Below are 112,386 nucleotides of genomic sequence, written 5' to 3'. Positions count from 1 at the left end.
AGATAGTCTTTAAATGAAACAGTACTTAAATTAGGCCTATTACTATGAAGGAAACATTCTGCTTGGTAGAGATTTAATTATTTGAATGAGTATTCAGGTTTAGGTGAGCTCTGTTGAGCCACTGTGCTTTTCAGTTGCAAAATGTGTATGTAAGTTCATATTTCAGAGTCATCATGTTTGGGTTTTTTTGTATCAGTAGGTGTAATTCTGCTATAAAATGAGTAATTTCTCAAAGTCAGAAAGTAATGAAGGTCTTGAGCCACATTTAAGATGGATGAGGGTTAAGGCTAGAGCTTGCACTGAAATTCAGTGAGACAAAGTCCGTGTTGTATATCAGTAACAACATACAGTACAGCCCTCTTCTTCAGAGGAAGATGAAATTCCAATGAACATTCAGTTTTCTCATGTCTGTTAAAGAGTTTAGGTACTAACATGGTTTGTCATTTCCCTATTAGAAGTCAAATGCCTGAACTGAGCTGCTGTCCCCAAAGTTCAAAATCTTGGACAGGCATGAGACTGCTAAAAATATATTCCTCGTTCATTGTAGTGACAGGAAATCCTGAGTTCCAGTAGCTGAAATTTATCTTTGTATACATTAACTTCTATATTCAAACAAATAGATAAGTTCTACTGCACTGGGGAGTTAGTCAAATAATATTTGTGTACAGGAGGCTTTATTTCAGTTAGTCAGTTGGCAAGCTTAACTATAGAGAGCAAAATACTGAACAATGAGTGTGTTTTCTTTTATTTGGCCATGCTGACACAATTTATTTCTCAAATATTAAGTATGTGCATGATTTTAATTTTTTGCATTGCTTACAAGAATAGCCCAGGTTGTGTAAAACATTGGTTTGGGTTTGGCCAGTAATGAAAATTCAGAGCCCAGTTATTAGTCCCTTGTTAGTCTAAGAAATCCTCTGTAAAGGTCTAGACAAAGACAGATTGAGTGCAATGTGATGAAACTTCGCACATCACCTTGTCCAAGTATGTCTTGCCCACCCTTGTCAAGAATGGGACTTGAAAATTACATTCCATATGCTGCCATTTGATTTATGAATAAAGCTGAGCTGCCAAAATTAAAATTTTTAAGGCATTTCCTCTTACTGGGTAGGAATCAGAAGACTTGAAACAATTTTCTTTCCATGCCAAGAATATGAGAAACAAGGCAACTACACATGGACATATTGAAAGCTCTGATGCCTTAGCACACTGGATATTTTTTCCCCTTGGTTTTTTCATACCATTTTTCTCATCCCTTTTCTTTGTGCTCTCAATCATATTTGGCATCTTTGCTTGCTTTATCATGATACATAGAGGTACTTAATGATTGAATGATACCTTTCAAAAATAGCAATGATACAAGAGATGTGCAAGAATTAAGTACTGTCCCAGGAGGATAAGAGACCCCTTTTCTCAGGAATAGATATGGTCAGGGGAAAGAATAGTAGGGGTTCCAATTTGCCAGACCAGTCTGAAGGATCTGGCAGAACTTGGTTGATTTTGTATGTATCAAATACACAGGTAAACATTTCACAATAGTCAGAGCCTAAAAATCAGCCAAGTCTGCTGCCTTCAGAAAGTCAGTGTTTTGAGTGCCTCAAGTTCTGTAATGTTCTTGTGAGTGGTGAGTTTGTCCAGGGCAGGAGCTACTGTGAAAGAAGAAACTTCTCCCTCCTGAGACAACTGCCAGGCAGGAGGCAACACTGTCTGTCTTGTGTCTAATGACTCAGAGATGGGAAATTCAAGTAGAAGGCAAAGAGATCTTCCTTTTTCCTTAACAGATGGTCTGGGAGTGTAACAAAACCTAAGAAATCCCACACACATTTACAAAGATATAAAGAAAATCCTACCCTTTTTTTTTTTTTAGAAAAAAAGTTTTTTGTGTTGTGAAGGACATGGAGCTTTCTAGTTGCTGAATGAGGAACAAGTACAGGTGAGTTTAGGTTTATGAAATAAAATGGAGACAAGCTGAATGGGAGATGTACAAATGTGGGTTCTGGATGTGATCTAGAGAGGAAGAATTAATTGCTGGGCAAGGTCCAGAGGTGTAGGGGGAGCCAAAATGGGAGTTAAAATCAACATATGTACAGTAGGAAGCACTATCTGTTACCTTACAGAGATGTAAATACAGCCTGGGAGCATGGGGGCTCTGGGCCAAAAGTATACCTAAGGTTTCTTTTATTCCCAAAAACTCAGGTTTTTGAGCTGTGCCTTTCCTAATCTAGACGCTAGTGCTGTATTCCAGACACATGACAGGTTCCTGATACTATTGGCTATTGGCAGTCAGCCTCTGCTGCTGCAGTTTCCTGATTAAATGGAGGATACTGGGTCTGGGGATTCCCCAGCTCAAGGGGCTGAATTTCTCCTAAACATAGTGAAGGATTATCTGCCACGTGCAAGGGCCTGGTCCAGTGCCGTGTTTGTCTTCACCACTTGCTTCCTGCAGATTCCAGCCTCCCTCTACACACCCTCTCCCTGGTCTACAGGGAGACAGAGGCAACAGCCCAAGTGGCAGCATAGCAAGCAGGAGGCAGCTGCTGTTTCTCAGAAGGGAGGCAGAGCACCAGGTAAGTCTGTTTTCTGAGCAGCTCCATCTTCTGGTTCCAGGGACAAGTTACAGATTTTTAATGTTTTGGATTTGGAAAAGACAAAGTAACCCAACTGTAATGGATCAGTACTTAAAAATGAGGGAAAAGTTCTTTCAAGTTTTAAGTGGAGCTCAGCCTATATAAGTAATACAATCTCACTTCCAAACTTCTAAGTGACTGAGACATTCTAAGTGACTGAGACATTTCTCTTGCCAGCCCACAAGCCTGCATTACTCCATGGAGTTTGGGTTTTATTCTTTCTTTTTCAGAGCTGGCAATTTGTAGGGCTCTGTATTTCTGACTCAGCTGTAATGCAGTAGTTTTCAGTGTTTTCACTGGTGTTGATACTGAATTTTTGTCTTGAACAGATCTTCCAATTAATTTTTCTGCCCTTTAAGATGCTATATGCTTGCAAAGTTAGATCTTCAGGTGTAAGTGTTCCCTCGTTTACTAAGTTAATGAAAATTATTTGCCCAGATAGGGAGTTTACAACTTTCATTCCGTTTGCAAGATTTTCTCCTCACACCTCTATCTTGAAGTTATGAATCAATACTTTTTTTTTATTAACTTTGCGGTCCCGGAGAGTACATCAACTCATGCAAGAGTGAATTACACTTCTTTTTTTAAATTAGACTTATAAAAAAACTGATCAAAGATCCACCCAAATTATTTAGGGTCCAGTTTTTCAGGGGGAGTCCATCACTAGTGCTGTGATCCAACATCCTTCATTGCCACTTTTACTGCCACATTCCAATTTGCTTCCCTTTTGTATCCAAAGGTGCTTAGCTACTATATGGCTTAGCTGAAGTGCTGACTTAACAAAACCAGAAATATGAAGGTTTACATATAGCCTGGCAAAGCTGTTGGAATAAATGAGCACCATTTCCTTGAGGTCTTGTATTATGTTACAGGGAGCAGGTTAAGGTCTTGCTTCAAGCTTTCATCACCTCTTTCCACCTCCAGCCCTGTATCTTGTTCTTTAGGCACAAATGGCTTTAAGGTGACTAAGTTCAGGACATAAAGATCCACTAAAATGATAATACAAGCAAGAGAACTAAAGGCCCTGTATTTTAACAGGATCACATCCCTGTTTTAGTTTGGTGTGGCATGAGCAGGAACATGGAGACAATTCTCAGGTGGTAGAGCAGATCAGGTAAGAGAGTTTGGGATAAGAGAGAAGGTTAACTGCCTATGTTGCTGAAAAGAAGCTGCTTTCAAAGGACTTTTACACAAGCTCTTTAGCAATACAGGCTTCTACAGACTCAAGAGTAGTGGAATTTGTCCATTTCCCTTTATCTGTGGGCAGAGTTGGTAATGAAATACTGGAAAATTCATGAGGTTTGTCTTCTCACATCACACTGTTTGAGATGTTTGGAGATTTATTGGCCTTTATCTTTATAGCCTTGTATGATCTCTGAAGGTAAACCTGCCTTGAGGGCTTTGCTACTGCAGCTACCAGCATCATGTTAGATGTCCAGACACTGCAGCAGCAAAACACAGTAGTAATTTTATTAGAAATAACAGAAAAGAGCAGATATTTAAAAGCTTCTGCACACTACCACCCTTCACAGCACAGCAAGAACTACGGCAAGAGACAGCACCAGCAATCCTCAGAATATCCCACCTGGAAGTGACTTCCTGGTTTGAGTAGTGTTTAAAAAGTTGAGTTAATCCCAGCTACAGTGCACCAAAATGCAGGGCAGGTGAGCAGGTGTGCAAGTAGAGAGTACATAGCTTTTATCAACGCAGGCAGACTTGTTTTGCCATGAAAAGACACTAGTAACTAGAAAAAAAAAAACAAACTGACAGCAGTGACAGACAATTGATAAAGGGAGATTTATTAGGTGAAAGAGGAAGATCTAGTGAATGGTTTCCAAATGCTTTTTGTTTCCTATGGACTAATGATACAGGGCAAGAAGCTTGTTAAATGATTCAACCCACTCCAACACAATCAGTGAAGGTATGGATAAAATACACTTTCCTGCATCCTACAAAATAGGGCAAACTAGACAATTTCTAGAAAGAAAATTGCATATGAAAACATTTAAAAATTCAGGCTGTCTATGTATGCAAGAGAGGAACAAAATAAAACAACCATTGTGATAAAGGTTTGAAAGTCACTTGTGTTTCTTTGTAAAGACTTAGGCACAGATAACTAATGCACCACACTGTTCTGTATCTCTCCCCACCTGAAAACAGATGATATTGATAAGAAGCTCCCTCCCATCCAAAGCTGGTTGTCCTAAACTCCAGTATCTTTTATTGCTGATGACTCAAACCACAAGGAGTGTATGTTCGAAACAGATGCTGTTTCTCCATGTAGTCCAATTTCACAAGGGGTTGACATCCTCATTACCCATGTTATATGAGTAGACAAATTGTTTCCAAATCAATTATAGCCTTGAATTTAACATGCCTGATTACTGACAGAATGTCTATTCACAGGTAATTAAGAGCATCTTTTTAGAAGTTGGTAGGTACAAGTACGTTGTTCATGCAACTTATTAGAAGTTGTATCACAGTAATGGTAAGTGAAGAAGACAATTTATGAACTTAAAGTGGAGTCAACTAAATCCATTTGGGTTTGGGTTCTGTGTTTATTTCTGAATTAAGCAGTGTTCAATTTGGACACTGTCTTACAAATCAGGTTAAATTCATAATTTTTTTCACTAAATAATTCTCAATCCTTTAAAAACACCACTAAAAAGGTATATAGTAATCCAGTTTTCAAAACCATGTCTTCAATATATTTTTCCCATTAGCATATAAAAAATTGTCACGCAAAAATTCTGAACAGTGTGACAATATTCAGTAGAGCCATTAAACACATGAACTCCTCATTAATCATTTTGGCTTTCCTTTTAATAGCATATAAGTCAGGGTCTAACCTCAATTCCCCAGAAGCAGATTAAATGAAATTCCTTGTTTGAAAACCTCCAAAAGCACTATGCCAGAGCTACTCTATTTCCACTTCAAGTCACATATTAGTGCTATATGATCAGAAGGATGTGAAACACTTGGCAAAGCTTGATGGGTTGTTATTTCTTCATGACTTGGCAATGGAATAACTTGTTCTACCTCCAGAGCATTTCTGTCAATGAAAATGTAGTCCAGACATCCATGAAACCCACCGACATAGTTTGTATAAGCAGGTTCTCCACAAGCACTTAGCAGCTTGAAGGGATGGCTTAGAGACATACTGCACCTTTCTTCCTCCCCATTTGAGATCCAGTCTTCATGATCTTCAGCAATGCCACCACTGCTGATAAAACTGTAAGTTCCTGATGAGGGTGTGCTATTAAAATCTCCACAGAATATGACTGGGATACTGGGATACAAGTCACATGCTACGTGCTTGATGTGAGACATGGCTACAGCAATTTGGATCAGACGGATGTTCCCACCTAAGGACATAAAAAAGTATTATTTCAAATAATGCAGAACAGCACTGGAGTGCTCACAGGGTTGCTCATTTGCACATATATAGCTCTGAAACAGCAATCCTGCATTTTACAATAGCTATCATGAATTAAGAAACCTTTAAAGTTTGTGACTATGACGGTTTTTGAGTGACAGACAATTTCAGCTTAAACTTGCCCATGCAAGAACTCTAAAGCTTTAACACCCATATACAGTAGTTTTCCATTTCACGGCAACCACCCTAATATTCCCAAAAAGGCACAGAACCAAAAGAAAGCTAACTGAGAAGAAAAGAATCTCTCCTAACAGCTTCCGGAGCCCAGTCTGGTTGCCCTCCAGGCAGTACCCTGGGAGAGCTCCATGTTCAACAGGCTTGGGAAACCATAAGCGCACACAAAGTTCTATTTTATGGTCTGCTTTTGGGTGAATTTTGTGTAATGTGACTTAATGTGACTTGCCTTGCTTTCAGCTGGATTTTATTGACTCCCAGGCACACTAGAAAAATAAATATATAAACAGACCTAGAAGTCTGGCTTGATTTCATACAGATAAGAAGCAAGGAAGGAAACACTCAGTTCCAGAAGAAAAGGCTATAGCTGCAAACGAATGGTGGGAAATCTGTTCTCACAAGGAAGAGAAAAAACCTTTCCAAACCCAGTTATCCTGCAAGCATGAATATGCCAAAATTACCTTTGGGGTGCCAATATAAGTGGGTATTTGCTACACAAAGCTTCCTGGAAGGGTCAGTTGTAGACTGAAGAACCGAAACCTTTAAGAGAAAAAGCAGTCTTTGTTAAGTCTTAAAAAGAGAGGTTATATATTTTAAAATGCACTAGTCAGCTTATGTCTTTGTGGCATCTGGTTCAAAGAATCTGATGCTTATAACCAATGCACTCCATTTAGGAGCTGCACTTTTCATTAATCTTCTATATAAGGTCTGGGTATCAGCCACAGTATTACCACTACATCATTTAACAAACCTTCTTTTGACTGTGTCTGGTTTGGCCATATTATTTCCTAAGATGTAGTTCAGGCTGCCCCACTCTGAAATACTTTTATTTCGCATTTGCTCTCTGCAACAGAACTGGAGCTAAATCTCTGTTTCCAGCAAGCAAATGTAACATTCCATAACTGCTAAACTGAACAAAAATTTGGATGCCATTTCAGTTATCAAGGAAATTCTGTTAGTCCTACTCAGTCCATGAGCAGAAAACTTACCAAGTGTTTCTGCAGTTCCTGACACAGCCTTCTATCTTACACACTCGTCCTTGAACAACAGCTCCGTGGGCAAACCCTCTGGCATCAGGAAGCTCAGACACCTGTCCAACCTTATTTGTCTCCCTCCTGTCACTTGCTAAAGAGGCACTATAAACCATTCTCAACTTTCTTAAAACTGATTTATCAGATCTAAGTTTTATAAAATATATTCTGACATATAAAAGTAAGTAGTGAAAAACTGGCTACCAACACCACCAGCCAGGAATCACCATCTGGCCCAGAATCTTAACAGCCGTCTTCATTTTAAAGCAAAATACTAGCCTTTTTTAACTAAATTTTGGTAATTCCATATAAGAAGTGCAGTAAGATTTCAGTGCTTTGTTCTTGTTCCTAAGTTGATCTTCTGCTCTATCCATTACCGCAGCAGAGAACACAGTTCCATGTTTCAAACTCTTAATCCCCCACCTCCCTTCTGCTGCTTAAGGCTAAAGAACGCTGGCCCGGCTGCACCTGGATACAGTGGTTGGAGAAGAAAGAGGAAAAAAACAGGGTAAAGAGAAGAAGGCATGCCAAAGCTGGTACCTGCAGCACAGACGATCTCTGCAGTACCTTCTCCTGCACCAGGGGGTACTTGGCCAGCTGCTCACACAGCTCCTTGTGCAGCGGCTCTGAGAGCAGGGCTTCGCTGAAAGCGATATCGTGCTGGCTGAGGAGACTGAACTTGTCCCTGCGATAGAAAGTGGCCAAGCCTTCGTGCTGCTTCTCCTTAATCCTGAACAGCCCCTCCAGTCCAAAAGCATCAAGCGCCGGGGCCAAGCTGTCCACGAAGACAGATTTATCCACCTCTTGCAAGCAGATGAGGTCGGCGCTGTATCCTGCCAGCTCCTTCTTAAGTAGGTTTTGGCGGTAGTCGATCTCCAGGGCGTAGGGAGCGCAGTAGGGGTAGAGCACGGTGCGGGAGAACTCCGTCTGCGCGTAGGTGTCGGCCAGGATGTTGTAGGAGACGGCACGGACGGAGCCGTGGCCGCAAACCTTCTTGGTGTAGAGGTGCCGGGCGTCGAAGGTGCAGGCGCCGGGCCCGGCCTCCACGGGGCCGCTGCTTTCCACCTCGCGGGCCGGGCCGTAGCGCCGCTCCCCGTCCCCGGGCGTGCAGCGTAGCTTCAGCCGCAGCCCCACAAGTGCGTTCGACGGCGTGAACACGCGCTCGGCCGCCGCCGTCTCCACCCAGGCCTCCTCATCCGCGTCCCCGCTGCTCGCGGAGCGCTGCTCGCGGAACCAGCGGAACAGGCAGTGCTGCGGCGCGGCGAACTCGGCGCTCACCTTGGGGCACACGGGGAAGCCGGCGAGGAGCGAGCGCGGCAGGCTGAGTTCGGTGAGCGCGGGCGGGTTGCGCTCCACGCGGTACCGCGCGTCCCCGATGTGCAGCACGGCGCCGTCCTGCCAGGCAGCCGCGTTCGGCACCTCCTCCGCCACCGCCGCGCCATCGCGGGAGAACAGCCGCACGACCGGGACCGCCGCCTCGCCCTCCGCGGCGCTCTCTGCCCGTGCCTTCTTGCTCTTCTTGCCCGCCTTGCCGTGGCCCTTTGTGGCGTTGGTGGCGATGCGCGCCAGCGCCCGCCCCAGCGGCTCCGCCTGGTCTCGTTGCATGTGTCGAGCACTGCCGTCAGGCAGCACAAACCGCAGGCTCAGCTTGGGCTCGGACGGCACGCAGCGCACCACAGCGCGCTCCATGGCGGCGGCCGGGCGGCCGCCACCGCCGTGCGGCGAACAAGCGGGAGAGCCCTGAAGGCTCCGGAGGCCGGCGCGGAGCCGACGCCACATGGACCCGGCAGTGCTGCGGCTTCCGCGGGGCGCGGCCGGAACCGCCGGGCGGGGCGGAGCTTGCCGTTATCGCGCGACCGGGGCGGGGCAACGGGCGCGGCGGCGCTGCCGTGCCGTCAGCGCGCACGCGCCAAGGGGCGGGGCCGCGCGGGAGGGGGGAAGGAGCGGGCAGGAGCGGGCACGCGCCGCCGGCCGCGTGGCAGCGCCACCTGCCAGTGCGGCGTGCCCCACAACCCGCTGTTCTCTCGCTCCGGTGCCCGCTGCCCTCGCACCGCGCCCCGTGCAGAGCCGTTAACCTGCCAGCGTGAGTCAAACCGACCATAAAATAACCAGAATGCAGAATTCTTGTAAAATATTGTTTTACCTCCTCCATAGAACATAAAGATTCCACTCCTTTTTCAATTATAGTTCTACAGAAGCTACACTGTTTCCAGATATATTCTTTTTTTAAAAGTGGGAACTTGTTTGGATTTGAAATTAAACCTTTTTGTCACCTACCAACGTCTTGAATTGTCAACAATGACCCCATTGTCTACAGAAAATACATCAGTTGGCAAACCAGCAATATTCCAGGCTCTTATTTTTATTGGGTCACCAAGACTCTTGCTCAAAGAGAAATTCTCAGAACATGGGATTTCTTTCTCCTGAAAAAGAGGGGAAAAACCCAACAAAATGAACATTTTTCTTTATTCTATGTGTCTTTATATCTTCATTAAATGGCACTTTAATCCAAAAATAACAACATGCATTTTGTTTTAAAAGACTGAAATAGTAATGTATAAGTAAAAATTCTGGAGAAAATAAACCCATAATTTCAATAATTAACTACATTTCCCCACTACATATTTACTCTCTCTGCAAATTTTGAAAGATTTGTCCAGTTTTTGGTACATTCATAATGTGCGAGGTTTGTTACATAAAGAAATGTGACTTAAGAAATTCAAACACAATTGGAAATATCTAATTATATCTTCCATTAACCCAGTACAGCAATCCAGTGATAATTTGTTACTGTTTAATGCATTTTAAGTGATTCCAAATGACTTGATTTATGAATTATGGCATTCATGTAAGTATGTTGGAAATGTCCCTTTGCAAACAGCACAACCATCTAATTAACATACAAATATTTGATGGTGTAAGTTATAGAATGTTTTACATTACACATAACTGCACTTTAAATTGAATTCTTTCATTTAAAGCCAAAATACAGAAAACAATGAGATTTTACTCATTGTTCAGTAACAATAAAGTCATTCAAAATCAATGATGGTCTCTAGTTTCTGATACGTTATTGTGGAGCAAAGTATAAGTGCGGATTAAATTCACTGATTTAATTAAATTCAGATCTACAAAATATTGGATCAGAAGAATTGATCCCATTGGTTTGCCCATGAGGTTCACTAGGCTAATATAAAATAAAGGACAAGGGATTTTTGAAGCCTTTTGCAGCAGTCTCAAAAAACGAAAACATATATTTAACTCTAAGATAACCTTCTAACCTTGCACAGTTTACTCCAATCTTTGGTACATTCTTGTCGAAACCCAGCAGTAAAAGCTCCCAGATAAGCTATTACACCAGCTTATATCAGAATATCTCCTGTCAGATTATCATATTCCTCTTGAAGATCATATGCAGCTTGATTCCATCTATGACAAGTAGAAAAAGGTCATGCTGAGACCTCCATATTAATGATACTGATGCTAAAAGTCAACTTGGTTTTGTTCATCTTAGGTAAGAATAGGTGAAGAATACAAAAACCTAATTCATGTATTCATATATTCCATTCCCATTTTGAAGAGATTTCCTCTATAATTCTCCCAATGTTGCTGCCCATATTTTAACACTAGAAACATTCAGGAATATTTCAAGGTGCCAGACATTATTTAGTATTACAGTCCTCCCACAGAAATACAGCATTAAAAGCTTAGAAAGCAGAATTTCAAGTTCTATTTCTATAGTGGTTGTTTTATCTGACATTTGAACTTCAGCCTGACCTTGTTTTCTCTCCGCCAAGGCCTCTAATCAACTTCTCTGCTCGTTCCAGTTTTTTAGCACACATATCAACCTGGAATTCAAAACGAGCCTTTTCTTCCATCTTTTCAGTGAAAGTTTGTTCCAAAGCAGCCAAACAGCCTTCAACTGCTGCAAGTTCTTCTCTCTTCTGATTCAACAGTTCCATTGTCTGTTGCCTTCAGGTAGAAGGCTGGCGACCTGGTCTCAAAGGACAGCATGGTGGCTGAGCCCCACCCGGGCCATAGACAAACGTTGACACCAATATGGTGGATGGTCAAAATGGCGATTTATTAGCTTGTATCTTGGGGTTAAATACTCGAAGGGGTTTCGCTACGTCACAAAGGGATGGTGGGTCTTAGTTAGTAAAGGGGAATGGAAATCTACCGAAGTTAGAGGGGAGTTGCATACCTCAGAGGGACTTTTTTCGCTTATCTCTATGGACAAGGCTGTGGATGAGGGGGAGGAAGGGCCCTAGCTGCCTTCCCGTTACATTCCGAAGTCTTCCGCGGCGCCTGTGTCCTTGCCTGCCACATCTCCCCCCTCCCCCTACAATAAATGAAGCAATCATAATTCTAGGCACTAAAATAAGGTACAGAGCAGTAACTTAATAAGAGGAAAGGGTTTGGGAAACTTGGGTGGGTTTTGCAAAGCAAATTAGAAAAACTTCGCAACTGGCAGTGTTTGCAGTTTGGTTTACAGCATTTGTCGGTGGGTTACAAACAGAATGTTTGCCCGTTCTAAGTGGGTCTGAACAAATGAGACTAGCTTGTTCAGCAGGCATGATCCAAAGGTAAGAGCTAAAAGCAGCATTGCCAGTGGACCTATTAGGGTGGAGAGCCACGGTGATTGGTTGAACCAGGACTCGAACCAACCCTGTTGGGCTTCCCTGTCTCTCTTTCTCTGGGCCAGTCTATCTCGGAGTTCTGCCGTGGAGTCTCTAACGACTCCTGTGTGATCAGCATAAAAACAGCATTCTTCTTTCAAGGCGGCACACAGGCCTCCTTGTTGCATGAATGGAATGTCCAGTCCGCGTCGGTTTTGCAGCACAACCTCAGAGAGGGATGAGACGGCTTTCTCCAGGAAGGAGATGGACTTCTTGATGCGTTGCAGGTCCTCGTCCACGGTGATCTGCAGTTGAGAGAGGCTTTGGTTCTGGGTGATGAGGGCTGAAATACCTGTGTCCGCCCATGTTGCTCCCAACCCGAGCAGCATGGCGATGGTGATGCCTGTCAGCAGCTCTCTCTTCAGGAGCCGGTGGCCGGGGTCCTCAAAGTGGAGATACACGTCCTCTTCCCTGTGGTACAGAAGCCTGGGAACGATCAGGACCTGTACACAAAAGTCTGCAGAATCGTTAAATTTGGGAAGGTACATACAGAGACTCACGGCTGTCAGATGGCACACCCACATTCCCGGCTGGGATGGGACCATCCATTTTCGGGGTCCTCTCAGGGGTGTGATCGCCTCGGTACAGATGTTCCCCCTTCGCCTCGCCAGAGTCGCGTTGCCGAAGCACACGCCTTGGCCGGTGACATAGCTTACAGTGATTCTTCTCTGGGGGGTGTCCGCGTTACAGGGGCATCCCACGAACATGTCCTGCAAACAGAAACTTACAGATTTCATTAGTGTCATTCTGAAGGTCAGGCTTGATTGCATGGTCAGGGCCACCCAGGGGTCCCTCTCTGGGGCAACCCCTGCTGGCCTTGTGGCACAGGCGCGGCTTGCGGCGGCAGTGGATACGAGGGTGCCGCTGTCGGTGTTGCAAAGCTCTGTAAATGTGTCGCTGTCGGGGGTGCAAAATCGGCTGTCCCTTGTGGTGGCATGGGGTATGAGGGTTCCCCGCCCCACTAGGGGTTGGCATAGGTGGGCCGCCTTGCGTTCACAGCGGGAGGAGGCTGGGTGCGGCCCGCATGCCCCCTCCCTTCCCCGTTTCCCTGGGGCCGGGACGTGCAGTCCTTGACAAGGTGCGCTTTCCTCCCACAGCCCCAGCAGGGCCCTCTCGCACGGGTTTGAAGCAGGGGCACCGCCGGGGATGGCTGTGCTGTTTGGGGACAGCTCATTGCGATGTGGCCTGCTTGGCCACATTTGAAGCATGCCATGGCACTGGTTAGGGTGCGGACAGCTGCTTGCATGGGTGTCAGGTGCTCCTCTTCTACTACATGTTTGATCATGTCAGCCAGGCTGGCTCCGGCCGGCAAGGAACGCAAAATGCCCTTCCATTCTTGTTTGAAAACAATCATTCCTGCCCCATCAAATATCATGCGACCTATTTGTTTAATATCAAAAGGAAGCAAGTCGTCATTGCCAAAAAGGCCGTCCACGAGGGTGGAGACCATGGCTGAATTCAACCCTTTCTCTGAGATTGCTTTGACAATTGCCTGTACGTCTTTGGGATTTATTGGAGTATAGGTTCTCTGCTGGTTCCCTTCTGGCCCGGTAACTCTCACAGGGAAGGCTCGCACTGAGGTCGTGGGGGCCCACTCGGCACAAGCTATCTTTATCTTCCCCCAGTCAGTGAACTGGGCTGGCTCATATTGTGAACCCTTTCCGAAATGGTCCAAAGCTTTATTCGTTTTCGCTTTAAACCGCATCGGCTTTTCCCTTTCCGTTTCTGAGTCCCAGACAGCTTCCGTCAGCTGTCCCGAGCTGCTGGACTCAGAGTCGGAAGCTGAATGCCAGCGCACTTCCGGGCTGCGGTGCCGTTTTGTGCAGCTCCGGCCCCGCCCCTCCCTCCGGGGGTGGTGCCGCTCCCGGCCCCTGGGCTTGCCCTGCCTCCCGCAGGGGGAGGTCTCTCCCTCTGATGGAAGCAGCGCCGAACGCGGCTCCCGATTGGGCATGCGCTCTCTGCTGTTCTCCCGCGCACGCGCGTTTGCAAAAGCCCGCTGTTCCGGGCTGAGCGGGTGCTCTCTGCCACTCCCCCGTGCATACGCACCCGTGGAGAGCGGCGGCGCCGCTTTGAGCGTGCACTCCCTCTCTCTCTGCTGCGCGTACGCGTCGGCAGAAGCCCGCGACTCCTGACTGATCCTGCGCTCTTCTCCCTCTTCCCCATCTTTTTCCCGTGCATGCACATCAGCAAGTACCTGCCGCTCCGGGCTTTCCCCGCCAAGGATGGCTGCGCCCCGCCCCTCCCTCCGGGGCTCGGCGCTATGTTCAGGCGCGCACGGCGGCGGCGGCGCCGCTCGCGCCTCTTCCAAAGCCGCGTTTTCAGCGTTTCTGGCTTTTTCCGCCAGCTCCCCCCAGAAAACCCGCGCGCGCTGCTGCGCTTCTAGCACTGAATCGCTGGCCAGTGGCGAAGGGACAGATGGGGGTCCTGCGGGCTCCCAGGGAGGCTCCGCGGGGGGGTGGGGACCCGGCGGTTCCGGCGGGAGAGTCGGGGGGTTTTCTGGTGGCACCGGGGGGTTTGAACTCGGGCTCGGGGCGGGGGGGGGGGGGGGGGGGGAGCGCGCCCGGCTCCCGCGAATCCCCGCCCTCGGGCAGACTGCCCTCAGAGGCGGTTTGCGTTGCCGCTCGTATCCCCAGGTTGGGCGTAGCTAGCAAACGCACACGCACGGCACTCCAGGTTTGCAAAACCTGCACGACTTTCCCCCAAGCTTTAAGGTTTTTGCCTGAGGATTTAATGTCCTCGGCTAGAGCTGTGGTGCATTTGTTCCGCACCTCCAGATGTAAAACATCCATGGGTCTACTAATGACCCCAAATTCCATGAGCTTTGCAACAGCAAGATAAAAATCTCTGAACATGCAGTCAATTCCCCACTGCTCGTAAATCTGACTTACGACCTTCGCCATGGCTTTCATCCTTGGCTGGTCCGGCGGCGTCCCGCCCGCCAGAGACGGTCCCGCCGCTCTGGCCGCTGTTCTTTGTCCAAGCGAACCCCGATCCCCCGGTGGTTTCTTCCCAGGTTTCGGCACCAGAATGTTGCCTTCAGGTAGAAGGCTGGCGACCTGGTCTCAAAGGACAGCACGGTGGCTGAGCCCCACCCCAGCCGCTCGGGCCATAGACAAACGCTGACACCAATATGGTGGATGGTCAAAATGGCGATTTATTAGCTTGTATCTTGGGGTTAAATACTCGAAGGGGTTTCGCTACGTCACAAAGGGATGGTGGGTCTTAGTTAGTAAAGGGGAATGGAAATCTACCGAAGTTAGAGGGGAGTTGCATACCTCAGAGGGACTTTTTTCGCTTATCTCTATGGACAAGGCTGTGGATGAGGGGGAGGAAGGGCCCTAGCTGCCTTCCCGTTACTTTCCGAAGTCTTCCGCGGCGCCTGTGTCCTTGCCTGCCACAATTGTCGTTGCCAAGGACTCCTCTGCCACTTTTAAACGTTCTTTTTTGGGTTCAATCTCCTATTCAATTACAACCAATACACAAATGCTTTCAGTACGTTTTTTTGTAACTTTATTATTAAGTACAATGCTTAGGGTGAATACATGGAGCAAAGGAAGATTCCATAGCACTGAGGGGCAAGGATCAAAACCACACCTTTGATACCCCTGAGAAAGACTTCCATTCCCTTAATCCATTTGCATAAACCCTCTGCTGCTGAGGAAGCTTTAGCCACCACTTGTGGATCAAACTCTGGATTAGTCAGGTACTCAGTCCGAATCTTCTGCATGACAGCTTCCTGGGTAGCTTGCCTTTGTCAAGCGTGGGCAGGTGAGCAGCAAATCTGTAGAGTTCCTTAAAATTTCCATTTATAGTTGTACAAAAAGCAGAAGCTCACTCAGCAACAGCCACCTGATGCTTGGAGGGTATTAGATTTGTAATTTCTCAAGCATTCTTCCTGTGATTTGCTTGGTGCAGGCAGTGGCTGGAGCAGAGGGACTTTCTGAGTCGCTCGTGTTGTGCCAACCCTGTGGCACCCTGGGACGGTCAAGGCAAGATTTTTCCTTTTCCTTTTCCTCACAAGAGGCACAGGGAGAGCCCTGAGCGTCCCCCACGGGCCGGGCCCCACCGCCCGCCCTCGGCTCCGGGGCAACCGCACTGCTGTCCCGAGCCGAGGCCGCGGCGCTGGGAGAGGTTAGAGCGGCGGGGCTGAAGGAGCGCCGGGAAAAGGCGATGTCGTCCAGGCCAGCCGTAGCTGAGCTTTGCATCCTTTGGTGCATCCACCACCAGCCCGGTTTGGTGCGTTTTGAGGACATACCACTGATTTAGGAGGTAGCTTTGATTTTCTGTTCCGTGGGAAGCTGTTTAAATGCAGTGGTGAGTTTTTGCATTGTGTTTCCAGGGGAACCCGACTCTCAGGAATAGCCCTACTCAGGCGATTAAGCCGCCACAGAAGCATGTTTTTTTAGCGGAACCTTAGCCCAGTGGCAGAACACAAATTTGTTGGGCCTCTCCTCTCTCCTCACATCTCTGTACATGAACTGTTGTTGTCTTTTTTGGTTTTGTTATGGTTTTAGATGGCACGCTCCGATAAAGCAAGCACCAAGAAATGGACTTCGACAATTTCGTTTCATCCCCGTGCTCCAGGCTCCACCAGTCACACCTAAAAAGCCTCCACCACAGAGTAAACGACTGGCGGACCACAGAACCAAGGAGCAGGAGCAGACGATTAATCGGATACTGTGAGTTTAATGTAATTTAAGACATGTTGAAATTCAGGTGAAAGAGACAGTACACATTAGACATTTGACAAATAACAGTGTTTGCTTGATATAGTTGTAGTGAGATTTAGTGATCAAGGAGTTAGTAATGAAAAAATAGGTTGCATCGATTTAAGTGTTCGGATTGTTTTTAATATATCATTTGTAGTCTTTCTGCACTTCTGATGCTGTGGTTTACTTTAGAATTGATCGAGCTCTCGGAGTCCATTACAAAACCATGGATGAAACAGATAAGGATGCAACAGACATGGATGAAACAGATAAGGATGCAACAGATATGGATCAAACAGAACTGCCTTCCACTATAAGAAAGTATTTCTTTATTAAGTCTTGCCTATTCTGTTCTTTGTTATTGGGACATTTATTTTCCTTCTTTGAATTTACTTCAAGACAATTGTTTTACTCCTCAGTAATTCATAAATGTATTTATATACTCAGGTAATCCAGTTGAAATGTATACCTGTATATCTACAGAATAGAATCTTTGTTTAGGAATAATATTTGCTAAATTTTACATTTACAGTATTTTTGTTTATATGTTCTTTATATGTAACAATTTTTCATTTCTTTTTGTACAGATGGATGATAAAGAAAGCCAAGAAAGAGTGAGTTAAATTCTTTCATTTGCATTTTTTAGAATAGAAGAGTGAATGGCATTTATTCAGAGAAGTTGAGTATGTTATGCAGAATTATTGTTATTAAACAAGAAAAAGGAGTCTTGGTGGGGGAAAATGGAATAGGAACAAAATAGGAATCTTCTCTTGTGGTCGGTCCTGTAGAGGGAAAGTATTTTTCTGTTTTAGAAAGTGCATCTATCAATAATTCATTTAACCTTAGGTTAAAGATCATTACTTAGGAAAAAAACTTAACAGGCTTCAGGATTTTTTCAGCTGAGGTCATAGATTGTACCTTAGCCTGTATAAAAAGTAGCCTTTTACATAATTCCCTTAATTTGAAGAACATGCACTAAACTTCAAATTTATGTACAGCTTTTAAATTAAGACTTTGTCTCTGAGGGTCAGTGGAAACTCAAATTAGTATTGAAATATTTATATTAAGTAGCCTAAGGTAACACCCATTTTGCCTAGCTGTTGTTAGGTAAAATAATTCTGTGGATTGTAGAGCTTTTATAATAAAACTGTCAATCAAAAGCAAAAATACCTATTTCTTTGGCCAAGACCCACTCCCCTTATGGAGGATTTTTGTCCACTATTTTTGCCAGATATATGTCCAAAGATTAATAACCTTAGTCTTGAAATATTTTATTGTTAGTGTTAAATTTCAGCAGAGAACCAAGGACAATTCCATGCTGACAAGTACAATATTTTGTATTTAAACATTAAGACAGAGAGACCATGTCACCAACCACGGAGCAGCTTTTAGGGTATTAGTCAGTGAATATTGAAAAGATTAAATACCCTGCCCTAGAGGAAATTAAGAAATTTCAAAATAGAGAAATTTTGAATAAAAGTGAATTTTGCCAAGCCTAACACAAAAATACGTATGTCAGTGCATCATCTGTCGGGGCACACACAAGTATATCATCCATATAATGATGGATGATAACTTCCTCCGCGGCTGCTCTCACAGGGGATAAAACAAGGAAGCGACAAACTGCTGACACAGAACTGGAGAGACTTTCAGACCTTGTGGTAGCACACGCCAGTGACATCGTTTCCTTGGGGCCGCTCGGTTGATGGAAGGAACCGAAAGGGCAAAACGTGGAGCATCGTCAGGGTGTAGGGGAATTTGGAAGAAACAATCTTTTATGTCAATGACTGCCAGATTCCAATCTCGAGGGAGCATGGTTGGGGAGGGCATTCCTGGTTGGAGAGACCCCATATCTTCGATAACATTATTAATTTGGCGGAGGTCGTGAAGGAGCCGCCACCGTGTCTTGTCAGCCTTGCGAATGACAAAGACAGGTGAATTCCAAGAAGAATTAGTCTCCTCGATGTGACCCTTTTTTCAACTGCTCTTCTACAAGCTCCTGAAGCACCTGTAATTTCTCTTTAGAAAGCGGCCACTGTTCCACCCAGACTGGGTTATCAGTTTTCCAATTCAGTTTTTTGATGTAGCAATTCTCAGTGGCCGCTGCCCAAAAATTTTGTGGGGGTTCAGGAATGCTAATTGTGAACTCCCCACTGGGCCATGAGGTCTCTACCAAGCAGTGGCTCCTCATAATCTAAAACAAAAGGACGTACAGATGCCAATTGTCCATTTGGTCCCCTTACTTTCACCACGCTCTTAGATTGCAGTGCCAATTGAAGCCTCCCACACCTTGCACGTGACCTGCCACGTCCTCCAGCGGCCAGTGCGTCGGCCAATCTTTGATTGGGACGAGAGTTAAGTCTGATCCTGTGTCAAAAAGGAGATTTTTATCAAAGGATTCCCCACCCAATATAAATGTACACTTCACCCTGGGTTTCTGTGTTGTTACTTTGTGTACTGTGTTAACTGTGACTGTGTTGTTCTGGAGGCCAAAGCACCCGAATGGGATGGCCTGTGCAATTATCTGCCCTTTTGGCAAGATTGTGGGTGGGCGAATACAACGCAGCCAGAGGATGAGGCGCTTGGGACAGTTAACAAGTCGCCCAGGAAGAACCTCAATCTCTTGCGGAGTGTGTTTGCAGTCCCCAACGACGATGTACTTACTGCACTCTACCAATGGCCAGTCGCTGACACTGCAAGGATCTGCGGTAACAAAATGCCAGTCGTGGTCACTTAGAATCACATGCTCTGTGATCTGCAACCTGTAAGATTCGTAAAGAGAATTAGTTGTTAAAATTGGTTTTGCAAGTTCAAATTCAGGAGAGAGAAATCTCCAGTCCGGTGAATTATCACAAATTGGTTGACCCCCTTACCTGGTCCACCCGATTAGAGTCCTCGCGCTGGGTGGACCCGTGCTCCTCCTTTACTTTTTTGGCTGTAGCTGAAAAGGTGGAGGAGTCCCAGGTGTTCGGGGCGTTGTCGTCTGTCCTTGGTGTTTGTGAGGACAGGAGGCAGCCCAGTGTCCTTCTTCTCCGCAGAAGCAGCACTGCTGTTGCTGCTCGCCACGGAAGGACGAGCGGCGTTGGAAAGGCTTGTGCAGTGTCTGGCCTGCAAGGGACGCTTGAGCCCCATGTGGAGGTCGCGGGAGAGAAGATGCCAGAGGTGGTCGAGGCTGAGTCCCACGGCTGAGGAAAGGAACCTTGACCTGACACACTTGGAGCATGGAATGAAGTGTGCGGGGTGGATCTAGAGGAAGACTTAAAATTACTGAACGACACAAATCATTTGCATTAATAAATGCGATTTCTTCTAATATCTGATCTCTTGTACTCTCATTCCTGACCTGCACCTCAATTGCACGGATCAATTCCTCCACAAAATCTACAAAAGGCTCAGCTGAACTCTGATCGTGGTATAAGGTGGCATGGGAGCATGGGTTTGGAGGCTAAAAAACGCTTTGCAAGCCTGATCTCTAATTGCTGTGAGGGCTGCAGAGGAAATCAGTAAGGCTTGTGTGGAAGGAGAAGTCCACTGGCCTTCACCACAAAGGAGCTCAAGGGACATCGCATTCCCTTGTCCATCCACTGCGGTATCTGGCTGTTGTAAAAGGCGTGGAAGTGTTTCCCGCACCTGCCGCTTCCCAGAGTTTGAACTCTGTGACATTCATGAAGCATGAAAACACCTGCTTTAAATCAGCAGGAACAACTGCCGCGTTAGAAAGATCGGCTGTAAGGAGACCACGGAAGTACGGGCTTTCCCTTCCGTACTATCTGTGGGCTTTACAGAGATCCTTAATCAACTCTTGGGAAAAAGGTTGCCAATTCAGACCGTCACTGGTGTTCCCCCGGGAGCGCCTGAATGTCACCGGAGCAGCAGTGAAGCAAGCCTGCTGACTCCCTGGTTCCCGGTTGTTTACGTCCTGGTTCCGACCGTGGGAACCGGAAGCGTCACCGTGGGAACCAAACAAACAACATGACCGAATTCCGGGGTGGGGACACGCCGGGGACTCCGCCCCTGGCCCCGCCTGGCAGGCGGGTCCATGGGCGGGCTCGGGGGCAGGGCAGGTGGGTGGGGTAGAGGACGGGAGGGGGTGGGGTGAAGGGGAAGGGTGGGGAGAACAAAGAGGATTGTGGGGACAAGGAGCGGGGGATGGTGAACGGACCACGCGGTCCCCGGCATCTTGGACGCCACAGCCACCACCACGAGGCGTCTGTGGCGCAGCAACTTTAAAATAAACTTTTGGCTTGGAACTGGGAGAAATCGGGGTGGGGGAAGGACTTCTAGACGCCGGGCCAGGGCTCCTAGAAGCATCCCGCGCAGTCCGGCCCAGACTACGCAGGCGGGGGGGAACAGGAAATTTTGAAAAAAGCCGGGGCTGGTAGACCTTTTGTCTGCCGCTTTCCTTAAAATTCCTTTTTTGCGGGGAGAGGGTTTGGGGCTGCGGGAAGGGCGAACCGGGACAAGCTGTCCTCGCAATGGCTCTTTTTCAAGTTCTCTGAAGTCCGCCGCTGCGGCTTTGAGCTGCAGAATTAAGGCCGCAAATTTTTGCGGGTCTCTGCTTTTTGCATCTGCCAAATCTGCCAATTTCTGCTCCGCAGCGCTCCAAAAATGCGGGCTGTGGGCGTGTGCTCGCGAGATTTCTGGGAAGATCACACAGAGCCATTGCGAAAATCGCTTTACACAACTTTTAGAAAACCTAGCTTTCTTAAATTCTAACAACTCAACTAGAACCTTAAAAATCCCATCCTGTACCGACGAGGAAGAGGCACCCATGTCCTTCCTTCCCCGTTTAGATCTTAAATCGGCACTTTCCCCAAACCGAGATCGAGAAAATACATGTTTAAAAGAAAAAAACCACCGCGTCTTTAGAAGACCGGCACCTCGCACTCGCTAAATCCGCGAACCCGACCGGCGCACAGCGCGAAAAGAAAAAGCGGCTGCCACAAACGCGCTCCTTCCGAGCGACCGCCGACCGCCACGCGAGCGGCTGCACACACACGCGCACACCCGCGCTCGCGCACAAAACAAAAATCGCGAAAACAAACGGAAAGAAAGAAAAGCGCCAGGAAAAACCGAAAACCGGCGAACGAGCAAAAGCGCTCCGCTCCCGGCGGTCGCGCGACCAGCCTCTCCGCGGACTCGCTCCGACGGCGGCTTCCCAAAACCGAAACTCGCTCCGCAGAAACAGCGGGGATAACTTACCAAATTCCCGGCGGCGGATGCAAAAACCGATCTCGGGGTACTTCTGCTTTTGGGGGAGACGCCTTCCCTCGAGTGCGAAGAGGGTGGCGCTACCTCCCCGTCGCTCCGGGAGCTCTTCGTCGAGTCCACGAGGCTGCTTCGACCGAAGCTGCTTGCAACGCTCATGGACCGCGATTTCAGACCACGCGCCTGGCGCGGGGTCTGCCAGTCCTTTTTCCGTGGGCTTTCGAGAGCTCCGTCGGTCACGGTGCTAGGTTTCGAGACCTCAGCGTCTCCACACACGGTCAGCCCAGTACACCGCGACACAGGACGAGGATCAGCTCGTGCGCCGAGCGACGATACTGACTCCTGTGGGCTCTTGTTTCGAGACATCTTTGGCAGCGGTCTTAAAGTGACGAAGCAGAGGCAGGATGGAAGGCTGCGAGGTAGCGATGTTTATTGAGCAGCAAACACGACCTCTCCCGCCTGCGTCTGCTCGCGCAACTGCTCCGAGGGCGGTTCTGCGTACCTTTTTATACAGATGGTGTCAGGGAGGGGTAAAGGTGAAACAACCAATAGAGGGAGTTAAAGGGACCATTAGACAGGTGCAATATTCAACTTTTGCCAACCAGGGGACAGGGAGAAATACAAAACTCGCGGGCTTTCTGACAGACAGAAAACTGACAGTTACGTCACTTGCCTCAGGGGCACACGTGGGAGGGAGGGAACAACCGGAACATATAACACACTTAATAAAATTAATTTCACACACCGCCACAGCCTCCTATAGAACTTTTAAGACAGTTCTTTGACCATGGATTTTGGTAATTATTTGAAATACAACTGAGCTTTTTTTTCGTTGCTGTATTTGCAGTTACACTTACTTATTATCTTGAATTTTATTTTCAAAACTTTTTTGAGGTGGTTTGTAAATGTTAATGCAGATTTAGTTTATATAAAAATACATTATTTAAAATTGAAGCAACTTGTATATTACTCTCTAAGGACTTCTCAGTTTAGGAAACTCATGATCAAATTAATTTTGAGTGTTTTAGAATTTTCTATTGTTGAACTTCAGCAGAGTTAGTATACGTTAAATAAAATGATTCATTTACACCTTGATTATTATAATTTTTTTCCAGTGCAGTTTCTTGTTCTTTTTCTTTCTCTTCCTCTTTAGAGCAAGTTGGCAGTTTTCTGGATGTATCTATATATATGCAGTTATATAAGACTTCTGATTTTATTTCTTATGTTGGTTTCCCCTGTTATCCATGTTACTATTAGTCACTAATTTTTTAGCAAGATCTCATTTTTTTAAAAATTCACAGTGAAATCAGATCTGATAATAGGCATGAAATAAAATAAGTTGAAAGTCTGTGCTGCTTTTGAGGTTTTGGGCTTTGCTTATATTGGAAGATTAGAACAGGTGTTTTCCTGAGTCTGGATTATTCTATGATTCCAGGCACTTCTCAAATACAACTACTCTTATGATTTCAGGCACTGCTCAAATATCTATTGCTCTTGAATAGGGATAATATATCTTGGCATGTTACAGTTTTAATACTCAAAATTTCATATCAGGTTTTATGGAACACAATTTAAACAAATAGTCTTTCTTTTGGGACTGAAAAAATATGTTGAGATTAACTGGTACACAATTAAAGGACTAGGGGGTGTTTTGTTTTGTTTTGTTTTGTTGTAGGGAGGAGAGGTTGTTTGATTTTAAAAAGACAAAATATATATAATATATTATATAATGCCTACTGTGTTTTTATATTTTTTAAATACTTTTTTTTATGCATGCAGAGAGGCTCTGTCATATAGATGCATCTAAGGTGTAAAAAATGTCGTATATTTGTATTTAAGTGTCATATGGCATTTTATTTTGAAGGTATGATTTTAAGGACACCTCTAAAATCACCCTTGTTGACGTCCAGTTACTGGCTGCCATGGGGCCTCCAGGGGGTGGGAGGAATCCTGTCAGCCCTAGGTTCCTGCGACACTTCAACATTTGCACCATCAACTCTTTCGGTGATGAAACAATGATCCGCATCTTCTCTACTGTAGTAGCCCTTTACCTAAGAGTTAATGACTTTGCTTCTGACCTCTCCACGGCTGGAAATCAAATTGTCACTGCCACTTTAGAGGTAAGAGGCAAATATGTTACTGGAAGTTTCCTTCAATTTGTTCACTGAAGTTCCTTTAGTTCTACAATAATGTAGTGTAAAAGGTTGTTTTTGGAGAAATAACATTTTCAAAGGCATTTAGGAATTATTATAATAATACAGTCCGTGCTACTTTTTCGACATTGCTTTTCTCTGTTGTTGTTGTCTGAAGGTGTATAAGAAAGCCATCAAAAATCTTTTGCCCACACCAGCCAAATTTCATTATACCTTCAACCTGCGTGACTTTTCACGGGTTATCTATGGCTGTTTGCTCACTAAGAAAAGTGCAGTTGAAAGCAAACGTGTGATGATTCAGCTGTTTGTACACGAGGTGTTTCGTGTCTTCTATGACCGTCTGGTGGAAGATGATGACAGAGCCTGGTTGTTCAATCTAGTGAAAGATATTGTAAAAGAACATTTCAAAGAAGCATTCGATAAAGTTTTTGCACACCTTAAGGAAGGAAACTCACCTGTGGGTATCATGTTTGACCTGTTGCAAAATAATTGCTTTTATTGCAAATTTAGGATATGAAAGTTAATCATAGGTGAAATTTTGATTCAAATGCACATGAAAGTTTGAGTTGAATTTGGCAAAATGTCTTCACGAGATAAAAAAAGAAGAAATGAAAATTGTTTGGGAGAGTTTAACTATTGCACATAAGCATTCTTTAAAAATATTACTTTTAAAATGTGATACTTTTATATATAATAATATATAATATTTAAAATAATGTATATAATATATATAATTTTAAATAAAATACTTTTAAACTTACTACTTTTCCTTAAAAGAAATTTGTACATCTGCATCCTGTAATTGTTATTAAACTTTAGTATCCAAAATTCTATATAGTTGTGTTAGATTCTATGCCTTTTTTTGTTGTTCCTTTTTTAGGTCCTTTGTCATTTCTTTCATTTATGGAAGAAATAACTTTGTGGTCTTAGTTGTCCATTTCATAATATAGACGTGTACAAATTTGGTGTAATCTGAAGGTCATGATTATGAGACTGTTGGTGGCTATTGGAGCCAATTGTTTCCCAAGAACAATTTAAGAATAAGTGTATAGTTCAATGCAGGAAACATAATTTTGAGGAGGGTGTTGTCTGTGAGTCAAAATATTTTGGAGTGCTTATTTTGTGTCTGGGGTATTTGTCTAAATTTTCCTTTGTTTTCTAAAATTTCAATGAGGAATACATTCATTAAATATTAACCTTGACTTCATACTTTGTTGAATATTTGCCACAGGTAACAGAAGAAGACATGAGAAGTTTGTGTTTTGGTGACTACATGATTCCAGAACTTAAGGGAGATGAAAGGCTTTATGCTGAGGTTCCAAGCATTGAGGAGTTCAGTGATGTCGTGGAGCAGTGTCTGGATGAATATAATCAAACCCAGAAAACAAGAATGAACCTTGTTGTTTTCAGGTGTTTATGATCTGTTTTTTTAAGAGCTTTAAGCAGTAGTTGATAATTCAGTATATTCAATTTTGTGGACTCTGGTTTTTGGTGTGTTTCCTCCCCTTTATGCATCCTTAAAAGTGTTTTGTTACACCTTTTTGCATGGAAGTAAACCAATTTTTCTCTTATGCTTCTCCTTTTTCTATCTGAGAGTAAAAAATGAGAAGCTTTTCTCCTAAGGCTCTTTGAATATTTTCCTGAGTTGTTACAGAAACATTGTGTACTGAATCAAGTAGGTGCTGTACTTCTCCTAGGCCTCTGTCACCAGTGAAGATGGATGTCACTGGACGTTCATTCCCCAAGGACAAGCATCCCAAGAGGGAGATGTTCACAATCATAGCTGTCTGTCTGCTTTGTTGTTATGCAGCACAGCCATGCACTCAGCTGGTGCTGCAGCTAGTTCTGCGAAATTTTAGACTCTGGAGGCCATTATTGTTACCTTAACTAGTGATCATGCAGAGCTACAACTGAGAGAGATTAAGAGGTCAGAATCCTTTCTCCTCCCTGTTACTAGAGATTACCACCTCTTCCTATTTGCCAGGGTAACTTGACATGTAGATACTTGGTGAAGGTGATTTGGGTTCCTTTAGTGATGAAGGTGATTAGGGTTACTTTAAACAGTTCTAATAACAGCTTCTTTTAGTCTAGGTCATTTGCCAAGCTGTATTTCTGAGTGCCTGTATATACAACTAGGCTCTCAGTTGGAAGAGCTGGCAGCCTCTGATCAGAGGCCACTGGCTGTAGAAGCAATATTCCAGTGACATCACTGAACAGCAACCAGGAGAGCATGTTTGACTGTAGCCTTAGAGTTCAATCTCATGGATAACATCTGAATTTGTTTATTTTTCTAACCAGTAAAAATAAACTAGAATTTATCTTTCTTGAAATGTTTGAAAGTTTTTTTGAGACTACTTTTAAACTTGCTTTAATTACCCCATGCCCTGTGCTTAAGCAGGTGATCTACAGGCCTTGCTTCATATTCTGAGATAAACCATGCCTGAGTTTTGACATGGACTTCCAGTAATGTGCAGATACTGCGTCCTGAGGATGTTCCAATGTCAATTCCAAATCTAAGTTATAAAACACAGTCAGAGCTAGAGGAAAAGAGTCAGAGGTTTGTTGATATAGATCATGTTGCCCCAGTGGTTACTTTAAAAAGATACTTAAATTGCTATTCTTCAAGAAAGTTAAAATTGGTAATACTGCTGTTATTTTGAAGTAGAGAATTAATGTATTTCTTTCCTTTTAACACATTTATCCTTATAGTGCTCTTGTTCTTACCTCTGCATGTTCTTTCCGGCAATTTTTAGTAATTTAGCTAAATACTGATATTTGTATAACAGAAGAATTGTAAGTTTTACTTTATTTTGTGGTTCATGCCCACTGTCTTTCTTCCTCTTCCTCTCTACCCCACCCCGCATTCAGAAATTAGTTTTGGAGCTGCTACTCCTGAATTTTTTTCACAGATGTATAGGTGCATAGATATACATGTGTTTCTGCTCTGCTGGTAATCAGCATGCTCCCAATGCAGGTACATGTTGGAACATTTATCTCGAATAAGCCGCATTCTGAAGCAGCCAGGGGGAAATGCTCTGCTGGTTGGAATGGGAGGAAGCGGGCGGCAGTCTCTGACTCGCCTGGCAGCGTTCATGGCAAGAATGTGTGTTTTTCAACCAGAGATATCTAAGACCTATGGTACCAGTGAGTGGAGAGAAGATCTGAAAGGGAGTATTAATAACCTGTCTACATTTTGACTTAATTTTGAGGAAGGGTGTTTTGGAACATAAAATTTTAACTGTCTTGCATTTTCAGACACTTCTGAGGAATGCAGGTGTTAAAGGCTTGAAAACTCTATTTCTAATCACAGACACGCAAATTAAAGAAGAAAGCTTTTTAGAAGATCTTGACAGTGTCCTCAGCACAGGAGAGGTTCCCAATCCTTTTGCAGCAGATGAAAAACAAGAAATTGTAGAGGTATCTTTAGAAATACTCTTTAATTTCACCTCCCTTTTAGTCTCCTTGGTCAGTTCAGTGTGAAATGTGGCTTCTGGACATTTGCACTTTATTCTGTGACTTCTTTTTGAGACCTTAGATAAATCAACTTAGTAAACTTACAGAATAGTTTGTGCCAACTACAAGCTTTAATTCTGACCTAGCACTCTGATCACATACACACGTTAAGTTGTGCATGTGGAGAATTTGTGTTGTTCACAAATACCCCGTGGCTGTAGTTATTTATGTCGTGTGTTATTTAGGACAAGATTGTGCATCATAACGTTTTCATTGATCACTGAAGTGCAAAGATGTGACATTTTTATTGGAACACATGGGCTGGCTTTCTCAATAGACTCCTACTCTCTGAGGCACTAGGGCATTGTTAGATATAATTTTGTAGTCCTGACACTTCTATTCAGAGACAAGGTGGGCAAAGGTGCTCCATGAATTTAGGCTCAAGAATAAAGATGCAATGTACTCAGGCAAATTTAAACCAAAATTAACTAAAATCAGACTTGGATTTTCACAGTAGCAGTCACAGTTTGGGAGGGAGGGGCATCAATCTTTGTACACATCAAGTTGGAAACTTCATGTTAGCAAACAATATTTGGAATGGTATGCTGTGCTGTCTTCCTATCTCTGTGACGTTTTTACTAAATTAACTAGATATGTTTCTAGTTGACCTTCAAAGTGGTTCGTGGTACACACACAAATGTTCTTTATTACAATATCTGTATCACTTGATAGATGTTACTACTGGTTTTTCCTGCACTTAAGTTATGGAGCATGTTGATACCTGGATTCATGTATCTTTCAAAGAAGTTAGATTATAATTCTTGTGATCTTTTACTATTTCATTCTTACCAGGTGTATAGTGACAATATTAAAGTAACATGGCTCTTTCCTAGTTTTACAGTTTGTGTGAACATACTCTGTAGGTGTATGCTGGAAGTTGGTAGCTATCCACAGTGTGCCAGCTGGAACAAAGTTGGTGTTTTACTCAAATCTGCTCCCTCAAAAGAATTCTTCTTTTACTCTATTGTTATGATCTACTCTCAGTTTCTCAGAGCAGCAGATGATAATTTCTGGAATGAGTTGTCAGGGTTACAGATAAATAGTGCAATCCTGTTCTCAGGCAGTATTTACTGCTTTTTCTGGTTTTCTACTTTATTTTGCCTGTTTCATTTCCACTAAAAAATTTAATTTCCTGGTGATGCTACCATTAATAGGATTGCTATAGGACTTCACATGTGGTTAATGAGAATTTATAGAACATATTTTATGCTATGTATTACTCCTAAGGGTGTTCTTGCAGCAGTTCGGTCTGGTGATAAAGGTGAAGAACTCAGTCCCTTGGCTTTGTATGCACTTTTTATGAACTTCTGCAAAGAAAACCTCCATACTGTGGTGGCATTCAGCCCAATTGGAGATGCTTTCCGCAATCGTCTGAGGCAGTTTCCATCACTCATCAACTGCTGTACTATTGATTGGTTCCAGGTATGGGAAAATACTTCTATTATTTCATCAAAAATCTGCTTCAGTTCTCTAACACTTTATTTCTAAGTGCCATTAGATTTTCTTTTGTTTTCCTTGCAGAAGTACTCCTTGTTTTTCAAAATTTTGAAATTGCATAGGCCTTGTCTGTAATATTTTGGGAACTCTTTAATGTGTGATCTCAACATTTCTACATCTAAATAAAGTTAAATTTTGTTGCTGCACATTTCTGAAGTATAAATAGTCTTAGTTTGATGGCAATTTGTAATTTTATTACATAATGTGTATCTTTTAAAGGACTAGAGAAACTCATTGTGCCTGTAAAATGATCTTAATTGTGGCTGCCTATTAAGCAGGTCATCCATTGTAGGAATGACTAGCAAATACAGATCCTGTTGTTTATCCATAGATCTTTTATAGCAGAATAAAACTTGGAGAAGCAGTATCTATGTAAGCAGCATTGCTCTCAATAAAGCCCAGTTAGCTCTATAGCTTGGCCCAGTGCTGATGTCAATTTTTCTGCCAAAGGATGACTAGACGCAGAACTGTTTGGATAGAATGGTAATGTGTAGCTTTGAGCTAGATCAACCAGGAGTTGCCAGAAAACTTCCAGAAAAGATTGCATGGATGGTGACCTTGCTGCCTGAGCTAACCAACCCTTTTCATTGTTCTTGAGACACAGCTGGGACTAGTGTGTCTCATTCTGGTGGTTTGAATGGTAAAAACTGATTTTAACATTTGAAGACTGCTAACAGTTGTATTTTACAAATTCTTCTCTCCTCATTTGTCCCTCAGCCGTGGCCTGAAGATGCCCTTGGAACGTGTGGCCAATAAGTTCTTAGAAACACTTCAGCTCACAGACACTGAGCGTCAGGGAATTGTGCCCATCTGTAAATACTTTCATACTTCAGTTTTGTCACTCTCTGAAAGGTCAGTCTATGGCTTTTGCAAACAATCATGAAGTATTATGTGACCGAGTGTCAATGCTACTCATTTATATATTAAAAATTAACATAACTATTTGCCTTCATAAAAATTAAATAATTTAAATTCTTAATTCCTATCAAATAGTTACATAGCTTTGCTAATGCTAAACTAAAAAAAAAAAATCAAAATTTAAAGTTATTCTTTTTCCTTCTTTAATAGGTTCTTACAAAGTATGGGACACCATAATTATGTTACTCCTACTTCTTATCTTGAGCTTATTGCTTCATTTCGGAGGCTTCTTACTGAGAAACGAGACAGTGTCATGAAGGCCAAGAAGAAATATGTGAATGGGCTAGATAAACTAGCTTTTGCTGAGTCACAGGTGAGTTATGACAAACATGGAACTGAAAATAGAGAATGTTTGTCAAATGCGAGTCTTTTTCTGGAGAAGTCAGTCAAAAGTGGTACCTCAGATTTTGTTTAGCTCAATCTTCAACAGTAAAACTAAGAAATGTATTTTGCCTTTTCTTTCCTACAAAAGTAGTGCTAGAGCCACAGAACTCCAAGCATATATTGTTAAATAGTATATCAACAGAGCTGTCATTTCCTTGGTGGTTAACAGGTGAGCATAGTTCTTAAAATTAGACATTGTACATAGAAGATAAAAATAGGTCTTGGAAATGTTTTGATTTGAAACTGAATGTTACGCCCTTCTACCAATAAATTAGACATGAGGTAAAATCTAGATCTTAAATAAATTGTTAGAAATTGTGCTTGACCCTCCTGGATCTCACCTATTCTTTTCATATGCATAGGTTGGTAGGATGAAAGTAGAGCTTCAGCCCAAACTAGAAGAGGCAAAAGTGGAAAATGCAAGCATGATGAAGGTAGAGTTATACCAATACAGCTTTATGGCTTTTAATATAAGCATGTATTTTATTTCATTGATGTGCGACTTTCAGAAAGTAGGGGTTGATTTGAGGTTTTTGAGCTCACTTCTTGTTTACAGAGCTTTCCAGTATTCTGAAACTGGTTATTTATGTTTGTATCCTTAGAACAGAAAGAAAACTTCATTATTTAAAATACATTCTCTGGATATACAGTCATTGCCTGAGCTCCATGCTGAAGGATGTTAGAGGAACTTTTATGATAATAGTGATTAAATCAGGTTTCCCAAGTTGATTCACAAACATTGTGAAAACCTCAAATAGTTTTTCCATATTACCAGATATGACAAAACAAACAAGAACAGTTTTGCACGGTCTGTCTTTGCATGCACAGGGATTATATGCTTGATTTTAAAAGGATCCTAAGCCCAGTTAATTTCATGGGAATTTAGTGAGATTTAGGATCAAAAATCTGGGGTGTTTTGAAAATTCCAGTATATGAAAACATAAACATGCTTCTCTAGTATGTGACTGTTGCATCACAAAAAAAGCATGATTTAATTGACATGTTATGCACTTGTTTCTGGTTTCTAAGTATTTTTACAGATACAGTGATATCTCTTCTGCCTCTAAGAAAACTGAATGTCACTTCCCTAGAACTGCAGAGAGAGTTGGATAAAGATTTGACTTATCCCTGAGAAGAAAATAAAATTCAATAGTCAGTTATAAACTATGAAGCTAAAACTCCCTGTAAAAGCTCACCCATTTTAGTAACAGCCTGATGCACAAACATGAAGAGCCTCTTGTCTCCTGAACTTCAAACATTTTAAATAGCTTTTATTAAGAGTAATCTGATATCATGCAGTTTACCTACTGTTAAAACTCCATGATGATGTTGCAGTATACTAAGAAATTATTCCCTTAACATGAATTGAAAGTATGTCAACATATTAAAAAACATCAATGTTCTTTTTATATTTTACAGTATTCCATAAGTCCTACAGTAGGTAATTTCAGTTTATTTGATTATTTAGGGCACAAGATAAAGCCCACTCATGGTTTTTCTTTAGATTATAGAAGTAGAATCTGCAGGAGTAGAAGAAAAAAGAAAAATTGTAAAAGTGGATGAAGAAATTGCTACAGAAAAAGCTGAAGAAGCTCAGGCACTGAAAAATCAATGTCAGAGTGTGGCGGTGGGTGAAATTTAATTTATTGAGTTTGTTATATGTTCCTTTGTTCCCTCCTCATCCACGTGTACCCCACCCCTGAGGCAAATGACGTAACTGTCAGTTTTCTGTCTGTCAGAAAGCCCGCGAGTTTTGTATTTCTCCCTGTCCCCTGGTTGGCAAAAGTTGAATATTGCACCTGTCTAATGGTCCCTTTAACTCCCTCTATTGGTTGTTTCACCTTTACCCCTCCCTGACACCATCTGTATAAAAAGGTACGCAGAACCGCCCTCGGGGCAGTTGCGAGAGCAGGCGCAGGCAGGTGACATCGCCCTTGCCGCACAATAAACATCGCTACCTCGCAGCCTTCCATCCTGCCTCTGCTTCGTCACTTTAAGACCGCTGCCAAGGATCTCTCTTAACAAGAACCCACAGGAATCAGTATTGTCGCTCAGCGTACGAACTGATCCTCGTTCCGTGTCGCGGTGCCCGGGCTAGCCGTGCGTGGAGGCGCTGAGGTCTCGAAACAGCACCGTGACATGAGAGTGACCTGGCAGAGGCAATACCTGTCATGGAGGCTGCAATCAGTGCTCTTGGCACTTTGAAGGCAAGCTGATCTAAAATTCAGCATTGGAAAGTGTTATTAAATTCTCTAAAAAGAAGTAGAAATTTAGAAGAATATGAGATATCTTAAGATGACACAAGTGTATAAAAGTATTCTGACCTGGAAATTTTAAAACATAATTTAATTTAATCATTACTTTACAGTTTATTAGCATTTAATTAAGTTTTATTTCCTCTGCATAGGGGATATTGATGGATATTAATTGTGGTGGTAACATTGTATCATCCCTTCTAGAAGTCCTCTGTTACACTTATGTTCATTGGTAATGGTGTTATAATTCCTCTTTTTTTCTAACAGGTTATTTACTGAGTGCTGAGAAAGACATAATACTTAACATATTTTTTATTTTAGCCTTCTGATATATAGCAGTTGTCAAAACAATGAAAAATCCTCCCTCTGGTGTCAAACTTGTCATGGCTGCTGTCTTTGTCATAAGAGGAAAAAACCCTGAAAGAATTGCAGATCCTTCAGGGTCTGGAGGCAAGGTAAAATGGCAGACAATAGTCTGAAATAAAAATGTAATTCATGTTTTTCTCAACACTTATCCAATAAACAAGATAACCCAAGGTCCATTCAAGTCGGCAAATGCTTATAGCCTCTACTCAGGATTTTGCTGAAAAATTTTAGAATTCCTTGTTTTCCAAATTTTGTAATGTGCCAGGTTTAATTTGCTTCACTCATTTCTTGAGAATAGATAATAGCTAAGTTTCCTGAGACACTGTTTACTTTCTGGCTTAAAGTATGATTAGAAGGAAATATTTGATTTATGATGATTTTCTCTTTTATTGGCATCTCAAGGAGATAGCAGGTTATCAGTTTTAAATATTCAGGAGTTTTAATTAAACAAAATTTGTAATTTTTGGTATGTGTATTTGTTTTAAAGCCTGAAAAAGTATTTCCTACTATGTTTTGTAGATTTTGGATTACTGGACTGCAGGCCAGAAAATGCTTGGCAACATGAATTTCTTAAAGGAATTGAAAGCCTGTTCTGAGAAACCCATTCCAGTAAGTCTTTTTTTGGTAATTTTTACAATGTAGAAACTTTTGTGCAGGCAGGGAAAAAAAAAAAAAGAGAGAGAAAATACTCTATTGGAAACATCATTTGTCCAAATCAATCAGTTTCTCTGTGCCTGTGTCCTTTTAGCCTCATTTCACATATTCTGTTTTAGGAGTTTTTGGGGGTTTTTTGGTGGAACCAATGAACATTTGATTTATGATCAGCCTTCCTATCCTTTTTTGGTTTTGCTAGTTTTACTAGATCAACCATTCAGTATTATAAACTTCTTTTTATAATTGACAGGTGATGGCTGCCTTTCTCAACATTTTTTTTCTAATTGTATTCTTTTGATTGAATGAATAAATGAATGAATTATGACAAAATGGGTAATATTTTGTTAATTGTACTGGCAGATATACAATAAATGCAGAAACACTAGTTTTATAATCTTTCAAATATGATAATTTCTCCCAAAGGTCTTGCTATTGAAGAGTGTGATTCTTGCCCCTTGCTGAATTAATTGGAAATTGGATATGCTTTGTCCTTTGTAGAATATGCTTTGCCCTTTATAAAACTGATCCCCAAGAGTAGGCACAACCAATTACCTTTTGTATTACATTAGGAAAAAATGCATTTTTATAGTGATCCCCCCAGAGTTGTGCATTGAGAAAAAGAAAGCAAATAATGGAATTGGTGTGTTTTACACAAAGAGCAGTGTAAATTAAGGCTTCTATGTGACTGTAATGCTCTTAGCACTTAGGAAGCTGCCACATGGAATATACAGCAAATGCATGATTAGAAGGATAAGGATAGGATTAGAATCAAAACATAAAAAGACTATGAAACAAGATACAAAGATCAAAACAATCAAATAAGCAGTGATTTCTACAGCAATTAATACTGAAAAGTTCTCTTATTTCATTGTGTAGAGAAATGGCAATGAATCTGTTCAATTTTGAAGTGTCAGCCATGAGATCTGATGGGATAAAATGCTTTTGTTACCCAAGAAGCTGTCATGCAGAAGATTCGGACTGAGTACCTGACTAATCCAGAGTTTGATCCACAAGTGGTGGCTAAAGCTTCCTCAGCAGCAGAGGGTTTATGCAAATGGATTAAGGGAATGGAAGTCTTTCACAGGGGTATCAAAGGTGTGGTTTTGATCCTTGCCCCTCAGTGCTATAGAATCTTCCTTTGCTCCATGTATTCACCCTGTGAATGAGTGGGCTTTATCTTGTGCCCTAAATAATCAAATAAACTGAAATTACCTACTGTAGGACTTATGGAATACTGTAAAATATAAAAAGAACATTGATGTTTTTTAATATGTTGACATACTTTCAATTCATGTTAAGGGAATAATTTCTTAGTATACTGCAACATCATCATGGAGTTTTAACAGTAGGTAAACTGCATGATATCAGATTACTCTTAATAAAAGCTATTTAAAATGTTTGAAGTTCAGGAGACAAGAGGCTCTTCATGTTTGTGCATCAGGCTGTTACTAAAATGGGTGAGCTTTTACAGGGAGTTTTAGCTTCATAGTTTATAACTGACTATTGAATTTTATTTTCTTCTCAGGGATAAGTCAAATCTTTATCCAGCTCTCTCTGCAGTTCTAGGGAAGTGACATTCAGTTTTCTTAGAGGCAGAAGAGATATCACTGTATCTGTAAAAATACTTAGAAACCAGAAACAAGTGCATAACATGTCAATTAAATCATGCTTTTTTTGTGATGCAACAGTCACATACTAGAGAAGCATGTTTATGTTTTCATATACTGGAATTTTCAAAACACCCCAGATTTTTGATCCTAAATCTCACTAAATTCCCATGAAATTAACTGGGCTTAGGATCCTTTTAAAATCAAGCATATAATCCCTGTGCATGCAAAGACAGACCGTGCAAAACTGTTCTTGTTTGTTTTGTCATATCTGGTAATATGGAAAAACTATTTGAGGTTTTCACAATGTTTGTGAATCAACTTGGGAAACCTGATTTAATCACTATTATCATAAAAGTTCCTCTAACATCCTTCAGCATGGAGCTCAGGCAATGACTGTATATCCAGAGAATGTATTTTAAATAATGAAGTTTTCTTTCTGTTCTAAGGATACAAACATAAATAACCAGTTTCAGAATACTGGAAAGCTCTGTAAACAAGAAGTGAGCTCAAAAACCTCAAATCAACCCCTACTTTCTGAAAGTCGCACATCAATGAAATAAAATACATGCTTATATTAAAAGCCATAAAGCTGTATTGGTATAACTCTACCTTCATCATGCTTGCATTTTCCACTTTTGCCTCTTCTAGTTTGGGCTGAAGCTCTACTTTCATCCTACCAACCTATGCATATGAAAAGAATAGGTGAGATCCAGGAGGGTCAAGCACAATTTCTAACAATTTATTTAAGATCTAGATTTTACCTCATGTCTAATTTATTGGTAGAAGGGCGTAACATTCAGTTTCAAATCAAAACATTTCCAAGACCTATTTTTATCTTCTATGTACAATGTCTAATTTTAAGAACTATGCTCACCTGTTAACCACCAAGGAAATGACAGCTCTGTTGATATACTATTTAACAATATATGCTTGGAGTTCTGTGGCTCTAGCACTACTTTTGTAGGAAAGAAAAGGCAAAATACATTTCTTAGTTTTACTGTTGAAGATTGAGCTAAACAAAATCTGAGGTACCACTTTTGACTGACTTCTCCAGAAAAAGACTCGCATTTGACAAACATTCTCTATTTTCAGTTCCATGTTTGTCATAACTCACCTGTGACTCAGCAAAAGCTAGTTTATCTAGCCCATTCACATATTTCTTCTTGGCCTTCATGACACTGTCTCGTTTCTCAGTAAGAAGCCTCCGAAATGAAGCAATAAGCTCAAGATAAGAAGTAGGAGTAACATAATTATGGTGTCCCATACTTTGTAAGAACCTATTAAAGAAGGAAAAAGAATAACTTTAAATTTTGATTTTTTTTTTTTAGTTTAGCATTAGCAAAGCTATGTAACTATTTGATAGGAATTAAGAATTTAAATTATTTAATTTTTATGAAGGCAAATAGTTATGTTAATTTTTAATATATAAATGAGTAGCATTGACACTCGGTCACATAATACTTCATGATTGTTTGCAAAAGCCATAGACTGACCTTTCAGAGAGTGACAAAACTGAAGTATGAAAGTATTTACAGATGGGCACAATTCCCTGACGCTCAGTGTCTGTGAGCTGAAGTGTTTCTAAGAACTTATTGGCCACACGTTCCAAGGGCATCTTCAGGCCACGGCTGAGGGACAAATGAGGAGAGAAGAATTTGTAAAATACAACTGTTAGCAGTCTTCAAATGTTAAAATCAGTTTTTACCATTCAAACCACCAGAATGAGACACACTAGTCCCAGCTGTGTCTCAAGAACAATGAAAAGGGTTGGTTAGCTCAGGCAGCAAGGTCACCATCCATGCAATCTTTTCTGGAAGTTTTCTGGCAACTCCTGGTTGATCTAGCTCAAAGCTACACATTACCATTCTATCCAAACAGTTCTGCGTCTAGTCATCCTTTGGCAGAAAAATTGACATCAGCACTGGGCCAAGCTATAGAGCTAACTGGGCTTTATTGAGAGCAATGCTGCTTACATAGATACTGCTTCTCCAAGTTTTATTCTGCTATAAAAGATCTATGGATAAACAACAGGATCTGTATTTGCTAGTCATTCCTACAATGGATGACCTGCTTAATAGGCAGCCACAATTAAGATCATTTTACAGGCACAATGAGTTTCTCTAGTCCTTTAAAAGATACACATTATGTAATAAAATTACAAATTGCCATCAAACTAAGACTATTTATACTTCAGAAATGTGCAGCAACAAAATTTAACTTTATTTAGATGTAGAAATGTTGAGATCACACATTAAAGAGTTCCCAAAATATTACAGACAAGGCCTATGCAATTTCAAAATTTTGAAAAACAAGGAGTACTTCTGCAAGGAAAACAAAAGAAAATCTAATGGCACTTAGAAATAAAGTGTTAGAGAACTGAAGCAGATTTTTGATGAAATAATAGAAGTATTTTCCCATACCTGGAACCAATCAATAGTACAGCAGTTGATGAGTGATGGAAACTGCCTCAGACGATTGCGGAAAGCATCTCCAATTGGGCTGAATGCCACCACAGTATGGAGGTTTTCTTTGCAGAAGTTCATAAAAAGTGCATACAAAGCCAAGGGACTGAGTTCTTCACCTTTATCACCAGACCGAACTGCTGCAAGAACACCCTTAGGAGTAATACATAGCATAAAATATGTTCTATAAATTCTCATTAACCACATGTGAAGTCCTATAGCAATCCTATTAATGGTAGCATCACCAGGAAATTAAATTTTTTAGTGGAAATGAAACAGGCAAAATAAAGTAGAAAACCAGAAAAAGCAGTAAATACTGCCTGAGAACAGGATTGCACTATTTATCTGTAACCCTGACAACTCATTCCAGAAATTATCATCTGCTGCTCTGAGAAACTGAGAGTAGATCATAACAATAGAGTAAAAGAAGAATTCTTTTGAGGGAGCAGATTTGAGTAAAACACCAACTTTGTTCCAGCTGGCACACTGTGGATAGCTACCAACTTCCAGCATACACCTACAGAGTATGTTCACACAAACTGTAAAACTAGGAAAGAGCCATGTTACTTTAATATTGTCACTATACACCTGGTAAGAATGAAATAGTAAAAGATCACAAGAATTATAATCTAACTTCTTTGAAAGATACATGAATCCAGGTATCAACATGCTCCATAACTTAAGTGCAGGAAAAACCAGTAGTAACATCTATCAAGTGATACAGATATTGTAATAAAGAACATTTGTGTGTGTACCACGAACCACTTTGAAGGTCAACTAGAAACATATCTAGTTAATTTAGTAAAAACGTCACAGAGATAGGAAGACAGCACAGCATACCATTCCAAATATTGTTTGCTAACATGAAGTTTCCAACTTGATGTGTACAAAGATTGATGCCCCTCCCTCCCAAACTGTGACTGCTACTGTGAAAATCCAAGTCTGATTTTAGTTAATTTTGGTTTAAATTTGCCTGAGTACATTGCATCTTTATTCTTGAGCCTAAATTCATGGAGCACCTTTGCCCACCTTGTCTCTGAATAGAAGTGTCAGGACTACAAAATTATATCTAACAATGCCCTAGTGCCTCAGAGAGTAGGAGTCTATTGAGAAAGCCAGCCCATGTGTTCCAATAAAAATGTCACATCTTTGCACTTCAGTGATCAATGAAAACGTTATGATGCACAATCTTGTCCTAAATAACACACGACATAAATAACTACAGCCACGGGGTATTTGTGAACAACACAAATTCTCCACATGCACAACTTAACGTGTGTATGTGATCAGAGTGCTAGGTCAGAATTAAAGCTTGTAGTTGGCACAAACTATTCTGTAAGTTTACTAAGTTGATTTATCTAAGGTCTCAAAAAGAAGTCACAGAATAAAGTGCAAATGTCCAGAAGCCACATTTCACACTGAACTGACCAAGGAGACTAAAAGGGAGGTGAAATTAAAGAGTATTTCTAAAGATACCTCTACAATTTCTTGTTTTTCATCTGCTGCAAAAGGATTGGGAACCTCTCCTGTGCTGAGGACACTGTCAAGATCTTCTAAAAAGCTTTCTTCTTTAATTTGCGTGTCTGTGATTAGAAATAGAGTTTTCAAGCCTTTAACACCTGCATTCCTCAGAAGTGTCTGAAAATGCAAGACAGTTAAAATTTTATGTTCCAAAACACCCTTCCTCAAAATTAAGTCAAAATGTAGACAGGTTATTAATACTCCCTTTCAGATCTTCTCTCCACTCACTGGTACCATAGGTCTTAGATATCTCTGGTTGAAAAACACACATTCTTGCCATGAACGCTGCCAGGCGAGTCAGAGACTGCCGCCCGCTTCCTCCCATTCCAACCAGCAGAGCATTTCCCCCTGGCTGCTTCAGAATGCGGCTTATTCGAGATAAATGTTCCAACATGTACCTGCATTGGGAGCATGCTGATTACCAGCAGAGCAGAAACACATGTATATCTATGCACCTATACATCTGTGAAAAAAATTCAGGAGTAGCAGCTCCAAAACTAATTTCTGAATGCGGGGTGGGGTAGAGAGGAAGAGGAAGAAAGACAGTGGGCATGAACCACAAAATAAAGTAAAACTTACAATTCTTCTGTTATACAAATATCAGTATTTAGCTAAATTACTAAAAATTGCCGGAAAGAACATGCAGAGGTAAGAACAAGAGCACTATAAGGATAAATGTGTTAAAAGGAAAGAAATACATTAATTCTCTACTTCAAAATAACAGCAGTATTACCAATTTTAACTTTCTTGAAGAATAGCAATTTAAGTATCTTTTTAAAGTAACCACTGGGGCAACATGATCTATATCAACAAACCTCTGACTCTTTTCCTCTAGCTCTGACTGTGTTTTATAACTTAGATTTGGAATTGACATTGGAACATCCTCAGGACGCAGTATCTGCACATTACTGGAAGTCCATGTCAAAACTCAGGCATGGTTTATCTCAGAATATGAAGCAAGGCCTGTAGATCACCTGCTTAAGCACAGGGCATGGGGTAATTAAAGCAAGTTTAAAAGTAGTCTCAAAAAAACTTTCAAACATTTCAAGAAAGATAAATTCTAGTTTATTTTTACTGGTTAGAAAAATAAACAAATTCAGATGTTATCCATGAGATTGAACTCTAAGGCTACAGTCAAACATGCTCTCCTGGTTGCTGTTCAGTGATGTCACTGGAATATTGCTTCTACAGCCAGTGGCCTCTGATCAGAGGCTGCCAGCTCTTCCAACTGAGAGCCTAGTTGTATATACAGGCACTCAGAAATACAGCTTGGCAAATGACCTAGACTAAAAGAAGCTGTTATTAGAACTGTTTAAAGTAACCCTAATCACCTTCATCACTAAAGGAACCCAAATCACCTTCACCAAGTATCTACATGTCAAGTTACCCTGGCAAATAGGAAGAGGTGGTAATCTCTAGTAACAGGGAGGAGAAAGGATTCTGACCTCTTAATCTCTCTCAGTTGTAGCTCTGCATGATCACTAGTTAAGGTAACAATAATGGCCTCCAGAGTCTAAAATTTCGCAGAACTAGCTGCAGCACCAGCTGAGTGCATGGCTGTGCTGCATAACAACAAAGCAGACAGACAGCTATGATTGTGAACATCTCCCTCTTGGGATGCTTGTCCTTGGGGAATGAACGTCCAGTGACATCCATCTTCACTGGTGACAGAGGCCTAGGAGAAGTACAGCACCTACTTGATTCAGTACACAATGTTTCTGTAACAACTCAGGAAAATATTCAAAGAGCCTTAGGAGAAAAGCTTCTCATTTTTTACTCTCAGATAGAAAAAGGAGAAGCATAAGAGAAAAATTGGTTTACTTCCATGCAAAAAGGTGTAACAAAACACTTTTAAGGATGCATAAAGGGGAGGAAACACACCAAAAACCAGAGTCCACAAAATTGAATATACTGAATTATCAACTACTGCTTAAAGCTCTTAAAAAAACAGATCATAAACACCTGAAAACAACAAGGTTCATTCTTGTTTTCTGGGTTTGATTATATTCATCCAGACACTGCTCCACGACATCACTGAACTCCTCAATGCTTGGAACCTCAGCATAAAGCCTTTCATCTCCCTTAAGTTCTGGAATCATGTAGTCACCAAAACACAAACTTCTCATGTCTTCTTCTGTTACCTGTGGCAAATATTCAACAAAGTATGAAGTCAAGGTTAATATTTAATGAATGTATTCCTCATTGAAATTTTAGAAAACAAAGGAAAATTTAGACAAATACCCCAGACACAAAATAAGCACTCCAAAATATTTTGACTCACAGACAACACCCTCCTCAAAATTATGTTTCCTGCATTGAACTATACACTTATTCTTAAATTGTTCTTGGGAAACAATTGGCTCCAATAGCCACCAACAGTCTCATAATCATGACCTTCAGATTACACCAAATTTGTACACGTCTATATTATGAAATGGACAACTAAGACCACAAAGTTATTTCTTCCATAAATGAAAGAAATGACAAAGGACCTAAAAAAGGAACAACAAAAAAAGGCATAGAATCTAACACAACTATATAGAATTTTGGATACTAAAGTTTAATAACAATTACAGGATGCAGATGTACAAATTTCTTTTAAGGAAAAGTAGTAAGTTTAAAAGTATTTTATTTAAAATTATATATATTATATACATTATTTTAAATATTATATATTATTATATATAAAAGTATCACATTTTAAAAGTAATATTTTTAAAGAATGCTTATGTGCAATAGTTAAACTCTCCCAAACAATTTTCATTTCTTCTTTTTTTATCTCGTGAAGACATTTTGCCAAATTCAACTCAAACTTTCATGTGCATTTGAATCAAAATTTCACCTATGATTAACTTTCATATCCTAAATTTGCAATAAAAGCAATTATTTTGCAACAGGTCAAACATGATACCCACAGGTGAGTTTCCTTCCTTAAGGTGTGCAAAAACTTTATCGAATGCTTCTTTGAAATGTTCTTTTACAATATCTTTCACTAGATTGAACAACCAGGCTCTGTCATCATCTTCCACCAGACGGTCATAGAAGACACGAAACACCTCGTGTACAAACAGCTGAATCATCACACGTTTGCTTTCAACTGCACTTTTCTTAGTGAGCAAACAGCCATAGATAACCCGTGAAAAGTCACGCAGGTTGAAGGTATAATGAAATTTGGCTGGTGTGGGCAAAAGATTTTTGATGGCTTTCTTATACACCTTCAGACAACAACAACAGAGAAAAGCAATGTCGAAAAAGTAGCACGGACTGTATTATTATAATAATTCCTAAATGCCTTTGAAAATGTTATTTCTCCAAAAACAACCTTTTACACTACATTATTGTAGAACTAAAGGAACTTCAGTGAACAAATTGAAGGAAACTTCCAGTAACATATTTGCCTCTTACCTCTAAAGTGGCAGTGACAATTTGATTTCCAGCCGTGGAGAGGTCAGAAGCAAAGTCATTAACTCTTAGGTAAAGGGCTACTACAGTAGAGAAGATGCGGATCATTGTTTCATCACCGAAAGAGTTGATGGTGCAAATGTTGAAGTGTCGCAGGAACCTAGGGCTGACAGGATTCCTCCCACCCCCTGGAGGCCCCATGGCAGCCAGTAACTGGACGTCAACAAGGGTGATTTTAGAGGTGTCCTTAAAATCATACCTTCAAAATAAAATGCCATATGACACTTAAATACAAATATACGACATTTTTTACACCTTAGATGCATCTATATGACAGAGCCTCTCTGCATGCATAAAAAAAAGTATTTAAAAAATATAAAAACACAGTAGGCATTATATAATATATTATATATATTTTGTCTTTTTAAAATCAAACAACCTCTCCTCCCTACAACAAAACAAAACAAAACAAAACACCCCCTAGTCCTTTAATTGTGTACCAGTTAATCTCAACATATTTTTTCAGTCCCAAAAGAAAGACTATTTGTTTAAATTGTGTTCCATAAAACCTGATATGAAATTTTGAGTATTAAAACTGTAACATGCCAAGATATATTATCCCTATTCAAGAGCAATAGATATTTGAGCAGTGCCTGAAATCATAAGAGTAGTTGTATTTGAGAAGTGCCTGGAATCATAGAATAATCCAGACTCAGGAAAACACCTGTTCTAATCTTCCAATATAAGCAAAGCCCAAAACCTCAAAAGCAGCACAGACTTTCAACTTATTTTATTTCATGCCTATTATCAGATCTGATTTCACTGTGAATTTTTAAAAAAATGAGATCTTGCTAAAAAATTAGTGACTAATAGTAACATGGATAACAGGGGAAACCAACATAAGAAATAAAATCAGAAGTCTTATATAACTGCATATATATAGATACATCCAGAAAACTGCCAACTTGCTCTAAAGAGGAAGAGAAAGAAAAAGAACAAGAAACTGCACTGGAAAAAAATTATAATAATCAAGGTGTAAATGAATCATTTTATTTAACGTATACTAACTCTGCTGAAGTTCAACAATAGAAAATTCTAAAACACTCAAAATTAATTTGATCATGAGTTTCCTAAACTGAGAAGTCCTTAGAGAGTAATATACAAGTTGCTTCAATTTTAAATAATGTATTTTTATATAAACTAAATCTGCATTAACATTTACAAACCACCTCAAAAAAGTTTTGAAAATAAAATTCAAGATAATAAGTAAGTGTAACTGCAAATACAGCAACGAAAAAAAAGCTCAGTTGTATTTCAAATAATTACCAAAATCCATGGTCAAAGAACTGTCTTAAAAGTTCTATAGGAGGCTGTGGCGGTGTGTGAAATTAATTTTATTAAGTGTGTTATATGTTCCGGTTGTTCCCTCCCTCCCACGTGTGCCCCTGAGGCAAGTGACGTAACTGTCAGTTTTCTGTCTGTCAGAAAGCCCGCGAGTTTTGTATTTCTCCCTGTCCCCTGGTTGGCAAAAGTTGAATATTGCACCTGTCTAATGGTCCCTTTAACTCCCTCTATTGGTTGTTTCACCTTTACCCCTCCCTGACACCATCTGTATAAAAAGGTACGCAGAACCGCCCTCGGAGCAGTTGCGCGAGCAGACGCAGGCGGGAGAGGTCGTGTTTGCTGCTCAATAAACATCGCTACCTCGCAGCCTTCCATCCTGCCTCTGCTTCGTCACTTTAAGACCGCTGCCAAAGATGTCTCGAAACAAGAGCCCACAGGAGTCAGTATCGTCGCTCGGCGCACGAGCTGATCCTCGTCCTGTGTCGCGGTGTACTGGGCTGACCGTGTGTGGAGACGCTGAGGTCTCGAAACCTAGCACCGTGACCGACGGAGCTCTCGAAAGCCCACGGAAAAAGGACTGGCAGACCCCGCGCCAGGCGCGTGGTCTGAAATCGCGGTCCATGAGCGTTGCAAGCAGCTTCGGTCGAAGCAGCCTCGTGGACTCGACGAAGAGCTCCCGGAGCGACGGGGAGGTAGCGCCACCCTCTTCGCACTCGAGGGAAGGCGTCTCCCCCAAAAGCAGAAGTACCCCGAGATCGGTTTTTGCATCCGCCGCCGGGAATTTGGTAAGTTATCCCCGCTGTTTCTGCGGAGCGAGTTTCGGTTTTGGGAAGCCGCCGTCGGAGCGAGTCCGCGGAGAGGCTGGTCGCGCGACCGCCGGGAGCGGAGCGCTTTTGCTCGTTCGCCGGTTTTCGGTTTTTCCTGGCGCTTTTCTTTCTTTCCGTTTGTTTTCGCGATTTTTGTTTTGTGCGCGAGCGCGGGTGTGCGCGTGTGTGTGCAGCCGCTCGCGTGGCGGTCGGCGGTCGCTCGGAAGGAGCGCGTTTGTGGCAGCCGCTTTTTCTTTTCGCGCTGTGCGCCGGTCGGGTTCGCGGATTTAGCGAGTGCGAGGTGCCGGTCTTCTAAAGACGCGGTGGTTTTTTTCTTTTAAACATGTATTTTCTCGATCTCGGTTTGGGGAAAGTGCCGATTTAAGATCTAAACGGGGAAGGAAGGACATGGGTGCCTCTTCCTCGTCGGTACAGGATGGGATTTTTAAGGTTCTAGTTGAGTTGTTAGAATTTAAGAAAGCTAGGTTTTCTAAAAGTTGTGTAAAGCGATTTTCGCAATGGCTCTGTGTGATCTTCCCAGAAATCTCGCGAGCACACGCCCACAGCCCGCATTTTTGGAGCGCTGCGGAGCAGAAATTGGCAGATTTGGCAGATGCAAAAAGCAGAGACCCGCAAAAATTTGCGGCCTTAATTCTGCAGCTCAAAGCCGCAGCGGCGGACTTCAGAGAACTTGAAAAAGAGCCATTGCGAGGACAGCTTGTCCCGGTTCGCCCTTCCCGCAGCCCCAAACCCTCTCCCCGCAAAAAAGGAATTTTAAGGAAAGCGGCAGACAAAAGGTCTACCAGCCCCGGCTTTTTTCAAAATTTCCTGTTCCCCCCCGCCTGCGTAGTCTGGGCCGGACTGCGCGGGATGCTTCTAGGAGCCCTGGCCCGGCGTCTAGAAGTCCTTCCCCCACCCCGATTTCTCCCAGTTCCAAGCCAAAAGTTTATTTTAAAGTTGCTGCGCCACAGACGCCTCGTGGTGGTGGCTGTGGCGTCCAAGATGCCGGGGACCGCGTGGTCCGTTCACCATCCCCCGCTCCTTGTCCCCACAATCCTCTTTGTTCTCCCCACCCTTCCCCTTCACCCCACCCCCTCCCGTCCTCTACCCCACCCACCTGCCCTGCCCCCGAGCCCGCCCATGGACCCGCCTGCCAGGCGGGGCCAGGGGCGGAGTCCCCGGCGTGTCCCCACCCCGGAATTCGGTCATGTTGTTTGTTTGGTTCCCACGGTGACGCTTCCGGTTCCCACGGTCGGAACCAGGACGTAAACAACCGGGAACCAGGGAGTCAGCAGGCTTGCTTCACTGCTGCTCCGGTGACATTCAGGCGCTCCCGGGGGAACACCAGTGACGGTCTGAATTGGCAACCTTTTTCCCAAGAGTTGATTAAGGATCTCTGTAAAGCCCACAGATAGTACGGAAGGGAAAGCCCGTACTTCCGTGGTCTCCTTACAGCCGATCTTTCTAACGCGGCAGTTGTTCCTGCTGATTTAAAGCAGGTGTTTTCATGCTTCATGAATGTCACAGAGTTCAAACTCTGGGAAGCGGCAGGTGCGGGAAACACTTCCACGCCTTTTACAACAGCCAGATACCGCAGTGGATGGACAAGGGAATGCGATGTCCCTTGAGCTCCTTTGTGGTGAAGGCCAGTGGACTTCTCCTTCCACACAAGCCTTACTGATTTCCTCTGCAGCCCTCACAGCAATTAGAGATCAGGCTTGCAAAGCGTTTTTTAGCCTCCAAACCCATGCTCCCATGCCACCTTATACCACGATCAGAGTTCAGCTGAGCCTTTTGTAGATTTTGTGGAGGAATTGATCCGTGCAATTGAGGTGCAGGTCAGGAATGAGAGTACAAGAGATCAGATATTAGAAGAAATCGCATTTATTAATGCAAATGATTTGTGTCGTTCAGTAATTTTAAGTCTTCCTCTAGATCCACCCCGCACACTTCATTCCATGCTCCAAGTGTGTCAGGTCAAGGTTCCTTTCCTCAGCCGTGGGACTCAGCCTCGACCACCTCTGGCATCTTCTCTCCCGCGACCTCCACATGGGGCTCAAGCGTCCCTTGCAGGCCAGACACTGCACAAGCCTTTCCAACGCCGCTCGTCCTTCCGTGGCGAGCAGCAACAGCAGTGCTGCTTCTGCGGAGAAGAAGGACACTGGGCTGCCTCCTGTCCTCACAAACACCAAGGACAGACGACAACGCCCCGAACACCTGGGACTCCTCCACCTTTTCAGCTACAGCCAAAAAAGTAAAGGAGGAGCACGGGTCCACCCAGCGCGAGGACTCTAATCGGGTGGACCAGGTAAGGGGGTCAACCAATTTGTGATAATTCACCGGACTGGAGATTTCTCTCTCCTGAATTTGAACTTGCAAAACCAATTTTAACAACTAATTCTCTTTACGAATCTTACAGGTTGCAGATCACAGAGCATGTGATTCTAAGTGACCACGACTGGCATTTTGTTACCGCAGATCCTTGCAGTGTCAGCGACTGGCCATTGGTAGAGTGCAGTAAGTACATCGTCGTTGGGGACTGCAAACACACTCCGCAAGAGATTGAGGTTCTTCCTGGGCGACTTGTTAACTGTCCCAAGCGCCTCATCCTCTGGCTGCGTTGTATTCGCCCACCCACAATCTTGCCAAAAGGGCAGATAATTGCACAGGCCATCCCATTCGGGTGCTTTGGCCTCCAGAACAACACAGTCACAGTTAACACAGTACACAAAGTAACAACACAGAAACCCAGGGTGAAGTGTACATTTATATTGGGTGGGGAATCCTTTGATAAAAATCTCCTTTTTGACACAGGATCAGACTTAACTCTCGTCCCAATCAAAGATTGGCCGACGCACTGGCCGCTGGAGGACGTGGCAGGTCACGTGCAAGGTGTGGGAGGCTTCAATTGGCACTGCAATCTAAGAGCGTGGTGAAAGTAAGGGGACCAAATGGACAATTGGCATCTGTACGTCCTTTTGTTTTAGATTATGAGGAGCCACTGCTTGGTAGAGACCTCATGGCCCAGTGGGGAGTTCACAATTAGCATTCCTGAACCCCCACAAAATTTTTGGGCAGCGGCCACTGAGAATTGCTACATCAAAAAACTGAATTGGAAAACTGATAACCCAGTCTGGGTGGAACAGTGGCCGCTTTCTAAAGAGAAATTACAGGTGCTTCAGGAGCTTGTAGAAGAGCAGTTGAAAAAAGGGTCACATCGAGGAGACTAATTCTTCTTGGAATTCACCTGTCTTTGTCATTCGCAAGGCTGACAAGACACGGTGGCGGCTCCTTCACGACCTCCGCCAAATTAATAATGTTATCGAAGATATGGGGTCTCTCCAACCAGGAATGCCCTCCCCAACCATGCTCCCTCGAGATTGGAATCTGGCAGTCATTGACATAAAAGATTGTTTCTTCCAAATTCCCCTACACCCTGACGATGCTCCACGTTTTGCCCTTTCGGTTCCTTCCATCAACCGAGCGGCCCCAAGGAAACGATGTCACTGGCGTGTGCTACCACAAGGTCTGAAAGTCTCTCCAGTTCTGTGTCAGCAGTTTGTCGCTTCCTTGTTTTATCCCCTGTGAGAGCAGCCGCGGAGGAAGTTATCATCCATCATTATATGGATGATATACTTGTGTGTGCCCCGACAGATGATGCACTGACATACGTATTTTTGTGTTAGGCTTGGCAAAATTCACTTTTATTCAAAATTTCTCTATTTTGAAATTTCTTAATTTCCTCTAGGGCAGGGTATTTAATCTTTTCAATATTCACTGACTAATACCCTAAAAGCTGCTCCGTGGTTGGTGACATGGTCTCTCTGTCTTAATGTTTAAATACAAAATATTGTACTTGTCAGCATGGAATTGTCCTTGGTTCTCTGCTGAAATTTAACACTAACAATAAAATATTTCAAGACTAAGGTTATTAATCTTTGGACATATATCTGGCAAAAATAGTGGACAAAAATCCTCCATAAGGGGAGTGGGTCTTGGCCAAAGAAATAGGTATTTTTGCTTTTGATTGACAGTTTTATTATAAAAGCTCTACAATCCACAGAATTATTTTACCTAACAACAGCTAGGCAAAATGGGTGTTACCTTAGGCTACTTAATATAAATATTTCAATACTAATTTGAGTTTCCACTGACCCTCAGAGACAAAGTCTTAATTTAAAAGCTGTACATAAATTTGAAGTTTAGTGCATGTTCTTCAAATTAAGGGAATTATGTAAAAGGCTACTTTTTATACAGGCTAAGGTACAATCTATGACCTCAGCTGAAAAAATCCTGAAGCCTGTTAAGTTTTTTTCCTAAGTAATGATCTTTAACCTAAGGTTAAATGAATTATTGATAGATGCACTTTCTAAAACAGAAAAATACTTTCCCTCTACAGGACCGACCACAAGAGAAGATTCCTATTTTGTTCCTATTCCATTTTCCCCCACCAAGACTCCTTTTTCTTGTTTAATAACAATAATTCTGCATAACATACTCAACTTCTCTGAATAAATGCCATTCACTCTTCTATTCTAAAAAATGCAAATGAAAGAATTTAACTCACTCTTTCTTGGCTTTCTTTATCATCCATCTGTACAAAAAGAAATGAAAAATTGTTACATATAAAGAACATATAAACAAAAATACTGTAAATGTAAAATTTAGCAAATATTATTCCTAAACAAAGATTCTATTCTGTAGATATACAGGTATACATTTCAACTGGATTACCTGAGTATATAAATACATTTATGAATTACTGAGGAGTAAAACAATTGTCTTGAAGTAAATTCAAAGAAGGAAAATAAATGTCCCAATAACAAAGAACAGAATAGGCAAGACTTAATAAAGAAATACTTTCTTATAGTGGAAGGCAGTTCTGTTTGATCCATATCTGTTGCATCCTTATCTGTTTCATCCATGTCTGTTGCATCCTTATCTGTTTCATCCATGGTTTTGTAATGGACTCCGAGAGCTCGATCAATTCTAAAGTAAACCACAGCATCAGAAGTGCAGAAAGACTACAAATGATATATTAAAAACAATCCGAACACTTAAATCGATGCAACCTATTTTTTCATTACTAACTCCTTGATCACTAAATCTCACTACAACTATATCAAGCAAACACTGTTATTTGTCAAATGTCTAATGTGTACTGTCTCTTTCACCTGAATTTCAACATGTCTTAAATTACATTAAACTCACAGTATCCGATTAATCGTCTGCTCCTGCTCCTTGGTTCTGTGGTCCGCCAGTCGTTTACTCTGTGGTGGAGGCTTTTTAGGTGTGACTGGTGGAGCCTGGAGCACGGGGATGAAACGAAATTGTCGAAGTCCATTTCTTGGTGCTTGCTTTATCGGAGCGTGCCATCTAAAACCATAACAAAACCAAAAAAGACAACAACAGTTCATGTACAGAGATGTGAGGAGAGAGGAGAGGCCCAACAAATTTGTGTTCTGCCACTGGGCTAAGGTTCCGCTAAAAAAACATGCTTCTGTGGCGGCTTAATCGCCTGAGTAGGGCTATTCCTGAGAGTCGGGTTCCCCTGGAAACACAATGCAAAAACTCACCACTGCATTTAAACAGCTTCCCACGGAACAGAAAATCAAAGCTACCTCCTAAATCAGTGGTATGTCCTCAAAACGCACCAAACTGGGCTGGTGGTGGATGCACCAAAGGATGCAAAGCTCAGCTACGGCTGGCCTGGACGACATCGCCTTTTCCCGGCGCTCCTTCAGCCCCGCCGCTCTAACCTCTCCCAGCGCCGCGGCCTCGGCTCGGGACAGCAGTGCGGTTGCCCCGGAGCCGAGGGCGGGCGGTGGGGCCCGGCCCGTGGGGGACGCTCAGGGCTCTCCCTGTGCCTCTTGTGAGGAAAAGGAAAAGGAAAAATCTTGCCTTGACCGTCCCAGGGTGCCACAGGGTTGGCACAACACGAGCGACTCAGAAAGTCCCTCTGCTCCAGCCACTGCCTGCACCAAGCAAATCACAGGAAGAATGCTTGAGAAATTATAAATCTAATACCCTCCAAGCATCAGGTGGCTGTTGCTGAGTGAGCTTCTGCTTTTTGTACAACTATAAATGGAAATTTTAAGGAACTCTACAGATTTGCTGCTCACCTGCCCACGCTTGACAAAGGCAAGCTACCCAGGAAGCTGTCATGCAGAAGATTCGGACTGAGTACCTGACTAATCCAGAGTTTGATCCACAAGTGGTGGCTAAAGCTTCCTCAGCAGCAGAGGGTTTATGCAAATGGATTAAGGGAATGGAAGTCTTTCTCAGGGGTATCAAAGGTGTGGTTTTGATCCTTGCCCCTCAGTGCTATGGAATCTTCCTTTGCTCCATGTATTCACCCTAAGCATTGTACTTAATAATAAAGTTACAAAAAAACGTACTGAAAGCATTTGTGTATTGGTTGTAATTGAATAGGAGATTGAACCCAAAAAAGAACGTTTAAAAGTGGCAGAGGAGTCCTTGGCAACGACAATTGTGGCAGGCAAGGACACAGGCGCCGCGGAAGACTTCGGAATGTAACGGGAAGGCAGCTAGGGCCCTTCCTCCCCCTCATCCACAGCCTTGTCCATAGAGATAAGCGAAAAAAGTCCCTCTGAGGTATGCAACTCCCCTCTAACTTCGGTAGATTTCCATTCCCCTTTACTAACTAAGACCCACCATCCCTTTGTGACGTAGCGAAACCCCTTCGAGTATTTAACCCCAAGATACAAGCTAATAAATCGCCATTTTGACCATCCACCATATTGGTGTCAACGTTTGTCTATGGCCCGGGTGGGGCTCAGCCACCATGCTGTCCTTTGAGACCAGGTCGCCAGCCTTCTACCTGAAGGCAACAGACAATGGAACTGTTGAATCAGAAGAGAGAAGAACTTGCAGCAGTTGAAGGCTGTTTGGCTGCTTTGGAACAAACTTTCACTGAAAAGATGGAAGAAAAGGCTCGTTTTGAATTCCAGGTTGATATGTGTGCTAAAAAACTGGAACGAGCAGAGAAGTTGATTAGAGGCCTTGGCGGAGAGAAAACAAGGTCAGGCTGAAGTTCAAATGTCAGATAAAACAACCACTATAGAAATAGAACTTGAAATTCTGCTTTCTAAGCTTTTAATGCTGTATTTCTGTGGGAGGACTGTAATACTAAATAATGTCTGGCACCTTGAAATATTCCTGAATGTTTCTAGTGTTAAAATATGGGCAGCAACATTGGGAGAATTATAGAGGAAATCTCTTCAAAATGGGAATGGAATATATGAATACATGAATTAGGTTTTTGTATTCTTCACCTATTCTTACCTAAGATGAACAAAACCAAGTTGACTTTTAGCATCAGTATCATTAATATGGAGGTCTCAGCATGACCTTTTTCTACTTGTCATAGATGGAATCAAGCTGCATATGATCTTCAAGAGGAATATGATAATCTGACAGGAGATATTCTGATATAAGCTGGTGTAATAGCTTATCTGGGAGCTTTTACTGCTGGGTTTCGACAAGAATGTACCAAAGATTGGAGTAAACTGTGCAAGGTTAGAAGGTTATCTTAGAGTTAAATATATGTTTTCGTTTTTTGAGACTGCTGCAAAAGGCTTCAAAAATCCCTTGTCCTTTATTTTATATTAGCCTAGTGAACCTCATGGGCAAACCAATGGGATCAATTCTTCTGATCCAATATTTTGTAGATCTGAATTTAATTAAATCAGTGAATTTAATCCGCACTTATACTTTGCTCCACAATAACGTATCAGAAACTAGAGACCATCATTGATTTTGAATGACTTTATTGTTACTGAACAATGAGTAAAATCTCATTGTTTTCTGTATTTTGGCTTTAAATGAAAGAATTCAATTTAAAGTGCAGTTATGTGTAATGTAAAACATTCTATAACTTACACCATCAAATATTTGTATGTTAATTAGATGGTTGTGCTGTTTGCAAAGGGACATTTCCAACATACTTACATGAATGCCATAATTCATAAATCAAGTCATTTGGAATCACTTAAAATGCATTAAACAGTAACAAATTATCACTGGATTGCTGTACTGGGTTAATGGAAGATATAATTAGATATTTCCAATTGTGTTTGAATTTCTTAAGTCACATTTCTTTATGTAACAAACCTCGCACATTATGAATGTACCAAAAACTGGACAAATCTTTCAAAATTTGCAGAGAGAGTAAATATGTAGTGGGGAAATGTAGTTAATTATTGAAATTATGGGTTTATTTTCTCCAGAATTTTTACTTATACATTACTATTTCAGTCTTTTAAAACAAAATGCATGTTGTTATTTTTGGATTAAAGTGCCATTTAATGAAGATATAAAGACACATAGAATAAAGAAAAATGTTCATTTTGTTGGGTTTTTCCCCTCTTTTTCAGGAGAAAGAAATCCCATGTTCTGAGAATTTCTCTTTGAGCAAGAGTCTTGGTGACCCAATAAAAATAAGAGCCTGGAATATTGCTGGTTTGCCAACTGATGTATTTTCTGTAGACAATGGGGTCATTGTTGACAATTCAAGACGTTGGTAGGTGACAAAAAGGTTTAATTTCAAATCCAAACAAGTTCCCACTTTAAAAAAAAGAATATATCTGGAAACAGTGTAGCTTCTGTAGAACTATAATTGAAAAAGGAGTGGAATCTTTATGTTCTATGGAGGAGGTAAAACAATATTTTACAAGAATTCTGCATTCTGGTTATTTTATGAAAAACATTTTTTAAGACATTTAAACATTTTTTGCAACTTTTAAAGCTACTTCTGCTATTACTTTTCAAATTATCGTAAAACACCTATGCATCCATTATTCACTGATACCTTAAAATTACATAATTAAATTGTATCACTTCTTGACAGTCTGATCCAGGAACATGTAAAATAATTTAAAATTTTGAGAAATGCCTGCAAGGCCTGAAAAAACTGTCCTGTATTTTCTAGGCCATTAGTGATTGATCCTCAAGGTCAAGCAAATAAATGGATCAAGAATTTTGAGAAGGACAACCATCTGAGTGTTATCAAGATCAGTGACACAGATTGTATGAGAACTGTGGAAAATTGCATTCAGTTTGGGACTCCACTGCTGCTAGAAAATGTTGGAGAAGAACTAGACCCATCTCTTGAACCTTTGCTGCTTAAACAGACTTTTAAACAAGGTACAGCAGAATTAATGTAGAACCCTGAAGAAGAGGACATTAATGTTCAGTTTCTAGTCTTTGGCACCACCTGATGTTTTTCATGTTGCCCTCTTCTTGCCTTAATTCTGCCTCTGGTAAAAGAAGGGCAATTGCACAACAGCCTGAAGTTTTACTTTTTCATAAATGTCATTCCTGCCTATCATGATAATGGTTTTGTGTGAAAACCTTCACCAGATCTCTAAGGGAGACTAAAGAGTTCTGTGAAGTTCTGTTCATTGTCAGTGAAATGGTTTTGCATGGTCATTTTCATATGTTTTATTCTAATAATAATACTGGCTAAATTTTGTAGAAATCAAGAAAAGCTGTCAAGGCATTTTGCTTAAGGCATAGTTTTCACTGTACTTAGCATGTAGCTATGAATTTGGTATTCAACTTTTTCTCCTGTTATGTGCACAGAGAAGTGCACATAAAGAAAAATATGTTTTCCCTTCCTTCTTACCTACTTTGTCTTTATTGGTTTTCATGTTCAGAATTAAAAACAAAAAAAAGTAAAGTAAAGCTCAAACACTTTTTTTTCTTTGTAGTTTCCTCTTTCAGACAAGTAAGTCAAGGAAAGAGTAGTCTGTAAGAATATAATATTTGGGAATGATTCCACAGCTCTCTGTTGCCATCTGTAGTTTTTGCATATGCAAATTGGAAGTACAGTAGTAATTGGATTGACTTGATTTCATCTGCTAAGAGTGATAAGTGGCCCCACTGCAATCCATGAGAATTTTTCAGACTGTCAGATATATTTACTCATTTTTACTTTTCAGCAAATTTGTCATTGATGAGAAGTTTGCTTTTGTTTAATGACAGAAGTATTTTTTTTCTATGAATAATTGGAGTAGATATATTTTGTTAATGTTTCTCTTCTTAACTTTAGGAGGTATGGAGTGTATCAGGCTTGGTGAGAGCATTATCAAGTATTCCAGTGATTTCAAGTTTTTTATTACCACAAAACTAAGAAATCCACACTATTTGCCTGAACTTGCCACAAAAGTTTTATTACTCAATTTTATGATAACACCAGAGGGACTTGAAGACCAACTGTTAGGTATTGTTGTAGCAGAAGAGAGGTACATCTCCCTTTATGGTAAACAGCCATTAAAGGTTTTTATGGCATAATTCCAAAGAAAAGAGAAATTTAATTATTGTATAGAAAAATGTATGCTACATGGCATCAATGTTGCTCAGTAACAGCTTTAAATTAAACTTTTTTATTTAGAAAGTTTATTAGGGAAGTTCTAGGGGTAAGTGTCCACAAGTTGATCAAAATAGCAGAAGTGAAATCATTGTTTTTTCATGGCATTTTTCTCCTGAAATATTCCTTGGATGTTAGAAAACTAAGTAAATATTATTTAAAGTTTAAATCCGTAAGGTTATTTTTTCAGTGTGACTTAGCTGCCAGACAAAGGTACAGAATTATGAGGATTTAATTTTAATTTTGTATTAAATAAATGCAAAGTATCTCTGAGACTTATTATGGATCATATCTGAGCCCTCACAGAGGCACAGAGAAGTAGTATCTGGGCTGGACAGACATGCAGTGCAATTGGGGTAAACTATTTGCCAACAGAAGTATTTCCAGCAGTAAACTGGCTCTGCATATCACATGGTGGTTTTTTTTTCAGGCAGCAGGGATACAATAAAGGAAAAGTAAGATGCACTGCCATTTGCAAAATGCTAAGATGTTAAAGATCAGACCATCATTTCCAAATACTGAGTAGAAGTCATGCAAAGAATTCTGTACTCATCAGTATAAATAGATGTTAAACAGTAAAAACCTGCTTAAACTGAAAAGAATACTCACAAATAACTTCCTGGAGGAAGAGGGAGTAATTTTCATGGGCTTCTTTTACAGCCAGTGCAAGATGAGCATTGGCTGATTTTGTTTTTTGTGTTTTTCTTCATTAGGCCAGATTTAGAAGAGGAAAGAAATGCTCTCATTGTTCAGTCTGCAGCCAACAAAAAGAATCTACAAGAAACTGAGAAGAAAATTTTAGAAACTTTGGAGTTGTCTGAAGGTGATATTCTGGAAGATGAGACTGCCATCCAGGTCTTGGATTCTGCCAAAATCATGGCTAATGAGATCACAAGAAAACAGCATGTAAGGAGTGTGCATCTGTGCTTTCCTCAGTAATACAGAGAAATTAAATGTTCAAATTTGCAGCCAGCAGAAGGTCTCTGATTTGGATACATAGCACAAGGAGTAAATTCTATACTTGTGAAATGAAAAGAGAAATAAAATTATGTTACATTCCCCTGGGGAATGGTTTCTCCCCCCCTCAGGGACCCCTAGAGCTTGTAACCATGTAGTTTAACCCTTCCTCCCCTTTGTGACCCTATCGGCTGTGTCCAGTTACCCCTCCCTGGGAGAAAATCAGAAAAGACCCTCTCCTTCTACACTTGCCCTCTTTCCCCTCCGGTCACCACCTGGAATAAATGTCTTGAACCATAGCTGGGGGTCAGAGCCTCTTTTCGAATCCTTTGCCCTGTCCATGAAATATTCCTCCAAAGCCCTCCAAGGACTGAGCTAGCATTGGAACATTGGAGGGGCTACAGAGGGATTTATTTCAAAATTAGATTTGTTAGAGAATCTTTACTGGTAGCTTATTCAGTCCTTAGAGTGTTTAAAGTATATGTATCTGTAGTGCAGGTAAATAGAACAGGCAGTACTGGGGTAGGGCCAAGTGCTCATTTTACCTACTGGCGTGCTGCCCTCTGGAGCAGAAAAGTTGCATTCCTCTGGTGTTACAATGCTGTATGGAACTATTTTGGTGATGTTATTAAGCAGTAATATTTTTGTAGAACACTAAGATTATTAAGACTATTAACAGCTATTGTTTCTCCCTTGCTGTTGATGTGTAAATTGCAGAGAAGACAGAGCTGAAGATCGCGGAGTCACGGGAGGCGTAGCGGCCCATGGCACAGCACTTGGCTGTGATGTTCTTCAGCATTGCAGACATGGCCAACATCGACCACATGTACCACTACTCTCTCAGCTGGTTTGTCAATCTCTTCATCAGCTCCATTCATGACAGGTAAAGATGGTCTGTCTGCAGAAAATAAGGGGGTTTCATTCTCTTCTTATTAACAGTTTTCTCCATTTGGAAACAATTTCCTTCCTTACATGCAGGCTTTTGAAGGAAAATAGAATTTATTAATGAATGAATTGCTCTTTTTAGTTGCTGATAAAACAAATGACGAACTGTAAGCATGTGCTATGTTTAAGTATTTTTAAGAGTGGGACTTAGTGTGCAGTCAGGTTCTGAAATAGGCTTCATTTTGAAGACTGAGTGCCACCACTTAATTGTGGCAAATTGATTTCAGCTTATTCTTTTGCTTGGAACTTCTAAAAGTGCTAGAGCCTTTTAAAAAGAGAGGGAGTATAGTTGAAATGTTGGGGAAATTGGCACCTAAGTCCCTTGTTGAGTCTGTGGGTCTAAGATAAATCCCCCACAACCCTAAATAGATGAGATTTCTTAATGGATTGTGTATGTTATTACATTTGAAGTCTCAGTTTATCACTTCTTTTCTTTTTAGTAATAAATCCAAAATTTTGACGAAGCGACTTCAGTATCTAAATGACCACTTCACCTACAATCTGTACTGCCAAGTCTGTCGTTCACTGTTTTAAACGGACAAGCTGCTCTTCTCGTTTTTGTTGTGCTGTAATCTGCTCATGTAAGCTCATTTTTGTGAAGTCTCCTACTAACAGAAATTAATGATTTTATCGTGGAAGCAGAAGAATTACCTCTGCAAGATTATTTCATGTAGCAGATGAGATGGAATGTTCTTGTGCACATTGACAATAATGCCTTTGGAGTAAGGTCATGAATACTTTGGGCTAAGAAGTGTAACATTAACAAATGGAAGAGTAGGTGAGTGCATGTATCACTACTACAAGACACATTATGAAAACAAAATGTGTGCCCATTTGTCAATGGTTTTGTCAATGATAAACTTATCTTTAAAGGATCTGGCTAGTGTTACATAGCATCCTTACGTCAAAAACAATTGCTGTTGTTTAAGAAAACATTTCAGAACGAAAACTTGGGCAGTAATGTGTAATACCAACAACTTCTAGGTACTTGTCTTTGTTTTAAATATTTTCTCTTCTCTGTCCGTTACCCTTTTGCATAACATCATGAGATCTCAGATGCAGTCTTTTCCTTTCCACCAGCTTTTTAGGTTTTTCTTTCAATTTTGTGTGAATACATTATGAAAGGAATGATACGTTCAAAATTGCAGAACCATAATGTGCATACTTAATTAACAGCAATGTGTACTCATCTGTACATGGATGTTCTTCCTGGACCAATTTGTAGGGCTACTGTAATTGCAGAATGCCTTATTTTCTGCAAAGCCTTTAAAAATCAAGAATAATTCCACATTAAAAAAAAAAAAAAAAAAAGAAAAAAAGGCAGGTATTAGGAGTAAGTTCTTCACCAAAAGCGTTGTCAAGCACTGGAACAGGCTGCTCAGGGCAGTGGTGGAATCACCATCCCTGGAGGGATTTAGAAGCCATGTAGATGTGGAACTGGGGAACATAGATTAGTGATAGCTTGGCAGTGCTGGTTTAATGGCTGGACTTGATCTTAAAGGACTCTTCCAATCTAAACAATTCATTGATTCTAAGATTTATCTCTTGAAACTCTTACTTTATCTTAATCAGAGATTTTTACCATGCAGTTTTTTAATAATATATAATATTCAGATCTGATCTTAGCTCATACTGAAGTAGAAGGGGGCAGTGAAGTGTAAGTGAAGGGCGCTTATCCTAAAGGGCAGTGAAGTGTAATTAATTTAAAATGACTGTTTATATTATGTAAAATTGTATCTCAATACTCTTTTTTTTTTAATGTAGGGCTAATGGTGAAATAGAACATCAAGAGTTTATGTTTTTACTTACTGGAGGTATGGGTCTCAAGAATGAGCACAAGAATCTGGATCCAGCTTGGCTATCAGATAAGAGCTGGGATGAATTATGTTGTGCAAGTGAATTCCCAGCTATGGAAAGACTGAGGTATGGTTAAATACTGATGTGAATTGGCCTTAATTGGTTTTGACCAATATAGTTGTAACATGCTGAAAGAAATGTTTGCTGTGTTTCCCAAATCAGTGCCAGAATGCAAATGGGATGAAACCAGCCCCCTTTTTTCATTATCATGTTTGCTTCACTTACTCCGATCAGTCAGATCGCTAATTATAGTATTATTTAATAAAACTATTTTTTCTAAATTATTTGAGGCATTGCCCAAAGAAACTTTTCTTTTGAAATGTCTTCATGGTAGAGAAACAGTGTTTTAAGGGTTCAGTGAAAGCCAGGGATGGTACAGGTAGCAGAATTCCATGGCAGTTCTGGGGAAGGAGTTTTTCTAGTAAACTCTATTCTCCTGAACTCAGTACAATTTCACTCTGGGTTTAAATAGAATTTAACACTAATTCTGGAGACAGCTTAGCTGTTCAAGACTTCCATAAATTAACTGACTGCATGCAAATATTTGGGGCATTTGGATCTGAGTGCAGTAACACTGCTCTCTTAGAAGAAGTTCTTTGAGGTTGTTTTGTGTTTCAGTCTCTTTGGAGTTTTAGTAGCAATGTGGATGATGATCCTGCCTTTAAATAATCTGAGAGTTGTCCCATTACCAAGGACATATTCTTCATGTTGTGTGAAGGAAAATTTTTTTCCCTAGTTGAATTTCCTAGTAATTTGCTTCAGTTAAAGTGTGGTGTTTTCCTGAAATAGCGGAGGCAGAAAATTCACCCGGATCTATGAAGGTCCAAGTGTAGTGCTGGCTGGTGGAACAGACAGAACTTATTGTCAACTTGGAATCTTTCAGGTGGTGTTTCTCCTCAGCAGCACGGTGGAAAGAAATTTTTCACCGTTCAGCATGGAGAAGCTCAATTGTGGGATTATTTTGTGATGTAGATATGAAGTGTCTTAAATGAGAATACAATGTAATTTGTCTTTGATAAACCTTAAAAAAAACCTCCAGGTATTTATAGCACCTATGTTTTTCTTTCTCTAGGAGTCATGTCTCTGAAAATACAGGTGAATGGCAAAAAATGTACGATAGCAAAGAACCTCAAAACTTTCCATTACCAGAAGAGTTGAATAATACATTAACTGAATTTCAGAAGATTATAATTCTTCAGTGCTTAAGACCAGACAAGGTAAAATGATCTGTTATGGAGTGTTTGTAGACCATGCCATGCCTTGTAGCATAGTTTGCCTTGCCTGTTCCAGTCATTAATCTGTTCTTCATCATATTTATTAAGAAAGTAAATACAGTTCTTATTTTTCAAGTGATCAATACTAACACCACAAGCATCAGCTGAAATCTTTCTTTCTGATGTGATTTAATTAATCTTTTGGAGGATTCTTATTGTTCTAGTTATCTTGAAGTATTTTTTCATGGCTAGGCTGTTTCCTGGTGCACCCAGTATACTTGAGAACAGGACATATTAGCCTGAAAAAAATACACAGGGTGTCTAATACCATGTGCTTTTATGCAAATGATTTTTAAGGCAAAGAGAGATAAAATATATTGATTCTGATGACCAAGATGAACTTGCAACAAATGCTGCCTTTGGTGCACTTAACAAATTGTATTGCATTTTCTTTAGGAACTATCAATGTTATAATTTAAGGCATATTGGAATTGCTCCCTTGAATTAATTAAAATAATTGCATTAAGATTTCCCGAGGGAGAATGTGTTTGTCCTCCACATCAGGAAAAACCTGAATCAAAGTCTTAATGTTATTTAATATTATTTATTTGAGGTATGTTATTCTTTATTTTCTAAAAACATTATTATTCCTCTTGTAAAGAAAAACTAAGGAGGGAGATGTCAACAAAAGTTCTGCAAGACTGGTCTCAAATCTCTGCAAATCAGAGAAGTGTCTGTAGGTTTGGGAATTTGGCATAAAAGACCGTGTCAGATCTGCAGTTTATGTCTATGTTAATGGTTTGTACTTTTTTTTACCAGATTGGTTCAGCTATAACAACATTTGTTACTGAGAAACTGGGGAAGAAATTTGTAGAGCCACCGCCTTTTGATCTAGCAAAAAGCTACTTAGATTCAACTGCTACAGTCCCTTTAATATTCGTGCTATCTCCGGGAGCAGATCCCATGTCTAGTAAGTATACACAAAAAGAGAAAACAGAGACCTCAAATTCCCGTTCAAAACACAGTGAGGATTATTTTGCACTTTCTGAAAGTAGATCTGAGTGCATGTCAGACTGGTAGAATTCTGTGCCCCTTCAAAATGAGAATTTGTATGTAAACGAAATAGTAATAGAAGTTTTTCAAAATTTTTTTCTTTTCTTTTCTTCTTTTTAATGTATGAGTGCTAAAATCTTATGCTTTCTGTTCAAGGCCTCCTGAAACTGGCAAATGACAGAGAGATGGTAGGAGATAAATTTCAGTCCATCTCATTAGGACAAGGACCAATAGCTACAAAAATGATTCAAACAGGGATGGAAGAAGGAACATGGGTTTGTTTACAAAATTGTCATTTAGCTGTCTCCTGGATGCCAGTGCTGGACAAAATATGTGAGGAGCTTAACAGTGAAAAATGCCACCCAGAATTCAGACTTTGGCTTACAAGTTACCCTTCACCAAAGGTATATGCATTGCCCCATAATCTCTTTTTAGGGAAATGGAAAGGTGATGACATTTTTAGGGATTTTTTGTATACCTGAATGAACTGATAATACAAAACTTCTCTGAAATGCAATGAAGCTTTGAAGAGATAATTTAACCAAAAAAGGACCTTTAAGAAATTATAATAAATATGATAATATCAAACTTCCTTTATAATATTTTGATACTGTGATGTGCAATATTTTGTGTACTACGGAATGGAACTGCCATCTGTCAGCATATATGATTAAGAAGGGTTTTTTGCTCTCACATAAATTCAAAAATTTAATCTTGCATTTTATTTGTGAAGTGTTGAATACCAAGAAAACATTTTAAAATACCTGTTTTTTATTTACAACAGAGTCTTACTGTCTTGATGCTTTGGAGAATTTTTCATAAGCTGTTGACATTTAAAATGTAATTTCTTGAAGATAACTGTTTATGTAAAAAACACAGAATAATAGTATACTGTTAATATAGAATCTGTTCCACACTTTCTGAATGCAGTTTTGCTATTTGTTATTTCTAGTTTCCAGTAACTGTTCTGCAGAATGGAGTGAAGATGATAAATGAACCTCCCTACTGGTCTCCGGTTAAACCTACTTCAGTCATTTCTTTCTGATCCTATTTCTGATCCTGAATTCTTTGCTGGATGCCCTGGAAAGGAGCTGGTAATGTGCCTGTCTCTTGGGAAGTTTTTGGGCTTTGGGATTTTTTTACCCACAGATATATTGATTTCTGTCCAATGAATAATTACAAGCTAGAATTTTTACTGTGAATTTGTGAATTTGGGTTTTGCAGTGATAAAGATAATTAGTTAAGAACTGCCTCTGCAAGGTTATTTCATGTAGCAATATTTTAAATGGTTTCTTAGGCTTTATTAAGTCACTTGCTACACACATAGTACACAATCTACATGGACTCTGAACACTGATTAGAAGGGCATGTCTGTCATATTGAGATGATAAGCACTGAGGCCTTTTCTTGCTACCAGGAAGCAAGTACTGCAGTGCCTATATATCTTATTGATACCTGGTGAACAACTTAGCTAATCATTACCTTTGAAGGAAGTGAAAAACAATGGGATCAGAGATAGGAGTTATCAATATACAGAAGTGTGACTGCATCTAAGGACTTAAGAATACATTAATGCATTAAAAATACATTTGTATTTTTTGTTTATCTAATGAACCTTAAAAATAAATATCTAGTGCTATTGGAATTCTTATGAAGTTAATTGCCCTATACATTAAAGAATATCATTGTACTTAAGGAACTGGCTAACTGTGCTTGCATATGTGGCACTGTGTGTGCACTTGCTCCCAAGGCAAAAACCACAGGGTACTTAGTGGTGGCCTGGATTTATACCTGGGTGGAGAGTGGTAATGCAAGGATGCTCACTACACAGGTTGCACATTACCATGAGCTTATAGACCAGTTAATAATACATTTTTCTTTTGCTTTTCTCAAAGATATGGGAGAAACTACTCTTTGGAGTTTGTTTCTTCCATGCTCTTGTTCAGGAGAGAAGGAAGATTTGGCCCCTTGGTTGGAATATACCCTATGGATTTAATGAATCCAACTTGCGAATCAGTATCAGACAGCTGCAGGTAAAACCACTGATTACCTCCTAAACTCTGATCTTGCAAAGCACAGCTGGGAGTCACAAGGAGCAATAGAGTGAAGTTACCTCAAATGTTCATAGATATTCAGGACTTCAGCTGTAAAGGAAAGGAATGTCAACCCGATTATAAATATTTTCAAAAGTACAAATTACATAAAAAGTTCAGATTTTTACAGACATATGGAATATAATGAATATATGTGGGTATTATAAAAGTTAAATTTGTCATGTACAAGAGCTCACTGTTCTTTAATTAGCACATGTCAATGAGAATCACCTATTTAGGGTGGTTTTTACATGTATACTGGTAGTTAACAGAACCTCAGACTATTCTCCTCCCCGAGATGAGATGGTGAACACTACTTGACCTTGAACCTTTTATAGGAACTCTGTAGAAAAGTCAGGAGAGTTAAAACTGAATTACAGAAGTTGAGGCTGAAGATTTTAAAAAGTTACCAAGAAGTTAATGAATGAGATTGGAGGAAGATTAAAAGATAAATTAAGTGAAAGGTACATTTATTTTTGGTGCAGAAAAGTGTCCATCTGCAAAATTTGAACTGGATAAACCATCCACTTGTAAATAATTCAAGAATGACTTGGATGACTGTGTAATTTTGATATTCATAAGAGGCTTTTGCTCTTAACTCATCTTGATTTTAAACAATAATTTTTACCTGAAAATACGATTTCAGAATTTGGATTTCCAGCACCTAGGACTAAAACTTCATAAACTGCAGCTTACACATGCTGTAGCTTCCAGCCTTTTAGTCTGTTAGGTTGCACTATTGTTTAGCAGATACTGCAAGCCTCTAGAATTGCTCTTCTTTCTTTTTCAGTTATTTATCAATGAGTATAGCTATGTTCCCTTTGAAGCTATCTCTTACCTGACTGGTGAGTGTAACTATGGAGGTCGAGTGACAGATGACTGGGACAGATGTCTGCTGCTTACAGTGCTGGATGACTTCTATAACCCAGATATAATTGAAAATCCTCGTTACAATTTTTCTCCCAGTAGCAACTACTATGCTCCTCCCAAAGGCACTTATGAGGAGTACATTGAGTTTATTAAGGTAAAACGATTTTGCAGTGTTACAATGATAGGCTAAGAAAGCAATCCTTAAGGGCTTAAAGAGGTAGTTTTGCAGCACAATTAATTATGTGCTCAGGTTCTTGCCTGGCATCCTTGCATGATCCTTGCCATGATCTCAAATGTTTTGGAGAGGGAATCAGTAAGTAGATAGGAGGGATGTGTAGCATAGATAATGGAGAATTCCTTGGAAATTACTTTCTGTATGAGAGGTGGTGGCTTTATCACCAGTATTTCTGTCTGCAAATACCTGCCACTAAGGTCCTCACTCACCTGCAATTGAAGTCAGTGGTAGTTTTTTGCTTGGCTTCTTAAAGAAACCTTGGATCACATTCTTCCTGCTTTATGTCACCCAGACATTTTTTTTTGTCCTAGAATCTTCCCTTTACTCAGCACCCAGAGGTATTTGGCTTGCATGAAAATGTGGATATTGCAAAAGATCTTCAGCAAACTAATACCCTTTTTGAATCTCTGCTTTTAACACAAGGAGGGAGGCACTCAGGGAACTTCTGGGGGTGGTGACAGCACTCTTTATGCAATTGCAGATGATATTCTCAGCAAGGTATTGTATATACAAATGACTTCAATTTATCTTCTTACAAAGCAGAAATTCCATAACTAGAATCTTCAGTGTAAAATAGATTTTTTGTTGAAGGAAAAGCATTCTGACATGAATTTAGTGCAATGTGAAAGTAAGAACTTTTGTGGCTGTGGCAGAACACAGCTATATTTCAGTTGAAAGAAATTCTATTAAATAGGCAGGAGACAGAAGAAAGAGAGAAAACAGATCAAAGACAACTTGAACAGTTGATTCATTCACATGAGCAAATTTAAAAATAAGAAATAGAAACATATTAATAAATTTTCATTCTATTAAAAATTCTAGGGTTTTTTTTTAAAAACATTATTTTTATTTAGATTGAAATACTTAACCCTGTATTACTAATATACTAAACAGAAAGTTTAGTGGTTTCTATTGCTCTGCAAATTTTGTCATCTTCGCATACCTTAAATGTAAAATCATAATGATATATGGAGTGATTTCCAAATGTGTGGTCATTTACAGCTTCCAAAGGATTTTGACATTGAAAGTTGCCTTATTAAATATCCTGTGAGATATGAGGAAAGTATGAATACTGTGCTGGTGCAAGAAATGGAAAGATTTAACCAGTAAGTACGTTCTATTTTATTAAATTTACCAGAAATCATTCCATTTGCAGAAAAATATTTCTTGTAAATTATAATCTGCAAACCCTGTGGTGTGTGAAATATTTTTTGTTCCCTTTTAATTGTCTGCAGTGATTTCTGCAGTCCAAACATGCTTGCTCCTTGTGGAGAATCAGAGTGTAGGATGGAAGTCAGGAAAAATGAAGTGGCAAAATTAACTGAAAGAGAAAAGAAAGGAACATGAGGAAGTACTGGGAAAAGAGAATGCAAACAATATCTTTTTTTTTTAACTTCAATTTCCCTTTCACCATCTTTACCTTCATTTTATTTTTTTGTGCTCATATTTCTGACCTGTAGGGTAAAGGAGTTAGAAACTCTGCATACACAGCTTATGAAATGTTTTCCATGGAGATATTTCTCTTTGTTTCTTAATTGTCTCATGTACTTCTGTTTGAATTATTTTTTCCCCTTCTTCCTATGCTTTTTCCCCTATGCCTAATTTTCACAGTTATTATTCTAAGACTACAAGCGTAGAATTGCATTTATTTTCCTCCTTGGGTCCTCAGTCTCTTTTTTGACTTTGTTTCCTAATTTTCTTTTTTATCTTCACCTGTCTCTCCATTCCTTCTTTCTGGTTTTTATCTGTCTTCTTTCTTTTCTATTTATCTCTTTATGTCACCTGCTTAATTTTCTCCCAAATGCTCTCTGGCCTTAAGTCTCCAAGTCATTCTTATTGCACACCCTACCCACCTCTTCTTTTACAATCTGACCTTTTTTCCTTCATCTAGGATATAGTGGATACATTTGGAGTTCCACATTTATCCTCTTGCCAAACAATTCAGGATATCAGAGATAACAAAAGAATTTATTACTGTTCTTAGTCTTAAATAAATCTGCACTAATGCACAAATCCATGACTTTACAGACATGGCGTATTGTGCAGATATCTATATAGATAAAAAAGCTATAAAAGTTCTATAGATGCCAACATAATCCACTTATTTTACTTTTTTTCCAATGACATAGTCATTTTTAACAAATCATACAGAATGTGTGAAAATTATTTTCTTTTAATTCTAGTTTAATCCGAACTATTGGCATTACACTAATTAACCTGAAGAAAGCCATTAAAGGACTGGTTGTTATGGATGCTGACCTGGAGGCTCTGTCTGGCAGTCTCCTGGTTGGAAAAGTTCCTGAGAAGTGAGCACAGCATTCATACCCAAGTCTAAAACCACTAGGGAGCTATGTTGTTGATTTGCTAGCAAGGCTGAAGTTTTTACAGGTAATGTACAAGTGGCAGTACTGCCAGTTATTCAGTTGTTCTACTTTTTCCATATAATTTGTCTTTACTGGGAAAGGAGTGACAGGCTTTGTTTAGATTCTCTGAATACAATTGTGTAGAAAATAGTCAAAGACTATGGGGTTTCTCTCTTTGTGATTGTTCAATGTACTGCTTTCTTCTCTCCAGGATTGGTATGAGTTAGGGAAGCCTGCTGTTTTTTGGCTTGTTTTTTTACTCAAGCTTTCCTAACTAGAGCCATGCAAAACTATGCTAGGAAGCACAGGATCCCTATTGACCTTCTAGGATATGAATTTGAGGTATGGATAAACTATAAATTAATATTTTATTAATCTGTGTCCTGGTTTGGGTGAGATGTAGTAAATAAATGCTAACTGGAACATTCATTTTGCAACTGACTACAGTCTGAAGACATACATTTGGTAAAACTGGCAGGCTAAATAACCTCTGTAGAAGAGGTATCTCAAAGTGATTGAAAGTAATTCTATCACTGGACCCAGAACTCCACTCAAGAAAACAGCCTAACCAGTGTATATTTCTCTGTGTGATTAAAGCCTCGTGTTACAAACTACAAGAAAGGTAATTTACAAACTCAGAGAGGTCTGCTCTCTCTATAGATATTTATAAAAGTGCATTGAAAGGAAGAGTTACTCTACTATTGTCAGTTTGGTTTGGTCTGAAAATTGGCAATTGGCATAATAGCTCAAAAAGCAAAGAGCTGTGAGAGTTTCATGACTTGGAACACTTATTTCCTTCAGGTTATTCCTCAGGATACTGCTGATACTCCACCAGAGGACGGTGTTTACATCCATGGATTATTTTTGGATGGAGCTTGCTGGGACAGGACCAAGTCAGAAGTAGCCAAGTGTTTTACTGTGGTTCTGGAAAGTTTTTTCAGTGCTCGAACAAGACTGGTTTAAATAATTTAAGTGATACTTTTCATATTATTGAAACAACACATGAAATTAAGTACTATTTCATGCATAGAAAATGGGGAAGAAAAAACAAAAAAACAACAACCAAAAAACACCCACCAAACCCCTCAAGCCAAAAACAATTTGTTGCTTTCCCTCTCCAGGGGAATGTTAACTGAGCAGTATCCCAAAGTGCTCTTTGATGCCATGCCAATCATTTGGATAAAGCCAAGTGAGTATGATTTCTCTGATGTGCGAGCTACTCCACAAGAAACTGCAACAGTGGTTTCCTTTTTTTACTGATGATCACTGAGGAGAAATTTTGACTGACTTACAGAAACTGAGTGTTTTACCTTATGTGATTTAGCAGGGTTTGCTCAGGTTATTTTAAGCTCTGTCATAGCTGTATTTCCTACTAGTAAGGTAATTTTCACAACTCTTGTTTTCTTTGATTGAGAGGAGTAAATCCCTGTTTTTAGTTATGCACAGAAGCAGGACTTATTACTGCAACTGCCTCAACTTAAGTGTTAGAAAATAGGCAGTATTAAAATTTGCCAATTTTTCTGCTGGTGCCTTCTCTTGAAGCTGGATTAATTTGTTCAGACCTGCATGATTTTATGCTCTGCCCAAGTTCCATGCAAGCAGTCTGAGCAACGAAGAGTTCCTTCAGAGTTCTGTCATTGGATCTCAGATGCAAGAATTGCAGTTAGGTTCTCTGGCAACTAGACCAGAATTTTTGCAGAGCTGTGAAAAACTCGTTTATAAGCTATGTATTAACTAGGTAACTATTCAGATTTTAATGTGTCTTTCAGTATTACAAAGCTGGTAGAATCACAGGAAGGCATCCAGTCCTGAAAATAAATTTTAGCTAATTAATGGGGTTTAAGAACAGAACGAACCACCCAAGAAAACACAAGAAGAAAAAGCCGGATAATTTTATACTGTTGCTCAAAAAAACAATTTTGCATTTTAATTGACCTTTAAAGATATTACTATAAATACTTAACATTTGCATGTAGATTATGTTTCTACCCATAAATATGCTGAATGAATGTAATGCATTATTTGGGGGTTTTTTTTAAGCTGTAACATCAGACATAAAGGAGTCAAATGCCTATGTTTGCCCACTCTACAAGACAAGTGAGCGCAAAGGGGTCCTGTCCACTACTGGGCATTCCATGAACTTCGTCATTGCTTTGATGCTCAACACGGACCAGCCAGTCCAGCACTGGATCAAGAGAGGTGTAGCCTTGCTGTCCCAGCTGGATGACTGACTGCACACAGTTCACATACAGACTTCACACCATCTTGTTCTCTTGGCTGGCTTACAGAGGAAGTGGAACTTAGTGCGTAGAAGACACATCTGGAGGTTTTTTTATTGTAAGAGGGCATAAAAATACTCTCTCTGACCCTGAAGCTTTTGTATTCTCTGTGTGTTATTATTATTATGACCGTCTTTACAATCTGTAAGCCATACAACTAGGAATTTAGCCCTTGGTGATATTATTAAAATGTGAGCATCTTTCTTGTGATTAGTTGAATATCACAAAACATATTTTCATGGGAAATGAAAGTAGTCTGCACTTTCTGAGAAAAACATTACAGATAATAAATTTGATTCTGCACTTTTGTTTTCTTTCAAAATAATTAAAAATCATTACTTAAGCATTCTTTCTACATGTCCTCTAGCAAAGAACTGTTTCCACCTTGCATTCAGATACAGCCATCATCTGTTCTGTGTATGGATCCCTCCATAAAATACATTAGGAAAAGCTGAAGCACATAAAGGTCTTGCTCCATCCTACCATCACTATTACAACTGGGCATCTGTGTCTCTCATTTCCTATCACAATCCCGGACTCCTAAACCCCGGCAAGCTCGGTGGAGTGGATTGTGATAAGGTCCAAAAAAAGTGGGGTGGTGACAGAGGGCTGATAAAGGACCACGCGGGGTCTTAAGGGTTGGCACTTCCAAAGCACCTTTAATGTCTGAAGGCAACCTGCACCATAAGACAGAGAACAAAGAAATGCGAGCCTTTTTAAAGAGGGGTGGTACAAAAATCAGGAACCAATCAGGAACTTTCAGGGGTGGGGTATGGGATCCCCCCCATAGGGGGAAAACCAATCAAGGAAAACATGAAGGTGTGATTTGAACATATTGCCAAATGGGAAACAGAGTTGGGGGGAACATTCCAGAACTGGGAGGTGGGTATGGGATGATGGACATGGGGTGGGTGTGGGATGAGATAACAGTTGGGTTTGACAGACATGGGGGCTGAACCATGGATGGGGTTTGGGGAATAAACGATTTTTCAGAGGATACCACAATTTCCCTGCTTATCGGGTGTTGAACCAGTGGAAGTCTGCCTTCCTGAAACTGTTTTCCCTTTAAAAATTCTATTTTTCAATTGCTTTTCTATTTATGTTAATGTGAATTATGATTAAGTAATCAGGAACATGTAATAATTTTAATTGATTTTTTGCTTGATTATTTGCTTGGTTTTGTTTACTTTTATTGTTTCAGTTTTGGGTTTTTTGCTGTCTCACTTAAGCAAGCTCCTAAGACCACCTTCAGTTTGCTCTCCTAGGACAACACTATGGAATTTTCTTTTTCAGTGTAATACTTACTGCTATAGTTCTGAAGTTCTTACTCAGAAAATCAAAAGTATTTTTACAAGGAAACTGGAGTTTTAATTCCTTCGTTTGATGGCACCACTTATCAGGTTCAGATTATTAAACATAACTGACGTGTGTGAAAGAAACATGGAGAAAGTCCCAGAGTATCTTATGATCGGGTATTTATAGTGAGCTATTAATGGACATGGGCTCTGCAGAGATTGTTTACAATCCTGAAAATGTCACTTTCAACTTAATAATCACTCCTTCAAAGGCTGAGATTTGTCCTCTTTCAGAAGGTGAGGAAACCCAGTATATTTTCTCAATTCATAGGAAAATTAGTAGTATTTTTAGGAAAAAAAGTAGTCTAGACTTAAAATATTTATGTACTCATTGAGCCATGGTAAAATAAATTACTAACAATTTCTTGCTGTATATGTTGCTAATGTCTTTCTCTTTTTTGCTACATATGCAATTACAGAACAAGGCCTTGCTATCACACACATGGTGGATCGGGTAACAAATTAAACTATGCAGATTTGCTATGAATTACTGCTGCCCAGCTTTAAGATGTTTTGAGAATTTTTCCAAGCTCTGTAGTTGGCATGTTGACAACTTCCTGTGTTCCATGTGTAAATTTCCTGTGTTCATTCATTTTGCCAAGTTATTTATTAGCATTCAGTTTTATTTATTAATTTTATTTTACCTTGCCTTGTAGTTTTGTTTTGTTTTTCCAGGTCAGCTCTCTTGAAAGACAGAAGTGGAAGTTTTAATTTTTAATAAGGTAAAACAGATGAGAGGTTTGAGCCTAACAGAACATCTGAAATCTTGAATATGCCAAGAACAGCATGACTGCTTAAGCATATAACAGTGTAGTCATTTATTTTAAATGGTGTTTCATTTCTCTTGATACTGACACAGTGATTGCTATTTCTATTATTCCAGATCTAACCTGAAGATTTAATGTCTACTTCTAATTAAAAAGCAGTATTTCCCTACAGAAGTAATCCATGTTGTGCTGATTTGCCATGAATAATTCTGCGTATATGGTTGATGGTGATTCTGATGAGGAAACCCCTACCCAGCTAGCTATTCAGGAAAGCTTACAAGATAGGCATAAATTTGAAACAAGTGGCAGTGCAACAGAGGTCGAAAGGTAATAAGTTATTATTTCTATTTTGGATGTGTTCTTGTCATTATTGTAAGCATTTAGTAGACTTTATTTTCCTTTGTAACTCCATATGTTATATTATGCCGACCTTGTCTCATGGATACAAGAAAGCACTGGTAGCTTACTTGTTCCGAGTTCTCACTGAGAAAGTGTACCTGTCTCCTGGAAAACATGGAATGTGTGAAACTTTCAGGTGATCTTTACATCAAAATATAAATGAGTATAAGGCTTTGTGAAGAAGGTAAGTAGGTGATGGAAAAGTAGATTTGTTGGGAGCTTCCCCTCATTTTAGCTGTTAATTGTTGGCCTTTATGTGAAAAACTCAGTATTTACAATGTCAGGGAAAGACCAATAAAAAAAGTGTTTCAATATGTTAAACCCTCCCAAAACTAATGTAACTTAGAGAAATCTAACATATTGTCTAAATTAGAGTATTTAAAGAAAGTAAGGTATTATTATATCCTTAGCTTCACATGAATTTTTACTTCTCATTTTATTCTTGTTCTGTTTATGCAGTTTCCAGTCTAATGCAAGTAAAGAACATGGGCAGATCATTGCAGCAATTCGGACAGTTAAGTACAAGTACTCCACACTAAGCCCACACACCTGGGAATGGCTGAGTAATGCCTACATTTTAGGGGTTTGATCATCTGATTTAAGTGCCGCTTTTCTTTATATAGTTTTGGGAAAAGTAAGGAGACTAAAAACAAGACATCCAAAAGCTAACTTGTTAGACTGGATCATGGAAGTGGGATGGATTCAAGTGTCACCCCTTTCAGAAATTCCAGTACTTCGTCTCCTAAAATTAGGGGAAAACTCCAGGCCTTTCTTTTAAAATGAGCAAGATACACTGGTGAGATAAATGGCACTCAATGTATCAGCTGCCTGAATTTTGTCTTATGATGAGTAATGGGATATGTGTCTGTGTTAAAATATCACAGGCCAAGAGGAGGCCTTGAAGAAGCTGGTGAGGCACCGTTCTGCTTTTGAAGAAGCAGATCAGCAAGGCTGGCTTCCTGTGCATGAAGCTGCAGCACAGATAAATAAGAACATCCTTGAAATAACTTTGAAAGGTACAAAGTCCTTCTACTTGTCCACCAAAAAGTTTTACAAAGTAAAGTTTGATGAATTATCCAACTTGAAATGTATTCTGCTTTTTTGTATTTCAGCCTCCCGTGACATTATGTGGGAACAGCCCACTCTAAAAGGGGAAACACCTCTCTTGGTGGCAGTAAGAAAGTGTTTTGTGGACCATGTCCACTTTCTCCTGCTCAATGGCTGCAATCCCAATGTTAAAGACGAAGAGGGAGATTCTCCTTTAGTTACAGGTGAATGCTGGTTTTAGGGGTGGAGAGGTGAGGGAATGAGGTGAGGATATAGTTACACATTTTAGGTTTCAATGTGACATATTTGATTTCAATACCTAAAATATTTTGCTATAAGGAAAAAAAAAATGTTAATCTCAGTGCTGAATGTGTCTGTCCCTGTCTGTTTTTCTCAGATGATAATTAGCTTTCTCCATGAAGTGCAGAGTGTCATCCTCTGCTTTCCTTGGCATCATTTCTGCAGTGGTGCCAGGTAATGAGTCCTTCTGTTTCTTCATGCTGTTACTGCCTGTCATGTCTGCAGGCATAAAACATTCATGTTCTCTGCCCACATGGTATCTCCTTCATGGCATCAGCCTTTCTTTGTCCAAAACACATGGTAATTGATTTTAATTATCCAAAATTATAGCCAGCCTGATTTATCTGCAGTATGTAGAGTGCAAAGCAGTGTTTGTCCCTATTTATACATTGCCAGCATTAGTCCAAGGATGACAAGTGAAGAAGACAGGCTGACATTCTCAGTTCACTTCTCTTTAATATTTTGTAATTTAGGAATAAAATACCTATTATAGTCCTAGTGTAGTCTCATACCCACATTCTTTGTGTGAACACCACTTAAATTTGATCATGCACAAGAACTGTAATTCATTATTTCTAAAGAACTATATTTTACCAAAATGTTTTTCAAAAGTGTTGTGTGTTCATTTCCTTTGCTTCCCTCACTCTGGGCTGTGATTCATTCTTATTGAATCCTACCCAGTAAAAGGAAAGTGTCTTCTCATTATCTAAATTCTAAAGGAGCACTCTTAAATTTTGTGGATGGTCCCATAGATTTTTCTGAATTGGGAAAGTGGTTTCTTTTTCAAAACTATTGTTAAAGGAGGAGAAAAAGGCCTACCAATCATGTGTAGGACCCTCAGTCCATCCTTGTTAAAAGACTGCAGCTTCAAGTCAGGGCCATTGGGGCCATCTGCTTAAAAAAATATACAGAACTCCTAGATACTTTTGAAGTGTACAACATTAAAATGCACCATCCCCCAAGAAGGGGATGCATGGAATTTATCTAAAGCAGCCATGTGTGTTACAGATAATGGGATATCACAGTTTCTATCACAGAATGCTGACACTTGTGTTCCAGCAGCTGTGGCACATGAAGCTGCTCAGCCTAATCTGTCCTGAAGGACACTTGCTATCCTGCACAGCCTGGAAGATCAAAGAGAGAAGGAGGGAAGGGTGTTGCCTAATAATTCCATCCAGTGGAGCTAATGCAAATTTCTCTTTTAAGATCCTCACTGACTTAAGAGTTCAGGCTTATTAAGAAAGCATATGAAAGAGTCATTATTAGCTTTGTTTTACATTATGGTAACTGCTCAGGGAGATTAAATAGAGCTCTGATGGCAGCACCATCAGAGCCCCAAGGCCCTGGATATGGTCTCCATCTAGTGGCAAGGAAAACTGTGTTCTGTTCCATTACCAAATGCAACAGAGAAAAAAAATCTACAGAGAAAAAAAGATATTTCTATGAAATGATTCCTTTGCATACTTAGTACTGTCCTGGAAGCAAAGAACAGACTTGTTTATGAGTTAAACCTTTCAAGTGTAGGGTGGCATTTCTCATTCCATAAATAGCACTGACAGGAACATCTTTCCTAGGCTGCCACATAACAGCAGCTGTAGTGCACAGAATAGCATCGAATAACAATCCTGTCTGATGCTTTGCCTGTTGTCCTACAGCAATTAAACTTGATTCCTATAACATTGCCTCCTTGTTGCTACGATCTGGTGCCAAAGTGAATTGGCGCTGTGTCCATGAGAGAACTGCTCTGCATGAGGCAGCCAGACTGGGCAGGAAGGATCTGGTACAGCTTCTCCTGGATTCTGGAGCAGATCCTGATCCCCGCAGTGGATATGGGCTCACACCTCTAGCACTGGCTGCACAGATGGGACATACAGAAATAATGGAGCTCTTACTGCAAAAAGGTGAGACTTTATTATGTAGGACCTTATAGGAAGAGAAGGCTTCAGATATGCCTTCAAAAACAGCAGCGGAAGTAGCTCACCTACTAGAGAAAATTAAATGCCATCTGCACTGAGGGTTGTTGTGATGTAGTGAAGGCCTGATAAATATAAATTTGTATAATATTAAAACAATACATTAATAATAAATTAATATTTTAGTGAGTACTTATAATTGTTTTTTAAATTATCTGTTATTTTGTCATATAGACAGGTCACCCTAGGGCATGCTTGACAAGATATTTACTGGGGGGAATTTGACATGATGGTTCAGCAGCACTGGAACTGGATTGCATGAACTGTTTACATACTGGGTGCTCTCATGTTTACAGTTACACCTGCCTGGTCTTTGTAAAGTAAAAGAATTGAAATGGCATTTTTTGTAAGCCAAAAGCAATTGTTTTGATGAATAAGAACCAAACCTTTTGCTGGTGCAGTTCTAGGAACAATTCTTACTGTGTTCAAAGCAATTTGGACCTTTTTGTTCCCAGGATTACATAAACATATCTAAAATCAAGGATCCAACATGAAGATTTATGCCCGCAGTGGTTCTATTTGGTAGAGAGTAAAATTCAAAACACCATATCACTGGGGGTTTGGAGATATTAATTACAGCTGGATATTTAGAGTGACTAATGTGAAAATCCTTGCTGCTTCTTCCCAGGTGCAGATGTTCTTTCACAGGCAATGGACTGTGCTTCTGTATTGTTTGAAGCAGCAGGAGGAGGAAATCCAGATTCTGTGAGTCTTTTACTAGAATATGGGGCGGATGCCAATGTACCAAAGCACTCGGGTCATTTGCCAATCCACAGAGCTGCATACAGAGGACACTTTCTGTGAGTTAATATACTTAAAAATCAAATAATAGTGACACCAGAAATACTAACTTTACTAATTTTACCTAATTCAAAGCAGGCAGAAAATCTGTAGTTTTGTACAAGGAATTATTTTTGACTGTGTAAATATGTCTGTTCTGTGTCTGAATCTAAGAGACGAGTAAGTTTAAGATCTTCATGATTTTAGGATGTACATCTTAATCCCTGTTGGGTTTCTCCATTTGTCACAAGTAGTAACACTGTCCAGATTGATACTGAGGTTCTTGGGACACTGTTGCTCTTTTTGAGTGAATGTCTAATCTCCACCCCATCACAGACTGTGAATGGTGCCTATACTAAGTAGACAAATAGACTTAGAGATTAAGGGTTATCCCTGTTTTAAAGAGAGTAAGACTACTGGAAGATATTTATGCTGAAATCACAACTAAATAAGAGAAAAAAGCACCTAAGGATTTTTAATTTCTGTATTAATATTTTCTGTGTATTGTTATTTAAACTTAGATGTATATATTACATTATAGATTATAGGTATTCATGTTATAATACATATTCTATTAATTCCCTAATCCCTATAGGTTTAGCAATAACACTAAGGACACAATAACACAATAACTTTTCAATATTCAGGAAAAAATTCTATTGAGAAGGAATCATTAATTCCTATAGCAAGGAATGGGTTGTTCATGAGTAATAGTGTAATATAATAATATTTTATGTGTAGTAGATGTAAAATCAGTATCCCATTGCTGAGTAACAATTTCATTGTTAGTGATTCAAGTCAATGCATGCCATGGTACTTATTTGGTATATTATGATTATTCTAACAGTCATGATGAATTCTGAAGCCAAACAACACAGAGAAATTCAAAGATGAGTTAGGTGAACAAAAATGTTTAAGATTCTGAGATGCTTCTGTTTTTATTTTTTCAGAGCTCTAAAGTATTTAGTTCCAGTGACTGATTTTGCTGCCATTAAAGAAAGTGGTATAAGTCCAGTTCACTCAGCAGCAGCAGGAGCACACCCTCAGTGCCTTGAGTTTCTCCTCCAGTCAGGTTTTGATGCCAATTTTATGCTGGCTCAGAGAGTTCGCAAAGGCTACGACGACCACCGGAAATCAGCCCTGTACTTTGCTGTTTCCAACGGGGATATCTGCTCAACACAGCTGCTGCTGAACGCTGGAGCCCTGACAAATCAGGATCCCATCAACTGCCTCCAAATAGCCTTGAGAATGGGCAACTACGAGTTAATGAATCTGCTGCTCCGCCATGGGGCCAATGTTAACTACTTCTGCCGTGTGAACACCACGCATTTCCCCTCAGCTCTGCAGTATGCCCTCAAAGATGAGGTTATGCTGAGGATGCTGCTGAACTATGGCTATGATGTGCACCGCTGCTTTGACTGCCTGCGGAGCAACAAGGCCCACTCCCAGTATGTGACCGATGGCTGGACCTCCACCGTTATCAAAGACACCATGGTAAGCGTGTCACATGGCTTTGGGTGCTGACCTACTACCAGTAGCCTTCCTAAAACTAAATGGAAAGGGGCTTAATGCACTGTCAGAAAAAGGTTTGAAGACAGTTTGAAGACATAAAGAGAGGAATAGACACAGCTTTCAAATAAACAGATATTGTTATGAAGCCTAGTGCATGACAGTAAATGATTGTAAACAGTAATTTTGAATTATGAAAATACAGCTGATGATATACTGATTGGTATGGAACTGGCTCTCCAGGGCAGTCTTGTCCATGCTGTGAAAGCAGAGATTTGCAGGCTGGCTCTCTGCATTGTCCTTTACTAGAACACCAAGACTGGAAAGCTGTTGAAAGGACCCCTGGAGCTGGTGAGATAAGCACTGAGCAGAAATTAGCAAACCTAAAAAGCTTCCTGGAGACACTCTTCAGTGTCATTGTTTCACAGTTTCTAAAGTCTATTTGAACTTAAACCCCCTTCTTTAACCTAAAGATAAGGGGATGATGATGCATGCACTGAGCTGGTGGATCTCCTTATTAACCACAGGGACACAAGTCTAAATTCCACTGGTAGCACTTCTTTTCAAGCACTAATTCCCCAGATACACAGCTGCTTAAGTTTATTTTTGGATCTACTACAAACTAACCATCTCTCAGATTTTTAGATGCTACTAGTGAGGCTTAGGCAAGCTGTGGCAACCTCTAAAACCCTGCTCAAGTAAGGTAATTGTTCTTGTCCTCAGAGACAGAAGGAATTTACTGCAGTATTAAATATTATCCTACTAAAAGTTTTGTTTCTATCAGTTCTGTGAAGTGATAACCTTATCCTGGCTAAAGCATGTATCTGGGAAAGTAGTGCGAGTCATGTTAGATTACGTTGATCACGTTAAGATTTGCTGGAAGCTCGAAGCAGTTCTCAAAGAACAGGAACTCTGGCCAGACATCCATTTCATTTTAAGTAAGTATCTGTTTACATTTTAAATGAAAACAAGCTGGTTTGGCATTGGGGTCTTTTTTGGTTGCTAGCATTTTAACTTTCCTTCTCCTTTATAGCAAATCCTCGCTCTCTGAAGCACCTTTGCCGTCTGAAGATCCGGGCATGCATGGGCCGGCTGCATCTCCGCTGTCCTGTCTTCATGACCTTCCTTCCACTGCCAAACTGCTTGAAAGACTACATCCTGTACAAGGAATATGATCTTTACGGACAGGAAAACTTCACAGGGATCTACAACCTCAACTGTGCCTAAGTTTTAGTTCCGTACTTTGAAGAGAATTTAATGTGGATAAGACTGTTGTGCTTTTTTCTTTTGGGATTTTTCTCTCTGTATATTAAGGACTGCCAGCGATCTCCCCTCACCCCTGAAGAAAATGACGAGACCCCCAAAATGTAAGTATTTGTGATCCCATTCTAAGATCTCCTGAACTATGCCCTATTTGTAATTTATGCTGACAGTATTTCAAATGCCTAGCGTGACAAGTTAAGGAAGTGTAAAATACACGGATGCAAGCCTTGTGTTATGGCTAAGTTAAAGCCTCTCAAATCAGATACCACCACCCCCATTCCAGGGTTAAACTCAGGGTTTAGTTAAAGGTCAGGGATTTGACTAAGACCAGGAAGGGATGTAGTTTTCTCTTGTACTTCTTCTCATGACAAGAAGTAGTTTTTATTTGTGAAGTCCTACAGTGAAGTTCAGAAGAGCAACTTAAGTAATTCTTTTCTTCACCCAATAAAGCAAACCCCCATTCTTGGCAATGAAATGGGATTAAGCTTGAGAAACCTTTGCTTATCACAGCAGGTCATGTGACATACTAATATTTCAACAAGGTAGCACTGCTGAAAGCTGTGTTAGTTCTGCAGCACCTTCTCAGGTACTGGTATGTCTCATCTACCAGGAACTTGGACTATTCTCTTTAGAACTGAGTTTTCCTTACAGTGCTGTCCAAAGCCATGCTTGCAATTTTTGGAGTTTCTCTCTATAGAGATGGAGCTTAAACTTTTGGAGCCCTGTCATTTTAGGAAGTCTTAGAAAGACCTAAAGCATGCCTGCTCCTTCTAAAAATACTGCAGATGTCAGTTCCTATTTTAGAAAAAAAGGAGTTCATCAACACACTTGGCATTAGTAGTATTTATTCCTTCATAATCTAGTAAGCATGGAAATTTTTTTCTAGTTATACGTGCATCTTTATCACAGAAGTTACAGAATTCAAAAGTCTGCTTTTCCCCAGGAAAATCTACAAACCTTATAAAATTCAAATGTAACCATAATGTGGTTATGGCCCATGGTTTTTGCATGGTGTTTATCCCATAATTAACTCATCCTGTGAAGATTTGTCCAATGCCCATGGTAGTGGTTGTGCTGGTGGAGCCTCTGTACTCAGCTTGCTCTGCAGAGCCCTCACTCCCCTGTCACTGCCCCACTGTGGGCCCTGCCCAGCCAGCTGCCACAGCTCCTGCTCACCTTCAGTCTCTGATTGTTCCAAAAATAAGTGAAGAGCATTCCCAAGTGTAACAACTTCCTCTGACATTATCTGGCTAATACTACAAAAATCAAGAGAACTGAGCTACACTTGACAACGGAGGGCTATACCTGCACATCAGAATTTTGTTTAATGGAACACATCCTGTCACCAATAATGGTATTTCCTGAAAGTCAGTATGATGAAGAATGCAGGAGGTTTTTGTAACAGTACAAGTCCCACCCAGAAAGTTACTATAGTTAAGCTTTTATTTAAAATATAAAATACTGACTGGAGCCCTGGCACGATAGGGTTACTATCCATGCTTCCAAGATTAAGACACAACAATCAGAGCTGACATAAATATGCCATTGGTTGTTCTTAATACAGCTATTCAGGGAAAATGTGCAAGTCAGTCTCAAACACTGCAAAAATCACTTACACTTCACCAGAACAGGACCAATCCAGAACACTGTCATAAGAATTTGACCACTCCACTCTATTATAAAAATGACCAGAAAGATTGTACAAAATCCTTGGCTTGCAATATAAACTTCATTAGGAATACAAGTGCATTCACAAAAATACACTGACTTACTCTTGTCATGACAACTTAGATACTACTGTGGCAGGGAAAAAAAGTGAGCTTAATTAAAACAAAAAGCCATGGGGACTAATTAACTTGCAAGAATTTTTGTAATATAGAGCAAAAGAAAGAATATAAAGTATCAGCTTTTGCTGTTACACTAGATAATATCTCTACTAAATTCATTAAGCAATGGCAGTTTTCTTTCCATAGGTGACCTGTTTACTAATAACAGGAGAATATTGTAGCATAGTTTTCACCACTGGCTTGTCCCAAATGCTGTGCAACTAATCAATCAGAACTTTCCTTAAGCATAGACAGAATTTACCTTAAATGGACAAATTTATTTCCTTATATCCATCAATTACAGCTTCATAAATAGCTTCAGCTGTTTCACAATTTTCACCTCTAGTTATACATCCATATACAGAGGAAATCTGACAGCCCAACAGGAATGTTTCTTAACTCTGAGATATTACTTTACTGTAAGACAGTAAATTGTCTTGATACAATTTCAAACTCAAACAGATTAAGGAAGTAAGACTATGACATGCAACTGACTTTCCACTACCTGATCATATCCAGTTAGATATGTTTAAGTAGTTCATGACTTTGACCTTGTCCTCTGGTTCAGACTTAGCCAAATCTAGCAGTGGCCACAGAGGAGTGCCAGCTATGATGTGTAATGCAATAAAATGCATACCCATAAGCACACCTGATATATTTGTATATTCATGACCATTACATACATAAAGAAGATATGTAGCTTGAAACAGCTGACAGCAAGACTGGCTTGGTCTGCAGTGTGTAAATCTACACAGTATAACAAGCTTCATATCCTCTTACTTAAGGGATAAAAGTTTGGCAGCAATTACGAAGCTGCAATTAGCGACATAATAATTTAGTCCTGAACAACACTGCCAATTCAGTACCTACATGAAGTAATTTCAAAATGATGGACTATAAAGAATATTTTCAGGAGTGTCCAAAGTAGTAATAGAGGCACATGAAGAAAACTACAGCTTCAGCTGAAAGTGCTTGAAAGATCAGTTTGTGAGTAAAAGACAATAGGAAATAATAAATAGGAGTTTATTTAATCTCCCATAAACTAGGAAAGGAAATAATCTAGTAGTTTAGTTATAATAATAAAATACTCTGGTGGTGAAATTCTACCACAGCAATTCCCAGCAGACCGTGAGGTGTTCCCACTAAAAGTTATATACTCTCAAGGAAAATACCAAGCATCATTCTGATTTTTTTTTCAGCAAAGCTGTTTTCTAATGAAGTAGGAAACCTAAACCTTATAGGAAAAAAGGTACCAAAGCTTTTCCTTTTGGGAAGAAGGGCATGGATAAAACCTCAGCAGCTGTTTTTGCCTTGAGATAGTTCTAATTACAACCTGTGTGATCCTCCCTAGGAAAAGCTCAGTAATTCTCACCCCACTACTAACTCAATCACCATTCCTGTCTGACTTCCCCAGCTCTTCTGACATGCCCTTTGCTTTTGCAACTTCAATCTTTATCCCAGATGCTTTTATACCTTCTTATCATTTTACACCAGTGAAACTCCCCTAAATAAGCAAACAAACAACCCCTACATTTCATTCATGCATATTAATCTTTTAGTGGTTAAGATGAGAATCATCCAATGTAAGTAAAATATTCTTCATTCCTACTCTGTTTTGGAAAGCTACATTTAATGGCATATATGGAAAGCCAGAAAAGCAAATGGAATAATTCCAATATTTACTGCTAAATCCAAAAAATCCCATTTTACAGTAAATTCACCTGCCAACTTTATTAGCTTTCTTCCTCATTTTTGCAGATTTATATCTATATGAGTAATGGTAGTTTTTGAGAAAAATACAGTAATTCCATTTTCTGACATTTCTTCAATAAGGCTAATGCAAAACAGGCTGCATGTCAGAAATGCTTTTTCATGAGAGTGCTTGTCTGTTATTTGTCATCCCTCTAGAGCCTGCAGCTCCAGTGCTTAACTCAATCAGTCCTTCTCTGACAAGATAAGGACTGGATTCTTGACACTGGAGATCACTGATTTCATAGCTCCCTGTGCTATTTCCAAACTGTTTCATCCTCAGTAAATACTTGAGAAAGATATAGGTAAGACACAGTAACCTTGAGCTACCCTGTGATATTATTTGATAGAAAACAAGTATCAGTAAATAAGAACAAACAAACATGAACTGGAATAATGTGCAGACACAAACTGCCTTGCCGCTCTCTGTAAGCCTTGATTTAAGCACAAAAAGGGAAAAAATTGCATCTGGTGACTCTCTGTACATTTTTGTTGGCAAGAATAAAAATAGCCTCTTAAAAATGGGAGCTAAGAATGGAAGCCTAGATATGAAATAAAAATGCCACTGTCTTTTAAAAGAAGCCTCAGGTTGGCGTGGTCCATGTGGCACTGTGCCAGCCAAATCCAGCCACAGGGCAATACTATGTGACCTACCTGGGCAACAGCAAAAGCAGATATTTCTGTAAGTGACTGGCTACTCTGGGGATGAAAAATGCACTGGAACAGGACCTGGTAACTAACGCAGGAAGAGAACCTGGCAGCTCTCCGTTCCTCAGCCTCCCCACCTCCTTTTTCAAGGCACAGCTCTTTGGTGGCTGCTCAAGCCCCTGCCCAGAGCTTCTATTGCTACAGCTACGTCTTCTCCTACCCAGGGCTGCAAGGCCAGGCACTGCTGCCCTGCTCTCCTGTCACAGCAGCTGAGGCCACCAACTCCTGCACACAAAGTCTTGTCTCCACCACCAAGGGCAGGAGGAGGCTGCCAGCTCTGGCCAATGCAGGGCACACTCATGAGTTAGAAGAGCCATCTGCGCACCTACAGCCATCCAGCAGACACAACCCGAGATTCCTCACTTACTTTATCAGCACTGAGCAACTCCAGCTAGGAAGGGTGGGGCCACCACCAGCTGCTGAGGAGATAACTCTGAAAATTGCTTCCATTCCTGAACACCAGAAATGCCCTGCAATAAACTGTAAATCACTCATAACTGTTATATTATAACTTGGAATATAAGTATATTATTTTCTCTCTACATATTCTGTTATTTGCCACTATTAGAGAGCTATCTTCTGTTCCTCTGGGTTTTAATATTTATAGTAATTAGTGCAAAAATAAATATTTCTCTTCAAACAAGATTTCTCTTCTGGATCAAAAGGTGAATGCACATCTAATACTATACAAAATAAATATTACACAGGGTATGGAATACAGAGCGCAGATTACAAGCTGTAAACAGACACCACTTTGAAAAATGCTTTCCAGAACTTACTCTAGGATGTAGGATTAGTGTCATCTGTGTTACTTCGGAACTGGCAAATTCTGTTCACAAAATCATAAGAAGGCTAATGAGCCTCAACTCAGTTTCAGTAGATGTAGTATGCTAGCAGCAAGGCATTTACATATGCAGAAGATTTTTCATATGATGGAATTCAAGATGTTCCTGCAACTCTAAGCATGTTTTATAAAAATGAACTCAAAGGTTTAAAGCTTTCTATTCTAAGTACTGGGGAAAAACCAAGAACATGGCACTTGTGCTACAAGGCTATATACATTGCTCTTATAATTTGATGAGGAATGCTTTTCCTCATGCAGCAAAGTTCAACTGCATCTCATCAGCTCTTATCTAGGTCTAACAGTATCTTTTTCCCCTGTTGAAAGAAGTTTTTTGGTGTTGTATTCACCAAAAAAAAAAATAAAGACAGTACCATATCATGAAAAACGAAACAAAAAAAATTCTTTTGTTTGGAACTATTGCACATTTCACTGATGTGCAGTTAACACTGATGTGCAGGGATCCTTCTTTCTAAATCTAAGAACAGGTATGTGTAACAAACTGGGTAAAGCTTAGCACTGTCTTATTTGGACATTCACTTTCAGTTCCAGCAAGGTGTTCTCCATACTGTAGTGTAAAGAACAAATTTCAGTGTTACTGCTGAAGGCCAATGAATTTTCAGTTTTGCTTCCAAAGCAGTCAATTGCACAGAGGTAAGTGCAGAAATCCCTCCCATTTTTTCCCCATACTGCAGAGAAGCCTTGAGAAAACATACGTTTGTAATAAACATGGCAGCATTACTGTGCTTCATCTGGCGTACAAGAGAAATTACACTGACAGGAAATGGAAATCACTTAACTGAGAAAGAAAAATCAAGGCGTAATAGGGTCTATATATTGTGAAGTCTTCTCTATAACACGACAGACCCTCCACCTACATTGCATCTCTTGTAGAAGTTGTGCCATTTCACCAGATATATTCATTATTCCAATTTTAATGAAACAGGCAAGCTTAGGCTTCAGATTCTCTCTTCTTCTTTCCATCTTCTCCTAAATCACTGTCTTCTGACTGGCTACTAACAACTACAAACTGTCCTTCTGTGCTGCTCTGGTTGGATCTGCTGGAAGCTGCTATCAACCGGCTCTGCTCCTCCAAGTCCTAAGTTGGGAAGGGGGGGTCAGAAAATCAGAAAAAGAGTATTAGCCTTAAAGCCATCTGCAGTAGACACAAGATACCGTTATTACGATTTCTAAATGATCTATCATTTAGAAATGATAGATCATTTTTATCAGTGGACAGCTTTGGACAAAACTACAAAAGAAAATAAGTAGAAAAAAACTAGTATTAAGAAATAATGACAAAAGGTACCTTCTCAATCTGCTTTTGTTTATTCAGTTCCTTTTGCTGTTTCTCTTTGACTCTATCTATTTCTTTCTGCTTTTCTGAGGCTTTTCGATCCTAAAGGGCAAAAATGTAAATAAAGTCAGTAACAACAGCTTGAGATGTTTGAGACACTACTGATTGATATGAGCTTGCTCAAAACTGTGACATCACTGTTTTGATTATTCTGCTTTTAAAGGACTGGTAAGGTTGTTAAAAGTAGCAAAATGAATCCTATATTGAATATTGTTCTACCGTATATATTGGTCAGTCTTTTCATTTGAATTTAAATTCTAAGAAAAAAAACCCCTTAAAATACACAACAGTATTGCTGCATCTAGAAGCATCTTGCGGAATACAATCTATTACACATATTAAATATACCCCCTTCCTTCCATTTCCAAGCATCCTCTGTCCCAAAAAGATTCTTACCAGTTCTGCATGAAAAGCTATCTGTTTCGCCAGTCCAACAGAGTCACAAATCTAAACACAAAACAGATAGGAAATAATTAATTTTAAGCCAGCATCCCAAATTAGATACAACAGCACATTAAAGCATTTGCTAGCACTTAAGATTACAGGTTTGACTTTTTCAGTACATAAAAAATGCCTTAGACACCTTGAATGCGTCTAGCATCTTGGAATCCATATTTACAACTGATTCAAGTCACAACCATCACCAATACCTTTTCCCCTTCATTATTTGATTCAAATATATAGCAGATGGAAGTCTGTCGGCTTTCCACTCTCCCTCCTGAGGTTCGAAGCACAAATCCAAACAGGCGCTTATTCTCCTGGTGTGTAGCATACAGCACTACATTGGGCAAAGGAAACTGCCAAAAGGATCAGATATGGAGAGATTAAAACTGATGCCAAATACTTGCCACACGAGGTTTCAATACACTGCACATTAATTAATGCACAACCACAACACAAGAAGTTACCCAACCAAATGTAATTATGAAACACAAACAAATCAGACAGTAAGGACTAAATTATTCCAAAGACAAGCAAATGTCAAAAAACACACTCCATGTAAGAAAAAGGGACCACATTTGCAGTGTGAGTCAGTCATCTTCCTAAAACTGGATATAGTCCTGTTTTATTTTGTTTTAATCATTCATTATAGTTACATTTGTGACTAAGCTTTCAATATTTAGTTCCATGTAAAGGCACTACTTCTCAAAAACCTTTACTGCAATTAGCTCAGCTCTCCTAATTATATAAGCAATTAAAAAAACCCAATCCATACAAATCACATACCCTCATTAGTTTGTTATAAGAAAACTGTTTTCTTATTCCTAAAACAGGCTGGACTTCAAATTATCTTTTTAAGATTCAGCAAACAATAAACTTAAAAATTCTGAAAGTCTCTAGCACAGCTGCTATAAACTGATATGATTAGATGTTTCCATTTTGCATATGGGACATACCCTCAGTTGATGTACCTCACCTGTAAAAGGCGATCGCTTTGGAGTATTTTTGAGCTTAATGTCAAACTTTAAATATCAAGATATTTTTCCATGCTCAAGATTTCCTTTTATGAAAAGGAAAGTAATTCAGAGCCTCCAAAAAATGTATTGTTTTTAAAAACACCAAAAAAACCAAGTGACCATTAATTAGGCATATAAAGGGAAAAAGAGAATAGTTTTGAAATATGAAGAATAAAAACTGCTATTACTAAAGAATTAAGCTGGCCTTATTTGATACCCTAAAAAGAATTCCACTTATTCCTTTCAAATGCATTTTTAATAAAGAAGTAGAAAAACAAGAAATCAAACCAGAAATAATTTAACACCCTCAAGGCAGTTATGCATTAAAAACAAAACCCCAAAACAAAACAGAGAAACCAAACAGCAAACAAACCCTCTTGGACCTCAGAACTAATGTGACTCCATCATTAATGTTCCCTCTTTATTATTTCACCCTCTCAGATCACAGGAAGAAGGCCATATCAAAAGCCAATTTGACCTCCTGAAATCACACCCCTAAACCTGATTTGCAAGTGTTTCTAAATGTCTGTACTGGTTTCCTAATAGCACTGCAAATTTGGTTGGAAAGCTCATTCTATCGGTGATTAGCATCTAATAATAATACTTTTAAAGTAAAATAATTACATTGCTGGATATTTATCTTAAAATGGAAAGTTACTTACTTGTAGTCTTGTAACTTGTGTCTGTGGATCAATTAACCTAAAAATTTGTTTTTAAAGACAAACCAGAAAGTAGATTTTACCAAAGTGAAAGAAGATCATTCTATAAATAAACATCAGTAAAAGTCAGCAAGCAAACTTACTTTAAACAGTCACAAGTGACTAACAAGTGTGATTCTGTCATCCTGAAAATGTTATGGATGGCGCGAGCTGCAAGTATTTGACGCATTGTTTCATAAACAACATCTGGGCTTTCATCAGCCTTCACTTCCATAGAGCCAAGAAATCTTACAATAAATAACTGATGAAGAATTGAATCTAAGAAAAAAGGAAAGTATTGTAAAAAAAACAAACTCCATTTTGGTTTCCTATTCAAAACCAAAGGTGGACTGCAGTCAGGAAAACTCCGAACTCCTCCTAACTTGGAAAGAGATTGCTCCTACTTAGCTATTAGAGGTGCAGTTACTACACAGCACATCACACCTCTTTTCATTTGGCTAACGAATACAAAAGATGCAATGAATCGTTTTTACAGAAGATTTTCAGACAGTAGTTTGATTTAACTTATCAAATACTTTACAATGCAATTAAGCATTTTAAAACTGGTGTTAAATTAGAAGACAGAAGCTAGAGATGAAAACAACTATAACTCAAAATTTTATTTTGCATTGAAATGAAATTTTTGTTTTACCTTCTGTTTCAGGTTTCGAGCCTCCAGATTCACCGAACGGGTTTGTGCGTCTATTAAAAGATGAAAACATTAAAGCAGGAGTCAAATTACAGGAACCATTCATGGACAGTAGTCTCATGCTGCGTCAAATACCAACATGTAATGAGTTCACAAACTTGTAATCTGGAAGACTAATGAACCATAAATCGTAAGGAGATGCAATTTCATCGGGAGTGAGACATAACTTGCTGTATGTGAGGATGCACATTATGGGGAAAATACCAGATATTATTGTCCTATTGCTGCCATAGAAAGTTTTACTTTTTTTCACATTTTATTTGTTTTTTTAATATTTGAATTAAGCCCAAACCAAAATTTTGGTAATGTTTGAAAAGGTGTAGCTTTAGGGGATGAAATTTCACAAAACAGCTTCAGGAAAGCACAGCCAAAAAACAGGCCCTTTCAGTACTCCATAGCAGCACCACTTATCACTGTCAAGGTGTTGAACTACTCAAGAGAAGCCCCTAGGTTTGTTTCAAATGCAGCTTACTCAAAACATCACTGGGGTTTTACTCCTAGAGGGTCAAGAGAAATGTGGCTATTTCTGGCTCTCAGAGACAGAATTACTATCAGTTAAAGAGAAAAGTGAAAATACTCTAGGCTTCCAAGTCTGAATTTTTCAAAAACTGTAAAGGAATGAGCACAGGAAATGGTGACATTTTATTTAAAATTTGTAGAGGAAATTACCCATTCTCTTTGGCTGACTGGTATCTGAAAAGCTATTGGTAAGGGTTCAGTATAGTTCAAATTAGGTTTTTTAATGGGATTAATGAAAGTGTCACCTCGATAGTTAGTGTATTAAAAGCAAATTTCAGAACAATGAGAATTGTTCAGTTCCACATACTCACTGCCAGTTTATTTTATTAATTATCAGACATGTTTTAACTAAGAGATATCTATCTTAAAAGCAATAAAAGTTTTCTAGACTGAAGCCAAGATTGTATTGCTCCAATGTTCAGATAGCACAGACTCAATCAAGAACCATCCCATTAAATGTTGACCTATGTAATTACAGTAAAAGCAAATTCTTTCTACTAGCATCTTCTATTGCTCAGACTTTTCTTGTCATTTAATATTAAATTGGAACAGTAAATGCAAAATCTCACAGAATCTCTCAAAAAGCAAAAATAAAATTCAAATATATGTCATCAGTATCAGAAACCAAGGAAAGTACTTCTTTTTTGGTAACATACATGTTACCTATCTGTAGAAACACTGCAGTTCTTTATTGAAGGTGATGGTTAATTGAAAATACTGAGCTCAACTCTATTGTTTATACTATGATAAATACTATTTTCTAGAGTAAAATTATAACTGATGACATCACAGAATATTCTGAGTTGGAAAGGAACCCAAAAGGATCAACGAGTCCAAGTCTCTAGTGAAGGGCCCATACAGGGATTGAATCCACAGCCTTAGTGTTACTGGCACCCTGCTCTGACCAGCTGAGCTAGACTAGGCTACCACAGGAATTCAGCTAAGTCTTAAACTTTCCACTTCCTGCAATACAGTTCAAGTCTATTTTAAATCAGTGTATTCTGAAGGACCTAGTTGGCCACTTGCTTATCCTGCTATACCAAACCACAACAAAAAGAAAACTGTTGAAAAAAGGAAAAAAATAGTTGTGTATATATAATTTCAACTCTTACATCTGTGAGATGCAATTCAAAATTCAAAATGCAAGTATTTTCCTAGAGGCAGGGGGATATAACATTTTTGTGAACCAGAGTCACATAAATTAATTTTCATCTCTTTGGCTGTTGTTGTTAAGAGCAGCTGGATCTGCAAATACATTTTCTTAATATCTGAATTCTACAGATATAGGCTCTAGAAACGCAGCGATCATTTACACGTCTTTGGTTTTGAGTACATCTCCCACTCAAATATAATAACAAGTAGGAGAAAATGTTTTTATCTTTTGGATGAACTCTTAGATGATTTTAACTTGTCTGTATGTGAAATTACTCTAGAAGCCTAGACCATTTTCACTCACCTTTCAGCTTAAGAGGAGTGTCATCATATGTCATCATCACCTGGAGGCAGGGCTACCAAATTTCTCTTGAGTTTCCAAGAGGAAATAACCCAAGCTGCTGGGTGAGCAAGCAATAGGAAAGGAAAATACTTTGTGAAACCAAAAGTTTAAAATAAATGAATAAATAAAAGCATAGGCTGTTAAAGCAAGAAAAGCTGCTTTAGATATAGAAAACTACACCTTGACTCTAGTGATGTAATTAAGCCTTTTTTTACAATTCCATTTAACAGTTTAACAAATTGTTTTGCTTCACTGGCCACTGCAAAATTTGTGACATCAGTCAGGGAAAAGGCAATGTGTGTGCTGGAGCTGCATCTTAAATGTGGTTTTCTTGTATGTTTGTTTTTGAATTAGTAACATTAGGGATTTTTTTTCCTTCTCTCTACTTTTCCTACCTGCCCGACTGCCCTGATGACTTTGCTTGACCAGGCAGATCTTCACTGATTGGAGATATTATGTCAAATTGGATCGGAGTGTCAGGGGCAACAAGGGAATCCAAGGAAAGTGCTGAGAGAGCTGCTGAGTCAGATCCCAGTGACCCTGTGCTGCTGGTACGAACTGCAGGAGGACGAGATAGCCTACAACAAAAAGGCAAAGTTAGGGTTATGTGAGTTCAGGTTAGTTAATAATAAATTAAACCACAGGGGACACCAATACAATATTCCAGAACTTAGATGTAATATAAAACCTAAAAACCTGAACATTGGGGTATAGCAAACAAACCTATGTACCTAGTCAAATTTAAATTGAAGTTACTACTTTCATTAATAATTGCATCACACTGTTTTAACATCAATATATAATCACATATTAAGTATAATACAATCTGAGGTCTACTTCCAGGAGCTGGATACATGAAGAAAAATCTCATAATGAAATCACGCAACTAAACACATATAATGAAACCAACCAAAGTGTCCACCAGCTGGCATTGGGATTATTTGTAACAACGGATGCTCAACAATGCTTCAGCAGTGGAAGGTGTGTTCAGGAAATTTTCCTCTGGCCTATCAAAGATTTAGCTCTGATCACAGAAGACTCTGTAGGTTTATTTTTTTTTCCCCTGGAACTTTATCCAGGATTCTCTTTTTATATGTGCACCTCAAATGCACTCTGGTTGCTTCACTTACACAGCTGGCCTCATGCTCTCGTGCCTCTGCTGAAAAGAAGGAGAAGGAGTGACAGCCTCCAGAGCTGACTGGTTCACACGGGCAGCAATTTCCTGCAGCAGAAATGGGAAGAAGTAACTGAAAACATTCTTCTCAAAATAAACTTTCAGATTTTATTATATTATATGCAACTGGGAGAAATTATAAACTCAATCCTTCATGAAAATCTTGAATGCTTGAATTTTTGCCACCACACCTGCAGCATTTTCTTCTGACTTTTCTTCAAACACATATCCTGATGTTAACTTTCTCAATTTAAATGAACAGATTGGATTTACGATAGTGCCAATGTTAATAAAAGGCAGCAACAGAGAAAAGGTCCAATGATAACTGGCAAAATAAGCAAATGTAGCCAGGAAAACAAAAAGAAAAATTTCATTTGAGAAATGCAGCCCTCAACTGTGAACTAAAACTCATGAAGACACACATTCTATATACATACATGCTCTGTTATAAAACAGTTTTTATTGGGCCAATTCACGTAATTTTACAAGCAAAAATTATATAAGTTTGTATCAATATGAATTTACTCTATAAATGTAAGTGTTTAAATATTACTGATAAGTATAAATTTTAGTAAAGTTACCTCAGGGTTTTCACTTAGATATATCTGCTTAGATATGTTGTTTATGGTGCATATCCACTGAAAAAGAGGAAGAAAAAAAGAAAACGAATTTATTTGTCATGTTTTCTAAACAAACTTGATTGAATACCTGAGTTGTTAGTTTCAGCATTTTTTCTACTTTCCTTGTAAATTCAGGGAGACAAATATTCTGCACATCCAGCTTGTCATTAAATTTACTGCCACCTGCTTACTGCATTTCACACTTTCAGATTTTACTCACAAGAATTATTTTAGTCATACTAAAACTAAACTAAAGAAAGCTTAACTCACAACCTTAAGGAATTAAAAAAAACTTCATCAGGATTCTCTGTTCTTCTTTATTCTGTGCTGCAGATGACATTGTTTCCTCAAGAGATTATAAAAATTAAATTGGGCTTTTGTGGAATTTGCTCATTTCCTGCATCTGCAAGTTACAATCTGCTTTCTCTCTCTGCTCTGGAAAACCATTTGCTCCTGTTCCTGGCTTTTCAACTTTTATCTGAAGGAGAAAACTAACAGGAACACTAAGATAAGCAAGATGTTAACTAACAAAGATAATTTATTAATAAGCAGAAACAGAAAAAATAAGGCAGTATCCAGCTATAGTTAGGAATGTATTCTTTCTGTGCAGCAGAACATCACTGGGCTCCATGCACACCTCCTATAAGCTTACCTCTTCATAATCTTTTTTACTTTCTGCCTGTAAGATTGAAGACCTGAAAGAGAATGAAAAACACAATTTTGTGTATTTAAAATGCCTCATAAATACAGTCAGCCACGAAATTACATTTTCAAATTTACACACCGAACAAGTTACAGAAGACTGAAGATTGTGTTTGTGCAGTCAACATTATATAATTAGGGTGGGGAGGGACCTATGCTTTCCTTTCAACAGGAAACAGAAAAGCAACAAAATTATAATGTAATGTAATATTAAAGTATTCACAAAATGCTTTATATGAATATGTGATTGTCAACTGATTATCAATCTTATTCTGAAATACTACTCAGCTACATTATAGAGTTTATAAACACAAATCTAGACATTACACAATTAAAGGGATACCAGGATACCAGATTTTGCTTCTAAATATCCACAAAATATATCAAGCTAACATCTGGCCAAAGGCAAACCATCTTTCTTTTCCTAATTAGACAGCCCAGTATTTCTTACATGAAACAGCAGTGTAAGACCACTCACTTTTTGCCATCAAAAGATGTTATCTGAAAACAGTACCGTCTGTCCTCACAGTCCACAGCCATCACAGAGCAATTGTCTATGTCCATGACAAGTCCTCCAGCCACATCACCTCTTGCCTGGCTCATCAAATTTCCACCTTGAGTGAAGTAAAACTGCCTCTCCCAACTGGAAGACACCAGCCCTGTCTTACTAAAAGATAAAAAGCATTCCTCAGTTAGCCTCCCTTTTTGCTCAGACAATCTATAATATTAGTTACTGCAATTGTGTTCCAATACAGAAATTCATGTCTCATTCAGTAAGTATTTTACTTTAACTGCTGTTGTAAAAGTAATCAACTTGATTTTTAATTCCTTGGAGCTTATTATATAAATTCCAGTAAAAACCCTGAAATGTTACAACTTATTTTTAATAGCTCTGAAAACGAGCTGTTAATTTCCTTAGAGGCACAGCTCCCTCCTGTGGACAACGAGCCACTGCTGTATGAAATCCAGAAGCTCCTTCCAAGGGTATTTTGGTTAACAGAATGTTTTGCCTTGTTTAGATCAAAATTACGATGTTTTATTAGTAACTTGAATCCCAAAGCTTTAACAGACACTTCCAGAACAATCCTGATAGATGGAATCTTGTTCCTTCCAAGTAAGGATGCAAAGAAATTACACTCTCAAACCTTTTTATTTTGAAACTGTGAAAATTCAGGCAAAATTAGAGTAAAATCAGGATAATTATACTTTGCACCCCAATGACATTATGTCAGTGTAACAATGAATTTAATACTAATTAGGTAAAGTCCAAAGAAAGAAACAGAATAGCTCTCAGGTGACTTATTCAACTAAATTTATAAAATCAGCATAATTAACATCTAAATAAAAAAAAACCAGCTTCTTTAGCTTTCCTTTCCCAAAATTAAATACTCTGGATTTTTAAGATAACAAGTTACTCTTACTTTCTTGTATTGAGATAGCCAGCTTTCCGTGTTAGATTCCTATGAGCAGGAAATTTTATAGGATCAGGATCAGGCAAATACAGTGGATCACTGGCTACTTCCAAGTCCTCTATAGTTTGTTGCATGTTTTCTACTTCACAATCCATTTCCCTGCGAACACTAAGATAAAAATGTCTTATTAACAAAGATAATTTATTAATAAGTAGAAACAGAAAAAATAATCTTGATAAAAGTTCAAAATTCAACGAAGCCAACTTACTTCTGTACACTTGTTCCAATATTGGTCAAAAATTCTTCCAGTTGCTCATTAAGATTTTCTGAACCCATTTTAAAAAAGCTTATCTTTAAAAAAAATGAGGAAAAGGGGAAAATTTAGTCTCTAATAAAACGACACTAACAATTAACAGATGAAGTCATAGGAGGTTAAAGTTTCCCAGAGAAATCTGTTTTCATCCATCATTCCTACCAAAGCCTCCTCCTAAAAGCAGCAGAATGTGGTTTGTGGCTACAGGTGAAGCTGCTGCAGGCACTGCAGTGGGATCTGTGTCACAAGGATGTGAACAGAGCTGCCTGGAGGAAATACCGAAGCACACAGGAACTGCCCTGGAAATACTCCCAAGGTCTGTCTGTCGTTCTTCAAGCCCACCATTCTGCTAACTGTTGTTATGCGGGGTGTTATTTGGGGTGCCTGTAAGGATTTGTCCAGGGCCATCCACAGGGTACTAACAATATGTATTTTAAGCACAGGGTAGTCCATGAGCCAGAAAATCTGCCACAGCTAAACTGAGGTTAGCCATGAGAAATCTCAGAACAGGAAGCCCCGGACATGGCCCTTCCCCTCTGTTTCTTGGATTCAGCAAAAAATTCCACCTAAGCAACAAGTTGCACTACTTTGCTGCACAAAACATGCAGAACTTGGCTCTCAAATACAAGCTACAAAGTTTCAAAAGAAAGCAAGACTTCTTGCCTTTGGAAAGTTTTCAGTCAGTGTGCAGAAGGTAATTTCTACTCAAGTCACTGTAGCAGTGCCAGATGCTGGAAAGCTTGACTTGCAAAAAAACCCCAAAGCTCATGCTTAATGACATACTTCAAAAAATACAAATTAAGTCTGTCCAAATAACTCCATCATGATTGTATTTTCTCCTGCATCCATCCTCAAATAAACCAATCACGAACTTACTAATATTAATCAAAACCAAACCAGAATGTTTTTTTGCATTCTGGCTCTTCGACAGCTTTGACTGAAAACAGTAGTTATGTGGCTTTTGATGATTATCTCCTTTCAGAACAGCTGCCATAGGAATGAATTTAACTATCTCCATGTTACTTGCTGAAGAAGGTTCACTCCATGTGGTCTTGCTTGAAAGCCCTAATCAGCTCCTCTAATGCCCAGTAGTGAAAATCTAGGCATTACGTCAAATCCAGCCATCTGGGTTTTGGGGGAAAATTAACCATTATATTCGTCACCCAGACTTTGCTAAAAGACTCTCTGATGGCAGTGAGGACATCTCATGAAGAGATTCCTGCACTGAGTGGGCAATGACCAGTGCTAACTGATGGCACGGTCAGGGCAGCAGCTGTGGCAGCTCAGACTGGATGGGTGGGTCTTTTTCTCCATTTCATTCCTTGGACTGCAGAAGAGGGCTTGCAATGGATTTCAGTACATCAACCTTCATGAAGTACTTTTATGTCTTCTTTCAGACCTACAGCTTTCAGAATCTGAAATTACCTGAGCTTGCATGTATCCTAGCAACGGTTCTAGCAGAGAAATTTTCTTTTTGTACTGGAGAGTATTTAATGCACAGAAATAATGCATCATAGTCTGATGCTGTTTCTTCCTTGAAGTATATACATCTTCTGTAACTTCGGCCTTGATCTGAAGAGACACAGACAAGGGGAAGGCAAAAAAGGAATATTTGAGACTTGACATTGACCACAGCTTCTGGACAGCTTTACAGCCAGCATGGAAAAACCCACTGTCATGTTCTACCCTCTATCACCAGCTGCTGCATATTTTACTTTGCAATTCTGCTTCTCTAATTTAAACATGAGATATGTGAGAAACAAATACAGCATTATTTTCTACCTGGAAAGTGTGGTTATTAATTCACAAAACCCAACTGAATATGATATCACAGTATTATTCCTAAAGCATTGTCAGTGTTACAGGACAGGCATGTATCAGAGAAACCTGCTTTTCTGTCTGGACTGCTAAAGCATAAATTATCAAATGTCAGAATCTGCCATACACTGTGTTCCATCATAAATATACGTAAGATGAAAATTATTTCTTATCTTCTCTAAAAATCTTTGTATTAAGATTTTGTTTTACAAACCTTTTCATTTTCCTTTCTTTTTGACAATCGACTGTATCTGGCAATGGCAGCATCATGGTCTAAGAAATCAAGAGAGAATTTATGATCATTTTCATAAATTAATGACTTATGAAACAGAGCAGAAAACCTTTTATATCAAAGTGTTACACAGACAGCTGAATGCAAAGTTCTGTCATATTAACACCTTGAAGAATTATTCTTGTCTGTTTATAATCACTGCAACAAATACTTTGGCTGAAGAAAAATTCTAACCAGATGCAAATGTTGCCAAATTGTTACAAAGTTCCCTAAACATCCACTATTTTTCAAAGAAGAACTGTCTGTTAAGTAGAGAAACTTTACATTATGAAAACCTGTATCTAATCTCTTTTGCTTCTAAAGCAATGAAACAATTTTCACTGAGAAAAGTAGAGTCTTATTTAAATAGTAAATTCTCTGCAGGGATATATTAAGGGCAGCTAAAAAATAACTTCTGAAAATAGGGACGAGAACTATGAGATTCATTTTAGGAAGGTAATTTTTATTGATCTGGTTTTTTCACTTTAAGAAGTGAGCTAGCACATTAGTATTTTTGTAATTTTGGTGGCATAATCCTACATTATTTAATAACCATACATACACTTAAGGTGGTGTAAAAAACCCTTTCAATTTTCCTAAATGCTTCAGTACACAAAGCAGGGATTTACAAGTGAACCAGGGAAAACTCAGTGCCTAAGTATCACTCAGAAAAATTACACCTTAATTAGTTACTTTTAACAGGTTTAACTCCACTAGATAAATACAAATAATCTACAACACTACTGTTGTCTTGTAATATTGGTAAGATTAAATACTTTACACTTACCATTGCTTGCAATTTGGAAAACTTCTTTTAGAGTTAATATCTCTACAAAAACAACATATCACCATTTAAATAAGTTACTCACGTAACAGTCATGTATTACAGTTTCTCATGTAATGTTTCACTACTGAGCAGTTGAAGGTAACACCTTGTACCATACTGAGCTGCCAGCACAGGACTACATGGCCAGGCAAGTCTGTCTGCTCCTACCAGGGGTCTGAAGATCATTTCTGTGCTTACCAAAAAAAAAAAAAAAAAAACCCCAAAACCCACAACAAAAAATAAACACCACCACCACCCACCGACCCACAAAACCAAAAACAAAACACAACAACAACCAAAAAAACCACCAAAAACACAAAACAAACAACAAAACACACACACACACACAAAACAAACAAACAAACCCCAAAAAAACAAAAAACCACAACCAAAAAAAACCCCAAACAAACAAACACCAACACAAAAAACAACAAAACAAAAAAAACCACACCACCACCAAACCCCTGTACTGTAATACTGTAAGGAGGAATTTCTTTTCAAAAGTCTTTGAAAGTCATCATCAATACAAGTATGTCACCTGTAGTTCCAGTCTGGGTTCTGGTTTGAGCTGGGGAAATGGAAGCACAGGAGATGGGAAATAACAAACACACTGGGACTCTTCCTAGCTAAAATCAGCCAACTTCCAGCTGAGTGAGACAATAACTGTCTCACTGTGTCAGGAACTGGAACCAGCACAATACCTTACACCTGTTCTGATGTTGGTTGTGGTTTGTGCTGTATTACAATACAAACCAGCAGAGAGCCATAGTCAACTTTATCGCATAGTAAATACAAAAAAATTGTCCAGAAAGTGCCTATGAAGTCCATAAAGTGTAGGATCATTACAAACTACACCAGCTGCTGGCTAAATCTTCCAGTGGGAAAATTTAATTTGCAATTATTGCCTCAGGGATGCCTCTTCAGTGAGTACTAAGAGGAGATTTTTCAGGTCCTGAGAAGTAATATCAGCCTCGGGATAGTAATGATCCCTTGCCCAAAAAAATAAAACAAACCATAATCTTTTCAATCCATAATTTTGCTGTGAACTACTGCCAAAGAAGTATTTTCTAAGATTCATGAAGAGTGAATAAGAAGTCTTATGAAAGACTTGTACTTTTCATTTAGACTTCAGATACTTGTATCTTAGGTATAGAGTATACCTAAGATATAGATACTCAGATATAGAGTATACCTAAGTGATAGATATATCTATCACTCTCGAATGTTCACAATAGGGCTATTTAAATCACTTGGTGTTTAACTCATAATTTCTAGTTGGAAGCCCATTTGCCACAGTAGCCTATTCAGTCCAGTATCTTGAGTAAAATCTATCATCACATTAGATGTTATTTTAAACCAGGCAAAAGATACAATTATTACAAAAATAAAAAGTTGGAAGCACCTTATGTCTGCACATAAGAAGTCACCTGTACTACCAGCAGGGTTGAATAACCACATAACTGAATCTTAATATAGTAAGTACTACAGCTTTGGCACTTTGCCTTTTGAACTTAGAGTCCAGCAATTATATTGATGTCATGATCTGATATAAAAATCCTTCCCGAAAATGCAAATTATCTGAAAATTATTCTTTCTTAACCCTTTTTAGTAGCTGCTAATTGCTAATCTTGAATAGGAGATAAGTGATTCCCTAATATAAGTAATATTTTTGTTGAAACAATAATAATGTTAAGTTCAACTTGAAGACTCTCATGAATAGAAATAAATTCCTTATCTTTTTATATGGGAGATGCATACTTTTGAGAGCTGAAAAATAAGTGGTGTATTCTATTTAGTGAAACAAGAGCTATGAAGATTAAATTCTATGCTTTTGTTGGTGGTGCTGTTGATAAAAAACAATATTTGGTCAAGTCCTCTACCTTTTAGATCCCTTTCTTTAAACTGGGTAATAGGAAACATCATTGCATCTGCAAGCTGAGTTGAAAGTACTGCATGGCAAGAGCTGAGCTGAAAGAGACAAAAGAAGAAAATCTTAGGAAAGCAGTGCTGAGACCAAATCAAATCACAGTAGGTGGACATCAAAGACGTCATATACAACTCAAACACATTTTTGCATAGTCTTTCTTTTGCAGCTACTTTTTTCTAGGTCCCAGATCTCATCATCAGCTTTTTACAGGAAACCTTTGAGTTTTGTCTGAACTTTTCCAGGTTACTGGATCATGCCCAAAAACGGCCTCATTCATCCTGACTAGGACATTCCCAGTTTATTTCTGAGTTTATTTCTCCAGTTTCCCTCCAGCCCATCTTGCACAGCTCACAGAAGTAGAACAAAATATGATTCTCCTCCTAAAATGCTGCTTAAGTGAGGAGAGAGATCACAGCGAAAATGCTGATTCAGCTCTTAGTGGTGCTCAGTTGTGTGTCCTATGAGTCAGTGTCTAAGACAAACATCATGAGAGTCCTCTGTCAGTCAGGTACCTGAAATCAGGCAATACAAATACCCTCATGTACACAGTTGCTAACTGCCACTGTGTAATGGTTTTGGCTCTATCTCTAGTAATTAAACTTCATTTTTTCTCAGCAATGTGTTCTCATTTTGCTGAAGTCGTTCGTAATCTTAAGGTTACATAACTTTAAATAGATGCTGCAATATACAATTAATTGCTACCTTGTTGACAAATGAATGCCATTTCTGTACCTCCTGGCTTAAAAAAGGAATAATTAGGCAGTTAAAGTCTGTACTTGACAGCATTAGCAGAGCACATACAAGCACTTACCTCATCAATCACTTTTGCAAATTGCTGTAGAGTGGAAGTCATGACTTCATCATCTCCCCCCAGTGGAAAACGCTGAAAATGTGAGAAGAGTTATGTTGTTTGCAGTGTTTCCTGCCATTCACAAAACTGGATTCATCATCTCTATGAGTATATCAGGTATTCCATTATTTTACAATATTACACAGTTAAAACACACTGAAGCAATTCACCTCATTAGGTGGAAAAGGAAGATAGGTAGCAGTAGCCTCTTAAAATAAGTCAACTTCTGTTTTTAACATTTTAATCTCAGAAAGGGGGATCCAGCAGCAAAGCTACAAACAGAGAACCCTTCATAGTACAGGCTACGAGGGATAAGTTATGGATTCCAGAGTCTGTGCTTTCAGAGATGGAATTATGATTACAGAGTAAATTATGGTTGTAATTTGGAGATTGCAGTGCAAGCTGTTCTCTTAGCGACTATTGATATTTAAGCACTTAAGACTAAACAGGCTTATAAAGTAAAAACAAAACAGAACTACCCTCAGCAATTCTCAAAAAAACAAATCCAAAAGTAAAATATTTCATAAGTTATAAATATTCTTCATGGAAAGAGGAACTTCATTCTGGTTTAGTTGGAAGAATCAAAATTAAGACTGTAGATTCATTTGGCAATGGTTTGAACCACCAGCCACAGCACTTCATTTTATCTGGACCAAACCTAAATACATTCTACACTGTGCTCTGTGACATAAAAGACTACAAAAATACAGTCCTGACCACACACAGACAACATGATTTATGTAGTACCTGTTTCTCATATTCCTTCAGAAGCTTTGATGTCAGATGAGTTGCTGCACTTAATTCATTCTGATAAAAAAAGGGAAACATGAAAACCAATAAAAAGTCAAACAGTTGTAGTATATGTAAATTAAAAATACAGTCAAACTCAATTTTTAAAAAAAAATCCATACAAAATAGATTCTGTTTCTGGCATAAAAGTGGACGTATTTCTAAATGAGTGAAACATGAATATATTGTGGGTAAAAAAATTACCTCCCACTTGATACATACTGTTATACACCCCTAGATCATTTTAGTGTGTGCAACATTTTAGAAACACTTGGGAAATACATTAGAGGTACTTGGAGAACAGAAAACGTCATTTCACTTGTCATAAGAAACTCTGTTGCAAAAAGAATCACAAGAATTTAATCTTTACCACTCCCTAACATACAGAAAAACAATCATTAATTCTTACTTTATGTCACTTTTACTTTTAAAGCACGTGGAAGTTAAAGAAAAGCACACTGCTCATCATAATATCAAAAAAAGCAAGAAGTGTGGTTCCAAAGCCTTATAATGCATTCAAGAATTTCATTAACACTACCTGAGCATCATATATTCTGTGCATGGCTTGAAACAACCGATTGATGTAACTGGATATTGCAGCAGCATCTTCTTCAAATACTCCCAGCAAAGAGCGGGTCTGTAACAATCAAACAGTCAAAACACAAACATGACAGGTTAGAAGAATTTAAATATATGGAATTCAGACTTAAATATCACTATTTCAGGTTTCATTACTTAAAATTTTATAAACCCTTCAATAATGTTTAAAGGCATGATACCTGTTGCATGCCAAAGAATCTTACAGATATTCAAGCTCAGCTTTCTTCCTGCTGCCAGCCTCTCTCCAGGTTAATACATTTTCAGAAAGGAAAGGGCCAAGGAAGATGGACAACTGTTAAATGTTGAAACTGTGGGCAACTACTGAGCTCACTATGGTACATCTCTAAGGAGAAGGGTAAAGATTATTGGTATTAAATAGCTTGCCAGGTATACACATTTCCTCTGCAGTGAGATCCAAATAAAGGCTGTGACTGTCCCATACTGTCCAACCTGAACACAGACAGTTGCTGGTTGTGCTTGGACCTATAATTTACCTGTGGAATAACCAACAATTCTGTGATCAAAAGGTTAGGAACTACACCAAACCAAAACAAACAATACAACCTGCATCTGATTGTCCTCAACATACATGTTTCTCACCACTGAAAGGGAGTGAAAAGATCTGTCCTTCTGTCCTTACCCCAGCTTGTCAGTCTGTCTGTTCCTTAGCTGGTGTCACCCACAAGCCTGATGACTCCTGTGTCCAATAGCACTGCCTGCATCACTGATGGTGCTTAACAGCATCCACCTCAAAAACCAACCACTTTGATCACTGGCCACTTATTAGACTAAAACACTGATCTCCATCTGTAAGCCCAACTATCCAGCCAGTTTTTCCACTCAGGTCACAGTCTATACCTCTCCCTTTTGGCCAGAAGAATGCTGCCAGACAGTGCCAGAGTCCTTGCATAAGTCAGGGTGACTGACATCCCCTGCTCTCCCTTCTGCCCAAATGACTGACTCGATAAGAAGGCAATCAGGTTGCTCAGGTGTAATTTGCCTGTAAGCTTAAATGAGATGCTAACTGCATGTTCTTGCATCCTTTTTGCACTTGGAAGCAAGGTTATTCCTCAGCATGAGGATTTTGAATGGCTTCCTTCCACCAAGAAAAAAATCCCAAAGGGGGAAAAGCAGAGGATACACCAGTAGCTCTGCACTACGCTGGCTTTTCTAAAAACATGCTTAGCTGTAGAAGGAGGAGCAGTGCTTGCAAGAGCCACAAAGGAAATACTTTAGCAATGTTTCGGCAAAAGGACCATGCTTTGTTTCTAGGTTTACACTAAAATCAATGTCCAGACAGAAAACTGAAAAAAATCATAAGCACATAATTGTTTTTTCCCCAAACTATGATTGTTAAACACTTGAAATTGGAAATTCTATTTTTTTAGTCTTCCATAAGATGTCTTGACATTACTGAAGTCTTTAGTCCATCTCCCCTTGAAGCATGAAGGTATTTTTCAGCTATTTCTGATTTTTTGCTTTTAATGATAATCAAAGACTACATTTTAAATCCATATAAATTACATTATTAAACAATTCTTCCGATATAAAATTCTTTTTCTATGTTGCATTAGATGCCTGGATGTATCACAACTACTCTCATGCTATATGTCTAAAATATATTTAAATATTAAAAAGTATAATCAAACAGCATAATCAACACCATAAATAGCTTTAATGCAGGTTCTAGTTTAGAAAACAAGTGGAAAGAGGTGAAGGAGAACTCTAATCTTTGTCAGGTGTGGCAACATGTCTCATCCTAACAGCCTTGACTCTCCCATTAAAGTAAATATACATGAAAGACTACAAAAGAAAAAATTACATGGTACTATAAACAAAGAATGATATACTCATAACCTTTAAACGTGAACATAAATAAACCTGAGCTTGTAATTTTAAACGAGTATTATGTAAGGTTTCTGTATTATACTTACTCTTTAAAACTGAACATTGAAAAAAATATTTGTGTACTTTATTTCAAAAATTTAAGTTATTGATGTTCAGCCACCAAAATAATATCATATGATACCGATGGAATGAAATTAACCTGAAACTGTAAACAAATTGTGGCAGACTTTTGCTTAGCAGTAAATTAGAGGAATTTTTTACTTATGTTTCTAGTAAAACTCTACATAATTTTGTATGTTCTTTACCATGCTCTCAACCCATGTTTGTGAGCAGGCAAATAGGAGAGGACCAGGGAGAAGCTGCACAAAGAAACCCCCTCGTCAGAAGTCAGTATTAGGTCTTCTTGGCCATCAGATGGAGGGCACTGCAAGTGATAAGAGACAGAGCCTGTGCTACCAGAGTCTCTTTGCTTTTTTGTTGTGCAATGCTTTGGGAATGCAAATCAGTGTGAGCAGAAACTCTCTCTAAATATACACTGAGTATGTGTGTAATATGGGTCCTAATTAATACATAAATTGCTCTGTTTTGCATAGGAAAAGACTATGTAAACTTGGCATTTGGTTTAGGCCAGACAAGCACAGTGGTTAGATTTTTATCCTGTGACAACAGGAAATGAATGGGTTTGGACATTTTTGAAAAGATTTTCTTCCCTCAGACACAGAATAAGTCTGATATGACGTTTATATATCTACAGCCAGTGTCTGAAACATGAACTCCAGGCCATAGTGCAGCACTAAACAACAACCCAGGCTGATGAGCTTTTCAGTATTCCAGCATGAATGTATTGAAGTCATGGCGACTCCTCCAGAGACGGTTCTGCTTTCTTCAAGCAACATTTGATACCATTTCCACTGCACTGATTTCACAGGAACGGAAATTAACTAAAGTAACAAATGGGCTAACCTAACAGAAAACTGCTGAGTCCTTACTAGAGGACCTGGCTCCCAGAATTCACCTGAAATATTAAATTGACTTATAGAATAGTTGACTATTGACAGAAATATTAAATTTCTATCTAAAACAAAAGACAATATTGGCAAATTCAATTACTTAAGCATCTCAAACACACTGGGCTGAATTAAGCTTTGCTTGTTTGTATCACAAATAACCTCATATGGAAGATTCTAGAATTACAATTACCTTCCAATAAATAACATTTTTTCATGTGCTTTCCAAATGTCCTCAGATGATCCTACGTTGATGTTTCCACATTTGACATTTCCTACAAAGACGAATAGTTCTGACTTCCTTATACTAAGAACAGACCTTCAAGAGATATTTTTTTAAATCAGTATTATTATAAGACTTTTAATTTTTTTTTCCTCATCATGAGATGACAGCAGGTTTGGCCCCTGCACATGAACCCACATTAGAGGCCAGATCTCATCTTGCATCCAGCATTTGAGCCTATTTGGGGCACTGTCCTTGGGAAAGCAATGAGTCCTTTTCTACACGGGCTTCTCTTGCCTTTTTAAAGTTGTCCTTTCACTTGATACAGAATTGTTAAAATTACCGTCATTTTAAGGGCTAAATTTCCCTTTTGAACAAGTGAAAGTTTCTCTTCCTATGACCAAGGAATTAAAACTACCAATGTACACGCTATTGCAATATAGGACATCCTGCTCACTACATAAAGCATGCATCAAACAGGGATCTTAATTCAAAAGCCAGCCATAAAAGAAAATATATTGCAAACTTTTTTCTCACATCTAAGAAGCACAGTACAAGGACTTGCTGTTGCTGCTGCCATTAAGAGAAACCAGAGCAATTGAATAAGGCATTTCCTACTTCAGAATAAAACTCCAGTCCACTACAGGGCATCGCTGACATAGATCAGGCAGCAGCAATGCAAGAGAAGAATTGGAGCAAGGAGAGGCCTGTGGGCACCGTGTGCTTTCCACCTACTCTCCGCACTAACCACCACCCGCAACTGCTTTTTATACGGGTCTATTAAACCTTAACAGACCTTAGTGAAAAACAAAGAGTAAAAATCGTTTTGAGAAAGCAACACGGGGTTTGAGGTCACGAGGTATCCAAAATCGAGTCTGGGTGCGAAGCCGGGGGTGGCGATAAGAGAGCCGGTACCGGCACTGCTCTAACGGAGGGGCCGCAGCACCTGGGCCCGGAGCCACGGCTCCGCTCCCGGCCCGCGGCACTCCCGGGAGCGGCGGCAGGGCCAGCAGGCGACGGCGCTGCGGAGCTCCGGGAGGGTGTTCGCAGGGCACGGCCGGGGCGGAAAGCCCGAGCCGAGACTGTCAGAGCCCCGCGGGGCCATGCAGGCAGCGTCCCCGCCGCGCTGCTGGGCCATTCCCCTCCCTCACGGCCACCACCGTGGCCAGGAGAGACAGGGAAGCAGCGCTGGGCCCGGCGAGCAGGGGCTGAGCACGACGCGGCTTCCGGCGGGCCCGTCTCACCTGCGGGCTGTCCTCCAGCGTCTCCTCGATTGGCAGTTTATCGATGCCGGGCATGGCAGCGGCCCTGCTGAGCCCCCGCGGCTCCGTTCCCCCCAGCGCCGGCCCGGCCGGACCGGACCGGACCCGCTCCGCCCCGGACCCGACACCCGCCCGCAGCGCGCCGGACGTCCCGCCCCCCGCGCGCCCGGCTTGCCCATTGGCCGGCTTGCCCCATGCCCGGCTGCCCATTGGCTGGCGGGCCCGCCCGTTGGCGCGCAAGCGCGGGGGCTGGGGGCGGGGTCACGCGCGGCCCCTCAGGGCGGAGGCTGCGGCGGCATCCCGGGAGCGGTTCTCTGTTATGACCGGAGCGGAGGCAGCCGGGGTCATGTCCCCGCTGAAGTGACTGCCCGGCAGTGCGGGTAATAGGTGTCAAGTATCCTCCCAGCCCTGTCTGTCTGTGCTCCGGAGGTTGCTGTCGTCTCTTCACAATTACTTTGGGGGCCCCCCCCACAGCGGGGGAACCCTGTTGGGTCCCTGGCGTCATGGAGCATCTTCGGCTCTCTTGCCATATTATCTGGAGCATCCCCTTTGGGAAGTCTGCTCTTATCCCTGCCATGTGGATGGGTCCCACGTGGAGGCCAGTCACTTCTACTGTGCTTGCAGTGAGAGGACAAGAGACCTCAAGCTAAGACAGGAGAGATTCTGATTAGATATTAGAAAATAGTCTCTCTTCTCTCTTAGACTGAGTAAGTGTGGTGATATAGGTTGGTGGTGAATTTTTAATGCTTTGAGGGCTTTAAATACTATGAGAGCTCACTGGAATCAAAGCAGATTATTGATTGCAAACTGGTTCAGCTCTGAAATTACTTAGAATTGTCGAATCCCTACGGTTGGAAAAGACCTGTGAGATCACTGAGTCCAACCATTAATCCTGCAGCCTGACCTAAACCATGAGCCTTCTAAACCAAGTGTTCAAATGCCACATCCTCACATCTTCTGAACATTCCCAGGGATGGTGATTGTCGGTGCTTGACCACCCTGCCCATGAAGAAACTTTTTCCAATATCCAATCTAAACCTTTCCTGGCACAATGTGAGGCTGTTTCCTCTGGTCCTGTCACTTGTTACCTGTGAGAAGAGTCTGACCCCCACCTGGCTACATCCTGTCAGGTAGAGATCAAGAATTGGTAAGATTTGATGATAGTTTTAAACTGGAAAAAAAGGAAAAAGCTGATCCCTGGTTGGTTTTGCCTTTTTTGGACCAGGTGAACTTAGTCTAAAACCAGATTAGAAAGTACATTAAGTCATTCAGCAGAGCAAATGATTAATGACTGTGCGGTCTTGCTATGGAGACCATTCTTTGTATTGTATCAGGTTATGATTTACCTTTAAAAGCAGATAAAGAACAGGGCTGATGTGTTAAATTGCAAACAATTAAAGATTTCTGAGGGGTTTTTTTTGTGTGTCTGTTGGTTTGGGTTTTTTGGTGGGTCATGGGGGTTTATTGTTTTTTGTTTGGTTGGTTGGGGTTTTTTTGATGGGTTTGTTGTTGTTGTTATCTGTTGTTTTGTTTTTCCGTGTAGGGAGTAGTGAAGAAATTTCCAAGTTAATGCTCTGTTCAGTCAATTAATTTACCAGCCCAGCTGGTGACTCACCTGACTGAAGCAAGTCACAGCACTTCTCCCTTCCCTTCTCAAGAAGGGTAATAATTCCAGGTTATCTTATTTTAAAGACTAAGTGTTGTATCTGCAGCCATGTGATAGGACATTTAACACTGGTTCATTACCTATAAATATATGTGCTTTCTGGTTTTGAGACAGTTAACTTGTGACCAAGCTTTACGACAGTCTCCTGTAAGAAATTGCTCTGTTTTGGAGTGTAAGATCATCTTCCCAGTGGAATTCAGGAAGGTAGTAACTTTAAGTGGATTTGGTTTAGTTAGCTTTGTTTATTTACAGCTGTAAGTGGCATCCAAAAGTTTTACCTGAGCTACAAATTTGACTGCAACAAACGTGATAATACTGAAGAATCTCTGCTTCCTCTAAGTGTGGTTTTAGTGTGACACTTTTTTCAGCATTGTAGACCTTTTGTTAGTGTGTGAGGGGTTTGTTGTTGTTGTTTGGGCTTTTTGATTTGTGAGGTTGGGTTTTTCTGCTTTGGGGGTTTTGGGGGAGTTTGTTGGGTTTTGTTTCTTTTGTTGTTCTTTCTGCAAAATATCTACTAAGAGGCGTTAAAAATGTGGGGAAGTAACACTTGGCACTTTGTCAACAGGGAGAAGAGCAGCAAACAGATCTTTACTGGATTCCTGATGTGTGCCCTTATGGAGAGAACACTGCCTCTGCTGGAGGGTGAAAGTAGCTGTGTGGATAAGGTAGGCTTTATTTGCGGTTTCCCACCTTTTAGCACACTGTTTGTCATACTTTTGCTAGTGACAGCCTTGGATTAACCTTGAATTTACCTGCATCCACTCAATCTCCCTGGGTCAAAATAGCTTTTCCTTCAGCCAAGAAATAGCTAACTGCTTTTGTTTTGTGAAAAATGGTTTTACTATATTGAGATATTCTTGCTTTAAAAAAACTTGGTAATTTTAAAGTTGGCTTTGAATGTACTTGCTATTCATATTAAAAACATATTGAAAGGGAGCTTTATGCAGCATGACTTCTGAGGTGATGAAATACTGCTGGGTAAAGATGTGGGAAAGGTGAGGTGAAAGGCAAATTTTTTGAGTGTGATAAATAATCAAGAAACATAATATATACCATTTATACCTTTTTAAAAAGTTGAAAATATTGCCCACTGCTCTTCTCATCCAGCAGTGGATGAAAAGAACAGTGGGTGAGAAGAGCAAAAGGCAAGAATAAGAACTAGGGCTTCAGACCAAAGCCCCCAGGAGCTCTAGGTGTGGTCTCCTCAGCTGGTGTAAACAGCCCTTGGAAGCTTCCCATCTCTGAAGAACAAGAGCTTCATTTACTAAAGAGATGAACTCCACTGTCCCTGGGCAAAAAACAGTGGTGCAAAGTCTGAAAGGGAGATTAGTTTGCTGCTTCATCAAGTATGTGATGCTGTAAGAGGATTGGATTTGCATATTCAAGGAGCAGTGAGTTTTCCTATTGATTACTTAGGATTCCCAACTTAATGTTTGCTGTGTTGCTCTAATTGCCCCTACCAAGGTATTCAGTTAGAAGTCTATCGGTAATTCCAAATGGGTTGCAGGTAGTATTGGTCAATACTAATGAGTCAAAACAATTAAATACAGTCTTCCAGAGAAGGCTTAAAATCTATAAATGGTGACTGGAGCTCATCTTGCAAAAGAACATTGCAGGTGGATGCACGCTGCTTCAAGAACCATCGATATGTGTGAGAAGTGTCCCTGGTAAGATCACTTCTGGAACTGTCACGCCTTTAATAGTTGGTTTGACAGCAATCTTACTGCACAACTGAAATAAAAATACTGTTTTCATTTTGCCTGTTATTTTTCGGCAAATCTCGATTTTATAGTGTCTACAGAAATTCCTCTGTTTCCTGTCCTGAACCAAAAGCTGTTTTTGAGCATGTCATGTGAACTGCTGTGTGACTAACAGATGAGTTTGAATATAAAAATGTTATAGTTGGTATTTTCATTATAATGGATGAAATCAGAATTCTGTCAGACTTAGAGCCCCATTACAAAGCCTTTATCTCCTTTCTTCCAATTACTCATAATGTTTTTTGTGATTTTAAGTGTTGGCTCTGTAGGATTTAAATATACTTCTGTTTGCTATAAACCTACAAGGAGGTAGAGACATCTGCAAGAAAAAGGATGCTTTTAAAACCTGAAATTTGAGTGTACTGCTTCTATTACTTGAAGTTTTGCGTTTATGTAGTGAAGAATTACCAGGAAATTTCACATCTGGTGTGTTTCAAAAAGGCTGCAACAAAGTTATTTGAATAAAAAAAAGATTGTATGAATTATTTAAAATAGTTGGTGCAACTGTTCCTATTAACTAATCCAGGCACTTGGAAGGCAATTACACTGAGCTTTGACAACACTGCCAACCCACTGCACAGTGCCTTATGCCAAAAGCTATTGTTGTTTTATTGACCACATTCACCATTACATATGCATATGAAAAAACAGAGGCATTTTCATCGGGATTACCCTAATAGCATTAAGAGATTATTTTTTAAATTTCCTTGGAAGGAAATTCACTTAAATGAGATTAGTTATTACTTGACTGGTTTCCTATCATGCTTCTATGTTTAGGTAAGAGGAGTCTATTAGAGTATTAAGTTTTTTTTAAAAAACTGATTTTATACATTAATGATTTCAAATAAAAGAGAAGTACTATATTTGTGCACAGCTTCTTTTAAGAAAGTTAAGTCGATGCTCTGTTTAGGAAAGATAACACTTTTTGTCCCCCTTGGTGGCCCCCCTGGTGTCACCATTAGTTGCTAATTACTTGCAAACAAATAAACAATTAACTCCTCGTGCCTCTTGGTGGGAGAGTTTTCATTGACATGCTAAAACTTTCTAATAAAAGATTTTAATTAATGACGTTTCAAATCCAACCCCCTTGTCAACATAGCTATAAGGAGGACTTGTGGAGAAATGCAAGTACAGTACTCCTGCTATGCTGGCTGAGGGCGAAGGCATGGCTGGTCCCTCGCTGTGTGCTGCCACCACAGCGGCCTCTCCGGATCTGCACAAGGTGCCCGGCTTTGGAGAGAGTAAAACCACATCGTGCTCCTTTTCAATTGAGAGTATATTGGGACTGGAGCAGAAAAAAGATGTCATTCCAGCTGGGAAACCTCACAGACCCTGGATGGATGCATGCACCAGCCTGGGTAAGTCAGTCTGTTTTGTAACCTCAAGCTTTTACCCTTTAAAAATACTGGCATGTATCTACTGCAAACCAGTAAATTTAATCTCTCCTTTTCTTGTTTTTTTCTAGTTTTAGGTGATGACAGTAATCCTCATCTGCAAATCCCTGTTCTTTGCTATGAAAATCGATTATTTCATGCTAGATGTGATCCAGTGCAAGAGGAAAAAGTTTTGAAATGTGAAAAATATTTTTCAGTCACTGAAAGACTATCTTTCCAACGAGAACTGAGCTGGTACAGGGGTAGAAGGCCAAGAACTGCATTCACTAGAAACCAGGTAGGGCTTTCCATAGCATTTAACAAATGAGTAACCATGTAGTTTAGTAAAATGTTTGACGAAGCCTGTAACAGCTGATAAATTCAGTGTAATGTACCTCTGCAGAGAGAAATGTAATCAGGAACTAGTGTAAATTAAGAGAAATGTTGCTAATTTCAGCAGATCTGTGTTTATGCATGAAATCAGAATTGTGCAAATACTGGTCTCCTGTTGAACAAACTAAGCTGTTATTTTATTTATTTTATGAATTACTGCTATGAACATAGTGTTGACTATTCAACAAGTGTATTTTAATCTCCTCAGATTGAAGTCTTGGAAAATGTTTTTAAAATGAACTCCTACCCCGGCATTGATATAAGGGAAGAGTTAGCTCGCAAATTAGATTTAGATGAAGACAGGATCCAGGTAATTAAAAGTTTATTTGAACTTTTCTGTAATTCCAGCTGCATGTACTCTCTGGTTACATATGTAAGTAGTTTGACAGCAGTAATGAGAATATTAATACTCTAAATCAATGTATATATACATGAAACATACCTTCAATGATTTGTGAAATGGAAACCATTGAATTCCTTCTGAATTCCTTCCATTGCATTGATGAGGTATTCATCACAATAATATTTCCACAATATCTCTGCTCTGTTAATCTCTGGTTATTATATGCAGAAGTCGATAATTTCCTTAAAATAATTTTCATATTTTACTTGTCACCATATTTGAAAAATAAATTTGAAACATAATAAATATGAACATAATTTGTGTGACTGCCTGCATATTTTGTGAGATTGCCAGCAGAGCATAGATAAGTTAAACCAGTGTTTGAACCTATGTCTTTATCTGGCCATAAGCAAAATCTATTCAGGGATGCTAATTATTGATTTCCAGGTAGTTAAATGTGATAAGAATCATACTGTAAACATAAGAATTTGGGCTTTGCTTTGTTGTTTATCAGGCTTTTGTTGCAAGTTATATTGGACTTGATGGGAAACTAGATGCTGCAAATAATTAAGTAGCTGAAAAAATAGCACTATAAGACACGTGTGAATTCCAGTTGCTCAGGATCTTCCAGGATCTGATTCTGTTCTGTCACTGAATTTAATACCAGTTTTTATATTAATTAAAGTGAAGCTGATTTCACTTTCCAGTTAAGCCAGGGGTATTATTTTCTTTGTCTGTGGTGTTAAAATTACAGGTAACAGGTAGCTATGTGCTGTCATCTGCAGATTTTAAATTTATATTGAACTTGCAAACTGCTGTCATCAAACAAAATACTGTCACGCTGTGTGAATACTTTTAAGTTTCAAGTATTATTCTGTTTCCACTGCTGTATTTCTGAAAAAACATCCCTTCTCTTTCCATTTTTTAGATCTGGTTCCAGAACCGTCGTGCAAAGCTGAAAAGATCACACAGAGAATCTCAGTTTCTAATGGTGAAAAATAGTTTCACATCCAGCCTGCTAGAGTAGAAGGAAGGATGGCTTGCTGTTACAGTACTACTACAGAAAATGAAGAATTATTCATAACCTATATTAAGTAATGATATAGTAATTATGATTTTATGCCCAGATTTGAAAGTTTGTTATAATTTTCATTCAAATAAACTGTAAATACCTGAATTATTATTATAATCTACTTTTTGTGGAAAAGGTGAACTTTTCATATATATTTGAGTAAGTATTTTCAGAGATTTTGAGATATTTTTGCAGTTTGAAACAATGCAAACCCTAGGCTGCACAAGAATTTCAGCTACTATGAATTACTGCAGATGACCTGACAAAGCTTTATGGTTTTAGAAGTAGTCTGTTTCAAGTCTGAAATAAACCATATAGAAAATAGATTTTGCTACTGGAAACACTTTGTCACACTGGAGTTTAAATAGCTTATTTATAAA

General features: G+C 39.6%; 9 protein-coding genes across 24 annotated transcripts; 4 read left to right on the top strand and 5 right to left on the bottom strand.

Moving 5' to 3' along the window:
* Positions 1 to 4,405: 4,405 nt before the first annotated feature.
* PDE12 (phosphodiesterase 12) lies at positions 4,406 to 9,100 on the bottom strand. Its single transcript, XM_063411381.1, has 3 exons — positions 7,809 to 9,100; positions 6,699 to 6,777; positions 4,406 to 5,992 (listed from the first exon to the last, which is right to left on the bottom strand). The coding sequence occupies exons 1-3, from the start codon at positions 9,045 to 9,047 to the stop codon at positions 5,550 to 5,552; spliced, it is 1,761 nt and encodes a 586-aa protein (XP_063267451.1). The 5' UTR covers positions 9,048 to 9,100; the 3' UTR covers positions 4,406 to 5,549.
* An 8,176-nt stretch (positions 9,101 to 17,276) lies between these two features.
* LOC134557983 (uncharacterized) lies at positions 17,277 to 22,384 on the bottom strand. Of its 4 annotated transcripts, XR_010082234.1 has the most exons (4): positions 21,859 to 22,383; positions 19,530 to 19,902; positions 19,321 to 19,418; positions 17,277 to 17,438 (listed from the first exon to the last, which is right to left on the bottom strand). XR_010082234.1 is itself a non-coding variant. In XM_063411383.1 (3 exons), exons 1-2 carry the CDS (start codon positions 22,228 to 22,230, stop codon positions 19,543 to 19,545), a joined length of 732 nt encoding a protein of 243 aa, XP_063267453.1. In that variant the 5' UTR covers positions 22,231 to 22,381; the 3' UTR covers positions 19,097 to 19,418; positions 19,530 to 19,542. The 4 variants fall into 4 exon arrangements, 2 of the variants coding, with proteins under 2 accessions (XP_063267453.1, XP_063267452.1); XR_010082233.1 differs by lacking the exon at positions 21,859 to 22,383 and adding an exon at positions 20,485 to 21,852 and having other exon boundaries at positions 19,321 to 19,902; XM_063411383.1 differs by lacking the exon at positions 17,277 to 17,438 and having other exon boundaries at positions 19,097 to 19,418; positions 21,859 to 22,381.
* DNAH12 (dynein axonemal heavy chain 12) lies at positions 22,269 to 69,308 on the top strand. The gene is given in 44 exon segments (XM_063411967.1): positions 22,269 to 22,327; positions 23,729 to 23,984; positions 24,175 to 24,474; positions 25,249 to 25,427; positions 26,992 to 27,182; positions 27,271 to 27,434; positions 28,758 to 28,952; positions 29,745 to 29,762; positions 29,764 to 29,879; positions 30,096 to 30,258; positions 30,692 to 30,763; positions 31,834 to 31,950; positions 32,474 to 32,536; positions 32,906 to 32,914; positions 32,917 to 33,039; positions 33,470 to 33,563; positions 34,562 to 34,690; positions 47,474 to 47,481; positions 51,182 to 51,241; positions 51,604 to 51,791; positions 52,140 to 52,287; positions 53,146 to 53,291; positions 53,700 to 53,914; positions 54,822 to 55,014; positions 55,853 to 56,052; positions 56,814 to 56,979; positions 57,482 to 57,622; positions 58,806 to 58,964; positions 59,971 to 60,115; positions 60,932 to 61,082; positions 61,322 to 61,569; positions 62,118 to 62,165; positions 62,167 to 62,259; positions 63,061 to 63,198; positions 64,049 to 64,282; positions 64,675 to 64,788; positions 64,790 to 64,861; positions 65,366 to 65,469; positions 66,547 to 66,751; positions 66,938 to 66,974; positions 66,977 to 67,068; positions 67,528 to 67,619; positions 67,848 to 67,915; positions 68,767 to 69,308. Coding segments are annotated over 44 exon segments (5,904 nt in total). The 3' UTR covers positions 68,958 to 69,308.
* On the bottom strand, positions 36,123 to 39,569 carry LOC134557987 (dynein axonemal heavy chain 7-like). Of its 2 annotated transcripts, XR_010082237.1 has the most exons (4): positions 39,153 to 39,569; positions 37,635 to 37,829; positions 36,708 to 36,842; positions 36,123 to 36,491 (listed from the first exon to the last, which is right to left on the bottom strand). XR_010082237.1 is itself a non-coding variant. In XM_063411388.1 (2 exons), exons 1-2 carry the CDS (start codon positions 36,827 to 36,829, stop codon positions 36,227 to 36,229), a joined length of 387 nt encoding a protein of 128 aa, XP_063267458.1. In that variant the 5' UTR covers positions 36,830 to 36,997; the 3' UTR covers positions 36,123 to 36,226. The 2 variants fall into 2 exon arrangements, 1 of the variants encoding a protein (XP_063267458.1); XM_063411388.1 differs by lacking the exons at positions 37,635 to 37,829; positions 39,153 to 39,569 and having other exon boundaries at positions 36,708 to 36,997.
* On the bottom strand, positions 40,198 to 43,292 carry LOC134557986 (dynein axonemal heavy chain 12-like). The gene is made up of 2 exons (XM_063411387.1): positions 42,603 to 43,292; positions 40,198 to 41,338 (listed from the first exon to the last, which is right to left on the bottom strand). The coding sequence occupies exons 1-2, from the start codon at positions 42,798 to 42,800 to the stop codon at positions 41,150 to 41,152; spliced, it is 387 nt and encodes a 128-aa protein (XP_063267457.1). The 5' UTR covers positions 42,801 to 43,292; the 3' UTR covers positions 40,198 to 41,149.
* Positions 44,208 to 50,193, top strand: LOC134557984 (uncharacterized). 3 transcript variants are annotated; one of them, XR_010082236.1, is made up of 4 exons: positions 44,208 to 44,728; positions 46,685 to 47,057; positions 47,169 to 47,266; positions 49,149 to 50,193. XR_010082236.1 is itself a non-coding variant. In XM_063411384.1 (3 exons), exons 1-2 carry the CDS (start codon positions 44,357 to 44,359, stop codon positions 47,042 to 47,044), a joined length of 732 nt encoding a protein of 243 aa, XP_063267454.1. In that variant the 5' UTR covers positions 44,209 to 44,356; the 3' UTR covers positions 47,045 to 47,057; positions 47,169 to 47,490. The 3 variants fall into 3 exon arrangements, 1 of the variants encoding a protein (XP_063267454.1); XM_063411384.1 differs by lacking the exon at positions 49,149 to 50,193 and having other exon boundaries at positions 44,209 to 44,728; positions 47,169 to 47,490; XR_010082235.1 differs by lacking the exon at positions 44,208 to 44,728 and adding an exon at positions 44,735 to 46,102 and having other exon boundaries at positions 46,685 to 47,266.
* A 1,890-nt stretch (positions 69,309 to 71,198) lies between the features above and the next one.
* Positions 71,199 to 79,671, top strand: ASB14 (ankyrin repeat and SOCS box containing 14). Its single transcript, XM_063411302.1, has 9 exons — positions 71,199 to 71,454; positions 71,986 to 72,036; positions 72,406 to 72,542; positions 72,639 to 72,797; positions 74,529 to 74,774; positions 75,475 to 75,646; positions 76,577 to 77,120; positions 77,920 to 78,073; positions 78,169 to 79,671. Exons 1-9 carry the CDS (start codon positions 71,327 to 71,329, stop codon positions 78,360 to 78,362), a joined length of 1,785 nt encoding a protein of 594 aa, XP_063267372.1. The 5' UTR covers positions 71,199 to 71,326; the 3' UTR covers positions 78,363 to 79,671.
* A 181-nt stretch (positions 79,672 to 79,852) lies between these two features.
* APPL1 (adaptor protein, phosphotyrosine interacting with PH domain and leucine zipper 1) lies at positions 79,853 to 105,547 on the bottom strand. Its single transcript, XM_063411301.1, has 22 exons — positions 105,382 to 105,547; positions 100,998 to 101,096; positions 100,418 to 100,477; positions 99,632 to 99,703; positions 98,774 to 98,861; positions 96,855 to 96,896; positions 96,011 to 96,069; positions 95,404 to 95,550; positions 93,934 to 94,016; positions 93,675 to 93,833; positions 92,732 to 92,920; positions 92,204 to 92,246; positions 91,513 to 91,569; positions 90,888 to 90,979; positions 90,153 to 90,335; positions 87,687 to 87,736; positions 87,139 to 87,313; positions 86,999 to 87,035; positions 85,530 to 85,676; positions 85,276 to 85,326; positions 84,832 to 84,921; positions 79,853 to 84,621 (listed from the first exon to the last, which is right to left on the bottom strand). Exons 1-22 carry the CDS (start codon positions 105,433 to 105,435, stop codon positions 84,475 to 84,477), a joined length of 2,124 nt encoding a protein of 707 aa, XP_063267371.1. The 5' UTR covers positions 105,436 to 105,547; the 3' UTR covers positions 79,853 to 84,474.
* A 99-nt stretch (positions 105,548 to 105,646) lies between these two features.
* Positions 105,647 to 112,111, top strand: HESX1 (HESX homeobox 1). Of its 10 annotated transcripts, XM_063411447.1 has the most exons (9): positions 105,649 to 105,779; positions 106,371 to 106,529; positions 106,943 to 107,061; positions 107,631 to 107,730; positions 108,682 to 108,732; positions 109,925 to 110,183; positions 110,291 to 110,496; positions 110,800 to 110,901; positions 111,863 to 112,111. In XM_063411447.1, the coding sequence occupies exons 6-9, from the start codon at positions 109,970 to 109,972 to the stop codon at positions 111,959 to 111,961; spliced, it is 621 nt and encodes a 206-aa protein (XP_063267517.1). In that variant the 5' UTR covers positions 105,649 to 105,779; positions 106,371 to 106,529; positions 106,943 to 107,061; positions 107,631 to 107,730; positions 108,682 to 108,732; positions 109,925 to 109,969; the 3' UTR covers positions 111,962 to 112,111. The 10 variants fall into 10 exon arrangements, with proteins under 10 accessions (XP_063267514.1, XP_063267520.1, XP_063267517.1 ...); XM_063411443.1 differs by lacking the exon at positions 106,943 to 107,061; XM_063411449.1 differs by lacking the exon at positions 106,943 to 107,061 and having other exon boundaries at positions 106,371 to 106,546.
* Positions 112,112 to 112,386: the final 275 nt, after the last annotated feature.

The sequence above is a fragment of the Prinia subflava genome, chromosome 14, assembly GCF_021018805.1.
Source record: "Prinia subflava isolate CZ2003 ecotype Zambia chromosome 14, Cam_Psub_1.2, whole genome shotgun sequence".
Lineage (NCBI taxonomy): Eukaryota > Metazoa > Chordata > Aves > Passeriformes > Cisticolidae > Prinia > Prinia subflava.
This window is presented reverse-complemented; position numbering and strand designations above follow the sequence as displayed.

Coding starts and splice junctions, on each gene's coding strand:
- PDE12 (XM_063411381.1), bottom strand. CDS start 9,047: ATGTGGCGTCGGCTCCGCGCCGGCCTCCGGAGCCTTCAGGGCTCTCCC. Junction 6,778..7,808: donor AGAGATCGTCTGTGCTGCAG/GTACCAGCTTTG, acceptor TTTCTCTTAAAG/GTTTCGGTTCTTCAGTCTAC. Junction 5,993..6,698: donor CTTATATTGGCACCCCAAAG/GTAATTTTGGCA, acceptor TTATGTCCTTAG/GTGGGAACATCCGTCTGATC.
- LOC134557983 (XM_063411382.1), bottom strand. CDS start 22,230: ATGTCTCGAAACAAGAGCCCACAGGAGTCAGTATCGTCGCTCGGCGCA. Junction 19,903..21,858: donor CATCCGCCGCCGGGAATTTG/GTAAGTTATCCC, acceptor GTCTTCCTCTAG/ATCCACCCCGCACACTTCAT.
- LOC134557987 (XM_063411388.1), bottom strand. CDS start 36,829: ATGCCCTTGGAACGTGTGGCCAATAAGTTCTTAGAAACACTTCAGCTC. Junction 36,492..36,707: donor GTTTTGTCACTCTCTGAAAG/GTCAGTCTATGG, acceptor CTTCTTTAATAG/GTTCTTACAAAGTATGGGAC.
- LOC134557986 (XM_063411387.1), bottom strand. CDS start 42,800: ATGGGGCCTCCAGGGGGTGGGAGGAATCCTGTCAGCCCTAGGTTCCTG. Junction 41,339..42,602: donor TTGTCACTGCCACTTTAGAG/GTAAGAGGCAAA, acceptor TATTTGCCACAG/GTAACAGAAGAAGACATGAG.
- LOC134557984 (XM_063411384.1), top strand. CDS start 44,357: ATGTCTCGAAACAAGAGCCCACAGGAGTCAGTATCGTCGCTCGGCGCA. Junction 44,729..46,684: donor CATCCGCCGCCGGGAATTTG/GTAAGTTATCCC, acceptor GTCTTCCTCTAG/ATCCACCCCGCACACTTCAT.
- ASB14 (XM_063411302.1), top strand. CDS start 71,327: ATGAATAATTCTGCGTATATGGTTGATGGTGATTCTGATGAGGAAACC. Junction 72,798..74,528: donor AGATTCTCCTTTAGTTACAG/GTGAATGCTGGT, acceptor GTTGTCCTACAG/CAATTAAACTTGATTCCTAT. Junction 77,121..77,919: donor CCGTTATCAAAGACACCATG/GTAAGCGTGTCA, acceptor TGTTTCTATCAG/TTCTGTGAAGTGATAACCTT.
- APPL1 (XM_063411301.1), bottom strand. CDS start 105,435: ATGCCCGGCATCGATAAACTGCCAATCGAGGAGACGCTGGAGGACAGC. Junction 90,980..91,512: donor ATCTAAGTGAAAACCCTGAG/GTAACTTTACTA, acceptor TTTCTGCTGCAG/GAAATTGCTGCCCGTGTGAA. Junction 84,622..84,831: donor AACAAAAGCAGATTGAGAAG/GTACCTTTTGTC, acceptor TTCCCAACTTAG/GACTTGGAGGAGCAGAGCCG.
- HESX1 (XM_063411450.1), top strand. CDS start 109,970: ATGCTGGCTGAGGGCGAAGGCATGGCTGGTCCCTCGCTGTGTGCTGCC. Junction 110,184..110,290: donor GGATGCATGCACCAGCCTGG/GTAAGTCAGTCT, acceptor GTTTTTTTCTAG/TTTTAGGTGATGACAGTAAT. Junction 110,497..110,799: donor CTGCATTCACTAGAAACCAG/GTAGGGCTTTCC, acceptor TAATCTCCTCAG/ATTGAAGTCTTGGAAAATGT.